Below are 142,500 nucleotides of genomic sequence, written 5' to 3'. Positions count from 1 at the left end.
CATGTATATGTATTTTTCCATTGTCCCCAAGCAGTAACAATATCTTTCTAAAAGTCTGTCATAACACTATACAATATTTAAAAAATAAATTCATTAGTACTAAAGGTGTAAGCGGGCATTTTAGCTGACTTTGGAGCTCTATTTCCAGTTAAAGTTATGTTTCAGTCAATCATTTTCCCCAGGTCAGATACCTTTGTTCAATCAGACTTTTGGGAGAATTTATTTTTAAGATATGGTGAACCTGTAGTACATTTTGTTTACAATATTAAACCTCTTTTCATAGCAATTTTTGATTTATTTAATTTTTATACAGACAAAAATGCACATTGTTTATGATTCAGAAATAAAAAAGTAGTCTTTTCAGTTATAATTATTCTTCATTAAAATTTTGTTCAAAATATCCTAAGAATTGAATTGAATTGAATCGAATCGTGAAGCCAGTATCATGAATTGAATTGAATCATAACCAGAGTGTATTGTTACAACCCTACCAATTACATACTTCAAAACCTCTTCATTCTTTATTTATTCACTGTATTTTTCTGTCCACAATATTACTTCCCACCATGTAAGAAATTAACCCCATGTATTTTGATAAAGTGCTTCCATTATAATAGTGTTAACAAGTTTGTCAAATATATTGCCATCCAAAATATACCACATCCATGTACTGAACCATGTACATTTAATTTCTGTTGAAACCAATCATAAATTTATATTTATTTACTCATTTTCCTTCATCCCCTCTCATGCTTTCTGTTGCTCTTTTTCAGATATCTGGGCGATCGGCTGCATCTTTGCAGAGCTCTTGACCTCAGAGCCGATATTCCACTGTAGGCAGGAGGACATTAAGACCAGTAACCCGTACCACCACGACCAGCTGGATCGCATCTTCAACGTTATGGGCTTCCCTGCAGGTAATCCGAAGCCCAGCATTAGTTTTACACCAGTAGATAAATTCTTTACAGGTTCTTCCTCCATCAGTCTCTGAATAAATTCAGTTCAATTCGATTTTATTTATATTTAACACTTTTAACAATGGAAATGGTGAGAAATCACTAATTAATTCCCAGCCATCTGGATGCAAGTTAGCTAACATGGCTAACAACAAGAACCAACTAGAACCAAAACGAACAGAATGTGCAGTTCAAATTCATTTTCCTCAGTAAAAGTGACCACATCATCATTTTGGTGCACAACAATGTCATCAGAGTGCATGGTGTGTTTACACTATTGTTAAGTGCTCGGACTACCGTTGTTCCTTTGTCTGCTCGGATGTTTAGTTAAGCGGCTGCTTCTGTTTTCTCCATTTTCATATAATAGCAAAAAACCTTCTTAAATGCTCTGTTAAAAATGGCAGATCTGCATTTGTACAAGTGTTTATTGTAAATGTAGAATTTAAGCATATGTTTTTGAGATTTGCGCTTAATGTTTGGAAAAAATGACTAGAAAATCTTTGCTTATAAGTGGATGAGTATCAAATACTCAGCTGCCTTAAAAGGAGATAGAATTGGCTAGGAAATGAAAGTTACAGGATGTTTGAGCATTGCAAAAAATAAATTATGTAAATTACAAACTGACACTTAGGTTAGTGTGTTCAGAATCAGGAACTAACATGATATTAACACTATCCAGTTAAAAAATTAGAACGTCAATAATAAAAAAAAACAGATTTTTTTTAAATTATTTCTTTAAGTTTTCTTTAAGATGTTTCTTCCTTCTAGCACATTGAACAGTAAATGTGAACTAATTTCAGGTAGGAACTATATTTGTGAGTGGAGAACTGAAACCTCGGACCACATGCGCCATAAGATTGGCCTGAAGAATCGTTTGAGCCGATCATTTGGAATTATCGCATTTCTTTGTCATACAGGGTTGAGAAAATCTCAGTTCACGTCTCGCTGTTGCTTGCCGTGGTTGCTGTAATCACAGCTCCGTGTCGAGCACATATATAGAAAGTGAACAGTCACCTGTCTCTTTGTCGCTTGTGAGTGTGAAGTGAAAAAAACTGCTGCAAACCTGCTTTACAAAAGCAGGACCAATCCTCATCTGTGTTTCTGTTGGATGTCCAGTGCAACTCTGGTATCAAGGATTTTATGAGAAGCTACTTCTCCAGTTTTTAGACTTTTTTTTCTTCATTTTGTTTCTAGATAAAGACTGGGAGGACATTAAGAAGATGCCGGAACACTCCACACTGATGAAAGACTTCAGAAGGAACACGTGAGTTCGTACCTTCATTGTGTTTGTGTATGGTTTCGAGAGAGGAGACTGTAACCTATTGTTCATCTTGCCAAACTAGAAACATATGAGCCACGTACAGTGATTGACCAATCGTAGCTTAGCAACTGTAACTAGGCACAAGTATATTACATACGAACATTACAGTAAGAGCTAGTATTGTGGTGTGCAGGCTACTTGTAAAGTCTGCTTTGCATTGTACGAGAAGAAACAATTTTACTTTGTAAAAGAATTCTATGGTCCTGAATTGAGATTCTGAGATTTTAGTGCCATTGTTAAAATCCCTACAGCCACGCTATTTAAATCTAGTGGAAAGCCTGCCCAGAAGAGTGGAGGTAACAGCAAAGCGGGAGTAAATCTAGAATCAGATGTTCAACAAGCACATACGGGTGTGATGGTCAGGTGTCCACAGTCTTTTGGGTATATAGTGTATACACTTTCACCTTCCGTATAGTGGAAACACGGTCACTGACTGTTTCTGTTCTTCTTGCAGATACACTAACTGCAGCCTTATAAAATACATGGAAAAGCATAAAGTCAAACCTGACAGTAAAGCATTCCACTTGGTGAGTTTTGCAATGTCACTGACAGAGCCCTAGTTTTAAATGATGAAAACCAAGAGCAAAAATGTTCATCACAAAACTGAAACCAATCTGCTCAAAATCTGGCAAAATCTAATGACGCTATCCTAAACGAATAAAAAAAAAAGAGAGAATTGACTCCATGCTGTATCGGCATCGTCACTGATATGAGTGTCGTCTCTGTCTCAGCTCCAAAAGCTGCTCACTATGGACCCGATCCGCAGGATCACATCCGAACAGGCCATGCAGGACCCGTACTTCCTGGAGGAGCCTCTTCCCACCTCTGAGTGAGTGACGCAGCTCTCTTCCTGCTCGAACCTGAAGCATGGCATAGTGTCTAGAACAGCAGTTCAGCAGTTCTTTTTATCTTCTCATGTACGTGAGTGTCATGTAACATAAGATGTGTTCTTTTCCTCTCAGTGTCTTCGCCGGGTGCCAGATCCCGTACCCCAAGCGAGAGTTCCTGACTGAGGAGGAACCTGAGGACAAGGCAGATAAAGTGAGGACGTTCTGCCGTTTTAAAGCTGAAACCATCACAAAATATTTGAATCCTATAAGAAAATATCCCAAAAGCTACAGCGACGCCTGTAGTTCCAAGTATATGTGTATTTTTCATGAAGTATTTTCATGATGTATGCTAAAAAAATGATCCATTATTTATATTTCTATCAATTTATATCCTGAATGTATTTATTTCTGTAAAGCTGCTTTGTGAAAATGTCCATTGTTAAAAGCGCTATACAAATAAAACTGAATTGAATCGAATCTAGATGGGGCATTTACATTCGTCAACTGACTTCACCAGGAAACTGAACCTGCCTTAAAGTCACAAAAAGTTAACCTAAAAAAATAAAGTGCACATGTCTGAGTGCTCAGTGCTGGCAGAAGTGAAGTGCTCTCAAGCGTGACAGTGCACGCTGGCTTCAGTGCTCTGTATGACCACGCTCACTGATGTCACTGTTTAAACGCCATAGGATGCGTGCGTTTTACCATGTTTGCCGTTTTCAGTGTTTTGCCTTTATTTCATAACTGCAGAAGAACCAGCAGCAACAGGGGAACAACCACACCAACGGGGCGGGGCACACTGTTAACCCTGACAACAGCCACGCACAAGGCCCGCCTCTCAAAAAAGTGAGAGTGGTTCCGCCCACCACTACCTCAAGCGGCCTGATCATGACCTCAGACTACCAGGTAACACATATATATACACACAGACACACACACACACACACACACACACACACAAAACACTGTAGAGCTGCACAGTTCTGCTACGTTCACAAACTTTTGGCATCCATCAGAAAACATGATGTTGTGTGGTGTTGGTTTATCACAGGCGTTTTTACGGGAGAAGTTCAAGTTTAGGTCAAATGGATGTATTTTGTGATCATCTAACAGTCCTGTGCACACTGATGGTTATTCTGAATGACAGTTTTACAACTTTATTTCCTCCACAAAGTCTAAGAGTGGAATGGTGTTATCTATTCCTTCATTATTTTCTAGAAAAAAAAAAACCTTCATACGTAGAAAAGAGTTTAATGTTTACAAGTAGAATAACAAAAAATCCTCTGATCCTGTGTGACATTTCTGATTGATTGTCTTTGCTGCAGCGTTCAAATCCACATGCTGCCTACCAGAACCCAGGACCAAGCACATCACTGCCCCAGAGCAGCATGGGATACTCCTCTACCTCCCAGCAGCCTCCACAGTACTCACACCAGACCCACCGCTACTGAACCCACGCCCACCCGGCGCCCGACTGAGAGAACGTACTGAGACGGGAGGTGGGTGTGGCCATGGGACATCAAACCCTGGCCACTCCTCCTCCCTACGGGCGCTCGTCGTGTAATGTTACCATAGTGACACCGCCAAGACCCAAACTAACATAACAACGCATCCCATCACCGCGACGACGGAGAATTTGCGTGGAGATGAAAGGCGGAGGATGAATACGTGTCTGTGCCATGGGTCCGATTCTTTGCTGAGATTCTTCACTCTGACCTTTCACAATGTCATTAATAAACATAAAAAAAAGCTAAAGAGCAAAAAAAAAAAAAAATGTGGTACTGAAAGCTGCGCTTAATCTGAGGGGGTTCTCCAATCAGCAAAACTCCCAGCATCTCCAGGACTAAAGCTGCTAATTAATTAATGACTGCCAGCATTGACAGAATATAACACACATACACACACTTAGACACACACACTTACACACAGGTCGTTGCTGGAAGTGTATTCTCTGTGCTGGAGCTGCTGAGTGGAGTGTGACAAGTGCATCTAGTGCCCCCTGCTGGACATCAGCACTAATGGCCACTGGGAGGGAAGGGATGGAGAATAAAAACAGAAACTTGACTTTAGTAGTTCTAATTTAATGTTTTTGGTTTTGTTTTCACATTAGGAGAGGAAAGAGGCTTCCGTTTCTTTGCTGTGACAGCCGCAGGTCTGTGCAGAGGGTCAGTCTGATTAGGGCCAGACTTGTGTGGAGAGCAGATTGACGATGCGTTGTACTGTATTGTAATGAAATATTTTACATGAAGCAAGTATCCTGATAATAAAGTTGGAAATGTTTAAAATGGGATGTCACCCTATTCCTCTTTGTGTGTGAGGGTGTCTGTGAGTGTGTGGGTGTGAGGGTGTGAGCATCTGAGTGTGTGTGAGTGTGAGGGTGTGAGCGTGTGGCGGTGTGTGTGTGTGTGTGTGAGTGAGTGTATAGGTGTGAGGGTGTGAGTGTGTGGGGTGTGTGTGGGTGGGGGGGTGTGTGTTTTTATATCTTGGTGGGGACCACAAGTTTTCACAAGGACAGGAATATCTGACAGTTGGACATTTGGCTGATGTCATGAGGAAATTTATAAAAAACCGAAATGAATTAATTAAATGTAAGTGTCTTGCAGCAGTAATTATTAATAATTACATTACATTAATAACATTAATAACTGCATTAATGATTATGTCAGTGGAAGGTCCTTGCAGTGATAGTTTGTATTTAAGAATATACATGATGTACTCTGAAATCTGTGTTTAACACTGTCAGGTTACTCACGTATTCACCTCATTTTGATAATCAGATAGATTTTTCCATTTGCTTGAGAAAGCAGAGGTGAAAGGAGACGTTTGCTTATTTCATGTGTCACTGAAAGAATAAAACACACACCTACAACAAAAACCTCTTTCTAGATGACTTGCATTCATGAAATCTTACATCACAATCAATCCTGTCCCTAAATAGAAAGATATTACTGACAAATTTCCTAAAATAGGAGTTTTTGTTGGATTTGTTAGATTTTTGTGTGAAAATTTTGATATAGCAGTGCATCATATTTTCTTGATTAAACAATAAAGAAATGATTTTCAACAAACCTTTTTGTAAACATCTGTGTATTGTGTCTTCACAGTGAAATAACTGTTTCAAATCCAACAACATCAAATGCTAGATTTAAAAAAAAAAAAAAAGTTGTAAGTGTGCAAATGTATATATTTTAACTAGACAAAGCCTCATTTGCATAAATACATGTAATTTAAAAATGCAAGAATATGAGCAATCAGTGAAGATTTACTGTGATTTTTTTTGTTGTAAAAATTACCCTGTTCACTTGTAGTGTCTTGCATTAACTGTACTATTATTTAATGAACAAACAAACAAACAAACAAACAAGCAAACAAACAAATAAATACAAAACATTTTGAGGTTAAACTATGGCCTGTTTATTGAAATTAATTTTAAAACGTGAGTTTATTTTCTATACCGGGATAATTTTGTTACTGAAAGCTTTCAGCACACGTGATGTGTCTGGAAATCCATTAAATTCCGCTAAACTCCATTAAACTCCATTAAACTCCACACCCGCTCTGCAGAGCCGCTAAGCTCCGCCTCCATCCGGGCTCTATTAAGCGTCAGTCAGCTCTTTTCCTCTGACTCTGATTGGCGCGGCATAACAAACGGTACCGATTGTCGTTGTGTGATTGGCTGCGCTCGGTCGAAGCCCCGCCCCGGAGCGGATTGTTTGGAGCGGTCACAGGGGCTGATGGTGGACAGAGCAGGATGGCAGCCGGACTCAGGGACATGTGTGAGAACTGAAGTGTTTGGAAATCCAGTTTAGGTGAGCGACACGCTGTATTTCATCATCTGTAAACATGGATATTGTGTGTTAGTAGCGTTTGAGACATTCGGTTAGGGGAAATATCTGACTTTGAGTGGTGTTTCAGGTGAATGGAGGTGCTGTAGTGTGGAGTGAGATGCTGCCTGAGCTGGGAGACTGTTACTGCTCTGTGTTATTTACATCCATATGCCACTGAGAGCTTTTATTTATTCTTCTGCTCATTACTGTAGTACTAAATGGTCCTGTGGGTCACAGAGAGGGACAGGATGCTGACTTACTTTTGTGTTTTGTTAGGATTAACACATTTAACACTTCTTGTTTTTTATTTTATTTTTTCAGTATATTCTCTTGTTCATCAATACAGTAAAAAGTAACTTCACATCCCAGTGCATATACTAACTGTTCTGAACAGTAGTGTGTCAGCATAATATTTTAGTTTTACACACAAAAACAATCTGTATAAAAATTATTTTGGAGATAACTTAGAAATACAGATCTGTTTTACTTTTTTTCCACCCAGAAACCATGAGGGATGTAAACTTTTGCACGTCAGCAAAGGTCACGTTGTCATGGTTACAGCAATGCCCCCATGCTCCTGTAGTAAATAATGCTATTTTGATATAATGTTAATGTAGGTGGGCAATGTAACTATATATATATATATATATATATATATATATATATGTGTGTGTGTGTGTGTGTGTGTGTGTGTGTGTGAGTGTTCTAAAAGCTTGTTTATTAAGATTGTGATATTAAGATTAAAAGTAGCTTATTTATTTATTGCCATTTTGTCTAATCACCCAACTTTACATTTGACTAATATTATGATATTTGGATGTAATATGCAAATTAAAGGGCCAAGCTGAAACATTTTCTCCTTCTTCATGAGTTAAAATAGGAATACAAACCAAATTTTATATTACATTTTAAAAAAAAGCTTGTTTGGCATGTAATGTTGATGTGACATTTATTTATTTGTTTAAAATATTAAAAAAAAAACTTTTACCTTTTATAATATAAATCTCTTTTGGCATCTTTAATGCACATCTTGCACATCAGGAATCCCAGCTCATTATACAAGCATCATCGCTACATAGAATATAAAGTAAGTAATGGCTGTGTAGTGCACTACGTGCAGCCTACAGCAGTGAGCTGTTTGAGATTGGGCCATTTCAGGGTGGCAGATGGGGGCTGTTGTGTTGGGATGAGTCTCAGCGTGTGATCACGGTTGATTAGGTTTAGTCACCGTAACTGCATCGCTGGTGACATGAAGCTGTTATATGTTCCACGTCACATCGCATCATTTGCGCTTTTTGACGGGATTTTGTTTCCGAGGATGTTTGGGCGACAATTTGTGCTCAGGAGAAAGAGGAAGGGGGTCTCAGCAGGGGGGAAAGCAGGAGTGTTTTGCTTTTATTTTGGAGGAGAGAGGGGTGTTAAAGGAGGTTGGGGGAGGGAGGCGAGTCACATGCATGGGAGAGCCTGTGTGTTGCCGTGTGAACGGAGTGCTTATTGTCCCGGCAACCTTTCAGAGTGGCTTCCCTGAGGTCCTCACTTCTCCTCGCCCCCCTCCCCCACCTCTCTGTCTTTCTCACACACACACACACACACACACACACACACCCCACACACATCACATCACAGGCCAACTCACCATCACTCTCTCAGGCCTGGCTGAAACAACACACACACACACACACACACACACACACCCCACACACATCACATCACAGGCCAACTCACCATCACTCTCTCAGGCCTAGCTGAAACAACACACACATACACACACACCCCACACACATCACATCACAGGCCAACTCACCATCACTCTCTCAGGCCTAGCTGAAACAACACACACATACACACACACCCCACACACATCACATCACAGGCCAACTCACCATCACTCTCTCAGGCCTAGCTGAAACAACACACACATACACACACACCCCACACACATCACATCACAGGCCAACTCACCATCACTCTCTCAGGCCTAGCTGAAACAACACACACACACACACACCCCACACACATCACATCACAGGCCAACTCACCATCACTCTCTCAGGCCTAGCTGAAACAACACACACACACACCCCACACACATCACATCACAGGCCAACTCACCATCACTCTCTCGGGCCTGGCTGAAACAACACACACACACACACTGATGTTCCCACTTTCTCTGTCACACAGTGTCTTGTGTATTTTCTGCTTCTCTTTGATTCACTTTAACTTTAACAAATTATTTTAAATGCAACAGATCTCAATTTACAGAAAATATATAACAAGTTACACAGCAGAAGAAAAGAAACAAGTATGACGATAATATACATTTAAACATATAAAAGCTACATGAAAGTTTATTATGAAATGACATTATTATTATTATTATTAATAATAATAATAATAGGTTTAAGAATTTTATGGTATTTAAAAGTTCTTATTAACGAAGCAAAAACTATTAGGAAAAAAATTAGTTAAAATCGTAATATTCAGTGCACTCAGTATTATATGAAACGTAGCATATTACTTGAAATCACATAAATTTAAATTAAAATTTGGGTAGATTCAGATATATTGGGAGAGTTTTTGAATTTTCAGTTTTTCTGAGCTTTCTTTCCGTGTAAAGAAAAAATGTTTCTTGAATATTCTAAAGAAACAGGGCTTATCCTTTAGTCACACATTTCTAATGATGTTGGAAAATGTGGCACAATTTAGAAATGATTACATTCTAAACATTTGTACATGATTTGAACGAACTTTCTACTTTTTACAGTATTACATCTTATATTAGTCATGTGTAATATATGAGTCATGACAACTTTCTAACCTTATGAAAAATCTAGCCAAAGCACATGTCATTTTTGTTACCCCAAGAGTTTTGGAGGAAGCTTCCTGTTAAATGATGACCACGCCCCTTATATGATGTCACATGAATTAAGCATTTCCGCTGCAAAGTTTTCACTTTCACTGATCAGACCAGAAAATAAATACTGCTAAGTGAAATATTACCTGAATTCTCTCTCTCTCTATCTCTCTCTCTCTCTCTCTCTCCATCCCACTTTCACTGCATCATATAATCAGCGCCGGCTGCGTCCATGCTTCCATACACACCAGAGTTACAGCACCATGGAGAGAAGCCGCTCTTAATGAACACTTTCCGACACACACAGATTGTTAACTCATGAACGATAAACAATGCAGTCTTTTAAACCACCCTGAGCTAAAAAAAAACAGGGGTTTTAAATGTCTGATTGCTGATCGTAGAGCTTGGTATTTGGGTCAAATTTTTTAAACGGCTCTAAATTTGTGATTCTGTATTAACAGCAGAGATTTCAGATTGTCCACTGAGGCGTAAAAAGTCCAGAATTATACGTTGTGATTTATTATATATTGTTTGTAAAGGAATAAAACATGACAGTGTATACTGCTGTACTGCTATAGAAGTTGATCATTTTCCAAAAACAGCATATCCTGAAGAAATTTGATGTGAAAAGTTACAATTTTTAATTTATTAAAGAACGACACATCATCCTTTTTATCCATTTACAGTTACATTTAATTTGGAAGAAGATCCACAAAACAAGCACTTACATTATAGCAGCTATAAACAGTCGTTCTTTCAGCAGCCTTCCTTTTTTTCTTTCTCTTCAAAAAACGCAGTCTGTCACGTTACCAAGAACGCTCAACCCTGACTGTTACAAAGCGCTGACGCTGGAGACTCCTTCCATCCACATTATATCAACATGTCCTTACAGAAAGCTTCACCGTATCAACAACAATAACACATCTCTCTTTGTTAAATAGCAGCACTTGTTTTTATTAGGCTTAGATGATGTGGAGCGTCTGCCATACAAGTCCCTGCGAGTGAGTTGTTACTATAGAAACGATAACGTATTACAACAAGCGCATTAATATAAACCTGCGATTCTAATGACAGCTGGCACTATTGTCAGAGCGGCTGTTATAGAAAATTAATCAACACCTTTGGACCAATCAGATTCAAGAATTCAAGCGCGACGTGGTATAAATGACATGTTGAGTTCTCCTCATGAGCAGATGCGAGGGGCGTGGCGTGAGCTCAGCGAACCCTCAGCACTCAGCCTGGAATCACCTTACCGTATTACACTGACAGATGCACACACACACACACACACACACACACACTCACACACACACACATACACACAGAGTGATGGTTGGACCGCAGTGTTTTGTATGTCAGAGTCTTTTATTTGAGCACAATGCAGCTTGATTTCTCCCTCAGGCAGTGGATAAGTGTGTATGCGTGTGCATGTGTGTGTATGCGTGTGTATACGTGTGTATGCGTGTACTGTTAGTGATGTATGACGGGTGTATCTATGAGTTTTCGTATGTGTGTTTGCTGTGCGAACTCACTGCATTGTTCTGGAGGACAGGAAGCCAGAGATGGGACACACAGAGGAACAGGAAGCTGCAGCCTGGGTGGGGAGGTGCAAAACAGGAAGCAGGAAGGTGAGCAGATAAGATGGCCACCCCTGAGAAGCTTCCCCACCATCCCTCTGGTCTTCTCCCTCGTCTTTTGACCTGCAGCCCCCCTTTTAAGCCAATCACGTGGCAGATGGCCTCTCAGCTGGCCGATCTCTGCAGGGGTCAGGATTTCACCAGATTCAGCGTTCCAGTTGACTCGATGACATGTTAGAGGGCAGCTAGAGTGATTTTGCTAATATGGAGTAGGGCTGGGCGATATGTCGGTAGAATATCAATACCGTGGTAATTTATGTCACTGTTTACAGAGATATCACGGGTATTGTGATATCTTTTTATTATTTATTTTAAATAATTACAAACAGACTGGATGCTTGTTCTTAAATGTGCACTAGGTAAGATTATTTTTTTAGATTAGTTTTTTTTTTTTAAATTAGGTCTGTAACAGTTAGGTGGGTTTAACATTTGAGTGATTCCCGCCCATGTTCATGAAGCTCCACCCCCAGCATCTATGGTGGCCTGTAGAGTAAAGTGTCTGTAAAATGACTGACAGGAGGCGCATCCAAGGACAAACAAGCATTCCACACCAGAATTCAGTTTTCCAAACAAGGTTTCTCAGTGACTTGATACACTTTTGCTGTGGACTTAATACATTGTTCTACATATCTTCCAGGCTATTTGTATAAGTAAGGAATAAAAAATTAACTTCTACACCTTTAATATTTTGTACTTGAAGTTTTAAATTGTTTAATATTTTAAAATGTAGACATTAAGTAAACTTTTTTGTGCATCTTTTTTTTCTTTTCTTTTTCTTTTTTCCGGAATTTTCATAATCCTGAAGAGAGGAAATGACAACTCTGATTCAGCACCAAATGTGTGTGTGCGTGTGTGTTTTTTAAACTGTGTTATAGAGCTGTAAGGGTTAAATCTCATTAATAACAGTGTAATTGAGAAGTGGTTTAGTTTAGCAAAACTGTGAACAGATGGATGTGTGTTAATCCCCAACTGAGCTCCAAACCCAATAAACAGCATGTTGGATGAAGCGTGGATGAGCCCTGACTCTGAGCGTGTGTGTGTGTTTTCCATCAGGCTGAGTGTGGCGAGGGAGAGCCATGCCGCTGTTGAAGAGGAACATCGAGCCCCGGCACCTGTGCCGTGGTGCGCTGCCTGAGGGCATCGGTAGTGAGCTGGAGTGTGTAATGAACAACACACTCTCTGCCATTATCCGCCAGCTCAGCAGTCTCAGTGAGTACACACACACCTTAAAATAGAGATATACAATAAATGCTACAATCACGATTATTTATCACAATAGTTGCCGCCACTATTTACGTTGCTATTGTACCATTGTTCACGTTAATTTCTCCAGTTTGCTCTAAACAACCACGGGACACACACGGGCTCCATCTTACATACACACGGTTAAAAACAAATTTATATTTGAGCGTTTAGTAACTGCTTGGTCAGGGTCACGGTGCTTTAAATTAGACTACTACTTTGTTTATAATTTGGGAACTATATCCAGCTATAAAAATAAAAATATCTACGCAGATAAACCGGCGCTCGTCTGTAGCTGAGATCCGTAATGAACTGGAGTGATGTAGCTGAGGCTGAGGAACTGTCAGAGCCAGAATTCACACACCATGATGACGCTCCTGACATTTTCGATCTGTCTGTTTTTCTGGTGTGTCCATGGGCATATTAGTAGTGTTTAGGCCACGCCCATTTCAGATACAGATAGTCATTGTGTTACACCCCTACATTAATATATCTGTCTAATGACATTTTCATCCGTCCATCCTACAGCTGCACCCTAAAATCTGTTATTCTTCTCAAGCCACTTCAGCACCCCACCCCTATGTGTGTGTGTGTGTGTGTGTGTGTGTGTGTGAGAGAGAGTTGTATTGTAGATGCCTGTAGAGGGAGTGGAGTAGAGCCTTCAGCAACAGCTGTGTGGGTTAAATATAAATGGCTAAGCACAAAAGCCGGCGGGGTGGGGAGGCAAACAGAGACATGGCCACTCTGTGTGTGTGTGTGTGTGTGTGTGTGTGTGTGTGCGTTTCTGTGTTTGTATCTGTTAGAGGGGGTACACACAGAGACAAGGCCACAGCCTGTCTGTAGTAGCGTGTATTAGATACATGGTGTGTGTTGGCGTGGGAATGCATGCAGATAAGTATGTACTTAGCGTGTTTGTGTGTGTGCAGTGTCAAAGGTCAGGGCTTTCGAAAGAGCCAGGTCACTCTTCCTTCCTGTAAATATTTTCCTGAAAGCGTCCTGCAGGCTTTTGTTCGACATAGCTGTTATAAATAGACTCTATTGTTTGTGCTATCATTCACTGCCGTGTATTACTGAATACAGGCATTAGTTCAGCAGCAGGATTACGAGATTCTATCAGTTTAGCCTTCTCTAAAACAGACCATTGATTTTTCCACCAACAGCAGAGTGTAAGCCAGAGGCCAGGAAAGTACGCCGAGCTCAAAGTGAGAGCGGGAGACACGGCAAAAATGACACATCGCAGAACTTGAAGCTATTTTCCAAAATACAGCAGTGTTCATTTTCTCCATTAATGTAGAATCTTTGGTGAAAAAAAAAACATGATTTGGTCATATTTTACTTATTTGGTTATTGCTAGTTTTAGCGTAGTATTTGTTGATGAAAAACTAAATCATAAAATAGGACTGGAATACTTTATTCAGTTTTTTTTTTTTTAACTCCACATCACATCTTTTTTTAGAAACACTTTTGGTGCACCGTTTACAGTGCACTATATCGAACAAGGAGCAATTTGCAATTAAACCCAGCACTTTGCTTCAAACTTTTTATCCAATGACGTGCTGCGGCCACATCTATAAATGAATGAATGAATGAATGAATGAATAAATAAATAAATAAATTTAAAAAAATAAAATAAAATAAAAAAAGGACTGTATTACATTAACAATGGGTAAAAATTAATTTCTACTACAGCACTGTTAAAATCCCCGAATCTTAAAAAAAAACATGTAATCGCTGATGTGGTGACGTTTTCTGTTAGGAGAGGTTGATATAATATTAATGGAAGGAGTCTCCAGTGTCAGCGCTTTGTAACAGTCAGACGTTTATCGACACAGGAAAGTCTTCAGGACGGAAGAGTTTGTACTTTCCGGTTTCTCTGTAACTTGACAAGCCGTGTTTATTTTTATTAACTTATTATTAACTTGTTAACTGTCTTATTGACTTCAAGAGAGAAAGAAAGAGAGGCTGGTGAGGGAAAGACTGTTTATAGCTGCTATAACGTAACTAATCACAGGAACTGACTTGTCTCACGGATTATTTTTGTGTAACAGCGCAATCTGAAAAGTGTCATTATTTTCTGCAGTTTATGTAATAAAAATATCATCATGGTGTGGATTTTTCAGCTTGTAAAATCTTTTAAAAATTTCAAAACTCCTTTTACATCCACACTAATGACTTGTCCTTCTACGAGCTTCAGTCTTCTAAATTATTTTTTCAGATTTACTACATTAGAAAAATTTAATTAGAGAAAGTAGAGAAATTTTTTTCTTTGTTCAATCAATCATTTCTGATTTGGAAAATTATTATCATTGTATTTTGTCATAGATTTTGAGTTCAATGGTGAATTGTTATTCAGTTTTATTTTTTCATTATGTACAATAGCGTGTGCAAATGAATACAACCAGAGGGCAGGTATTGAATTTGTGGAAACCTGTTTCGACCACATGAGACAAAATGAAAGTAAATATTCGAGTTTCAGTATCTCAGAATAATGAGAGAATTTCTTATGACTTTTGAACACTTTTTTTTTTTTTACATCTGTTGAGAACAAATTATCACGCGCCAAAGATGATTTACCATTTATGCAGTTATTCTTTCTAAAACAGGAAACCATTCTTAATTATCAGATTGCACACACATTAGTATCATTTGCTGTCTTAGAAAAGTGAGGGTGTTAATTATTTGTGGGTGATTAATTAAAAAAAAACTTTATGTCTATTCAGCAAAACTAAATGCAGTGATACTGATCATATATCATGACGTACTATGATATAATATTTATTGGACATGATGATTTTAACAGTAATAAAATGCAATGAATGTCAAAGCGTGTGCGTTTATTTTCTCATGTCTCTGATCTCGTCTGTAGGTAAGCATGCAGAGGACATATTCGGCGAGCTGTTTCGCGAGGCCAACGCGTTTTATCTGCGAGCGAACTCCCTGCAGGATCGCATCGATCGGCTCGCCGTCAAGGTCACTCAGCTGGACTCCACTGTGGAGGAGGGTAAGGCATTGTGGGAAACCGAACTCCAGGTCAGCACTCGATACATTTCTGTGCTGGATTTGTCCAGCTAGAGTTACATAGAGCTGGCGCGAGATAGGAGACAGCAGCTCGGACACAAAGTAGACATAAATAATAACTTTTACTTCTGACTCTTAAACCTTTTTTGTATTTTGTGCAGCAATGAGAGCAAGGTCTGTCCTTTTTTTCACATTGGAAATTACCAAAGCTTTTGGCTAAAATGTTTTATGTTTTATGTGTGATGTTGGTAGCTTCTGAAGAAGGTAACAGAAACTGCGTCACACATAACGTTTGACATCATATAGACACAAAAACACTGAATAAAAAAAATGCAATACAAGAATAAAACAGAAACACTCTGACACTTTGACAATCAAGTTCCTTTGGTTCCTCTTTGGGCTGTTTCTTGTTTTTGGATGTGTGGAAAAAATGCTATGTATATAATTTACTTTTCTTTGTGTGTGTGTGTGTGTGTGTGTGTGTGTGTGTGCAGTCTCTCTGCAGGACATTAACATGAGGAAGGCCTTTAAGAGCTCTACAGTACAGGACCAGCAGGTGGTGTCCAAGAGCAGCGTCCCAATCCCTGTGAAAGAGATGCACGAGCTGAGTGACCCACCTCCCCCCCTCAACATCCTCTCGCCCTACAGGTGTGTATCGCTGTGTGTTTGTGTGTGTGAGTGTGTGTGTGAGTGTGTGTGTATCTGCTCGCTGCTAATCATTGGTACTCTCAGTCTCAGGCTGCTGCTTTGCATCTCTTGTAGCTTATGTGGCACAAACACTGCTCATGATTAAAGTGCATTAAATGAACCGATGTGTTTTGTCCTTCCTGTCTCTACAGGGACGATAATAAGGATGGGCTGAAATTTTACACGGACCCCTCGTACTTCTTTGACCTTTGGAAGGAGAAAATGCTGCAGGACACGGAGGACAAGAGGAAAGAGAAAAGACGGCAGAAGGTAGGTCTCACGTTGCTCTTCTTTCTTATTTTAAGTCTTAATGCTCCTTCTGTAGCTAATGATTGACGATCACTAATTATAGACTTAGTAACACATCTCTCTCTATCTCACACATTTATTTCCTATGACAGAACATCCTGAAGTGCTTTATTCCTCTAATACCACAGCAGTTTGGCATTTTTTATTTTATTAATGAACATCATGCTTTTTAGATGTCCATGAGACAAGTTACTTCCTGTTATCACTTACATTATAGTAGCTATAAACAGTCATTCCCCTCACCAGCCTCTCTTTTTTCTCTCTTGAAGTTAATAAGCCAAAAAAACCACAGCTTGTCATGTGACTAAGAAACTGCAAAGCATAAACTTCTCCGTTGTGAAGACTTGCACATGGTGGAAAACCTACTGACTGTTTCAAAGCACTGACATTGGAGAGTCTTTCCATAAATGCTAAATAAATGTGACACACTTTTTAAATACATTTATTATTAGCCTTAAATTATGTGTCATGTCCACCATCCAAGTCTTGGTGAATGAACTGTTACTATAGTAACAATAAGATATTGGAACAAGCACATTAAAATAAGCCTGTGATTTGAGTTACAGTCAGAACTACCATCAGAGCTGCTTTTATAGAAAATTAAGAAACACCTGACCAATTTGAATTTGAGAATTCAAAATGTGTGTGTGCATCCTGATGATATGTTTTAATGAAGCACTTGTGAACGCTACAGGAGCAGAGGCGCTGTGTGGATGGCACGCTGCAGAGAGAGGTGAAGAAGGTGCGAAAGGCGCGTAACCGGCGTCAGGAGTGGAACATGATGGCCTTCGATAAGGAACTGAGGCCTGACCTGCGACACGGGCACATGCTGCACAGAGGAGGATCATCTGAGGGCTCCATGTCGCCAGAAAACAGGTGAAAGGACATACACACGCTACAGTTACTATTCTTAAAGAAAAATAAAGACAAAAAAATGTTTTTCTATGCTATAATGTAATTATTGAGAATGAAACAAAAAAGAGAAGTGTTGCATCAGAAGTGAATGCAAACACGCCTATCACATTTAAACATGATCAGCCAGGAGGATTTATTTATTTATCAAGGTTACAAATTCACTCGGCCGGGACACAAGAGCTCGAATTGCTTAGTATAGATCGCGATTTCTATATATAGCAGTCATGATTTTGCAATATTTGAGATGCAACACCAGATGCTTGTGTCCTGACATTCACTGCACTCTCAGAAAAGTGCAACACCAGACTGTACAGTTCCTTCCTGCTGGGGCGGTACCACTAACGGGACATGGTTTGCACCCAGAGTGTGCATTTTTATACCTTTAAAAATAATTTAAGGTACATAATTAAATCTTAAGGACAACTGATGTACTGAAGGCACACCATATGGACCTAGGTGAAAGATACACTAGCGTTACATTTTTATTTCAGAGAGTTTGTGGGTACATTTATCTTAAATGACACAATAATGCATGATTTAGTTTATTTTTATTACACATTATGCTGTATATGCCTTATTTGAATACCTGTTTGGGTAAAGAATACTAAGGTGACCTAAGGGCCTAGTAAGAACTACACTAAAAGCTGCTTTTTATCCAGAATAAAAGCAAATTTGCAAAAATCAGTGACACACAGACTTAACATGCATATAAGCATGATCATGTATGCACTCACTCTCCAAATGGAGGTAAGAGTATTGATTAAAAAGTAAGCAGATTGTATAATGAATGTCATGTATAAATGGAACTTAATCCTCTCTCTCTCTCTCTCTCTCTCTCTCTCTCTCTCTCTCTCTCTTGCTCTCCCTTTTTGTTTCTTTCTCTTTCTGTAGATCTCATGGCCAAGACCGCCTGGACCATGGCTATCTGACCATGTCCAACCATGCAGGCCACGCCCACACGTACTCTGGCCCTCCCCCCAGCATGGCGGCCCTCTCGGCTCACGCCCACATGGGCATGGAGCAGGACTACAGGACGGGGGCTATGGCGTACCGCTCGGGCACACTGGGGCGTCCACACCAGGCCCCGCCCCCTCCTCCATCCATAGAATGCATGAACGGCTCCACGCCCCTCCCACCAATGGACTACAGGTTTGTGCTTTCACTACAGATTTTGATCGATGACCTGCTATCAGGGTTTAAATAAAAATATCATTTGCATGGCCGTTATCACAGAAACCTAATCTACACCACAGAAAATCTATGCTGTATATTTATATAAATGGCTCCACCTTGTGGTGATGATTTAAAAAAATTCCCTCTTCTCATTTTCCTCTCGTCTTTCTTTTTACCACAGTATGGATTACATGAACTCAGCCCCGCCCCCTCCAGCCCCAGCTCCTCTCATTCCATCATCTCAAACTGCCTTCGCTATGCCACCCATGGGCCCGCCTCCAGGCCCGCCCACTGTAGGCGCAGGTTACATCCTGCCTGCTTCACCTGCCTCTGGACCATTGGCTGCTCCTCCTCCACCAGGGCCTCCACCTCCTCCACCCAGCACCACCCAACCCATCACACCCAAACGGCCACCCGTGCCCACTGAAGCCCCGCCCATGAACGATGCCCGCAGCGACCTGCTAGCAGCCATACGCATGGGTAAGAGATATTTCAGTCTCTGTAAATCTATTCTTTACTCGACGGAGTAGAAAATCACCTTATGTATCACCTTATGTATAATGTTACCTGCTTGTCATGTTACTGATGGTTTGTATAATTATTCACCCCCTTGAACTTTTCGACTTTATGCAGTGTTACACCCTGGAACTTAAAATGGACTGGGATTATATGTCAAGAATCTAAAAAAAAAGCCCATAATACTGAAGTGGGGGAAAATCAATATAGTTTGCAAAATGGTTTTAAAATTAAAAAAAAACATCAAGTATTCCATAAGTATTCACCCCCATTGCCACCATCAGAAGTCACATAAGTACATGAGGACATCAGACACATAAGTGGACACTTTGACTAACAATTCATGAGGAATTAAAAATAAAATGAATAAAAAAATAAGCTGTGTATTTAAGGCCAACGTACACTTCCTCAGTGTATTATGTAGAACATTTTGTTGCCTTAAAATATAAACTGAACCAATGCATTAGAGTAAAAAATAGAATATAAAAAAGTTTTACTCTTCACTAAAGTAGTAAAAGGTCCTTTCTTGCTAAAGGTACACCATTACAGCTGAGAATGACGCTTGTGCGTGTGTTTCTACTCCCAGGTATCCAGCTGAAGAAGGTGCAGGAGCAGCAGGAGCAGCAGGCAAAGCGGGAGCCGGTGGGGAACGACGTGGCCACCATTCTGTCCCGCCGCATAGCCGTGGAGTACAGCGACTCCGAGGATGACTCTGAGTTAGAGGATAATGACTGGTCTGACTAGAAACACACACACACTCACACTCACACTTCCTTTTGCCGTAACACTGCAGTACCTACAGTACAGAGATGTGCAGAAGCTCTCAAAAGTTTGATCAAAAGGCTTAATCTCGAAAGTTGTTTCTAAGACAAGTATAAATTAATCACTGATTTTATTTTCGAAAAACACACAGCTAGGTTTCTATCCGATTTAAAAGAAATTTTATTTAGAAGAAAAAGCTGTCGAGTGACTTCAAAACTTAAAGACTCGACTGCTCAAGAAGCTGACAGGCTGAATTTTCTGTGCCTTCATACTGATAACTATTTGTAAAATAATGCAGGTTAATGTTAGAGTTAGAGTTAGGGTTAACATTCAAAAAAAAATTTAAAAATGAATTCACATGTAATTCATCTAAATCAACCACATCACTCTTGTTCTTTTGAATTCATTTTCTATGAGATCAGGTTTGTTCAGAGCTGACATCAAGTCTGCTTTAAAGAATCGAAACTATGAGTTTTGATTTATTTAACTTTTTTTTGATCACTGCAAAAAATCTATACAGATTAGTTCATTTCTCATTATTCTAGAATGTGGGAAATGGTAAAATAAATTACCTGAAGCAGCGATTAAGGGGTCCAAGCACTATGCCGTGGACTGGCGATGCTCAATGCATGACTTGAAATGATGAAATAATTCACTGGATACACTTTTCCACTTTGTGTAAGAATGAAGTCAAGTTCTTTTCAGATAAGAGAAGATTTCTGGACATATGTCTGTTCCGTAAAGTTGATGGAGGATGTTTCTGGTAATTATGATCAGTTTGCGTGGGTTAAGTGATTTCTGTATAAATCAGAGATGGGAGTGTCTTCATGATGTATTCATCAGTCATCACACCAAAAATTCCGTATGTATACATAAACCTCCTCATTTTAAAACAGATTGATTGTTTTAACCTGTTGCTTCGGACACGTCCTCTTAAACATTGTCTGTATTTTATTGTTCTGTGTTTTAAACTCACTTGGTTTGGTTCCAGCGGGAGATGATTGAAAAGAGCGAGCTCTTCCTCGAGTGTCTTTATGCTGGAGAAAAAGTGCAAAACCTCTTTTCCCACAGGATATAACAATGTTTACCAACACGTCAATTCAGACGAGATAAATATTACCTGGTTATTTCTACTGGTCATTTTATAGAAGGTGAAATCTGGTGTATTCTTTCCAGATACGTATACAAAGTAATAGTAAAATAATGGAGTAATGTAGAATGATTTGGACAGTTTTTGCACGTAATGATGGTGATAGTGTAAAACATCGCTGCCAAGATATTGCTTAAAAAAATGTACATGAAATATCTTTGGCTACTGAATAAGAAGAAATTGGAATAATGATTCTGTGACAAAAGTATTTGGAAGAAATATTCAAAGTATGTTCAACTTTGGCTTGTTTGCCACCTTTGGTGCTTGGACCCCTAATAAAATATGGTGTGTCCAAACTTTTGACTGGTTCTGTGCGATCAAACCCACAATATGATGCTCATCCAGCTGTTTATTTAGATATTAGATTTAGTAAAAATAATTTTTTTCTTTAGGTAAAAGCAGCTGAGAGTCAAACTTTGTTTGTGATTGTAATAAACTGACAAAATTATCAAAATTGTCAAGTGAACAGGCGAGATGGTTCGGTTAAATAGACAAACACACCACTGAGAGATTATAGCTATGCATGATGCAGGCCTGGAGGTCACATGACCTGGACATCCCTTAAGAGAGCTGAAGAAAATCTAAGGAGTCACGGTGACGGCTGTGCAAACTCTGCTCTTGTGACAACGACTAAAATGAATCATCTGCTCCAGGACCCGTCGAGCCCTCATCATGGAAACGGGTTCTTGGGGGACTGGCGTCTCTATGGAAACAGTACAGCTGGGATGCAGATCTCCATGGCAACCATGGAGCCTAGGTAGCGAGCGGATGAAATAAAACAAGCGCAGGCCGGGATATTTTTAATGCACAGCACATTCTTTTAATACAAAAATTAACAAGAATCTCTCGATTTTAAACTAACCAAAGCAATAAAAAGAGAGCACTAACACCTTGGAAAAATATACACCACATTCACGTAATGTCTTACAACATCTCAGTTAAATAGTGCATGTCGATTATCGTTTTTTATAATAATTTTGCAGATACGTATTTTTGTTGTTGTTGTTGTTGTGCCATTTCTCAAAAAAATAAAGTGCATTTCACAGTTAAGACTACGCATACGTCTACACAAGATGCTGTTCCTATTTCACCCAACCCTTTTTTTTCCCAATCACATCGTTCATGACACGCGGGGTGATGCGATTTCAGTCCCAAGAGGACATTTTGCTTGGAACCCTCAAAGAAAGCTTGAGGTATGTGTCATCACAGTAGTCCTTCTGCTTCACCCTTTATCTCAACGGACTCAGCATATCAATCCCTCGCAAGCCCTTTGCACTGGCACTACACACAATATCTCCGTTTATGACACCACAGGTCATTTTTGCAATCAAAGTCAAGCTCTTACAGTGGATTACAGCGCATCTACGATTGGTTACATTTGTGTTCTCCATCTGTGTCCTCCATCAGAACATGTGATGATGTAATATTACTGAATATTATTGATTATAATATTTAAATTAATATTATTACATCACATCAAACTAAAGACTCGACCAGGGTGCAGCTTTGAAGCAGGATCCTCATCCTCTCCTTGTCTTGTTTGTCTTTGCGTGTACGGATCACTGCACATTGATCGTTTTGCCCGCTCAAAACAGACACCGATTAGCTCTCAAAGAAAAAAGGAGACAAGGTAAAGAGGTTACATCGGGTGAAATTGGACGAGGCCCAAGGTTAATTGTTGGCTCAGAGCACCATGACTAATGTCACAATGCCTCTCCGGTGTCTCATGCCTTATTTACAGGATCGGCTCGATGGAAAGGACGCCTTGGAGAATAAACGATAATAACTATTCCTTTATCGTACATTCAGAAAAAGCTGTACAGCACGTCGAAATGCAGGAAGAACAAAAAAAATAGAAAATTGATAATAAAATAAATCGATTCTTCAAATGCGTTCTCTTTTCTGACGCTCTTTGTAAAATGTCATCCTCATCGACGTCATCATCATCATCTGCGATGAAATATTAAAACCTCCAGCATCGGCTCAGTTACACTTCAACAAAAAAAGAGGTCACTCAGGTCAAAGGTCACGTTGGATAGGCCGAGGCTCAAGAGGCGACGTCTCTGAATGACAGGAAGACTGAGCTTTTTTTTTTTTTTTTTGACCCCGTACACATCTTTGGGGAATTCGCACAGGAGACGTTTGCCACCTCACCTCCGTCCGTTCTGCATGCCTTCAGGGAGACAGGCTTTTTAGCATGACACACACACGAAGACATACGCATACATGCACGTACACGCCGCCATGCAACAAATGCGATCATACAGAGACATGACACACGTTACAGGTCAGAGATTCACGACGGCAGATGCAAACTGCATGAACGTGTTACGCTGAGGGGGAGGACCCGATTCTGTTGTAGGCAGTTCGACTGCTGTCGTAGCGCCAAAGGTTCGGACAGATCATTGTGTCCGGTTCACATTTTGGAAATACAGCTTCGTTCATAATGCTTTGGGTTTTACAATAGAAGTCACCCGCAGTGGTCTTGCTTTATTTCCACTCGGGGACATTTGGAGTGGCATATTATCATATGGTGATATTTCCGATTTGCTGGACGAAGCTGTTATTGCTGCTGGAATATTGCTGTCATTTTGGTGAAACACTCAGATGTGGTTATTGCTTGCTCATGGAGTCTGACCTTAGTGCTGAAACAGATTTGAGAGCAGGAGTTTTAAAGCATTAATATAATGTGATTCTGGGAAGAAAACTGAAATATGCACATTTTTTTTTTCTACAAATGTAGTCAAACAGGCAAAACACTGCAGTTTAGCATTCAAATTCTGCTATTTTTGCACTGGAGCTATAAGGCAAAACATATGCATTAGCACATTAGCACCATGCAAATGTGGTTTCTACCCTCTTAAAACCGGTTCCTCAATGGTTCCTGGGATGGTTACGGTCCTCTAAACACCCACGACCTGTCAGTGAATCCAGCTGGTTTTAGACTGAGTGATTTTATCGACCTTTTAAGATTATGACTTGTCACATTGTATAAACTGATCCTGTGATTAAAGGAAATTACTACGTTCTGTTTATGTCATCAATCAGCGTGATCCTAGCTCGAGCACAAAACAGCCTCGCATAAAAACAAGCTTTTTTTTCTGTCCATTAGCATGATTTGTTAATGTTTAGCCATCATATATACCGTATCTGTAGCTGTCGCCATCATATATACGGTATCTGTGGTCTCATCCCATGCCGTCCTCCTATTGGTGGCTTTTGGACGAGCATCATAGCAGCGCTCACACTCTGACATTTTAATGAAAAAAATTCTGCCAGAACTTTGTTCTTCAGCTTTCTTTGGCCTTAAGACCGCTGACCTCAACTCATGACCAAGGAACCTTTCAGTTTTCCCAGAGGGACAAATCAAAGAATACTTAAGAGTGATAGATTTAGTATCAGGTTTAGACAATATGCCTGCAACTAAATAACAAAATTGTACTGAAAAAGTTTCTCAAAGTTTCATTGGATAGTTAAAGGTTCTTTGTTTTAGGGTTCCCCTAGTAGGAAAACTCAGAGAACCCTTAAGAGTGGCAGATTTGGTGTCAGGTTCAGATACAGTGTGTGCCTATAATTAAATAGTAAAATTTGTTGTAGGTTCTTTGTTCCCCCAGAAGAACAAGCCAAAGATTCTTTAGGCTTCTCCAAGTTTTTACAGGGTATATACATGATGCTATTCATGGTCATAAGCTTCCATTAAACCAAAAAGTTTCATCTAAAACCATAACAGGTTCTACAGCTTGTCCTTCTGGGAGATACTGTAAAACCCTACACCAGTTTCCCTTGCATAAAACGTTCCAGCTAGAACCCTTTTAAAGATCTAAATGCATTAACCATACAAATCGCCTTTGAGGAATCCTTTTTGGGCGGAGAACCGTTTGCCTTTATAACAATAATTGCTTCAGATTAAAAGTGTTTAAATAACATTAATATTACTTTTCAAATTGAGATAGATTAAAACAGGAACCATACATTCTTAGGAAAAAGTTCCTCAGTGGTTTTGTGGATACTGAGCCTTATAGCTTGATTGCAAAACTTAAAAAAAGCAGAACTTAGACACAAAACTACAATTTGTGCAATTTGCCCCCCTTCATTATTTCTTGGAGGAACAGCAGCTTAGCCAAGCTCTTTCTTGTAAAGTCACCATCAGCTAAACTCCGCAAGCTCATAACCTCCCTTATCATCAAAATCGATGGCGTCAGAGGAGAGCAGCGGTGCTAACTAACTAACCTGGTGTTTGTTTGGTTTTTGTCTATAAAGCAGCATCTGTGTTTGCTCTCATTATCTTCCTCATCAGCCGCTTGCTTTCCAGGGAATACTTCACATTCAGGTGATAAAGGTGATTAGGTTATTTCTGTATTTCAATTAAAACACTTCAAGTAATTACCAATTAATATAAATGAATTTGTTCATTTTCCTATTGGCCATTATTTAGACTGGCGCTCAGCTGGAAGTAAAGTATGAAGGGCAAAAACAAAGGACTTTTTAAATCAGAGACAACATCACTGAATTAAACAAATGTCACTAAAGCGTACATTCATTCAAAGTGAACCCCCTATTCATTCATACACAACTGCTTAAATATCCATGCACTTCACATCCAGCCCAGTTCATTCCAGCCTCCGCTCTTTATGCAGGAGGAAACCAATGCTAGTCATCCTGTGGCAAGAAATGGAAATAAAGGCATCAACGGGTTTTATTCAGGGGATTCTTGTTAGCTCTTCATGGTCTTCTGATTTGGAGGACATTGTACATTTGGGCACATTTGGGTCAGGGTCTTTAAAGCAAAACGAAAAAAATAAAACCGCACAAAAATAGCAAGCAGGATAAAGCAAGATTGGCGCTGCTTTTCTCTCCAGCGGATGACGCGAGGCGTGGATCACTGATCGCTGCGGCTATTTTTAGCTCCCCATGGCTGCTTGGTTTTCAGCACACGTTCAGAATGCAGCAGAGAAGAGCGAGGCCCCTCATCTCAGCCTCCTCCCTCACTGAGGGATGCCGCTGAGGCCTTTCAAAGGAGCACTCATTGTTTACAACAGCAAGTTTATCTACATTTTATGTACAGATAAATGCCGTGAAAAGGTTGGCTTTGGTGGCAGTTTGGTGGCACCAGGGTGAGGGGGAAAAAAGGCCATGTGGCAGTGGTCGAAGTTACATCACAATAAGGGGAAGACGTAAAAGAAGGGCCACACGTATGTCCCCTTGTCTCACAACGGCATGCAATCCCAGGGAGACATGTACGTTAGACGTCGCTGGGCGTCCGTGCCCGCTGTGCCATGCTGGCCGGGATGCAGCCGCAGCACACCATCCAAAGCGCCTTCTGGATCTCCTGGTTGCGGAAGGCGTAGATGACGGGGTTGATGATGGAGTTGTAGGTGGCGGGAACCAGCGTGGCGTAGGTGTACAGCGGTGGGTAGGTGTAGTCAGCAATAAGCGAGTAGACGGTGAAAGGCATCCAGCAGGCGGCAAACGTTCCCAGGATGATGGCGAGCGTGGAGACGCCTTTGCGTGTCGTGACGTAGTGCGGTGTGGCAGCCAGGAAGTGGTGCTGCACGGCGATCTGGTGCGCATGCCGCATTACAATCTTGCAGATTTGCACATAGAGCTGCAGCATGAGCCCGAAGAGCAGCAAGAAGGACACGGACAGAACAGCAACATTGTTCTTTGTGAGCGGCCGTACCACGCTGCAGGCGTCCTCCTGACTCAGGCAGTTTACCCCCGTGACGGGCAGCAGACCAAGGCACAGGGACGCCCCCCACAGCAGCACCAGCATGGTGTAGGTGAAGGCAGCTGTGCGCTCTGAGTTGTACGTGAGCGCGTAATACAGCGACAGGTAGCGATCGATGGTGATGGCCAGCAAGCTGAAGACAGAGGCAGAGAACGAGGCCACCACCAGGCCGATCGTGAGCAGCTGGGCCGCGTCCGAGCGCAGCAGGTAGGCAAAGGCGAAGTGGAGCACCAGACCCACACCGGCTAGCAGGTCAGCCAGCGCCAGGCTACCGATCAGCAGGAACATGGGAGCACGCAGAGCCGGGTTTTGCCAGATCACCAGGACCACCAGGGCGTTCTCGCAGGCTATCAGGGTGCCCGACGTGCACAGCACAATATCCCACGGATTCACCAGCAGCTCGGCAGAAGACTCCGGGGGTAAAATGGCAGGTGGAGGAGGCGTTCCAGCTGTCAGGTTCTCGGTGCTCCCACCACCGCTGCTGACCCAGCTGGGGTCAGGGGTCAGCCAGCTCGGGGTGACTGACACCTGCTCGCTCATTGTGCCTCCCGTCTGAAAGAAAACACATTTATCATTTAAAATGACTGTATTCTTAGAAAACAAGGTTTCTTCAGTCTGTTGCCCCTGGCGACATCCTATATGTTGTGCAGAACCCTAACAGAGAGAGGCCTTACTTTTCAGAATAGGTCCATGCTAGGACCCTTAACCATCCAAGGAGACACACACGAGGAGATTTTTTTCTTTCTAAAAATGCAGTGACTTCATAAACACTTACAGATGTTCTCAAAGAAACCAAAGATTCTTTGGTTTCTCACTTCCAAAATGGGGTTCTACTTCTTCTACGGTTCTGCACAGAACATTTAAGCGTTCTCCCAGAGGGGAAAAAATCTTAAGGGGCTGTAAATTTCACTTTTGTTTAGAAGGAGGGATCACTTCGTGTGAAGCGATATAATTTATTTATTGATGAGACAGTGAATTGAGAAGTCAGCTGTTACATTATGGAAGTGCTTAAAAATAAGTGCATTGTTGGTGATACATTTCAGTTTCAGTTTTAACCAGAAACATAATTTTGTATTACTTAAGAGCAGCATAAGTTTAAATTTTAATCAATCTGGTGTGCATATGACATTATTATTTTATTATATTTGGCCTACACACAGCCCATGTACAAGGAATGTAAATCACCTGTTTTTCATTTTAGAACCCAAGAACTATTAAAACATTGATTCTGCTCAGAACAAAAAGTTTTTTTTAATTCCCTTTCTGAGCCCCGCTTTGGACACATACAGAGTCTGAATCTTGCACTGTTATAAAACTGTTCTTTAAAGAGGACTATGAACACTATGCAATTAGAAGTCTGGTATTGTTATCATCATTATTATCATCATCAACAGGCTGTTATTCTTTCTGAAACCATTATGATTATGACTAATGTTGTACTAATAACACTTTTTACTCTTGCTCTTGCCATCAGGTAATTATATTAATCTTAACACTGTTGTGTCATTATAACAGACCTTTTCACCTAACTGTATTATTTAACTTCCTGTAGCGCTCATGACTACAGCACACTCATCTCTGTGTCTGACTAAAATGAGAAATTTGTTCCAATTTGAGGATGGTCAGACTTTATTTTATTTCAGATTTCATTCGTTCCTTTCACCTATATATGACATTTACATCAATCATAGTAGTGGCCAGAATCAAATAAAATCCAACCTGATCTCATGAGAAATTTGTATAAATTCAAGGGTGATGTGGTCAGACTTTATTTTATTTCATCCCTATAAAGTAATAAGAAAAGTTAATATTACAATCTAGCCCTAATTTTTAATCTGATTTAAATCAGTTGAATTGTGACTCATCTCATTATAAAGGAAATGTTATGACAAATATAAATAGTCTCTATGGAACAATAAAACCTCAGCTAAAACCCGGAGAGACAGCATGCATGCATGCAAGAAGCCACAGACACTCTCAACCTCCTCTGTCTGAATCAATATTCTTATCATATGGGGTTGAGTGCAAACGTTCACACAAAACCCCTAGCACACCCCTAGGACAGCACGAAGAAGACAAAGAAATGTAATTCATAGCAACACAACCAGTTCCAGTTTGTTGTTATTTCACACATTTCTTCGTGATCACAAGCTTCATTATCACTAACTATGAGGATGCCGAGGTCTGGACCTCAGTAGTCTAGGAAGGGGTTTTTTTTTTTTTTTTTTTTTTTGTAACCTCTCACATAGCTTATCTCCAGTTGTCAGATTTACACAGCTGATCAGGTAAGGCCACAAGCTCCATAGCTGGCCATAAATAAACACAACACCGGGTCAGTTCTAAGTTGTTGTATTATGTTACATTACTCATTAACAACACACAAGGAAACGTGATAAACTTCATTACTAAATATTGTACTGATGGCAAAGTATAATGTAATGTAATTCACAAATCTACAGCATAAACAATTTTTATGCTTAATTTGCATTATAATATAATAATGCATAATTTGTATTGTTGTCTTGATTATGGCTGGAACTATCTAAGAGGACATTGAGGTCTGGGCCTCTGTAGATTTAAAAGGTGTTTTTTGCACCTGTATCGAGTTTTATGGAGACCACCAGACACTTGGGGGGGAAAAAACTGCCACTTTTCTGTTTTAGTTAAAATGCAGATACTTGAAAAGTTAACAAGCACACTTTCTTATTAAGCCCTGTAAGTAACTTCGTTTTTCTCAGAACACTTAGAACTTCAACGAAAACAGTCCGATTTAATGTAAATACGCTACAGTACATAAAATAATGAACATCTCAGATGTATCATTTACAATAACTAGATAATGTAATCAGTTAATGATGAGATCTCTACTCCATTGTTCTTTAATATATAATCAGTTCACTGTGCAAATTGCAAAATTGCTCTGAGACTGTTTGATCACTTTTCAGGCTCAGCTTCAATAAGGAGACTAAATAAATGCTATATTCGTACAGAAGACCTCTTATACTATGGGCTACTTTAATATAAAGACAATTCACTTTGTCATTTTTTAAGAAATATGAAACTGTTGTGAAATCAACAGGTAAATTATGTCTTATAAATCAAAATATTTAACTCAATAAAAGTAAACGCTTTTATGGAAGGATGGAAGGAAAACATAACGGAGAATAAGATTAGTCGTTGTACACATGCAGTACACATTCAGCATTGTGATATATTATCTATGACACATTTCTGCAACCTGGACCTCACTAAAATTTACATCCTTGTTTCATGGTCTTGATCCATGATACACCTCCAGATCATTTTGAATATCTTGGCATATTTTTTGTAGATAAATTATTTTTTTTTAAAAATTGAGAATGCAATGCATTTTCATGGGGGATGCTAACTTTGTTGTATGTTTCTATGATTTTATGGTAGACTAAGGACAAGTCATGATGCTGATGGGCTGCAGATATTTTAAACAAACAAACAAAAACAAAAAAACCCATAAGTGGGTTGGATTTAGTAAAGATGGCATTGCTTCTCTCAAGGCCAGCATCAGTAAGATTTTATATGATCCTATAAGCTCTTAAAGCACTACACTGCAATTATATATATATATATATAAACTAAAATAAAATAAATAATTAAAAAAAAGACTGACGTTTTTAAGCCTTCTTTACAAATCACATAACCATGATGAAATGCATGCATTATTCCTGGCCTGTTTAGTGCATGCAGTAGGATGCTGTTTTGCTGCTTCACAGCCTGTAGATCATGTATACATCCAGATCATGTATACATCCATCCATCCATCCATCCATCCATCCATCCATGCATGCATGTGAAATCTTAAAAATACCTGACCTTTTTTTCCTGTTAAAAAAAATAATAATAAAAAAAATCCTCCCTTATCCTCCTGTAAATAAGTCCTACCTTGTAATCTTGGAGGTCGAGACGCGCGATTCAGACGCGCTCGCGACCTTGTTGCGTGTCCATGTCCCCCGCGGCGGCGGCGGCGGTCGGTGCCGCAAAGAAAAAAAAAAAAAAAAAAAAAGCCGCTCGTTTATCACCGGGCTGCAGGCGCGAGCGCCAGCGGCTGCACGAGCATCCTCGCAGAGCGTCCTCCGTGCACGAGCACGAGCACGAGAGAAACCGGATCTCTCCTCCTCCGCCCTCCTTCCTCCACACACACACACACACACACACACACACACACAAACACACACACTCGGTGTATTGCGTTAGTCACGCTTTGTTTTCGTCGGAGGACCAACCTGGGGGGAAAATAAAATCACAACCGAGCCGTCCAAAGGTCGCAGAAAGACGGAGGAGTGACGCTCCATGTGGGCCGGGTTGCCAGATTGGATTCTCCGTTTCAAACCTAATCTGTCTCTGCTGAACTTTAAATGAATTGGAAATCAAATGAAAACAAATTATAGCTTGTCTGAGGAAAAGGAAATAATTTTATGATGTTCCTTTATAATACATAATATCATTGTAGTGCAATTACCCAATCTGGCAACCCTGAACTAAGTCTTTGGGATAGGCAACCATTCATTCATTCATTCATTCATTCTCACATAGCATGTAAATAAGACCATTTTAGTCTCTGATTATTAGGATCTCTAAGACACATGCAAACCCTCCTTAGGCTTCATGCAACATTTATTCACATATCAGTCTTTCATTCCACTTATACTGAATATTCATTCATTCATTTATTCATCTTCAGTAAGAGCTATATCCTGGTCAGGGTGGTGGTGACCCCGAGCCGATCCCAGGAACACAGTGTGAGGTGGAAACACACACACACACACCCTGAATGGGACACCGGTACATTGCAGGGCTCAATGCACACACACACACAGACACACACTCGCACCTAGGAGTGATTTAGCAAAGCCAATCCATCTACTGGCATGTTTCTGGGAGGGAGCCGGAGAACCCGGAGGAAACCCAGGAGAACATGTGAAACTCTGCTCAGACAGTGACCAAGGGAACCTGGAGATGTGAGATGGCATGTACCACCTATCATGGTCCTGTCCAAAAACATGTTTCTACTATGACTGTTAGAAAAGGACTAGCAGGATTGATCTTTCAGAGATAAAAATACATCAGTATAAGGTTTTGTTTTTGTCATCCATCCATTCTCTGTACTGCGTATCCTACTCAGGGTTGCGGGGAAGCCTGGAGCCTATCCCAGGGGAACAAGGCAGGGGACACCCTGAACCGGGTGCCAATCCATCGCAGGGCAAAGTCACACACAAACACACACACACACACAATCCAAAGGAAAACCAGAGTACCTGGAGGAAAACCCTGAAGCACGGGGAGAACATGAAAACTCTGCACACATAGGGCAGAGACAGGATGCGAAGCCCAGACCCCGGAGGTGCGAGCGGACAGTGCTAACCCCTAAGCCACCGTGCCCCCCGTTTGTGTCATCCATATCAGTTTATGTCTCTGTCCTTTTGAATAATTTCGACTTTGGGTGGACAACATATGTTTAATCTATCTTGTTTTAGCGTCTCCTCCAGAGGCATTTTGGGGTAATAAACGATGATAAAGTAGATAATCCACCTTGATCATGTTCATTATTTCACGTGCAATGTCTCAATCATTGCTGATCACGTGTTAGCCTGCATTCACACTAGCAAGTGCTTGTGTCGCTTGTGCGTTAATGTTGTTGCTTCTGGGCGTGCACCATGAAGCATTTTTTTACCTCATGAGAAACGGTAGTATCCTTAATATCTAGCCATCAGATAACTAGATGAGTTGTACACACCACTTTTGTTTATTTAAGTATGATTCACATTTTATACGCTAGACTTCATGCTAACGTCACTGGTAGATTAGCAAAGCAAGCTATATGTACTACACAAGAGATGCTTAAAATCTCTGCAACTTCCTTTCAAACTTTATTTCCTTCATATTGTCTCTATACACATTTAATGAGAGGTCATATATGATAGCACAGTAATAATGTTTTTGTGCATCAAACAGTAAATGAGAACTAATTTTAGATAAGAACTAAAGTCATGAGTGGGGAACTGAAGTACCATCGGACCACACACACCGTAGGATCGGTCTGAGGAATCATTTGAGCCAATCATTTGGATTTGTTGCTTTCCCCTGCATTGCATAGAACTCAGAAAATCAGTTGTTTCGAGCATGAGATGTTAAATGGACTCACATATTTAATACAACAACAATAATAATTTTTTTGAGATTTTATAGTGATTTAAATATAGTGATTGTAGTAGAAATCACAAAATCACTTCAATATGATCCTTCTTTTTTTTGAATCATTATTTTTTTGGCTCATCAACAGCAACTAGTTTTCATGGTGTCAGTTCTGAGTGGGTGTTTTTGCTGAAGTGTTGAAACAGATCGCATTTTCTCTTAAAGTTGCTCACTTCGCTGCTCCCCTGTGACTGTCTATTCTGAGGATGTGCTATTAACAGCATGCTGATCTGTGTCATCCAATCTCCCCTCCAATCGTCCTGTATTTTTTCCTGCTTTTCTCCATCCTCTGTAACCCTTCAATGCCCTGCAGCTCTTCACCTTTCTGTCGGTTTACTCTTCAAATGCACCAACTGGTTGCTATGTCTGAGACATGAATGTGGGGGAGAGTGGGGTCAGCTGTAACATTCCTCACATATTTTTTTTGTAAGAAAAATATTCTAAAGCTCCAGTTTTTTGACACCTGATAAACTCCATTTGGACGGGATTAGTTTTACATGTGGATGTGGGGTAAATCTCTGGGATTATAGTCCAGTCCAGATCCTACATACACACACCTCAGGTGCCAATGATCTCTACTACTTCCTTCCAAGCTTCATTTTTCTTCATAATTTCTCTATAGGCAGTTAATTAGAGGTCGTATATGACAGGATCAAACGAAATCATGGTTAGACTTTTTTTCTTCCATTTTACACGTCAGTAGTTGGAAACTAATTGCAGGTAGGAGCTAAAGTTGTGAGCAGGGAATTGAAGAAACGTCGGACCACACGTGCCATAGGATTGGTCCGAGAAATCATTCAAGCCAATTGTTTGGATTTGTTGCTTTACCACGTCGTATCTAATCAGCATAGAACTGAAGAATGTAAATGTCAATCGCTGTGCATTAGTAACTGGCCGATGTCACAGATCTGTGATGCACATGTCCACAGAAAATGTCACCTTCTCATGTGAAGGTAGGATTAGTCTCATCATCGTAGCTTGTTGCTTGTAATACAACTGACTTCTCTCCTCTACATCCTGCAGATAGATTAATCACAGATTAAACAGGTCACACGTGTCTCGTTGTGCATCTTTGCAAATTTGATCTGACCTTAGTCAACGTCACACTGCTCTACATTCCTCTGAACTCACTGAAGGCAAATTGATTGAGCATCTAATGAGCACTTGAGCCATTTCAGACTTTAAGTGATCGCTGAGCGGCCTCTGCGAGAATGGATGAGTCATCACACGACAAGCCAAGGTGTCAATCAAAAAAACCACACACACACACACACACACACACACACACACACACATACACACAGGAGAGAGAGCTCCTGATGGCTGCGCTGATGCAGGCCAGCAATGAGGAGGTGGAAATTACATTTGATTTAAAAGCAGGCTACGATCCAGCCCAGATTAGCAACAACGCCCAGAAATGATGGCTCAGTGAAAAAAAATGTACACATTTTCAAACATTTTTATTCCAAATGCAGTAAATCAGCTTTGACATGTTTGGTGTCTGAAGTTCTTTAGATTTGCACTGGAGCTCTGAGGATAAGATACAAATAAACTGACATTTTTTCCTGTCTTTTTTTTTTTTTTTTTTTAAATAAAACAGAACAAGAATTAACCTATTTATTAAAAAAAAAAGAGAAATCCACCAAGCTGAAAATGTGATGTGCATGAATCCTGCAACAACAATCTCCAACATAAAATCAACCAAAAACAGTTTCAAAAGACATCCAGAGAACATTCAACACATTCAGAAACAAAGATACTGATTTCATTTATGTGTTTTTGTGATAATGAAGATACATCCATGAAAGACAAGAATTTCTACTCTTCTTAATTTTGTCTTTGGTGTACAAATTTTTGCACTCGACTATCACCCTACATCTTTCCTATAGATAATTCTACAAGCTCAAAGAGGAACTATGTTATTATTCGCATAACTTCCTGCTTCCTGGTGTCATTTTGGGAGACAGAGTGATACTAAACTGCACTAAAGTTAAAATAAATAAATAATTAAAAAACCAGTGACTACACAGTGAGGATTTGTTCATACTCACAGATAGATTCAGCAAATCTGTGACTGCTTCTTTTTATATGCAAAACTAAAGACGCAAACGTCAGACACCAAACGTTTTACTAATAGTGTAAATGTGATATTTTTGTTTAAATCTGATTTCACCGGGTTAAATGGAATCCAATAAAACGCTCACATTTATCTTCATCTACACTCGATCTATACACTTTATTTCTTTTTCTTTAAAACAGAAAATTATTTCACAACAGGCTGTCTCAAGCAAACCCTCACACAAACCTGCCAAACACCTACAAAACGGTATCAAAAGTGCACCATAGTGTTATACATATTTTCAATGTTTCAATCTTTTTCACCTATATCAGTAATTAATATTATTATAATTTCATAATATTTATACAAATACCACTATGTACAAGGTAGAAATACATAAACCCACAAATAGCCCCATATGTTCAGTTTATAGCCCCTCCCCTCTGTTCGGGACACGCCCCCTATTTTCCCATGCACAAGCCTTTGGTCAGAAACTCAGGCTTATAAAGGTTGCAGCATGTCAGGACTGTCAGTATCACAGAGCCGAGTACATTGAACACATTTCAGCCAGTGCGATTAAACATTCTCACGACGTACACACAACGCTGTAACTGCATCACGTCCGGACTGCCGCGGGGGGAATGCTGGGGTCAAGGGTCAGGGGGTCAGCGCGATCTGATCCAGCCTGCTCAGGGTGGGACGCAGCAGGACTCGGAAACGCAGGCCGGCACGTTCCGCAGGGGTCCACGAGGGGCCGCTGTGCTGAACAATCTCAGTCTCTGGATTGGTAGAACAGGATGTAGCCTGACTCAGAGTTCTTGGAGATTTCCGAGGTAAGTCCGTAGAACTCCTCTATCGCCTGGGCGTCGATTTTCTGTCGAGAAAACCAAAAACATCAAAGAATGTTAGAACCTAAAACACGCTGACACAAAGCAACAGGCGACTGTTCACTTTCTATATACATGCACGAAACAGAGCCATGATTTCCCAAAGCAACATTTCAGTCAAGATATTAAAATGATGCAAATTCTGTATGACGCAGTAAAGCGAGAAATCCAAGCAACTGGTTTGTTTAACTTCTCGGGCCAATCTTGTGGCACGTGCGGTCCGAAGTTTTGTCTTAAAACCATGCTTTCACATATGACCTCTCATTAAATGTGTATAGAGACAAAGAGAAAATAAGAACAATAAAGAAAGAAAAATAAAGCTTGGATGGAAGTAGCAGAGATGCACGCCCACAAGCGACAACGGTAGCGGTCGACACCTGTTCAGCACACTTAGTACTGTCTGACTACATACAACTGTGGAAGAGTAATAATTTATAATCGCGCTATCCGGTTTCAACCAGAACAGAAGAGGTTCCCTTTTGAGTGTCAAGCTTTCTTCCTCATATCTCTGGGAGCTTTTTTTTCTCACCACTGTAACATCTGGTTTCCTGATTAGGGATCTCAGTATAACTCTAAATCTAAATCTGTGTTTCTGTAAAGCTGCTTTGTGACAATTGAACTGAAGTGAAGGGCAAAAAAAAGGAAAAGAAAACGATGAAGATCACTTCAGCATGCTGGTTTGAATGGTTCGATCCACTGATCTTGTGAATGTTTTTAATTACCTCTACGATGTCATCATCGAAAAGTAGCCAGAAGTCGTGACTCTTGACGATAGCGATGTAGTGTCCGCGATTGGGCCCGCTGTCAAGACGAGATCAAAATACATTAATCACACAGGAAATGTTTGTGCCAATTTGCTCAAGACAATACTAATAACAATGAATAGAAAAAAAAACAGATATAAATCTTTAATAAGAAGTAATAAAATAAAGAAACAATGTTCAAAAATACTACTGATGGAAAATAATCAGCTAAATAACACGTTCAGCGTGATTCTGAGGTTTGCCGAACCAACCTCCCACAATGCACCACCACGGCGACGAGGTCGTAAAGCCTTTCGGGATTGGTCGCGTCTCCGGACGTGTTGAAGAGGCGGAGCTCCAAAGGGAAGACCACGCGGTAGCTTAGCTTAGTGTAGCGCTGGAGCTGCTCCATGTATTTAAATCTCTTCAGGTGCAGGGCTAAAATCATGGGCAGCTTCTTCACCCTCATCCTACGACACACCACACACATTTACCGTAAACACACACAGACTAAACAACAGATGGCATCTGTGCTGAGTGCAATGAAATCTAACAGAGTGGTCAGACGTCACAGACGTTCTCTTTACCTTTTGTGTGCCTCCTGTTTACTCCTACATTCCTCACAGTAGTATTTATATTCACTACACAGGGTCTCTGTATTACTGAAGCCCCTAAAGACCAAAAAAGACAAAATGGCGGGTATTAAAACATCGTTCAGGCTTAAGCTGTAGGTTGAAGTGGTCAGTGTCTGATTTTTGGTCCAAATCTGATCAGAATTCATGCCATAATTAAAAATAAGCAAATGCACTTGTGAGAAAAACTGACACACACCTGAGGCAGTGTGTGATTGAAGTGTTCTGCTCAACGTCCACAGACAAATCCAAGAAGTCCTCATCCTTGCTGCTTATCTACAAAATAAAACCAGAACATTAAATGTTGGATACAAAAACCATAATACATAATAATAATCACTGATATCAGACTCGTGAGGAGATCCAGCTTTAAAATCCCACGTTAACCGTCTCCTCATTCATTTCTCTGCTAATCCCGCCTGCATTACCGTCTCGCAGGTGAGGCAGCGCGTCTCGTTGGTCAGCGTGCCCTGGAAGATCTCGTGTACCCATGTGCTGGACGGAGGAGTGCTGTTACTCTTCTGTGAATCGAGCGTGCCGTTGGCCAGTTTGCCATTCTGCTTGTCCTGCTTCTTCTCCTCCTGCAGCAGGTCAGCTATAGTGTTCAGCAGGTAGTTGAGGAACTCGTGTGCATCCTGCTGCATGTAGTTATCAAAGAGCTCTGCAAACCGGAGCGAGTGTTGTTAAACAGTGAATCGAATTAATGACAACGATACACAAATTCGAATTCACAAAATGATTCTGTCTAGAATTAATGACAACGATACACAAATTCGAATTCACAAAATGACTCTGTCTAGAATTAATGACAACGATACACAAATTCGAATTCACAAAATGATTGGGTCTATAATTTGCCGTTAGAGAAGGAGTGTGTATTAAAAAGTTCTACTTTAAGTTCTTTACACTGACTGTATCACACCTGCATAGCATTTTATTACACTTTTTATCTGCATGATATATTACTTTTCATTTACATTCCTTTTACTGAAACATTTCTGTGCATCTGAAACGGAGGCCATTTTACAGACTGATTCGAATTTCTGAATCTTTTACAGAATCATTTCCCTCACCGTTCTCTTTGCGCAGCCGTGTGATGAATTTCTTCGGAGGGATGACGCCCACCTTCCTCTTCTGGTTGGCGATGCTGTGGAACAGGTCGGCCAGGCAGGTGAGCAGGTTCTCCTTGCGCCGGGGCTGACTCCTGTAGGCCAGGATCTTCTCCCGAAACGGCCGGCAGAAGTACAGAGCCTGGAGCACCGAGTTGCAGTAGCAGGTGTTCCCGAACTGCGGGGTGAAAACAAAACACAAGTCAGACGCCAACACAGGATTGAACACAGGATTGAAGACAGCAACGAAAAACGAGATTAAACATGTACGTGCTTACGTTAACCAGTCCGAAGTAGTGCTCATTGACAGGGAACTGCTCCGAGCCAATTTCTTTCTCCAAAGCGGAGGCATTGGCGCCCTGCAACATAAACATACACGGCATGATGGTTTCGGGGGAATTTTCAGCAATAAGATATAAAACATATACATAACTAAAACACTTGGAACTTTATTCTATCTTAATTTGATCAAGACTAATTCTAATCAAAAGTAATTACTTAACCAGCAAATCTTCCAAAGAGGTTCTGCGATCAGACTCATGTCATCATGTGTGTCGTGACATCACATGGCATATCAGATTGACAACTTGTCAAAATGCATCAGACACAAACACACTCACATGTTGTGCCAACAACCAGAGAGGGGGAAAAAAAAAAAGCTTGTCTCTGCCTTTGGATCAAAATAGAATCAGCTTGAACGAGAATAGCATTTTTACAAAAACAACCTCACGACTTAGGAGCCAGGAACCAGGACTCAGAATATTGTGTATGGAATGTTAAAATCATTCAGCGATACAAGATTTATTTACTACTCGCTCGATAAAATATTTACATCACGCTCCAGCTCACTAATTAAAGCTGGAATGAATCTTCTCACAGCCGTGCTAGTGACAGAAATCTGATTATGAAATGAAGGTTTCCAAATGACTTAACTTCCATGTAAATGTGTTTACCAGATTAAAGCAGATGATTTTGTACATGTAAAGACACTCACTGTCACTTATAAAGGATGGCGTGACAATAAGAGTGACAGATTACTGGACTTGTTCTTTAAATAGACAGATCTATGACCCTGGGCTAACACACAATACGTAAAATTTACATTCACTGCAGGAAAAAGTGCAAAAGGAAGAAGCCCAAAGCTGAGTTTTTTTTATGATATTGCAAACCACTCGATCTGATTTGTAATTCAGACTTTTATATGTGGCACTAAAAGCAGATACAGTCTGAATTTTTGTGTAGTACTGCGTAGTAATTCATCTTAGAGTCTGTCGGAATGTATATAGATATTTTTAAAACATTGTTTTTACCCAGTGTTTTCGAAAATCTCTCTGCCCACATGAAAACGGATAAAAGATTTGAAAACACTCACAGCAGTGAGCTCTGGTGGTAGTGAAAATGGATTTTTTTTTTTTTTTTTTACATTTCTGAGTAATTTCTGTTTCTGCAAAACACCACTTCTGTGTAGACGAGAGGCCAAATCGCAGAGAAATAACTGTTATTTCTATGTTACAAAAACATGAATAAGTGTACGTGTGGATGAAGCCTCAGGTGAAGAATTGTGAAGAAGCGAACTCCTCATATTGCTCAGATGGAAAGAAGAGAAGGTTCGAAACTGAATCCGAGCATCATTTGATGTCTGGTTTAGTTATGTTTCACACTGTATATAATTAAACAAACCAGAAAGCCCCCAAAAAAACCCACTGACTGAATATAATTTAAATTAATATAAATAGTGGGCTGAAAACATACTCAATATACAAAAACTTTTATTCACTGGTAAAACAAGTGGTTTTACTAAGTATGCGAAGAAATCACAAAAATCCCCTGAGCATAGTGAACATGGAGCTAGCACTAAATAAATATATAAATATAAAATATAAATATATAAATATATCTATAAACTATCAATCAGGGTTTATTTTCTCGTTTTTGAGAAATGTTGGTCCAAATCTCCACAACACATGGCATTTCTGCAGCACCACAGCTCTGTGCTTTGGCAAAGTTTAGCAGCTCACATTTACAAAAAATAATAATAAAGCTGCAACCCAAAACACACGATATGTTTGCTTCCCTTACGGCAAGTCAATCGGTTTGGAGTCGAATCGTCTTCTCCCTGCAATTCACCCGCACTACAGTTCACCAGGAAATGGACCGAGAGCGTGTCACTCAGACGCTCTCAGCCCGACTGTTTCAGTGCGCACCCGAGCGTGATGGCTGTGTTCTCACCCGCCTAAGGAACGGCATCGAGAGGGAGAACACACCAGCGTCTACAGCCTACAGGACTTTCTACAGTATGTGAAAGCACTCTAAGAGAAACGAACCAACAGAAACAAGCCTTTTCCGCTTCAGATGACTAGTCTTATCTTTTAAAAGCTGTTCCACTTCTTCTTTCTCATCTTTTTTTGGTCGACGCTGCACTTCTCTAACCTTAACCCTCATTCTTGTTTTCTGCATGTGGGTCAGATCAGGCGTTCAGACTCGTGTCGGATATACAACATTAACACAATAATGTAAACAGCCTGGGAAAAGAAATCAGATTATTAGCACTAAATCAGAAATCTGGAGGTTCAGAACATTTTGGATCAACAGACAGATCTTCTTCAGCATTCATGTATGCCATCTGCTTCAAGTCAAGTACTTGAGAGCCGTGATTGGACTCTTCATGGTGAAGTTTTACAACAGGGAGTCAGAGTGATGATGTGTTGAAGTGTTTGACTGATTTACACAACAGCCAAAAGCGTTCGAGATACACCAAACCCCTGCCAGACCTGAAAGTAGCTTTGGGAACTATCTAAACGAGCTAGTCACAGTGGCGCATCCGACATGTGAAAATGAGAGGCTTATAGCTAAAGAAATATCGTTATTTGCATATCCAGGCACAGTAACGCTGTGTTAGATTAAACTGTAACTCAGCACAGTGTTCCTGATGTTTGTTCTAGCACAACATCTCTGCCAAGGTGGGAAAACACTTCCCTGAAAAGTATCTGTCCACGCTCTTCCAAACAAATCCACACCAACCATTTCTTTTCTCAACTGAGGCATGGATGGAAAATGGAATACCACAAGATGAGAAGACGCAGAGCCTGAAACACACCTACGATCCACATTTACTGCTAAAGAGCTGCTACTGCAGAGCAAGACACACCCCCGGGGCGGGGCATAAACATACTACAGGGCATTTAATTGTACGAACACAAGACAAGCACAGGATGAGTCATCACAAAAATTTTAATCATCTACTTTTACATCTATTTTTTGTATTTTTTCTAGATAGACGTCTGTAATGATGGGACAGGTGCAAAAAGGGGTCTGAAACTCTAATCTTAATTTCAGGAGCACTTTAAATACTTAAGATAGATAAGGTGTGTATATATAATAACTCACAATGTGTGTGTGTGTGTGTGTGTGTGTGTGTGTGTGTGAATCAAATGTTGCATATGAAGTCACAACCTTTCCTCCAAATGGTGACTGTATAATACAAGTCAGGTGTGTGTTATGACAAGATAAACTAGCTAATTCATTCTCTCTCTCTCTCTCTCACTCACACACACACACACACACACACACACCGTACAGTTTTGCTCAGATAATGAGCCAGCTTTTCTCTTTACTCTCTACAATGCATTAACGTCAATGAGTCGAGCTTGAGGAAGTGTCAACAGTAAAGAAATGGTACAGTCCGTTGTAGGGGTGTTCAAAAATTGTGATTTATGAGTCTTTCTGATACGGGTCGTGAAACATATTTTTATGTTAATCATTAAATTTTCTTTCGTGTCTGTAAATATAAGAACTATCAAACTCTTTGTCTTTACTTTATTTTGGGGGATAAAGTCTTAAATAAGGGCGTCAGACCCCCCAAAAAAGCCAAAGTGTGTGTTTCGATGGTGTCACCTACACTACAAGCATCTTAGACTATTACACATGTATTATTACTATTATTATCATTATTATCATCATTATCTGACCCCCATAACAAAAACTTTACATCGAAGCAGTACAGGATACATGATGAACGCGTTTATTACATATGCAGTGACCTTTCTGAGTGATTTTTATGCTATAAAAAGGTTTAATCTCCATATTACTGTGAACACCAGCAGTAGAGTGTGATTACCGCAACACCGCCATTAGTTCTCATGTTATTTACTTACTTACTGTTACACTAGGTTTCAGGAAAAAAAAGGCCTACATCCGTATAATCATCTGCAGCATAATCAGTGTAATGTTTTAAATCAGGATCTGTAACATGGCTGTGTTTTACTGTTATTCAGTTGTCATTGCTGGATGTGTGTGTTTCATGCTAAGCTACAAGCTGCAGCTTCACTGTAGCACAAAACCGCAGACCTCCGCTTTGCGGTTACAGGCTTAAAACAAGATCACACGTGTAAAATCCCACCAAAAAGCCCAATAAAACGCGCATTAGACCTCTGTTTACTACAACAGCTTGTTATCAGGCCTACGGAAACATCCATACTCGGCGCACAGGGAAAAAAAACAGCTCGCAACTGAAGCCAGCAAAAAAACTGGAAGCTAAAACCAGCAAACTGCTCCGACTTCATGCGAAACAGGCAGGGGACAGCGAAAAGTGCTGTATAAGCCCTGTTAGAAACGACAGATTCACAGGAAATTCACTTACCATGGTACAAAAAGAGGCAAATTTGGAAACTGTCATTAGGATTTCCATTCGGCCAGCGCCATCTTCCACCCAATCACCGCGCGGAGGCGAAAACGAGTCCCCAGTCAGGACCGATCGCAGAGCCTAACCGCGGGCTGTGTCCTAAAAACCCTCCCAAGCGACATCAAGGGCTCTACATAGGACCCGGAAGTGCATCAAAAACTACCTACGTAGTGCACTCACATAGCGACTGGGTTGTTATTTGGAATTCCGCCATGATGGACAAGCCACAGGGTCTTAGTGCTCGGTATTAAGTCCAGCTCATCTGAGCACCTGTATGATTGAGATGTTTTTTAAAAAATAACAACGTTTCATTTCGTTTCTGATGCTGTTAGATGTACGCTACGTTCATCAACTAATAACACGAATTCCATCTTGACGTCTTACGTATTCAAATATAAATTATTTTAGATAGAAATGCATTTAATATTAGAGCCTTAACAACATTTAGATAGGTGTCTGTGGCCACTGACAACAGCATTTCCGCGTAAAAAAAAAGATGAATTTTGGTCATCCAATAATTCAACCGCATAGCGTCACATTTATAAGACGTCATTTTATTCAGGCAATTACTAGAGACTCCTATTTTTCCCCTTAGAAGGCCGAGCCGCAGGACCCCAACATTCTCTTTCCGCCCTAACCGCCATCTTGCGAGCAACCGGGGGTAAGATGTACTCCCGTAATTGTTCCTAAAAACGGTGTTTTGCACAAGTTTCTCGAATTATAACGTCCTAGGAACATGAAATAGACTTTTTTGTCTGGTGGTGTTTTTAAAAAAGAGCAGTCTGAGTGCTTTTAAATGTGTTAAATAGTAAAAAAATGGAGTCGTGTAGCGTTCGCGTGGCTGAGCATGTGGGTTATGTGTCTGAAGAAAAGCACCATGGCGGTGATATTTCCCTCTTTATTTAGCTCACCGTTGTAAATGTGAAAGTATTCCGAGTTGTATTAGTGTCTATATGCTAGACAATTCCTTATACAAGGTTACTTGATGGGTTTACACATCTGTTGTGCAGTACTCAGGGCTGATCTAGCATGCGCTTAGAGTCAAAGGGGAATTAAGAGTCAGGATCAGTGATAGCTGCTTATGGATGTTCTTTCTATCTTTAAAGTCACATTAGGCATTTAATTAATGATGCAATGATATCTGAATAGAAATAGGCAGTCTTTTATAATAAGCTCCTAGGGCCTAATCATTATCATCAGAATGACAGCTTTGTCCTGGGCTGTCTAATTCAGACTCATACAGATGATGTTATATTGTACAACTTTAAAACTCTTAAATGCTATAAAATGTCTGATTATCTCTTATCTTCGATGATCTCTTAATCCAGTAATCAGGCACCATGACGAACACAAGAGGCAAGAGGAGGGGAACCAGGTACATGTTTGCCAGGCCTTTCCGCAAGCATGGTGAGTGAAATCATATCAACATGAGTTAAAACTGATCAGCTGCCTTTCAGCAAAACGGACCTGTGTTTATAGCAGAACTGCTTTTCCTCCACAGGCCCAGTTCCTCTGTCCACTTACATGCGCATCTACAAGAAGGGAGATATCGTTGATATCAAGGTAAGCAAAGTGATGTGTTTCAGGGTTCGTGTAGCTGTCTAAGCCTTAAAGTTTTGAGCGTTATTATATTTGGCATTTGCTTGATTGTGAGACTCTGAAGAGGGATAGCATTACAAGATGGACAACAAGAGCAGTAAAGATGTTCTTGTATGTTAAGTTAGTCTCTTTAAAGCTCCTAATTTGAGTGTCCGATCACCTGCTTGCTAATATTCCATCTTTGTGTAATGTTAAATCGGCTAGAAAGTTGCAACGCAGGCCAAACACATACTTGATGTATTTTACAAGAACAATCTTTGGTTATAATGGTCAAAAAGGCATTATAACACATTACAAACTGACCACTAGGAAGCCATTAGATAAGTAACCGGAAGTGTTTTTGCTAAAGTTGTGATTTTTGACAGCTTCTTGTACCTTTCTGGAAATTTAGACATTGCATCCAGACCTTGAAAATGATGCATATTCTGTTATCAAATTAATATACACTTGAACAACATTACTAATTACTGTAAATCCTTTGCCACTCACTAGACACTTCTTTATTCCTCACACTGATGCATTCTTCTTAAAACACTTTGTTTTCCTTTTCCATGATGCACCATGGAAAAGGTTTTTTAATAGGGGAAAAAGGAGATAATCCACCTTGAAACTACATAATTTCACTTTCCAGGCTGTTCAGACCCTGATATCTGCTAATAAACTATTGTTGTTCATAGGGCACAGGAACCATTCAGAAAGGCATGCCTCATAAGTGCTACCACGGCAAAACGGGACGCATTTATAACGTCACTCAGCATGCTGTAGGCATCATTGTCAACAAGCAGGTCAAGTAAGTACAACGCAACAGCTACTACACTCAGTCTGGAATTAACTGTTAATTTTGTGAGGTGTTACGGTTTGAATTTTTCACTGTGCGACACAAATATAATACAAATCATGGTCTAAATTGACAATTTAAAAACACAAGCTGGTGGTGAGAATGAATAAATTAATTAATATGAAGCCTTACCATGTGACACATCCTTGTGTGTATGTGTGTGTATAGCAATAAACATAAAAGATTAAATCACCTTTTCCATAAAATTACTTACACTGTCAGTATTTCACTTTGTTATAAGCTGAAAGAGAGTGGCTCCAAAGGAAGGCGGCACTGAGCGCCCCCCCCCCAAAAAAAAAAAAAAATCAAACTAACGAGGTGCTGTTTAGCCAAAAAAAAAAATTAATGGAATTTAGTTCAGATCAGTAATGCCATGTTTGTGTGCTTTTCATATTGGTTGTCTGTGATATTGCAAATAGCAAAAGTAGCAGTGTAACATGTTCACAAGCGTAGCAGATTACAGTCAGAGGGGTTTCAGTGGAGCCTCGTACCCTCAGCTGAGAAACAGGGGTCGCTGTAGTATGATTTATAGGACAGTTGAAAGTTTTAGGGGTTGTTGCTGGACACCAACAAGGTGAGAACCCCTGGAGTAAGGGATTTTTATCACGTAAACAAAATTTAATCAAACCCATCACCCCATAACAATCCAAGTGCGAAGTATGTCCATGCCATGTGATATTACCCCATCTTCACTTTGCCATGAGGACCTCTTTATGTCCTGTGTGGTCATTCATGTGGGGGAGAGAAGTCCTCCTTATGCACCCTGGCCAGACTGTGACGTGTCTACACCAGATTGTCAATAAGGACACATTTATTTGTTCCTCCTGAATCAAACTCGAACCGCTTCACCTGTGAGCTGGTTCTCGTTGACTTTCCATATTTTCTCCCTGCAAGGGGCAAGATCCTGGCCAAGAGAATTAACGTGCGCATTGAGCATGTGAAGCACTCGAAGAGCAGAGAGAGCTTCCTGCAGCGCATCAAGGAGAACGAGAAGAGGAAGCTGGAGGCCAAGGCCAAGAACGCCTGGGTGGAGCTCAAGCGCCAGGTACGCAGCACGTTTTCACAGCGGACTTTATACGGGTCTTGTACAGCATTATTACTTTGTATTTTCCTCCAGTCTCCATGAATGGGTGAGAGAGCTGCTAATTAAAACATCAGTCTTGAATATTTGGATCCAGGATAGATAAACATTAGGTTTTAGAGCTGCATGTTAATGGATAAAACAATCATGATTTTATTGGGAAAAATTGTACTAGTTTGTCAGGGATGGTGCTTAATAATGTACAGTATTTACAGAATTGTTAAAGAACGTTGAAAGTACACATTAAAAATGTAATAAAGGCTATTAAATATGTACAGAAGTAAAATGGCACAGCTAGCTGTGTGCATAGACAGAAATAAGATTTTAAATGCATAGTGTCAAAGTCAACGGTTTACAGTGTATTCATGACTTTGTAAATCTATTAAATGCTAAATAAAATAGATTAGATGTAAATGAGTCAGTGACATGGTATGCAACCATATACAGTTAAAACATGAACTCTTAATTAATGCAAAAAAAAATTGTTTGCCAAACGGCTGAAGCTATATTCAATTAGTTTTATTTTAATTAAACTAAGATTGATCAGCCAGGTCCTGAAGATTAGAATGGCTAGAAATCCATCCACATAGTTATTTATATTTTTAAATATATCTTAGATATATTAGATCTCTTAGATCTCACCCAATTAAGCGCTGGCTTCTTTTTAAACATCCACGTTGGTTTAGGTTTTGCTTAAATATTTCATTATAAATTCAGTGGTGGTGTCTTGATATTATGTTTTTATGTACATTTTGATTACAATGTATGCTGTTCTTTTCCTCTTTTTTTCCCCCCCCCTCTGTTTTCCCTCTGGATAGCCCGCTGCCCCTCGTCCAGCCCACTTCGTCAGCACCAAGAACAACGCGCCTCAGCTCCTGGAGCCCATCCCCTACGAGTTCATGGCATAAATCTGCTGACCCAATAAAGATCTTTATACACACACACATCTGTATGTGGATCAGTTTTTGCTTCTTTATGCTGATCATGTAATTAATGTGATTTAACTTCTGTAGTAGTAATGTGTGAATTGAAAATTATTAGTACCTGAAGTCCGTGACTAACGTAGTCTGTTACAACATGAGAATCAGTTACATGTCTTTTTGTGCACTTTTCTGGCCACAGCCTTCAGATTGATGAATGTTGAAATCTGATTGGCTCTGCACTTTGGTGTGCTGGTTTTATTGTACAAGCTTTTTCCAAGTCTTGTATTTCAAGATAAGTCACTACATCTTTTAAAGAAAAAGTTCACTGAAGACTCTTTGTAAAGACCCTGTTAAAATGTGATTCCTTCAATGGGAAAGCATCTATCAAACAACCTTTGTGTGAAAGTAGGCGGCTCTTGGCTGCATTTATTCACGTATCACTTGATTCTTCTGTGGTCACTCCATATTAAACTTGCTCTAGGAAATCTTCAGGAAATTGAAATAAAAATTTGATGGAGTTCTTAAAATCGGTGCTCCCACCCTGAGGATGCTACATATCGAATACTACAACTTAAATCCGAGAGGCAGTTTGGCTGGAGGAGATCCTGCATGTTGGAGTGTGTATTCTCATATTTCAACCACTGCCCAGTTTTCAGCTAACGCTAGGGGGCAGTGTTGGCAAGCCAGAAGCTTTGCAGTTCTCCTAATCAGAAGCACACAGTTGGAACTGGGATTGATTGAGGACCTTTGGCAGTAGTGTGTAGTTTTTCATAGAAGCAAAGTGTACCAAAGAAAACAGCTGGAGGTTTTTTTATTTATTTTATTTTTAAAAGGTGTATTTAATACACCACAATGCTGAATGTGTGCTACACCTTTCTGATTTCTAATGTTATGTTCCCTAAACTGCTCTGACTCAAGTTAGACTGGTTAACTTTGACTTAAATATTTGGGTTCACAGTTTTCTCACTTGCTTCTCTCTTACTTTACCAATTACTTAAAAAGCATTCAAAAATGCCCTAAAGCAAAAGCACAGTACGTCTGTTAACATTATTGCAAGCAGCAATCTGATTTGGCTAGCAATGTTACGGATAGTTTGTTTTACAAACCACCATTTGCCTTCATAAATGCTCACATTTATATCATTTTTATATTCTCCAGCAATTTCACCAAAAACTATGTATAAAGAAAATTTAGCCAGTAAATTTGTTGAATCAGCCCGTATGAATGTTGCATACCTCCCAACAAGCATAGCATCTTGTGTGAGCGAAACAGAACGGGCGATTAAGTCTATGGGCAAACCTTAGGTCAGTTAAACCACTCATCACTATTGATTGGGTAATATTTGGAATATTAAGTTTTTCTGTATATTAGACTAAATTTGACAACTGGAGATTTGGCTATGTGGGAGGTAAGTCCAGGCCTCGTCCTCATAGCTACACTATGTTTACCAAATGTTTGTGGACACCTGACCTTCACGCCCATATGTGGTTCTTCCCCAAACTGTTGCCACAAAGTCGGATCCACACAATTGTATAGGATGTGTCTGTATGGCATAACAATATTGTTTCTCTTCACTGGAACTAAGAGGCCCAAACCTGTTCCAGCATGACTTGTTCCATGCCCCTGTACCAAAAAGAGCTCCATGAAGACATGGTGTGTGAAGGTTGGAGTGGAAGAACTCAAGTGTCCTGCACAGAGCCCTGACCTCAACCCCACTGAACACCTTTGGGATGAACTGGAACACCGACTGAACCCCAGACCTCCTCACACAACATCAGTGCCTGACCTCACTAATGCTCTTGTAGCTGAATGAACACAAATCCCCACAGCCACGCTCCAACATCTAGTGGAAAGCTTCCCAGAAGAGTGGAGCTTATTATAACAGCAAAGGGGGAATAAATCTGGAATGGGATGTTCAGCAAGCACATATGAGTGTGAAAAAATCTTAAGAAGCAGCTATATGACATTTAAAAAAAAAAACAGAATGTACAGAAACTGATGTTTATTAATCCATTTGTCTGCTTATTGTGTGGATGGACCACTTCAGGTGTGAACATCTAAAATGGTGTGTGTGTGTGTGTGTGTGTGTGTGTGTGTGTGTGTGAGTGAGTGATCAGTGCATACACACAGCCCACCTCCGTCTGTGTTGACGTTCTCTGTGTAACCAGAGTGGCTGAATGGTTGACTGGATATCTGACAAATATGTTATCTCATCCCTGCTCAGTAAATTTACCCAATATTTACTTCAATTAGGGTTTCCTGAGATAGGAGCCACACGTATACATGCGTGTGTGTGTGTGTGTGTGTGAGAGAGAGAGTTGATTTATTAATGTTCTCACAGACAGTTTCACTTCTATTTGATTTCATACACAACACACCACCCTCACTCCCATTAAATGGCTATATTGTATCAGGCTAATCAGATAGTGCTAAACTTATGTATAATCTGCCCGACCTCATGAGATATCAACAAATCCGTTCCTCTCATCTGACACAAATCGACTGCATTGGTTCCTGTGTTGTTACTCTTTGCTGGACACACAGGCCTGAGTGCGAGTGTGTGAGTGTGAGTACGGAGATGATAAGGCGAAAGGGTCAGCGCATTCTGTGAGAATGTACGGGAACAGGCTGATAACCTCAGTGAATGCTGTGCATATCCGTTGTCCACAGAGGGCAGATGATAATGTGTCCTGTGCTATCATGCTGGTGTTGGTACAGCCACATATTTAACCAGCTGAATGCAGGTGACCGGGTCTCGCTGAGCCAAAAGCCAAAGCAATCCATCAGCAAGTGACACCTCGGCCTGTTATTGATAAGTCAAACTGTGAAATGGCAGCTTGTTAGTACTAAACACCTGGGAATGCGTCCCAGATTTGCCTAAATTCATCCTCGATTCAGGGATAAAACCACAACACATCCTAAACAGTTGAGATTTTAAGGAATATTTCAGCGTTTTTCAGCATAAGTTCAATACACCACTCCTGGAGTGCATGTGTGATCATCACAGACAAGAAGTACAACACCTTTCCTTCCACTGAGCAAAAAACCCCAAATAATCTGTTAATGACAAACTCACTTATAATGGAAGTCTAAGGGCAGCTGTTGAATTTTGTCAATAAATGTTATCAACAAAAATTATATAATGCAAATTCAAAGCTACATCTGTTACACTTTAGCAATAAAACTCTTAGGATGAAAGAAAATCTTAACAAAATAACTTCCGAGCAATACAGTGAAAAGAAGTTCTGGTTAAAAGGTAAACTATAAATGGTATAAATGGTACGGCAAGCTGTTGATTAATGAATTACCATTTATAATTGTAGGCAAATTGCTGTGGTATAAGGAAAAAACATTTCGGGACATGCTGTTATTGGAAAATAATCAACTTTGCAGAAGATGAGTTACTGCTACCACCCAAAATTTGATTGTTTTCCTGTAACAGCACACCCCTTTAACACCTTATTCCTTAACTATTTTATGCAGAACATGCACCACATGTTCTAATCATCTTACGACATCCTGTGCATTCTGTGAAAAAAATTATGAGGGAGCCATGGGCGCTTCATGCGAGTCCAAAAGACATTCTGGACTTTTGGTGTCGTTCCTGGCAGGCTGAGTGGAAGCTCCATGAATTTTCATATGGTTTCATGTATAACCAATGATTTCCCATGAACACACCACAGCACCAGTGGGAGATCATGAGTTCCCACTGTGACCCCTGACCTTCTACTGATAACCCATGGATTCTATTGGGAATCTCATCATTTAGCTCTGTTTAGTTTGTATGTGAACTGCCACCTCAACTTGTACTGCTTGTACTACCCATAATAATAACCATAATAAGTGTTAGTGTTGAGTAGGTTAAGGTGGTGTGGCGGTAGAAACAATATATTTCCTGTTTCTATCTTTTTCAGCTTAAATAAATTGTAATTCATTCTCATATATTCTAATATATTATCGTTACTATAGTAACCGCCCATCCACAGGCACTTGTATGACGACAATATACTATATAATGTATTGTATAATCTAACACTAATAATCAACGGATTTAAAAACATGCTGTTATTTTAAGAAGAATGTATAATCATTGTTATAGTGAAGTTTTCTGTAAGGAGACGTTTATGTCACATTTATGGAAGGAGGCTCCAGTGCTAACAGTCAGTGAGTTTTCCACCATGTGAAAGTCTTCAGGACTTTGCACTTTCTGGTTTCTCTGTAACATTACAAGCTGTTTTTTTTTTTTTTTGTCTTATTAATTTCAAGGGAAAATAAAGGAACGCTGGTGAGGAAACAAGTTGTTGTGTTAGTAGTGATAACAGGAACTAAATTGTCACACAGACGTTCCACAACGTTAAATGCAAATATAACTGGTTAAAAAGTATGAAGTGTAGTTTGTTAATAAAGTAAATAGTAATTGCTGGCAAATCGCTGTGGTATAAGAGCAGTAAAACACTTTATGCGCAGCGTTTATAGGAAAATAATCCACTTCGGGGTGATAACAGTGACGCTGCATCGCACCACTTCACCCTTGATTATTTTCCTGTAACAGCACGCCCCCAGGTGTTTTATTTCTTATATATTATTGCAGTCCAACTATGAACTGCAACAAGCAGATTGTACAGATTGTGTAACATGGGATTTAGCGTGTGGCACGTGACTCAGTTCTCCCAGCAGTGCCAGAGGAGCCGAGAGGCGCTGACTCATAAGCAGTTACTGATTGAATAAAGCAAGAGTAAATAGACTCAAGGGAAGAGGAGAGGCAGAGGGGGGGAGACGTGGGGTTGTGCTGGGGAGTGGATGAAAGCAGTCATGGAGTACGAGCTCCTTAATCATGCCTGCTTGACACTCACAGATTGAGGCCGTCAAGCAGCGAGGCAGCCATATCGACCTTGCGTTACATATTAACCACGGCAACAAGCAAACACGCAAGATTAGGTGATAGGAAGACGAGACATCATGCTGTCTTGTCTTCATCATTCGTATTTCGTACACGGTCCCTCTCTACCCTCTGTCTCTACAATTCTATCCCCTGGTGTGATGATATAATGTACAACAAGCCACAGGCTGATGTGAAGGTTTGACCGAGAGCCTAGCTGTTTTGAAACAAACACTATGAATTAAACTCCAGCACTGGCCGGGAGCCAGTGTTTGTCTTTTTTTTTCTTTTTGCTTGTTGCTGGTTATCAGTGCAGAGCCATGGTCATTCAGATACAGAGACAGTTTTATTGATCCTGTCCACAGAAGGTTGGGACACTGCAGGACCGGATGGGCAGGAGGACAAGGAAGGACGGGGATTAGATAGCAGGAAGGTTGACTACAATGTTATTGTATGGTTTGCAAGTTGAATACACATGACTGTAGCTAGAACACATGGAAATGGAAGGCGTTTGGGTTTCACCAGTGGGTGGACATTTTACCAGATCTGGAGAAGCTAATTTGAAAACGTCAAGCTACAAGCTAAAATAGCTAAGCTACAGCCAAACTACGATTTTGATAAAGCAACTAGCTACACTACAAGTTACAAAGAAAAAGTAACTAACTACACTGAACTGAGGAAAATCGATTGTGGCATTTTGATTTTATTGTGCCGCTAATTTATTGCACAAAAAAAAAATTCAATAAAATTCAAAATAAAATTCGAACATAAATTCACTTTATGTTCATTTCTGGAAATATCAAGCTAGCTAATTTTGTCATGCTACACTGCCACTTGGTGAAAATCATAGCTCAGCTACTGCCACACTACTAAAAAATTGTATACTTAAACTTTTAGAATCACTACCTTTAGCTAGCTGCTTCCCAACATCGCATTTTAAAACATAATTACGTCAACTCTTCATAACATATGAAAACAAAACCCAGAGTTCTGTTTAAATAACACCTCAGTGTTGATTATAAGAAAATCAGAAAAAAACTGTCCTTAAAACACAACACCAAAATATATGCGTTTCCCTATAGAAACAAATGCACACAGTACAAAGCTGACAACTACTAAACTTAAAGCTTGATTCTTCCTGAAGTTTCTGTTATAACTCTTCCTGATTTTATACTCAACCTTCTTCAAATCAAATCTGCAGACTGAACGGCTCATGCTAAAACTATTGTTCCAGTGATTTTGCTTAAATGATTACTGAATTTCTCCCAGAATCCATGTGGGTTTCCTCAGGGTTCTCTGGTTTCCTCCCACCCTCCAAAGTCATGCCAGTATGTGGACTGGCTCCATTTGCCCCTGGGTGTAAATGAGTGTGTGAATGTGTGTGTGTGTGAGGTACCTTATTTTCTTGTTTTCCATTCCAATCCCATTAGGGGATGCAAACTTTTATACTTAACTGTATATATAACTGTATATAATTAACTTATATACTTAACTGTATATCGGCTCATCAAGTGGAAGATGTTGCCAAAACATCATCTGCTCCAACTGACTTTTGTGTATTTCCAAACTGGGGAATCTTTACTTTTGCGATGTATAACAGAGCTATTTAAGTTTATAATATCCACACTATCAAGTTATCTAGTAAATAAAAGCATAAATCTGATATTTAGGTTGATGATCTGTGTTGATTATCTATGTTTATATATTAAGGCATGGGTGAACAGGGTGTATTTGCTATTTCATGATTTCAGTATCAGTTTATCTGCATTATTTACACACTTTATTATCATTACTATCATTATAACCATCAGCTGTGGAGTTGACTCGGGTTGAGGGACATCGAAAGATATGATGAGTCACCACTGAGATATAATGCTGATAAACAGGGCTGCTTTGGGACTTCATAATGGAAAAAATGGCACACGGCTGCTGTAAATCAGACATATCAGTTAGCTTTACCAGTCATCAATAAACTATGATTGTGCATCGTAAATTCTGTGTATATATGTGTGTGGGTGTTGTGTATTAGTAGTCAATCATGAATGACAGTCCTTCAGACACAGACAGACGCATTCCAGGAGCCAGTTTTGACAGTTTAATACCCTTCATCAATCTTTGTCGGACTATCCCAAAGACCTTCATCCCCAATCGCATGGTTTTACAGGCCAGCAGATATAAAGAGGGTAGTTTAAACACACACACAAATAAAATACTGTGCTAAATCAGACAGTTTCACTCAATAATTATAATGGAGTGAAAACATGTTATATTTATGTCCACATTATACATTTTCACATTACTGTATACATTCCATTTTCCAGTGATAAGTTAATTTTACTTGTTTTCTCATTATCCTATGTTATTTATGTCATTATCAAGAGATAGCAAATGTTATCTCTTGTTACTGAGAAGACTGAGCAATTTAATTTTCTTAAGATTTTGAGATAATACAACTTTTGTTTCCCTGTTATAATATTAGTCGTTTTGCCAAGATAAAGAATTTAGGGGCATGTTGAGATTTATCATGGCATATTGCTCAAACAAAGTTTATGATGAAAGTACTATGTTGCCTCTTTTTGATTTTTTCATCACTGATTTGCCTCTTTGTGCCACATTCACCATCACCCCAACATGTCTCTCTGCAATCCCAACCAGGGTATATTCCCACCTCACGCCCAATGTTCCTGGGACAGACCCCGGATCCACCACAACCCTGATCAGGAGAAAGCGCTTACTGGAAATGGATGAATGAGTCTCTGGTAGACATTTGCAGTGATAATGAAATCATTAAACTGAAGATTGTGAGAAATCAAACAGTTAATCCAAAATACTGCAGTAAGCTAAATATGTAAATGCATGGGCTTTTAGGGGATTTCTTTGCTTAGGAAAGTCTACAGTTTACTCTCTCATGACAATGAAATCATGAGTAAACAAAGAACATGTTATACATGCATATCATATTTTACATAAAACATGTGAAACTCTCTCTCTCTCTCTCTCTCTCTCTCTCTATATATATATATATATATATATATATATATATATATATATACACACACACATATATAAAACACAGTGAATATTTTATAATAATAATAATAATAATCATTTGATTATGGGTAAATTTCACATACATAAATGTAGATTTGTTAAAGTTGCTCCAAGTTTTGTGGCATTTAAAAATTGGACTTGGAAATTTTGACTTGGAAAATTTTCTTTCAATCCTTAAACAACTGAAAAAGAGGAGTGCCTTAAGACTCTGAATGACTTGAATATACCTTAATTAACCCCCATTAAGCTCAATTTATTTTTATTACAGTTTTCTTTTTATATATTTATATATATTTAGGAATTTATTATTTGTATTGTTTTTTTCTCTCTCCTTGTTAAAGTATGCTGCTTGGATTTATTGTCGGTGTGCTAAACAGTGACAGTGACAACACCTTCTTGTTTAAAAAAAAAAAAAAAGGAAAAAAAGCCATCTGACCCTTTTATACCTCTCGCGAGGAAGTAATGTCACGTGATACGCACGGGTCTGCTTATGCTAATTAGGAATGAGCCATAATTTGTTGCGGTTATCTAGTAAGATTCGTCTACATGCTTTCTGTCTCTCACTCTCTTTTTTTTTTCTTTCCTGTACTGAATTGACTTAGAACGAGCGGTTATTGTACTACATTTTCATGTCTACATGTTCAGATATCAGACAGTGTCTGTGCTAAATGCAGTTGTGTCCTCACTGTGCGATAATGGTACAGTCCATGGTTAATAAAAAAGAAGCGAAAGTGAGGCTCGTGGTCGTTCGGCAAAAAGGCGAATCTACGTGCCTTCGACGGAAAGAAAAAAAAAGAAGAAGAAGAAGAAGAAGAAGAAGAAGAAAAAAAACAACAACAACAACGTGAATTCATTGTGAATAAAATGGGAGAACGTTTCAAAGATCCGACTAAGAGCTTCTTGTGCTCCTTCGCCAACTGTAAGGCTTCATTTTCCAAGTCATGGAAGCTGGAAGCTCATTACTGCAAACACACTGGGCTGGTAAGAGACAAACCAGGAAGTAAAGAGCATCTCTGTGACCCTTTCAGTTCAAATCACTTTTCTCTGATACCTTTATCTCCTCCATTAGAGACCTTTCGCATGTGATAACTGTGATAAAAGTTTTTGCACCCGCTACCAGCTCACCAGGCACAATCTGAGCCACAGTGGGAAGAAGCCATACCAGTGAGTCCTCCTGTACACATCCTCTTCCTCTATCATTCCCTTCTGATGCTCTTAATTAACTCTGTGTTCATTCATATAATCTGCAGGTGTATAGTGGATGGATGTTCAGAGGGCTTTACCAGCACTGCAGGGTTAAAGAACCATGTTGAACGTGTGCACCAGCACAAGGAGAAGCACTATGTGGTGAGTATGAAGAGCAACACACACCATTGGTCATGCATGCAGCCACAAAATCATCTGAGAACCAGTGTTGGATTATAGTCTCTTGATTTAGTCATGGGATGCTTCTCCTTTCTTAAATTGCCCTTCCTCGTTTCCTTGGAGTGAGAAGGGAAAGCAAGGAAAGAAAACAAGGATTTGTAGGAATCAAGAATGCCACTAAAGCTTCACTTTAATGCGACTTAAGTGAGTTCACTTATTGATGTGTGTTGTGTAGTTGTATTAAGCCACAGGTTCCCAGCCCTGGTCCTGGAGAACACTCTATGCTGCAAATTTTAGTCACCTGCTTGAACTAATCAGCTAATTAACAGCCCCAGTGGGTATGTTTGAGCAAGAAAAACACTAAAATGTGGACTTGTTGGTTAATTTTAGTCCCTTTTACTCTGATATAACTTGCATATAGTGTTTTTTTTTTTTTTTTTTATAAATATATAGTTTTTCTCAAACAGTTTAACACACCATTCCTGCTGCACACATTGAAATCAAGCTTTCCTTTTTAATACTAAAGGTTTTCATTGAATTCCTCTTTCAAAATTTGAAACATTTTAACACATTAGGAGTTAGTCCTTTTTCCCCTCCTTAAATGCAGCACAGATTAACACTTTGTGAACATGCGGAAAGTTTAATTTGTTCATAATGCCCTTATGCCACATCAGCTGGTTGCAAATCAAAATAACTTGTCATGGAGTGGAATTTCTTTCGTTTCCAAAATCCTTTGGTGTTTGTTAGTAACTCTGTCAACACCATGTGAAATGCTTTCCTTAGATTATAATCTGTTTTTGCTATTTTTCATTTGTTTTCAGTGTGACTATGAGGGTTGTCTGAAAGAATTTCATAAGAATAACCAGCTGAAGTCTCACAAATGTGAGCACATGAACCAGTTACCATTCGAGTAAGTAAAGACTGTCTATGCCTTCATTATCTCGTTATCTCAACTGTATCTGATTTGCTCAACTGAACTCTTACAGATGTCAGTATGAGGGCTGTGGGAAGAAGTACACTACCTCTAAAAAGCTGCAAAAACATGAGAAAGTGCATGATGGTAATAGATTTAAAAAAAAAAAAAAAAAAACATTTACAAAGGCCCTTGTCTGTAGAGTCACTTCACTTTATTCTGATGTTGAACTCGTAGGTTATCCGTGTGCTGAAGAGGGCTGTGCCTTCCAGGGAAGGACGTGGACGGAGTATCAGGCACACAGGAAAGCAGCGCACAGAGGTAACCTGCTCCATCTGAGGATTTGTGTCCTGATCTTGTGCTTCGAGTTGTAATCTCTGCTTCTCTGTGCAGAGGCTCTGCAGTGCGACAGCTGTACAAAGGTTTTCCATAAAGCCTGGTTTCTAAAGAAGCACAGACTCTTTGTCCACTTGGGTGTACGGCGTGTGTTTAAGTGCACTAAGGAGGGCTGTCCAAAAACCTACACCACGCGTTTCAACCTCCAGAATCACATTCTTTCCTTCCATGAGGGCAAACGCTCCTTCATCTGCCCTCATGACGGCTGTGGGAAAGCTTTCGCCATGGAGGTGAGAAACCGCTCAAAAGCGACTGAGGGCAGATGACTAATCATTTATGCTTTGATTAAAAAGGGTATTTCCTTTGCATTTGCAGGAAAGTCTGAAGCGACATGCTGTAGTCCATGACCCTCAGAAGAAAAAGATGCAGGTAAACCTCTGACACCTCAGTGATTTAAGGAATACTTCTATTTTTTTTTTTCTCCTAATCTATCTACTGCATCTCTGGTGATTTTACCATGTACAAGAATCTGGCCATGCTTCCCTTCACTTATAAGGGAAGTCTAAGGGCACTTGTTAAGTAAAGAATAAAGCATAAGTGTGCTGTTGTAGGAAAAATAATCCACAACGATCCAATGTGCTGTTGTAGGATAACGGAGTACTATGAAGGGCAAATTGTAAGGAGTAAGATGTGCAAGTATTCAATTAATCTAAAGTACAAACCTTCCAAAATAGTACTTGAGTAAAGAAGTATTTGGTAAATTTTCACATTGAGTTAATAATAAATATAAATGCAAAATGTACTTGATAAACTTTTCCTTCTGTTCTCAGAAGACCAAACGAGGATGGAAGAAGCTTAAACCAAAGACGAACGTGTCGAATGCCTCTGAACTGTCTGCACAGCTGCAAAATCTCTCTCTAAACAAGTCCACGTCCCAGAACAACCCATGAACGTCATGCGGTCACTGAGGAATTTCTAGTCGACTTTAAATTCACTATCCAGCATAATTTCATTTAAAAGCACTACTAAATAAACTCTCACTTGTCTGCACCTCTGGTTTTGTGTTGAATTAAATTACATTAATTACGATCTGACCTGTCCTATTTGTTGCATGGCCACTTATTGGCTATGCATCTGATCTAGGAACAAAAGTGGTTCATTTATAAAAAAAAAAAAAAAATCTGATCTGACCTTTTAAGGCATAAGGAAAATTAGATTAGTGTCACTTCATTCTAGTAATGTGAATGAGTTTTTTTTCTCAACACCAATCTGCTAAGAGGGACTCCTTCAAAGGAGCGTTCATAAGCTAAGAGGAAAGGTGGGCTGACTATCGTTATAAATGAAGAGTTTCGTAAATGAATATTGACTGTGATTGGCTGATGTGATGAACTCGTAAAGGAAATTTCAGTGCACTAGAGATTATGATGTTACATAAAATGAAAGGTTTTGCTCATTTTATAAATGAAAGCAATCATGCAATATACTTTAGTCAGCTTGTCAGTGTAGTCTGACAGGATTTTTAGTTTAATGTACATTTAGATTATCGATGTAGCAGACTATAGAGTAGTATATCCATGGTTCTGCATTTTAAGGAAACCAATTTTGGCTTGTCAGAATTTAGATATTCATTTTGTGCTGTAGGAATTACATTTTCATTTATTTTGATATGACGGATGGCATAGCCCTCTAAATCACCCAGTCTCCTCAGAGTTGATGGTCAGTAATTGATTTTTAGTTTAGTTTAGACATTTTTTTTTTTTAGTCATTTCTTTATTCACACTTCTTGGGAATGTGTCTAGAGAACTGTGTTATTTATTTTGGGAAATAAAATCCTAAATAAAATTACCTAACAAATTTCAGGTATAAATTATGCCTGGAGGCAGGACCAGTTGAGAACCACTCATCTAAGGATGGAAGAATTTATATTAGATTGTAGAGCTGTTATATTTTGTAAATTGTGTGTGTGTGTGTGTGTTCTTTAGGTTTAAAACTGGTCCTGGTCATACCTTTGGCTTGCCCCCACACCTGCTAAATTTATTCTAAAGAATAAAGCATGTAGCATAAAACATGGCATGTAAAGTTTGTTTTTGGAGTTTTTGCCTGGGTTTAATTCTTTAAATTAAATGTGGGATTGTGCTTAGTAAACTATGTTTTTTTTTTTTTTTCGTTTGTCGATTTGTTGCTGTTTTGTGTAGCAAAGCCCAGGGCTGATAATCTCAGTAAAAACCAGGTCAGATGTGCACTCGGTCAAACGTGACTCATGTAGGCTTACATAAATCAACCCAACTCTTTAAGCCGTGGCCACACGCCTACACTGCAAACACTGAGCTTTATCACGCACGTGTCTGTGGGAAAGATTTATTTATTAAACACCTGTACACATACACATATTCAAACATCCTCACTCGTATTCTCACACACACACAGATAGAGATAACATCTATATATAAAACCCCTGGCAGGGTGGAGTCATGAGAAGGCCTTAAGGCTGCGTTCCAGAGGGGCGGGGCCTCCCTCGTGGGCATGGCAGGGTTCTCTAAGGCCAGGTTTTATTCAGCATCGAGTGAAGCGTTCAAGTTTTTGAGACTCACACTGACACTATGGCATCCGTGGCAGAGCAGAAGGGACACAGGAATGATAAAACGCTTGGATGCGAGGACGGAGAGACTACGCCAGGCTACCAGGCCAGGAGATGACGGTGAGCGCCACCCGACTGCGCTGCTCCTTCAGCATGGGCACGAGGGCCGAGTGACTCATACCTGCTGTGGGAAGTCCGTTCACTGCCACGATCATGTCACCACACCTGAGGACAGAGACAGGGATAAGATCCACTGTTTTACTATGATCAGAGCATCAGAGAAAATCATGCACCCAAAAATGGGATATTTTAATGTTTAACTTAATATAATTTTTTTCAAAATAAATGCAGGTGCAAGCAAGTGGTCAGACACAAACAAAGCACTGTAGGATGCATTTGCAAATGTTCATTCATTCGTCCTTAGCAGCGGACTGGTCTGTTTTCCAGCGTTTCCACAAGCATATTCAATAAAATAAAAAAGAAGGAAAAAAAAGTCCTTCAGATTTAGGCCACACCTGCTTCAGGTTTAAATTGGAATACAGATATTATTACAGATCTATATATCTATAATTACAGAATATTTGGAGCACTAAACAGTTACAGATACAATTACAAATTTAGATTTTTCTCAGTACTTTTGCAAAAAAAAATATATATATAAATAAATAATTGAGCTGGGTGATATAGGAGCTCAGCTTGTGATCTCATGAAACAGTTTCCTGAAACCTACTAGTGCAAATTAAAACACACAGATCCTGCATGCTAATCTAGCTAGCTAGCTAATTTAGCTCATGTTTGTGAGGCACAGAATGTTGTTAATAATTGTGTTATATTTTTACAGATTTGTCAAGTGTTAAATAAATCACAGGGAATATGACGATGCAGACTATTGTGCTGAAATTTCACTTCTTTAAAAAAAAAAAACTTGTTGGCTAGTGATTTCATTTTTAATCAGGTGTAGAGATGCTTCTAGGCCACTTTATTAGTTATATAGGCATTAAACAAAGAAAAGCAATTGCATTAAAGAAAGTAGGATTACTTGGTAATATTTAATAGTGTTGAGAACGTAGTATGTTGAATGCTGGACTCACTTCAGCCGGCCGTCGTAATAGGCAGGAGTTCCTAACACAATGGTCTTGATGAAGAACGCCTGGTTGATGTGGTTGTCCTCGTAACCTCCGACAATGCTGAAGCCCCAGCTGCCAGGGTGACTCCGGCGCAGGACAATCTCATGGCTACTGTTCAGGTAGCTGAAAATAACAAAGAGTAAATAATGCACATCATGCTGAGTGTAAAATACATGAATTTCATCTCAATGACAACTTTTAGGCAACAAACACTCCATATGGGTGACGCTGCCTCACAGTACCTGCGGTTTGATCCTGCTCTCAGGTTACTATCTACATGTTCTTCTATGGGTTTCCTCCATTTTCCAGTTTCATCTCATGCAGGGAGGTGGATTGGCTATGCTAAGGTATGAATGTGTGTGTGCATGGTGCAGGGGAGAAGGGGAAAGGTTGTCAATGTTTTCACTGCATCACAAACAGCAGGCTTTTTCTTGATTCTGACAAAGTAAAGCAATAGTTTATTTTTGGGATACAACGTGATTTTGGGATCTGGTGTTCTTTGACAGGGCAGGAATCCTGCCAGGTGAAGATATATGAGCCAATGACAAGATAAGATTTTGGGATTTTGAAAGTCATTTCATGTCCCCTGGGCAATTTCAGGAAACATTTCAGAAGGAAGGAATCAGGCAGAAAGAAGATAAAAAGCAGAGATGAAAGTCAGGTCCACAGATGGTCAAAGAAGAAGGGACAGCTGCGGACTGTGAGGAGGACGGGAGTGAAGGAAGATTGGATGGAGGTGATTTGGCACAACAACAGGAGAAAGGAAGGAGAAGGACAGGTGCAGAGGAGAGGGGGATTGCGGAAGGGAGGCACAGTGAATGAGAGACGGAGGAGACTGAAAGCCCTCTGTGTCCCAGCCTCATAGGGAGAGATTGTGATTTTACAACATGGCACTTTCAGCTGATGAACCAACCGCACACACACTGACACGTAATCCTTTGGCCTACATCTCAAACATGGCACTTGCATTTGTCGAGTCCTCGTAACCAAAACAGCTCCACTTCCTCGTCTCGTCTCATCTCTGTACTGTCCTTCGTGTCTGATGACACTCTTTTAAGGACACAAGGAATAAGGAGGTGAACTTAACACCCGGCACACTCATGGCTCTCTGCCACGTCACTCTCCCTGGTGTCATTTTATTTGGATCGCTGCTCACCGAGGCCAGGTAGCTATTTTTAAAGCATCCCAGTAGAACAATTGTTACTGGCCCGAAAATAGAAACATTTTGAAAAAGCACATCCTGTTAAAGAGCAGTCATAGATCTGTGTCTTCAGTGCTTTGGGGACCAGATAAGCTAAAATCAGCACTGTTCATCTTCCTCATTCCTTTAACAGCTCCCGTGAGATTTCACATCACATTCCTTCATTAAGCCAACAGGAACTGAAGCCTCACCTGGGCAGGCCGAGCCACATGACCCAGGACGGTGACCAGCTGGCGTCGTAGTCGCTCTCGTGGTGAGGCAGAAGGCCCTCGTCCTGTCCCGGCTCGTCCACCATGCTCACCTCCAGCGCCCTCAGCTGCACAGAACACGAGGCGGCGCTGGATTTCAGCGTGCCCACCGCGTCGCTGTGGCTCAGGGATGTCAAGTCCTGACCGTTGATGCTCAGCAGCACGTCTCCTGAGCACACAGAGAAGTGAAGGTTAATGAGCCGAGTTTAAAGACACGCACAGCAGAGAGAGGCCTTCCCATGGAATACATTATCATCATGACCTCGGTACTTAATCATAGTGTTATGTGTTGTTTTATTATTATCTACAACTACATTTTAAGTACTTCTGCTTTACTTACAGTCAGTTACAAAATTATTGGCACCCCTCAAAATTAGGGAGAAAAAATGACTGTACAAAATAAATTTCACCCACAAATTGTAGAAACTACTTATTTAAATAATTCTCATGAGAGCCTTTTCTAAAGTAATAGTTTTCCTCAAATATATAATAATTCTAGATTTGACAATATTTATTTTAATATGGGTATTATATTTAGTTAGGGATTATTTTGTTTATTTGTTCTTACATTTTGTGTTGTTTCAAGCATTTTGATCATCATTTTAAATGTATAAATTATGCTATATAATGTATTTTTATTATTTTATGTGTAGTTCGTACTGTTTTGAGATCTATTAAAAATGAAATCATTCAATGAAATTCGCAATATTTCCATGGACTGCTATGGACTGCTATGGACTGCTGCTTTAATGACATTCATGCAATCTTAGAAGTTTAGTTGTTATCTACAGTTTTGTAAAACTGGAAAAAGACAGAAAGAGCAGACAGCCAGAGAAGACGGTGATGTAACTGACCCCGTTTGATTCGCCCGTCCCGTGACAGGCAGCCATGCGGTTGGACGCTCGTGACGAAGATGGGCAGCTCGCCACTCTTACTGCCCCGCCCCCCAGCCACGGTCATCCCCAGTGACTCGTGCGGCTCCTTCTTCACAGTGATGTGTTTTTCCTTGCAGGTGACACACTGAGAGAGGTCCTAACACAAAAATACAAAAACATGTAAAGAGAATATCTTTCTCAGAAAGGAAGATAGAATTACAAAAATACTAAACATGGCCTAAGAACATGTCACTTTTACCAGCGCAAGTTTATATAATATGTAGAAATATCCATGGTTATGCTATTAGCTCTTCCCTTCTGCTCTTTTACAGAAAACGCAAAGGAGCCACTCTGTGTTTGACCTCAGACTGACTCCAACTAAAGAATAAAACACTTCTCATCCCAAAGTGGTGTGATGAAGCAGAGTTACAGTTAACACCACAGAGTTGATTATTTTCTTATAACAGCATGTCTAAAAATGTTTTTTTTCCTCTTAAACCAGAAAACACATTCATAGAGGACAACACAGAATGCCTATTCATCAAATTGAGCCTGTCCATCTGTCCATTATTTTTATGCTGAGCTATCAAAGCATCGCTCACGCTCTGAGATTTTAACATTATAGCATTCTAAGGCTGCCGATTTCAACTCAAAAGAATTGTTTTATGACGTAGGATTTTGGTCTCCAACAGCAAAATCGTACAGTAAAAATCGTACAGCGTAAATCCGGATTAAGATGTTATTCCTGTCATCTCTGGAGTCCCAGTACTGCTTCTTCCACACCATCAATCACATCATTGATCCATCGAATAGAAGTCATTAATTACTACTGAGGACAAAGTGGAAGCAAAATAAGTGCTGCTGTAAGAGAGAGAGCTGTAATTGTCTAACACTGTCTAACACTGGAATATGCAATATCCACACACACACACACACAGAGACTCACCCTGTATGTGGAAGAGCGACTGAGCTGCAGGTTGGGAGTGGGATTTGGCACAGCCGTGTGGTGCGCCGGAGGCAGGAAGTGTTCATGGCACCAGCTATCGCGGACTGAACTCGAGCCCGTGTGTACAGCCATGGTCTGCTTGCCAGGCCTGCTGATCAGCAGATTCACTCTCTCTCCACTGGCCTGAAGTGTTACAGTAACCACAACGACATCATCAGTGTCTACTGCTATTTAATGCTTTAAACTTTAATGCCAGACCACTGACGTGCTGGCTTCTGCCAAGTGTAACCTCACTGACTTCCGCTGCTGTCCCTTTGTGCTCGGGAAGGCATTTAGTAATGCTTAAGCAAGATCCAGTAAGGACTGAGTTATTCAAAGATCTTTTTTTTTTTTCACTTCCCACCCACTAGCTAGGTCTGCCCTATCACATGATGGTGAAGGTACCACATGACAGGGGAAGTGCTTCCTCCGAGACAGTTTTTCCCCCAATAAAACATGGCAGATGAGCCAATCAACATATAAATGTGGAATGATGGACGTTTGAAAAGGTGTTTCAAAATCTCTCATAGTAACTGACACTCTATGGAAGCCCTGCCCCACTTCCCCCATCTCACGTTAGTATTTTACTATTTGGGATGTGGAGAATATTTTGAGTTCAACAATGTGAAATAGCAATCTATTAGTGCATAACAATTTACAAATACTTTTAATAGTAATGATAATTACAAACACAGACACATTCAAACAGTTTGAGCAGATTTGAGGTGAAATCTTCGGTGGGACTACTTTCTTTTCTAAAAATTAATATTCTAACCAGCCTATTCACATTTATCTCTCCTTCTCTCTCTACCTGTATAATCTGTGCGGCCTGCTCAGGTGTGCCGTGCCTCAGGTCGTGCTCGTTCACCGCCAGCACTCTGTCGTTGCTGTGCAGGCGTCCGTCCTTGGCGGCCAACCCCCCCTCCAGCAGTTCCAGCACGAACACGCCGGGCTCGTCTGTGCGCCGCACCAGCTTGATGCCCAGCTGTTCAGTAGAGTCCCGCTTGTTCAGGGTGATACGCAGGCTACCTGGGCTGCCTTCTGGCACTGCGGGGGCAGGAACAGCGGGGACTGGGGGTGGTCGGGCGCTGCAGCGGCGCTCTCTGAGCACGGTCAGCTGTAAGGTGGTACACGGACGAGCTAGTGTGGAACGGGCGAAGTTATGTGGGGTGTTACTGATGTCTACATTGTTCACCTGGAGGAAGAGGAGTGAAGGACAAAAGGAGAGATGTAATGCCTGAAAAGAAGCTTTGTAACAATATCGACTGAATAGAATTGACTATCAAATGCAAAAGGAATATTGATGAAATTTACATTCATGAGAATGCATAAACACACTCCGCTATTAGAACATGCAAATTCATCGATTGAGTGCTCGAAGAACTGCCGTTCTGTCAAGTACACTGGTCAGTCAGTAACTAAGACATTTTGCTGACAAATGTCTATTCCTGGAGGAATTAAAGGAGCAGTTTGTATGATTTAGAGCCTTCTGCTGCTTGTTAGGAGACTTGCAATTACAATGAAAACACTGAAAGGCTTCTTTTTTCCCTTTTCCTATGGTGAAACTATTATATGAATACTTCATGAGTTGCTTTTTAAGGAAAGGAGAGGAAGAGCTGAGCTGGACCAGCTGGGTGCAAAGCTCATTTCTGGGCCGGAAAATTTGTCAACAGGAGCACGAAACAACGAAACTTGCCAGATCCTTTAAACTGTAATATTCTGAATCGTAGTTTTTAAAATGCTGTAATTATACGGGTTTAGAAACATTTAAAACATTACTAACTGCACCTTTAAGCCTATTTGAGATGTTAAAATAGCTTTCGTTACCTGTAGTATTTGGTCACCAGCCAGCAGCCTCCCATCTCGAGCAATGACACCGTCACGATACACCTCCTGGATTACAATGTTTATAAGAGGCGTCTCATTGCCACCAACTATGCTTATACCCAACTCCACATAAGGGTTTGAGCGATGAATCTCAATGGTGGTGATCTCGCCTTCAGGCAAAGATGGCAGCTTTACACAACCTGGCAGGTGGAAACAGTACATCCATCACTGACTCTGGTGTATAGATAAGTGCATTCATTCATCTTCATTAACCACTTTATCCTGGTCAGGGTTGTGGTGGATCCGGAGCCTATCCCGGGAACACTGGGTTTGAGGTGAGAAATGGGATGCCAGTTCATCGCACAGCACCATGAACATACACACAATCACAAAAGTCGCACCTAGGGCTATTTTAGCATCACCAATCCAGAGGTATTTTTCAACAGAGATGCAGCATGGAAATAAAAAAGCAGTGAATATAGGCATACCTTCTTCTGCTGATAAGGGCAGAGACTCGACAAAGTCCCACCCTGATGACGCGGAGCTGCCGGTACGGAGAAGGTGGATGCAGGGGTTACTGAGGGGACGCTTTACACGTGGAGGGACGCGCTCCAAACCTTGGACACCTAAAGAAACAAGCCTCAGGTCAATCAATTCCTCATACAACATAGACCACCTTTGTGTTTTAAAGTCTCGGTATTGAGTCACTGTGTTCCCATGTGGACAATAAGGAAATGAATTAAACTTAATGACGAACAGACACATTTTCATGTTCTGTCCCATGCAATCATCTAACTCGGGGTTTCCAATTTTTTTTTGCCAATGTTCCCTTTACCTGCAAAATAAATATTATACACCCCTTTAGTACAGATTTATTTTCTGAACATAATCCAACTATTCAAATGTTAACCTCATTAATAAAACGTGTATATAAAAATAACCTTCTGGCTATTTATTGGCACCCCAGAGCTTTTTAGTCCTGAACTTTCCACCGAGAGAACACACTACCTGTTTTCTGAGGTTTGGACTAACCCTATTTAATCAAATAGTAACTAAGAACCACAGGAACTCAATAGTAAATGTAATAACTTTCATAATGATGGGATGTAATTTCCTATGGTCAGTAAGTTTTCTGACAGGAAAATTCAGGACAGAGGAGTTTCTCTGCAACAGAACAAGCTGTGTTTTTTTTTTTCTTTTTTCTTATTACCTTCGAGAGAGAGAGAGAATAGAGAGGCTCATAACTGAATGACATTCCCTACTATTAAATGTAACTAAAAATGGTTAAAAAGCATTACATTTTGTTTCAGCAACAAATTCAAAATTGTAATCATTGGCACCTTGACATGTTATAAGAGAAAGTAGTATGTACCTTGCTTGTATTGCTTTTATTGCCATTCCTATTCTGAATATGTAGTTTTGTTTTGTTGACTTGAGCGACTAAATTAACCCTCTGATGGTGCTAGACCCAAACCACTGGTGGAAAAGTGCAGATCAGACACCAACACATTGTTAAAAAAAAGGCTTTGATGTAACTCACTATCCTCCTCGGTACTCTCCTCAAAGGCAGGGTTGTCGACGCCTCGCTCCTCTGTCCACACAGGCACACTGCTGCTGCTGCTGCAGGCGTTGGAGCCAGCAGGGGGTGGCGATGTGCTCTCCCTCAGCTCGGTCTGTGGAGATTTGGAGGTGTCAGTCACCATGGTTTTGTCCTCACATCCCTTAACCTGGGTGCCCTCCAGGACCGCTCTCTGACCCTGTGTCCCAGGACACCTGCACACACACACACACACACACACACATACACACACAACTGTTATTCAGTATAGACCAAATGGTAATGGTGATCCCAAGAACCAATATTTACAATATATTTGATTAAAACTGAGGATGTACATTACATTTCATTCGCTAACTCTATACAGTCTTGTCATCATTTAATTAATTAACCTTTCAAGCTAAAAAGAACCTAAAAAATGTAAAACGTTAATAACCATAATGTTTTACCCAATGATAAGCACAAGCCGAGTTCATATCTCTCACAAAGGCTAGAACAAAGTCCAGATGCGGGGCAGAGTTTAAAGGTAACACAGCAGATACAACTGATGATTTATCATGCTTAACACCAGACCATATTGTTTTCCATATTAAATAATTAGTGACTTGGTGTAGCAGTTCCATTAGGCAGCAGGAAAATAGCAGAGCACCTGCATTTGTACCCAAAGCAAGAACCCTTTAAATGTTTAAAAAAGTCCTGCCTGCTTTTTCCTCTCTACCTAGTTTTGGACAGTCTGCATTTGAATACTGGAATATGATTGGTGCTTACATTTAATGATGCAATACCACGCATTCCAACACATCTCAAATTTTCCAATGATGAAAATCTGTGAAATATAATCTTTCCATTGGGTTCTGGGTCTGCCTCAAAGTCTCTGTCCATTGGGACATGCCTGATAGAGCTCCACAGATACAGAGCCAACAGAGGCATCCTGTTCCCGAACCACCTTAGCTGGCTCCTCTCGATTTGTAAGAGCAGTGGCTCTACTCCAAGGCTCTATTTCAGAGAGTAAGGTCAGCGAACAGTTCATTTCCCCCGCCTATACTTGCAACCTTATTCCTTCGGTCACTACCCACACTACCCTCTTCATCCGCAAACTGACCTCCTGCTTCACCACAACATACCAGTACTGCGACTGTATCACATCACTGACCAGATCCGTTTGTCAATCTCAGGACTGAGATGCTCCCGTCGGGTAAAGGGAGAGTCCTTAACTCTGGCAGAGGTGATTAAGTATTTTGGGATCTTATTCGCCTGAGAGAGAGAGATTTGAGATTTGAAATCATTTTCCAATTACTGGCTCAAAACCTTAACCACTGGCTCTCATTTTTTTTTTAAATACAACTATTCTACTCTAAAATGAGTCAGAATAATTAAAAATTGAAAATAATGAAATCAACTGTTAACATAAATGTAAGAAAAACTGTGTTATTAATGATCAGCTTTTCAATTCCGAGCTCCTTTTATGAAGTTCAAAAGAAGGTTTTGAAAAATTCCATGCTGGTTTTTTTCTCCGCACATTAATCAGGGCTCATTATGGACAATCCCCTGTGAGCTCTGGTGCCTGGTTATGAGCTGATCCGAGTACCATGGCTTCAATAAGAGGGAATCCACCACACAACAAAAGTTATAATAAGCATATAATATAATTGAAAATCTAAGTATCTTGATATTTATCACAATTGTTCTGAAATAAATGGTTGTTAGAAACAAAGATAATTTGCCAGGAAATGGCCATTTTTTTTTTATTTTAGATTTTCCAGAAGTCTGCTTCTGAGAAGGCATTACTTAGAAGGAATTTTTTAAAACATTTTATAGTTACATTTTTAAACATCATATTGTATCCAAACCTACATTAACATACTACATATTTCCCCAAAATACCTAATCACAATAAATAGAATATACTGCTTTCATCTGCTATTAGAATTATTGCCGGTTTTTGAGCTAAAATTTATACATTAAACCTCCTTCTAATTTTAATTTCTAAACATTAGTAGCTTTTAAAACAAATTTAACAACTGAGTTTTTGACATGTTAATAACATATTATTTCATCATGCCAGAGAAAAGGTTTCACTAGTTAGTGGTGGGTAAACACAAAATATAGTTATTATACAATTGTCTTATGATAATTAAACTTTCATCCTGGAAAAGGAAAGAACGGATTCAGCAGCTGATTGAAGGATATGATTCTAAATACAATATCCATTTATTCATAATCAATTAGGCAGAGACACATTATTTACATTGTTATAATTAGTGTAAATGTTAGGAATATTTTAAAATCAAGCATGCAAATCACCAATGCCTTTTTTCTTTTGACTGACAGAAGCAGTGCAAACGCATGAAATCTGGACTCAGTAGTTTGTTCTCAAAGCATCTTCGCTGAATCCAGATTCTGTCTAAAATCTAAACTCCACGTTCTCAGCCGCAGAAGTTTGGCACAATCCACCGACAACTCTTGCCAGCCCTAATCCAAGCCAAACCTGAGCACATTCAAGGCACAGCACTCATTTCACACTGTATCGCAACTGTTAATCCTGAAAGCCAATCAGCTAATCTCACAATCTAAACTAAAAATGCATTGCCCGGACTAAAATCTACGTTTACCACTCACCATAGGCCTGGGTTGCCTTTGGCAGTCTTGCAAAAGAAGTAGCTGAAAAGATCTCTGGAGTTGAAGTTTCCCAGCATGGCCACAGAAGACGCGGGCACACAGTCGGCCAACACATTCCTCAAGGGCTCTGCTAATCTCCTGTCACATGACTAAGGGGCAAATAATCCCCGATGAGATGGCAGATCAGTCCCGGCTTGGCTTCAGTTCCAGAGAAAGCATTCGCATTGATACCTGCCTGCTACTTACGCAGATCAGTGAAGCGTCAGTGCAGGGATCATATTAAAGGGATACTCCAGTGTTTATTCAACGTATTCTCTATCCACTACGTCTGAAGTGTATGTGTGAAAAGAATTTAAACACATTTCCTCTTTACTCCAAACTCAATTAGAATGGATGTCTAAGGGCAGTTGTTGAATTCCTCCAAATAAAGTTCAAAATACACGATACAGCCAAACGTTTCTGGATCCCTGACCATCACATTCATATGTGTTCCTTCCCCAAACTGTTGCCACAAAGTTGGAAGCACACCTTCACATGGGATGTTTTTTTATGCTGTAGTTTTTTAATTTAAGTTCATTGGAACTAAGAGGCCCAAACCTGTTCCATCATGACAATGCCCCTGTGCACAAAGCAAGCTCCATGAAGACATGGTTTGCCATGTCGGAGTGGAAGAACACGAGTGTCCTGCATAGAACCCTGACCTCAACCCCACTGAACACCTTTGGATTTGTCAACCTAATGATTTCTCACCAACATCTCCATCAACGCCTTTTGACTTTAACAATATGCCAGTCGATGATGAAATGCTCTGTTATACGGTAGAGTTGTGCCATAAATGTTTGAGCCCAGGTCAAAAATCAGCAGCACTGATGGTGTCTGAGTGGAATCATCAGGAAGCATCTGACATGTCTGAATGGGAGGCTTATAGCTAAATAATTATCATACCTTGTATATGCTTTTGTGTAGATTAGACAAGACAGCATAGAGCAAGACCCATACGTACTACTAGTACTAAAGCCCTGCGAGTGAAGTGAGGGAGCTGTGTGTACATGCTACTCTGGGTGTGCTAGATCAAACACAGCATCTGAAGTGTTCACTCTTGTGTAGGCTCTTCAGTATGCACCAAATGACATCTGTAGCTCTTAGAAGAAAAAAAAAATCACAGCTCTTCTGAGAACTGCACAAATAGCTTCACAGTGGTCGCATAATTGTGAATTTTTAATATCCACATTTCTACTTTGTATATAATTTATATACATTGTGAAGTCGCTCTGAGTTATGGTGTTATAAGGTGTACCTATGTTCCAGGTACATCACACACAGGTGCATTCTGAGTGTATGCATATGTGTGTGTGTGTGAGCAACAATTTTTATTTGCTAGCTTTTCTTCTGAATGTTACAGCTTCTGTAACTTTTGAATGTGAGCCATCTGTCATTTTTTTAGGTGTTGGGACAATGAGATGATTTTATGAGACTTTTATCAAGAAAATGCAACATTTTCAGAGCCAGTGCAGTTTCAGTTGATGCTAAGCGCCATTATGTAATTTTAGTTGTTCTGAATCTTTTCTAAGTAATTTACCAACAGATCTGAGGAAAATGTTGATATTCCTGACAATTCTGTCCCATTTTTGTCCCATTGTGCCTTTACATTATGATATAAAACAGTGTAAAACATGCTAGCCATGTACTAGCTACCTAAAGGATTAGCCTACGTGATTAGCTGGTTTGGTGCCTAGCAACAGTCTTCTCACCACTTTAAGCACTTGAAAAAAGAGAGTGTAACATTTGTCACATTCATGCTCCATAACGTTTTTAGAAGCTGTTCAATTCTAGGATATATTTTCAGAACGTTGCAGGAAGGTTGCAGGAAGAACTTAACGTTCTTTGAACTTGTCAAATACATTACCAAACGATTTGATAATGATCTGTTGTCTGAGAAATACCTGTGAATTAGGTATTGTGCGCGCGTGTGTGTGTGTATACCTGTGTTTGAGATGTGCCTCCAGGTCACAGCGTGGCATGCTGAGGGAGCAGACTGGTGTGAGCGGGCACGTGATGGACAGTTTATCCAGCAGCTTGTGCACCAGGATGCTGGAGCGTCGGCAGCCCTGCAGCTGCAGCCTGGCACGATCCAGTGGGCAGAAGTCACGCTCCTGCAGGAAGCTGCGCAGGCAGCGGGCACAGAACGTGTGGCCACACGGCGTGTCCAAGGGCTGCACCAGAGGCTGCAGGCAGATGTGACACACCAGGTCATCATCCACCTCCAGCCTGTAGTTGTACAGGTGGTTCTCCCAGGAGCGGTGGATCTGCCCACACTCCGGACACAGGGCCTCCAGGAGAGCCTCGCTAACCATGCTGGCATCCACACCTTCGCCCAGGCTGCCCATCACGCCACTCGACACACTCAACTGACTGCTTATGGGATCGTCCGCTCCATGGGCCTTAGAGACAGCACGAGAGAGATAAAGTGAGATAAAGGTGCAGCAGTTAACTTTCTACACAGTCAACTCGAAGGTTGTGGGTTCGAATCCCAGGACTGCTGCTGCTGAGCCCTTAAACAAGACCCTTTATTCTCAGACTGGATTATGCCTCACTTATAAAATCCAACACTTATCCTATATAGAGTATCTACATTTAGCCAATATTGACCTAAAACACACTATGTACTGCATATTCCAATCCACTGGCATAGTTTTTGTCATGTGTAATGTTGACAGACACGGGTATGAACACTAGCCACAAATTATCTCCGGCAGCCCATGATGTTTCACCTAACTTGTCAGTTTTATGTATCATCAGATACTAAGACTTCTGTTATTGCGTAGAAATTCCCTACAAGATCCCTACAAGTCAAACAAATGTGTGTAAATGTATATGTAAATAAAATAAATAACTAAATTAATAAATAATAATAATCATAATAATAATAATAATAATAATAACATGAACTGTTGTAAAAGATTCGGCATGCACTGAGACAGTAAAATTAATGGAAATGCACATAAATCCAGGTATATCTTTGTATTTTATGCATGTTAACTTGACAAAATGATTTTTTGATTTGAGACCTACCTTTGTCTCACCAGAGACACTCATTGCTCGGACTGAACAAAATATCACATAATAATTCCATACGTACAAATTGTCATTAGAATATGCTTTTGACTATATTAAAATCCACTGGTGAACCCTTAAACCTTAATTTACAGCTTAAATAACAGACTGACTGGCATTATATTGCCTAGAAATGATTCCTTTTGTTAGATCATGTGCGTCCGAAACAAAGAAACACTCGTCTGGAGCATCTCCGATTGTTCAGGATGATCGCAGAATCAAAAACATTTTCCCGATTACTGGTTACCTGGCACATTTCCACAATATCAATACTGCAAAAGCAAATGATGACTACGATATCACTTAAGCAACAATAGCTTATACTGTCCAAACCTCTTGGCAGCAAGCAGCTAGACAACTGTACCTCCATTCCTCCTTTCTGAGTATCCATGGCAACCAGCATCCGTGGCCACCATCATGTTTTTTTTTAATGAAAGAAAGAAAAACACAGCCAGAGACTCTGCTGTGTCTTTATCTCTGTGACTGCACGTCTCTGTCTCTTTATCTTGCAGCTGCATATGCATAATTCATGAGGATACAAGGCTCCTCTGTTCCCATAACAAAGCCTTGTCATCGTCTCATCACGTACAAACACACACACACACACACACACACAGTATTCCAAGGACACATTAATGTATCTATTGCTCTGCATTGTTGTAAATGAAGACATGTGCTGTTAAAGGGGACGTAGAAAAACACGTGCAATATAGAAAGCGGCATGTGCAATGTTATAGGGTCCAAAAATACAGTACAGTACCACTTGATGTCTGTGTGTTCAATGATTTAAGTGTTCCTAATGAGGTTATTGAGCTGCCTGATGGTCCGAGTGCTGATACTTCTGCACCTTCTTCCTGATTGGATGTACTGTGTGTGTGAAATGTGGTAATGAATTGTTCATACACTGGTACATTGTATGTAGGCTACTAAACTGCCTGTGCATATATTAATAAATAAATAGGACTGAGCAGTAAATAGCCTAATTCTAACAAGGGCCTGGCTGCTGTATGTGCATCGAAGAGAGGACATTACATTTCAGTGCACGTTTTCTAGTCGGATCTCTCATCGTATTTTCAGTTGTGTTCAATAACACGATTTATACATGCTGGTGGTTTATAGTCCAACATATGAGCAATATTAGGCACAAGGACATGTAAACAAAGTGCATCTTTGTTAGTGAACTGGAAGTCACCAAAAATGGCAACTCCTGCACAAGACATGACCTAGAAAGTCACACACTCGTTAGATTAAGGCTGAAGAGCAAAAAAAAAAAACATCTCAACTTTCTGCAATGGTTCTATCCTTTTGTTTGCCATCAACTCTCTCTCTCTCTCTCTCTCTCTCATGTCATACTGCTCCTGTGGATAATAGATACATCTTCCTTCCTATTGCCCTTGGCTGATGATGGTGATGATGCTGATGATGTCAGTTTGTCTGATCATGAGCATCAGGAAGGAACCACCATGTAAATGATCTCAGTATAGAGAAATTCCAGGTATTTCTGTACAATTGCCAAGTCAGGATATAAATAATGACACCCTTCAGTCTTATACAGACACATATATACAGAGCTATGATCAATCTGAGCCTTTTTCATTCAGCAATTTAATGCAAATTTGGATGTATGACAGTGAGCTCTCCTCTCTCATTATTTTATTTTATTTTATTTATTTATGACGGTCGTAAATGTGTCGGCACAGCCTGCACACAGACACTGACGTCTCATTTAACAGCCTCGATCTGACCATTTTATTGGGAATAACACGCTGAATATGCAGAGTATTATACTACCTTATCGGGCGCTTCCTCCAAGCGATAAATTCCTGTCCCGAAAGGGGACGATGTTGAGGATTTCGGTCACATCCGCCGCATCCGCTTCGGTCGCGACAGGTCTCTATGCGCTCCGTGGCTCCTCTGCTCCTCGGCCATGGCCACGCCCCTTTTCAACAGCGCTGCACTGTGATTGGACAGCTGCCGCCCCTTCTTTCCATCACAGTAGCTTCAAAGGCTGTCAAACTGCCAGGCGTGCCCTCATTAGTGCCTGATTAAAATACGACGGTTGTTTGGGATTCTTAAAGCTTTTTTTTTTTCAGAACAAAACATATGTAATATATCACAATAGTACGTATTTTTATGTCTGTTTTTTGTACAAGTTTATGAATTACAAAGTCATTTGTAATTCGTTTTAATAATTGAAACAGGAAAGTCGTTAGGCATTAGGAACTGGGTCCTAATCGGGTCCTCAGCTGCACAAAACCAAAACAGTTTGCAAATGCAAAATGAATCGCTAATAAACCTCGATGTTATTTACATGTCTTTTGCGTAATGGCTGTGAATGATGATGAACTGGAAAGGTAGGTGACCTTTATCTGTTAAAAAAAAAAAAAACGCGTTTTGATTCGGAATGTCTGCAATGCTACGCTAAAACTAGGCTCAGTTTAGATAGCTAGCTAGCTTGCTAACTCCGTTCCTAGCTAGCTCAGTTCATTATTATTATTATTATTATTATTATTATTATTATTATTATTATTTATTTTATTTATTTTTTTTATCTTACCAAAATGCAACAATTACTTTAACGAGTAAGTATTAAAAGGCGTATTTTTGCCTTCATTCATCAGAACCTAACCTGTATACATCAGTACAAGAGTTTATTTCTAATTACATTTTGGCACGCTTATTCAAATATACAAATGAAGCAAGGGATCATTGATATGCACTAATTTGCATGCTCATTTCTATTATCATTTGCATCTGCAAGTGGATTTACTAGAATAATTGTTTATATAATTGTGATGACACACCCCAGAATTTGGTCAGAATTTCAGATAATAGTTAATAAACAAAAAAAAAAAATATATATATATATATATTACTACTTGGGTATTGTGCGTGACAAATGCATATTTTGTATGTATGTCAAAGGTTATTCATCCATCCACGTTTATATCCTGTGTTTTGTGAAAGGAAAACATTTACAGACAACTAAAAGATTGATAAATGAGGCCCATTGTTTGTAACCATGGCACTTGGGCCCTAATACAAAGTGTTGTAACAATACTTTTTAAACCTTTGTGAGAAAAATGAAAGACACAGATTTTAAAATGTAACAGATGTTGGTGTCCTGTGAATTCCCAACACACAAAGCAGTCTTGTTCCTGCTGTCCATGGTTTAGAAAGTGAAGGAATGCTGCTTTCTTCCATACAGACGTGCAGTGGAGGAGCTGCTCAAAGAGGCCAACAGAGGCAGAGTGCGTGCAGAGACCATGGGTCCAGCCGGGTGGTAAGCCCCCTCTCATCACTTTCCTGAATGCATTTATTATCATACTTTACTATCATACTGCACTTGTCTTAATGAAGACGAAACCCTTCCAAATAAAATACGTTTACTTCATGGCTGTAGGATGAAGTGTCCTCTGGGAAGCACCAATAAACGCTTTCTGCTGAACACCCTGCGCCCGTGTGCGGCTGAGCGCGGATCCGGGAGCCGCTCAGCTCCGGCGAGAGGAGCTGAGGACAGCGGGGAAGAGGGAGATCGAGGGTCACATCACCGCCCAGAGGACAGAGAACACGGCTATAGAAAAGACACCAAACACAGAACAGAGCGTCCTCATTCTCATTCCCAGTCTTCAAGGCCCCGTGATTCATCTACGAGTGAATTAGCATCCACAGGCCACGCCCCCCATCACGCCAACCAATCAAATAGAACTCGTTCCCGGTCACCCATCAGAGAACGCCTTGCAAACAAAAGATCTACTGACAGGACTCGAAAATGATGTGCTACCTTTTCTACAGAATGAAATGTACTTTCTAAGGGCTGATTTATACTTCTGCTAGGATGCAAGAGAAACAGGAGAGGGGTTTATTGGTAAGTGAAAAAGCCAATGAGCCGACATGCAGAGCGCTAAAACCTTAACATGGCTCTTCATATATCGCTGAACAAATCCACTGTGAGAAATGCCAGATTTGCTAATTGTGATATTTTCCAACAGGCTAATTCAGCTCTGAGAACTGGATTACTATAGCTGTGTTAATTTGTCTCAGACAGTTTGTCTCCTATGTTAACAATGATGATCAATGAGGCAATGATTTGCTAACGACAATGCTACAGATGCCAGGAGAAGGCACAACATTATTTTTATTTACCTTTTGGCGGGAATTTTTAGTTCAGTTTGTCCAAAACGTTTACACACAATGGAACAAACCAAACTAATGTTTCCTGCTAGATTTACAAAAGTTTCACACTGATATTCTTCATACTTACCTGTAAGTTACATATCCACAGAACACAAAGATAATTTAGTGACACCCAGAAAACCTCTATAAAAGCTCACAGAGATGACAAAATGAGCATTAAAAGAAAAGAAAGCGCATCGTTCATATCATCCAGTAATACAGCTCGTCCACTGCAGTGCATCAGGCTCCACAGACACCCTAATGCCTGTTATAGGGTGTCATTACTTTTGTCCTGATTGAATGCCTTTACGTTTTACGGAAAAAATTGTTCATATCCAGCTTGATAAATGTGGCCCATTGTCTCTACTACAGTGAAATGTAGAGATGTTTCATTCACAACTGATTATTCTTTTTTTATTTTTATTTTTTTGAATGAGTCACTAAAGTGAGCGAGTCTTGGACTGAGTAAATCCTTTACGATTGCAGCTTTATAGTACAAGCTGCACATCAGTTAGGGGAAAATGATGGTGCAACTTGAAAAAAAAACAAGTCTTTTAAATGAATTCAAAAAACTAAATAAATTAAACAAATAAAGTTCAATATACTTTCCAGTTCTTTTGTTGTTTTTCTGTATTTTCCGGTTTGCTGCCGCTGCCCCCTAGTGCACACGTTCACACCCTGAGCAAATCCACTGACAGGTGTGAATGTCTGCACACTGACGCCTGCACGTGTTTACAGATTTACAGATGCAGAAGTACAAATCAGCCCGAAGTCGTCATCTGTCTGGGTTGCTGTTTGCTCTGTCAGATGTATCAGCAGATGCAGGTTTATTTTTAATTCTAACCTCTCAGCTTGTAGCTTGAACTTGACTTTACATTTTAATGCCATATACTGCATAGTTGAGCAATATGATGATTAGATCTCATAATAAATATACTACACAGGTTTTTCTCTGAGCAGCACGGGTTTCGTTAGTACTGTTAAACACTGACTGATTCCACTGTTACACAGCAATGATGCTGAAATAGAATTTTGTACAACTTTCTTTATTTGTTTCTTTTCTTTTTGATTATAGTTGGTTTGTAGAGTTTTCATGCAAATCCATCATGGAAAGAAAAAGCAAATAAAAATGGGATTTTTTTTTTTTTTTTAGTGTGATGTAATATTTTTGTGGGATATAATTTTTTGCATGCGGTCTACACCTCTGGCACAATACCACAAATTGGCTTAACAAAATATGTAGATCAAATATAATAAAATATTCCTGTCTAATCTCTACATTTTAAAAACCTTCAGGGACACTTAGCTTCCTGAGTGGAGGGGATAATTACTTTAGGGCTCCCCTGAGGGGCAACAGAAGAACCTGTGAGAAGAAAGTTTCTTAAGACTTTTTGACTGCCTCACCACTTAAGACTTTTGACTGCCTCACCACACTGGATTTTAAGATTAATGGTAATTCAGTAGTAATTATCATCGTAATGTCTCTGATGTATATAGTAAGGCAGTTAAGGTTCTGAACTCATGCCCAGAATGTTGTGAGTTCAAATCCCAGCACTACCACAGAAAAAGCTTTAAGCCTCAGCTGCTTGGATTGCTTCACTTGTTCACCTTCTTTGACATGAACATCTGAAACCGAATAACTGTAACGCAGTCACACTCAACACTTGTTTAATTTCGAATCATGAATTAATCATTAAAGGCTCTTAGAAAATGAAATGTTTTAAAGGAGCCACTTTTGTCAACAAACAGAAGACCACGCCGAGGCTCCTCCAGTTCACTCATTTTTTATTTGCTTTCTCTTTACAAATTTTGCACCCTCTGTCAAACGATGTGATTTATGATGTGGTTATGTTTCTTCCATGGACGACTTTGAATTCAATCGAAATCTCATTATCATTCCTTTTGCGTTACTCTCAGTTCAACACTGTTTGCGCAGGCTTTCGTTTGTCGCCACTGGGTAAGCAGGTTTTATCGCCTCGCTCTGACATGGATTAGGTATGTATGTGTTCACTCGCCAGCCTCTCACTCTTCTTATTGTCGTAAAAGCAGGTAAAAAGGTTTCCACCACAAAAAAACAGATATTCGTTATTCCAGGTAACAAAAATGGTCAAATAGTGTATTACGAGTGAAGATAGTTTGCCTCTCCATTTTTGAATGTGATATAAATATTCTTTAATGACTTGTATGTAATATTGCCTTCATAACCACCTTCAACCTCTGAGCTGCTTGTAATAAATATGTACAGATTTATTACAAAATCGGGTACAAACTTTTGCACAATACATATGTGTGGTGGATAAAATGTACAATACGATGATCTGCATCAACATGAATTCATTTGCCAAATGTGTGTTTTTCAGTTTTTCTTTAAAGATCTCACCAAAAGCAAAGTGTTTAATGTATAACTGTGGTTTTTTAGAGTTATATGGCATTGATATGACATGATTTAATTTGCTAATTATTTCAAAAAATCCCCACGCATCAAGGGAAGCCATAAGAATAAAACACATTACTGAAGTTTATCATTTGCCCTGAAAATGAACCAAATGACCAAAAGAGTATCTTATTTATTACAGCTCAAATATACACTCTGTGATAAATTGCTTGGTTAAAAATAACCCACTTTGTTATTACCTACACAAATATACATTTCTTGCAGTTGCAATTGATTCTTTCTTTCTTTCCTTTTTTCTTTCTTTCTTTATTTAACCTCAGACATTTTCTGGTTGTTACTCTGTTTCAGTGGAAGATTCCAGTAAATGAATCTTGGCACAACATGTCTGTTCCTTTTCAGAGTGCAAATATCCCATCTTTGTGAATATTTAGATTTAGATTTATTGTTTTATGAGACATAATAAGACAAAACACTAACCCTTTTTTCATGCAGTACTTTAGATATGAAAGCATGTGATATTTATATTGGAGTCATAGATACACAGTCTTAATGTTTCAACTGGAAATGTGGATTAAAAAAATGATTTAAGGTACGTAATTAATTTTTAAAGTAAAGCTGTAAAGATACACTTACATGTTGCTTTCTAAGTAAAAAATTCTCACTAAAAGTGCAAAATGTATACGCATTAGGGGAGCCACCCCAGTGACAATCATCAGGTAATCATCCAGTTTTTTCCTGAAAGTACAGGATAAGCTTCAATCAGAGTTCAGTTTAAAGGTAATAGTTTTTTGAAGTAATGGTAAGCTCTAAGCTTTCTTATACCATCCTGTTCATGTACGTTGTCTTATCCATCAGCACACTGAAGACTGCATTTCATTGTCTTTCTAAATGAGATGGAGAATGACTCTACACATGTTAATTATTATTATTATTATTTTAAATTGATGTTTAGTGAGAAACTAAATCATCACGAATGTTTCTGCTTGTGACTTGCACATGCCATATTACCCGATGTCCCGTAACACCCAAACCCACCCTACTGTAAACGGTTTCACGATTTATCCTTCTCTTTTTCTGTAAAAGCTTTTTAATCACCACCTGAACTCACCTAGCAGTGCTTTTTAAAATTTTGTATTTTCATTGCTGGCTGGGCAACGCTCCACTCCATATCACTTAAGACCATTAAGGCTCTCATAACGTCCGTAGATGTGCCATCAAACCGCGCCGTCTCTCTCACGCTTCATAAACCTCATTGTGCGCCTCCAGCATTGCCGTAATCATCACGGATAACTATTTCCTTCCCTTTCAAACGAAAGTCATATATAAACACCATTAAGCTGTGCTACATGCGGCTGGTGTGAGAGGAATGGGTTTGCTCGTACTTTTATGGCACAACATCGAGAGCCCCATTTTAGATACGAAAAAGTGCCATTATAGCGTTTGAAGAGGTGCAGGTAAACACAGCATTGTATCACAGATGTTCTGAGTACTGGACAGCCACAGACAGGTTAAAAGGCAAATTTGTACTGTTTATTTATTTTTTTTCTCTCTTTTAGTTGTTAAGTGTCAAAATAGAAATTCACTGTATCTTGTACAACAGGATGTCCATTATGCTTCCACATGAATGTTAATTTAATTCAATATTCCAAAATTTACAGTGGGGTCCAAAAAAATCTGAGACCACATTGAAAATCTGGGATTTTTTAAAAAATATAAAATTGGAAATAAACAGAAAGTTTTAAAATTCTGAAAATTCTGAAACAAAAAAAAGGAAATGTGCAAAATCTTGACGATTCAATATTCAATTTTTTTCTAGGTCACTAAATTTGTGATATTAGTGGTGTTGTTAACTCCTTTGTCTCGAAAAGGTCAGATTTTCCATGAGTCTTATCCCTTACACTGAAGCACGTGTTCAGACGACACACCGATGGATTTGATCTAACATGGATCATCAGGTTTTACACAAACTTGTGGAGTCTGTGTCAGCCCGAGTGCACAGAATCATTAAGGCAAAAAAAGGGACAGACCAAATACTAAAAAATTCTGAAATTTATGTAAATATTGCTAAGATTCTACTTTTTACACGTTATTGCAGATATCATGTGGTTCCTGGAGGACTAGTGGTTAGGCCACGGTGCTCTCATTGTCGCCTAGGTTTGATTCTCAGCCAGGGAACCGACCCAAGCACACGACAGTGAACTCCCAGTGCCGGTCCCAAGCCCGGATAAAATTGGGGAGGGTTTCATCAGGAAGGGCATCCAACATAAAAACTGTGCCAAATCAAATATGCAGACCAATGATCCTCTGTGGCGACCCCTAACGGGAGCAGACGAAAGACGAAGGACAACAACAACATTGCTGATAATATCATTTGTAATGAAAACACTTCTACACATCTACACGATCTAGAAAAGTAAAAGAGAAACACTCCAGGGATCACATTATCACATTATTTCAACCTCAGGGATAATTCATGATGCTAATTCCATCTTGCACCTTACACAAGTGGTTTAACAGGAAAAAGTGGCACGTGCCACAGTGTTAAAAATGTCCTTGCTCTCAGAAACAAACGTAACAAACTATACTTTTCCTTGTCACTGGGGAGGTACAATCAAGAACACATCTTTTGTGGCTTTAGTATGTATTGTTCATCTTTAAAAATCATTTAAGAACCTCTGACTTGCCTGTAAAACCTTACTCTAAAACCTAATTAAAGGTACACCACATGCACTTTCCTAGGTTAAAAATACATACTAATGGTACTCGATATGTCCCCTTGATAGTACCACCCCAGTGACAAGAAAATACAGTTTGGTACCTTTATTTCTGACAGTCCAAGTTCTGTCTTCTATTTTCACTAAAGGCTAGCATAGCTAACAAGTAAGACAAACCATTTAGCATTGTGCAAACTGGATGCTGAAATCATCATTGCCTCAGTTATACATCAATAGATAGTTCTACAAAATAGCAGCTACACTTCACATAATAAATATATAAACTGAAATAAATGAAAAAATGGTGGCCATTAGCTATGCAAGACAGGCTAGTTTAGCTAAGTACTGTTAGAGATGATAGTATGCCATACAATACAGTGTAAGAAACTACATAGGTGATGATTCTGTTTTAAAATACTTTCCATAATGACGCAACATGGTTAGAGACAAGTGTGTGATGATTCTACCGTGTTGTTTGCTATAACTAGACCCTATAAGCTTACAGTACTTTCAGCTACATTAGCCTCATAGCTCCGATGCTAAACTAATAAAGCAAAGTTCAGACAACAAACATTAGTTACTTATTATAGTGTTAAACAAATAGCTCAGTTTGTAAAGGTTTTGTGCTAGTAATGGCTCACCTGAGTAAAAATTTTAAAAGAATGACTAAAAGTAAATACTTAATTATTATTATTTTTTTTTTTACACATGTACAACTGACGCAACTAATCTGAACAATCTATATCTGAGGAATGGATTTTTGAACAATTGTGTTAACTAACAAAGTGAGCTATGCTGAAGTGAAAACCACCTCGGAAGGTAACGTTAGCTGGCTAGCTAACTTAACCAAACGCTGCTCTGGTTTCAGGAGCTTGCTAGGTGTGTTATCTAGCTAACTAGCTTGTGATAATTGATGCATGGTTCTAGCGATCTAGCAAAGATGCCCCTTACAAAAGATATGGCTAGCTATGTTGATCTGTGAGTACTTATATGTTCATGGGATTTGGCTCACATAGTTTGCACATCATTATCATGTTACATCCTTTCAAGCATTTAGAAGTGAAGATTATACAGGATAAATTGGTCCAGGGACGCTCATCTGTCTCCCTGTCTCAGACACTGCTGCTAAGCATTTGGACCTGAAGTTTAGGAAACTGATTTATTTTGACTGGGTCTTGAAATGTAGTTATTTTACATTTGCACAAACTGGCTTTTATATGGCTTACAGTCTTCTGAGAATAAATGCATTAATTTTTTTATTTTTAAAAAGTCCTATGATTTAATTAGTTGCAGTAAGCTATATACTCAAGTACTCTAACCATAACAGAATACATGTAGTCCATCTTTCCTCCCTGGTTCTTAGACACTTTACATGTTATGTTTTGCACATGTTGGTTATGGTTTTTTTTTTTTTTTTTTTTTTTTTTTGTTATTTTTTTTAACATGGGATCACATTCTTCGTATGATGCCACATACAGTAACTACTTTGAATTTACATGTGCCATGTACTACAGTGAAATGCATCTTCACATGTTTTTTACATGATCGCATATTACTCACATATGGAAAAACTTATGATGATGTGAACTGTATATGATTTTTCTGTAAGTGTTTCCATAGTGTACAATGTTTTACGGCAATCATCTCAATTCTGATCCTGGAGCACTTTCACTCTGAACACTTTTTGGTGTTTCCCCTTCCCTCAGCTTATTAACAAGTCTGTACCAGATTAAACTGGGTGAATCAGAGAAGGAAAAAACACCAACCTGAGCAGGCCAGTGGTACTCCGGGACCAGGACTGAGGGCTGTTTTAGGGCATTTTTCTGTCTGTTTTGGTGATATGTGGTTGCTCAGTGTCCATCCCAATGTACATTTCAGTGCTAATTGAGTTCTTTGTCACACTCCATGATAATTGGTTTACTTCGAACATCTTGGTTTTATTTAACCACGAGGGCTTTAGTTTAATGGACCGACAGCAGGCGTGCCTAATGGTAGGTAAACTCAGAGGGACGTGGGGCAACAGGTAGAGAGGAAAATGTGTTCTGGTGATTGTTGCTGGTGTCCATAACAGACTGTGCATGAGAGTTAGAGTTAAATGGGCCATTTGATGCGACATTTTATAAATCTCAGGCGTTGCCGTGAGCGTGTCAAGCAGGTCTCGTGACACATAACTTGCTTTTTCTCTAACCTTGGTTTGGTTTTCTCAAAACAACAAAAGAAAAACAGCAAAAAACTCACTGCTGGACAGAGATGAACACCAAGTAATTCAAGACAGTATATGTTAACTCAATGCTGGACAACTTAACATGATTTAACTTCTCAGTTTGCAAACTCTGTTTTGTTTTCATCTCTTTGTGCATCTGTGACATATCGATTTGATTCCTTCATCCACCACGTCTTGATAAAGCAATTTAGACTGAATGATAACAGTCCTTTTTTTGCAATGGGGGACAGTTCGTCCAATTTTGGAGCAAAGCTGTTGTAGTATTTAAGCTGCTCAAGACATTTGCGTCTCAGCAGCACAGAAGGCAGATGCAGGAGTCTTTCTCTGTCTTTCACTTTGTGTCTCTTCACTCGCCCGAGACAACTGCAGGTGTAGCCTTGATAAGTCATGGGCAAACAGAGATGTTTGTTAAAGCCATTGATCTGAACACGGCCAGTCCTGTTCAATTATTGGCGAGCCCCGAAGGAGACACGAATGAAAACTTGTTGTCGGCTCTTTGTGTAAACAGTGACACCAATGGCTAAGGTGAAGCAGGGTCACATGGTGCCGGTGACACACCTACTGGAGGCCCTAAAGCGGCGCCAGTCGCGCAGGTAGAGCACAGGAGTCTAACGCACAGGGACAGGACGCTATTCCCGCTATTGCATTACAGGCATGAATCGGGAAGAACATTACTACTCAGCCAGTCACCTTTACAAGGACTCCTGTGCCTATCAGAGGCCACACAATGAGGAGTACAGCCCAAGCCCGCCACCGTGCCTTTATATGACCAGGCAGACCCAATCCGTCTACGCTTCTCCTGCATTAGGCACCCAGGACCAACACAACCATCTTCCTGATATCACGTCCTATGTGCCTGGACGAGAAGACCTGACAGTGCCTCACCTGCACCACTCACAAGCCCAACAGCTGCCCCTCCAAACTTTCACGGGTTACGGAGACTCTTTGGACCTGTGCTCGGAACGAAACAGGTGCCATCTTCCTTTCCCTTGGATGAAATCGACAAAATCTCACACGCATGCCTGGAAAGGACAATGGACAGGTAATGGGTGTACTTTGCCCAACAATCTTTACCCACAGATTTGTATTATGGTTTTTAAAACCTTAAACCTAAAGTTATGAACTAAATCTGTAAGAATCTGTAAAAATCTGTAAGCGTTGTTCGAATAACTTAATCCGGCCATTTAGCCTTTATTTTGTGTAGACAGTTTTAGATATACTTCAGCGTAAGTCGGCTTGGTTTGTCATGGATAGGTGACTTGATTTGTATTTGCCTACCGTGGAGGCCTTTGTGAAATGCTCAGAATAATTCTCTAATGTCATATTAATTTATACACACTAGCCTAAATAGCGTAAATGTTGGATAGTTCAGTGGTTGGAAGAATGGTGTGGCCTGTTCTTTGTATTCGTTACACTCCTGGCATTGGCACTTTCATTATAACTTTATTAGGACGGAATATTTTTGTTCAGGTACTTTTTTTCGGCTCTTCATACGATTCTCATCCCTCATTTACCAGCCTTGGTGGTCTACGCAATATCATTTTATACGTTTGTTTAAATGTCAGCAAATAGTAAAAGGTAAAGCTAAAACTTTGCTGATATATAATAAATTTATTTAATATATATTGTATATCTAATTGTGGATATTATGGTAGCCTGTATGTATATAGATCGGTTTCGAGGGCCTTGTAAAAACCGTATGAAGCCCAAAGGGAAAGGCCAGAGTGAAGCTTTCTTTAAAAACTATTTCAACTTAATCAAAAATATCACACAATTTAATGGAATGAACTGAGTGAAATTTATGTGACTTTAATTTTGCTAGTAGTTTAGAAGGGATTATATTATATTATATTATATTATATTATATTATATTATATTATATTATATTATATTATATTATATTATATTATGTATTAACTTGCATTGACGCAAAATTGATTTGATAATAAAAAATTAAATTGACCATAAAACTAAAAAAAAAAAGATTATCCTGTACTATTAGTTAATTATTATATAATTATTACCCTAAGCAATTGCATCATAAGAGGAAGTGCTTACATTACAATACCTCATTTACAAAGATTTTAGAGTTTTAAGAGCGTAACCGTTTACAATTAAACCTTGTTTCATATCATCACTTGTAATCAGATACAGACATATACTGTATATAAGCAATGTAAGAATTTAACAGAACTGTATTAGATGATAATGCAACAATAATTCAAAGTTGGAAGATTTCATCCCAACACCTGACTTTTCCGTGTAACCCTTATGGGTTTGTGAGAATATTTTCCTTGCCATTAAGTCACATTTGTTTAAAAGTTGGCTCCAGGGACCAGAGGGGTTAAGAAGGGTAGACAAGGGGTCCATCATTTTTAAATTTACATTTAATATGGTAACAGCAGTCAGGACTCTTATTACATCCATTATAAATATTTTTAAAGTTATTATAACCTAATAGTTATTAGATTATTGTAACCTAAATAAATATTAAAGTCTTCATTGTGTCTAAAGTCATTCACTTAAAATGAGCTTAATAGCCTATAAATCCTACATCTAAGTTTAAGAATATGAATTTGTCTAGGCCCACGGTTTTAAACATACTCGTAATATTGTACAATATAATTATAAAACATTTTAACAACTGTGTAACTTGTTTGGATTCTGTGGGAAGAAAGTTCAGGAATAAACAGCTCTAATAAATAAATAAATAAACAAGTACACCCTCACACAAGGGTATCCAGCTGTACCCTTCCTCGTTGCTGGAGTGGTACCTTCAAGCGTACGCCTTTTATAGATTTAATATGTATCTTTTCCGTAGAAATGTGCATGTAGTATATCTTTACACAAGGTTTACTCTGTAAATTAATGATAGTCTAGTTATGTATGTTAAATCTTTTTTAAAGTTACACTATATCCACAATTCCAGGTAAAAGACACATATTAAAGGTACAAAACATAAGGGTACTTCCTCAGCGACAGGGAAAGATAGTAGATTTAAAAGTTTGGCTAAAAATTAGATGCACAAAAAGAGCAAACATAGGACACTTAACATGACTTGGCTTTTTAATTATATTTAGGACAAGACTAAAACTATGTAAACTTGACTTTTTTTTCTTCTTTACACAGGTAAAACATACACAGATGCATGCCAGCATCATAGGGCTGATGTATGGTTTTATACTTTTACAGACTATGATGAGAAAGGAAGAGCTAACCCAGATAGGAATAGGAATTTGATAGGAATTTGTGTAAATTGGACATACTGAGCAAGTTCACACACACACACACACACACACACATGCATGGAATAAGGTAAAATAAATTTGTGCTGTAATCTGTAATTTGTGCTATAGATACACACATACATACACACACACACACACACACACACACACTAGGCTCTCTGGCTGTGAAAACTTTGTGGTAAACTTTTATAAAGTGACTGCGACTGTCTCGTGCGTCTCCACAGGTCCGTACGCGGCGGAGCCCGAGGAGAACAAGCGCACGCGCACGGCCTACACGCGCGCGCAGCTGCTCGAGCTGGAAAAGGAGTTCCTCTTCAACAAGTACATCTCGCGGCCGCGGCGCGTCGAGCTCGCGCTCACGCTCAGCCTCACCGAGCGCCACATCAAGATCTGGTTCCAGAACCGGCGCATGAAGTGGAAGAAGGAGGAGGACAAGCGGAGGGCACGCGGCACGGATCCCGAGCAAGACTCCTCCGTCACTTCCGGCGACCTCAGAGACGACGCGTGTGGCGCGCACGCGGCACCGCCTTCACCTCTGCAGTCTCACACCGCGCCTTCGGTTCCGCGAGACCCCGCCTGAACACTTCAGCAGTGCTGAAAGGAAGAAGCGTGAAATTTAGGACCCTGTGCATAAATACTAAAAACTCTTGGACTCAAAAACTCCAGCTGTAAATAAAAGCTCTAGGCGACGTGACCAGCAGTTCATTGTCCAGAATTACTGCAGAGGAGGGTGAACACTGCTAAAGTGGGACACGTTTGAAAAGAGCACTTTTTCTGTCTCTTCACAGGACACCTTTATAAAAAGCTTAAGATCTCTCTTACACTGTTCAAATGCAAAACTGCTGAAATACCACAACACACGTGCAATGGTGCTTCTTACAGCCTCTGTTCATCACCCTGTAATGTTTCATGTGATGCTGTTATTGTGGGACAATTACTGTCTTTACTCTAAAAATAAAAGTAAGGACAGATGCTAGTAATCTAATTAACAGATTTCACTGTATTTTATTTGGATTGAAATATGCATTAATATAAAAATCTTTTTATGCAACACAGGTGTGTTAATACTTTTGGCAAGTGGAAATATACAATGAAAAAACTCTTTACTTCCCAAGCATCAGCTCAGTAAAGATCACTGAAGTACATACAGGTGAAGATACAGAGGATCAAGCTTAAGTGTCCCACTTGACCAATATTCACCCTACATTAAAAAGGACTGCACTTGAGATTACCAAACCAAACACATCATCATATGTTAGCTTCGATTCTTTAGCGTAAAATGAAATGTGCGGATTTCGCTCCCTGCTGAAAGGTCTGACCAGCTACCAGTTGCCAAAGCACAGGCCGAGCTGGTCGTACTGGTAGACCATGTTTCCCAGCTGGTAAGTTATTTTCCAACTTATTACTGATCAATAAATGATTGAGATTTTCTAATTATGTTACTGCTGCGTTATTTTATTAAAAACAACATGTCTCTGATAGAGCATTAGTGGCAGTAATTCAGAAACTGTTTCTTTTCTGCAAGCACTTATCCTCTGCTAACTGTGGTCTACCAGTTTCAGCACCTAGGCCTGTGTTCTGGAAGCTGCTAGCTGGTCAGACCAAGCTGGATTTTTCAGTGCAACCATAAAGAAGTTTAACTTGTCAGGGGTGAAGTATTTTACATTTTGGAGAAGGGTAATTTTGGAGAAATTAAACTGGATTTTTTTTTTCTTCTGAACTATTGATTTACACATCATTCTGAATGTTATTTACACTTTTTGGTTATCATCTTTGTGTTAATATAAAATGTAACACCCCATCCACAAGGAAAGTTACAGCTGTTTAATATAAACTACACCTTTAAAAAAGAATAACATTTAAAAATATGTATATAAAAGAGCCAAAGGATTTCCTTTTGGTTACTGAGGTTAAGGTTAGGGTTAGATTTAGGAGCAGGCATAGCATTTACTGCCTTAAATATTATTTCAAATGAAGTTCCTCACAAGGATAGTAATCTTTTTTCTTTTTTTTTATTTATTCGTATGATGATATAATGGCTCACACATCAACCATGACCAGTGTCATTATAATAACCATGAATATACAGACTAGGCAAGACTGTACCAGCTCTTCTTTTTAGAAATGAAACAATAATAAGGGAAAATAAGCTTTTTAAGTGAAATTGGCCCCCAGTCTCAACCTCTTTATTCTGCCAGGTGTTTTCATACTTCACTACACTTTATATTCCAGGGAAGGCCATTTAAATCCCCTCTTAGTGCTTTCATGATTTCTTTTTTCGTGCACACCTTCCCAACTTCCATATTTAAATACAAATTGATTAATGCAAAATATTATACATGTGCAGCCGTGAGATCATGTTGAGCAGGTCATTTCAATCCCAAAGTAACGAAATTATATCTAACTAAATGTATATCTGGGGTTAGGCAACCTGCGGCCTGCGTTTTCGCCACTAGAGGGCAGCAGGAGGCTGAATATTTTCCTGTGGACACGTTTTATTTTAGATCTCTGAATGTCAGCACAATATTATGAAGATGACAATAAAATCCTGAATTAATCTGTTTATGCATTTAAACAAAATGAGAACCAAGTCTAATTTATTCCTGGGCGATTGCCTCATAAGCCTCTAGATCACTAGATATTTTTATGCTATATTATATTATATTATGTTGTCATGCTGTTGTTATGTTATGTTATGTTATGTTATGTTATGTTATGTTATGTAGTGTTATGTTATTCATAATTTTGTATATTTACACCAGGCTGCTGTACATTACACGAGTAAAAGGCATCTGATGCTTTCATTTCGGCTATTTGCAACGATTCGTGAAATGAAGTGAACCAAATAAACAGTTATTTGCGAAGATTTAAATGGCATTAGACATATACCTTATTTTCAGACCCAAATTCCTTGACATTATTACCCATGACAGGATATCAACTGTAGAATGCAATTTCCACTGTGTGAAATTCATAAAAAATGTTGCATTTTAAAAAGTCAGAGTTTTATAGTCACGTGACACACCTTAACCCATAATAGTCACTTTGGTCTGTATGTGCTGGAAAAAAAAAATACACCACATATCTGTTTGAAATATGGACATTTTTGTTTATTAAAAAACAACAAAAAAAGTATTTTTAAAAAATCCCTGAGTGATTAGTTATACAACTTGGTAACTTTTTCTATTAAAGTCATATTCATAATGAAGTGTGAACACATTCATATCATGTTTTAATACTCTCAAATACAATATACACGTTGTCCTGATTATTTATGAAAATGCATAACACTTTATGGCTATCTATTGTGCATTATGAATTGTGAACATGATGCATTGTAAGCATTATAAATGACACACTGATCACAGTCAAATAAAAGAAAAGTAAATGCTAAGCAAATTCTACATTATACGTGATCATTCCTTCCGTTTTCACGCAGAGTTCACGCAAAGCTCGTCACCTCAGAGCTTGTTTGCGGAGTCGGACAGCACGAGGTTGCGCAGTCGCAGCGCGCAAATCTTTTTCACCTCGCCGATGGCGCGCGCTCTCTCCGCCGCACGGTCGTTGCCGAGGCGCTGAAGCAGCTCGCGCATGATGTCCTGTCTGGTGTTCAGCCGCGCGCAGATGACAAACGGGAAGCCGAAGCGCTCCTTGTACTCGGAGTTGAGGCTGCGCATGCGCGATACCTCGGCAGGCTGCAGGTCGGTGAAGCCAGCCGCGCGCTGCTCCTCCTGCGAGTCCCGGGTTAACGCGCCGCTCTGCAGCTCCCTGCCCGCCAGGTCCGGGTGGCACCGGAGGATTCCTTCTTTACCTGCGGCACAAGCCCACAAATCATTATATGACCTGAAGACAGTTAGCCAGGGCTGGAAACCAGTACTCGAGTACACTACTTTACTTGAGTTTTGTCGAAACGGAATACTCCATCTTAACTACATTGCCAAGAAAAAAAAAAACAACCTTACTTTTACTCCTGATGATTTTATATAAGACCTTCAGAGTATTCATTCCAAGTCTTCTCTAATCCAGCTAACAGCTGCACCCTATGCATTGGTAAAGTGGGCTAGTTGCATTTTTTAAACATTTAGGTTTAAAACATCCACCCAAATTCATCAGTGTAGAAAAAACAAAAATAGAAAGAACATTGGATGAAAAAACTCCAGACAGCAACCCGTGTTCAAAATCGAACACTGGAGCTTCTGCGCCACCATGTCACCCATCTATACTTTCATTTAAGTATCATTTCTCAGGACTTTTTCCACCTCCTGCAATTAGATCACCATATTTCTGCTTTCCATCAAGTGAAAGATTTTGTACACTTGATCCACCACTGTACCTGATTCAGGTAGACTGTCGATGAAGTCGGATATGTGAGCCTCAATGTCCGCTAGGCCTGTGAACGGACGGTGGATCCATATCGCAGCTGGGATGATGGGACATTTCTCAATCACGTTCCCAAATATTTCCAAAAAGTCCTCATACGAGAGTGCGTTCACAGCATTAATGTCCATGATGTCTCATGCAAACTCCACTGTGAAAACTAGAGGGGAAACTAAAGCAGGGTTAATGGCCTTGGAAGCATAGACTTCAAACCCCTTTTGTTTGTTCATGTGCCTTTACCAATAAAAACTAAGTTCAGCACCCAAGGGCCTAAATTTGGGTCACTTAATTTTTAGTAATAATGGGACAACTTAAATAATGCTTCCAAAGAAACAGGACCGTTCAGACAAATGTCCTTATTAGCTGTGTACTAGATTATTTAACCTAGTAGCATAAATGCAGATATCACTGAGTTCAATTCTCTGAAAAAAACTTCCTGATGGAATTCCAGTTTTGCTATTTTTATTATTCTATAATAACAGTGCTGCTGTATTATAATAATACTTCCAGTAGGATGAGTGTTACCTAATTTCACTCTTGGGGATCCAGTGCACTACACATTTAGGTTGTATCCCAAATGAATGTATTTGATAGAGGACTGACAAGAATTAATTCTAAGAAAGGCTGGGGCCATCACATTATCAGCTTTTGTTGGATTTACGAAGGACATAACAATACTTTGTCAGCCCCGATCATTTGAGGACTAAAACATAATCATAACATGTGAGTTACAGTGAAACAATTCAAAATTATGTGAAAAAGTTCAATTTCCTACCTTGTTATTCTAATAAAAATGTGGAGGCTAGAAATTGTCCCCGGTAGCTTACAATCATCTACATTTCTTTCTTTCACGCCAGAACAGGGCATAAGCAATCCTCAAAAGAATGATACACTAAAAACTGGCTTTGATCCTGGAGTCACTTCTGAAATGAATTTGGGATGGTTCTTCCCTCTGAAACTAGAGCACTGGAGCTTGATAATGACAGGTATCAGATACACTTTAACTACTGGCCACTGCCAAACACAGGTCCGCGCCATAGAGGTATGACACCAAAGCCAATGAAATATATTAACTGCTGAAATGCACTATGGGAAAACTGGAAATTCCTGAATGCTGCGCCCAGAATCCGGTGGCGACGTGCAAAGATTGTTGAATGAGTAGAGCTCCTCACATAATTTTATGTCTTCATTTCCAGTCAGCATTTAATGAACTGCTGCAAAAGTCCAGTGACAAGCAACAAAGTTTGAGTCCTTCCAAAAATGGAGCCTATCAGTTCAGGCTTTTTCAATTCAACTGCGACCAGGGCTATAGCTAGGAATACGTGTGTATAACACCACTCCTCTTCTGGGCGTGGTGTTAATGACGCAGAAGTCAGCCACGTGATCCTCTTACCTGAAATTTCAAATACTAAAGACTGGTTCTGGACATGTGTGTAAACTGATACAGCCAGCCCTGATCTGATATTCTGAACCAAAAATGATTGAAATACAGCATTTCTCTTCTAGGTGTGGTGATCCACTTACCTGAAATTTCAAATATTAACAAACACTTGTTCTATAAATGTGATGTTATCGACTATACTAGACGTCAGCCAATTTTCTGAACTGAAAATCTTTGAGTTAAAACACTCCTCTTCTGGGTGTGGTGGTGACATCACGTGATCCTCCTGCCTGAAATTTCAACTATTAACAAACACTGGTTCTGTACATGCGGTGGTAGTGACCCAGCCAGCCCTCAGCTGATCTTCTGAACGCAAAAATCTTCGAGTGAAACACTCTTCTCTGGACATGGACACAACATTGAATATTGCAGAGGCTCCTCAAATAGTCCTCTACATGCCACAACAGCTTGTGTACCAGCATTTTGAATCTCATTATGTGATCAATATGGGAACCAATGCCACATGCACTGATGAAGACAGAGGTTTAAAATGGTTGAAGAAAATGATTACTGCTGCAGACATTTTGCCGGGCTGCTACAAAGTCTTCAGGTTCATATGCAAATTTTTCAGCTAAAAATGAGAATGAGAGAAGAATCACGGAAGAGGCGGCCTCCCACGGCCAAGCCCGAGGCTGACGAAGCAGCCTTCCAAGCCAAACTCAAGCCTGAGGCCAATGAGGAAGCCTGTCCAGCCAAGTCCAAGCCCGATGCCGAAAATTGACGACACTCCTCTTCTGGCTTTGTTGTTAATGATGCAACAGTCCATCATGTGATTTTCTTACCCGAAATTTCAAATATTAATAAAATCTGTTTCTGTAAGTGTGGTGTTTGGCCTCTACTGCTATTCTGAGCCAAAAAATATTAAAATACAGCATTCCTCTTCTGGGTGTGGCAATCCTCTTACGTGAAATTTCAAATATTAACAAACACTTGTTCTGTAAATGTGATGTTATCGACTATCCTAGACCTCAGCCAATGTTCTGAACTGAAAATCTTTGAGTTGAAACACTCCTCTTTTGGGTGTGGTGGTGATGCAGCAGTTCATCACGTGATCCTCCTGCCTGAAATTTCAACTATTAACAAACACTGGTTCTGTACATGCAGTGGTAGTGACCCAGCCAACCCTCAACTGATCTTCTGAACGCCAAAAACTTCGAGTGAAACACTCTTCTCTGGACATGGACACAACATTGAATATTGCAGAGGCTCCTCAAATAGTCCTCTACATGCCACAACAGCTTGTGTACCAGCGTTTTGAATCTCATTATGTGATCAATATGGGAACCAATGCCACATGCACTGATGAAGACAGAGGTTTAAAATGGTTGAAGAAAATGATTACCGCTGCAGACATTTTGCTGGGCTGCTACAAAGTCTTCAGGTTCATATGCAACTTTTTCAGCTAAAAATGAGAATGAGAGGAGAATCACGGACCAAGCCGACGAGGCGGCCTCCCACGCCAAGCCCGAGGCTGACCAGGCGGCCTCCCAAGCCCACTCCAAGCCAGAGGCCGACGAGGCGTCCTCCCACGGCCAAAGCCAAGGCCGACGAGGTGGCCTCCCACGGCCAAGCCCGAGGCCGACAGGGTGGACTCCCAACCCAAGCCCGAGGCAGACGAAGCAGCCTTGCAAGCTCAACTCTGAGGCTGAGGCAGACGAGGCGGCCTCCCACGGCCAAGCCCGAGGCCGACGAGGCAGCCTCCCACGGCCAAGCCAAAGGCCGACGAGGCGGCCTCCCACGCCATGACCGAGGTCGACGAGGCGGCCTCCCATGACCAAGCACGGGGCCGACCAGGTGGCCTCCCACGGCCAAGCCAAAGGCCGACGAGGCAGTTTCCCAAGCTCAACCCTGAGGCCGAGGCCGATGCCGAAAATTGACGACACTTCTCTTCTGGCTTTGTTGTTAATGATGCAACAGTCCATCATGTGATTTTCTTACCCGAAATTTCAAATATTAATAAAATCTGTTTCTGTAAGTGTGGTGCTTGTGAGCTTGGCCTCAACTGCTATTCTGAACCAAAAATTATTAAAATACAGCATTCCGCTTCTAAATGTGGCAATCCTCTTACCTGAAATTTCAAATATTAACAAACACTTGTTCTGTAAATGTGGTGTTATCCGTGTTATACTAGACCTCAGAGAATCTTCTGAACTGAAAATCTTTGAGTTAAAACACTCCTCTTCTGGGTGTGGTTGTGATGCAGCAGTTCATCACGTGATCCTCCTGCCTGAAATTTCAACTATTAACAAACACTGCTTCTGTACATGCAGTGGTAGTGACCCAGCCAACCCTCAACTGATCTTCGGAACTGAAAATTCTTGACTTAAGAAAATTCCTCTTCTGGCTCCGGTGTTCATCTTCCCTGAAATTTCAACTATTAACACTACAAACACTGGTTCTGTACATGCAGTGGTAGTGACCCAGCCAGTCCTCAGCTGATCTTCTGAACGCCAAAAACTTCGAGTGAAACACTCTTCTCTGGACATGGACACAACATTGAATATTGCAGAGGCTCCTCAAATAGTCCTCTACATGCCACAACAGCTTGTGTACCAGCGTTTTGAATCTCATTGTGTGATCAATATGGGAGCCAATGCCACACACACTGATGAAGACAGAGGTTTAAAATGGTTGAAGAAAATGATTACCGCTGCAGACATTTTGCTGGGCTGCTACAAAGTCTTCAGGTTCATATGCAACTTTTTCAGCTAAAAATGAGAATGAGAGGAGAATCACGGACCAAGCCGACGAGGCGGCCTCCCACGCCAAGCCCGAGGCTGACCAGGCGGCCTCCCAAGCCCACTCCAAGCCAGAGGCCGACGAGGCGGCCTCCCAAGCTCAACCCTGAGGCCGAGGCCGACGAGGCGTCCTCCCACGGCCAAGCCCGAGGCCGACGGGGTGGACTCCCAACTCAAGCCCGAGGCAGACGATGCAGCCTTGCAAGCTCAACTCTGAGGCCGAGGCAAACGAGGCGGCCTCCCACGGCCAAGCCCGAGGCCGACGAGGCGTCCTCCCATGGCCAAAGCCGACGAGGCGGCCTCCCACAGCCAAGCCCGAGGCTGACGGGGTGGACTCCCAACTCAAGCCCGAGGCAGACGATGCAGCCTTCCAAGCTCAACTCTGAGGCCAAGGCAAACGAGGCGGCCTCCCACGGCCAAGCCCGAGGCCGACGAGGCAGCCTCCCACGGCCAAGCCAAAGGCCGACGAGGTGGCCTCTCACGCCATGCCCGAGGTTGACGAGGCGGCCTCTCACGCCAAGCCAGAGGCCGACAAGGCGGCTTCCCAAGCTCAACCCTGAGGCCGATGCCGATGCCGAAAATTGACGACATTCCTCTTCTGTCTTTGTTGTTAATGATGCAACAGTCCATCATGTGATTTTCTTACCCGAAATTTCAAATATTAATAAAATCTGTTTCTGTAAGTGTGGTGTTTGTGAGCTTGGCCTCAACTGCTATTCTGAACCAAAAATTATTGAAATACAGCATTCTTTTTCTAGGTGTGGCGATCCTCTTACGTGAAATTTCAAATATTAACAAACACTTTCTCTGTAAATGTGATGTTATCGACTATACTAGACCTCAACCAATCTTCTGAACTGAAAATCTTTGAGTTAAAACACTCCTCTTTTGGGTGTGGTGGTGATGCAGCAGTTCATCACGTGATCCTCCTGCCTGAAATTTCAACTATTAACAAACACTGGTTCTGTACATGCAGTGGTAGTGACCCAGCCAACCCTCAATTGATCTTCTGAACGCAAAAATCTTCGAGTGAAACACTCTTCTCTGGACATGGACACAACATTGAATATTGCAGAGGCTCCTCAAATAGTCCGCTACATGCCACAACAGCTTGTGTACCAGCATTTTGAATCTCATTATGTGATCAATATGGGAGCCAATGCCACACGCACTGATGAAGACAGAGGTTTAAAATGGTTGAAGAAAATGATTACTGCCGCAGACATTTTGCTGGGCTGCTACAAAGTCTTCAGGTTCATATGCAACTTTTTCAGCTAAAAATGAGAATGAGAGGAGAATCACGGACCATGCCGACGAGGCTCCCTCCCACGCCAAGCCCGAGGCCGACGAGGCTGCATCCCACCTCAAACTGAAGCCAGAGACTGATGAGACGGCTTCGCAAGCCAATCCCAAGCCCAACAAGGCGGCCTCCCAAGCCAACACCAAGCCAGAGGCTGACGAGGCGGCTTCCCAAGCTCAATCCTGAGGCTGAAGCAGATCCTGAAAATTGACGACACTCCTCTTCTGGCTTTGTTGTTAATGATGCAACAGTCCATCATGTGATTTTCTTACCCGAAATTTCAAATATTAATAAAATCTGTTTCTGTAAGTGTGGTGTTTGTGAGCTTGGCCTCAACTGCTATTCTGAGCCAAAAATTATTAAAATACAGCATTCCTCTTCTAGGTGTGGCAATCCTCTTACGTGAAATTTCAAATATTGACAAACACTTGTTCTGTAAATGTGGTGTTATCGACTATACTAGACCTCAGCCAATCTTCTGTACTGAAAATCTTTGAGTTAAAACACTCCTCTTCTGGGTGTGGTGGTGATGCAGCAGTTCATCACGTGATCCTCCTGCCTGAAATTTCAACTATTAACAAACACTGCTTCTGTACATGCAGTGGTAGTGACCCAGCCAACCCTCAACTGATCTTCTGAACGCCAAAAACTTAGAGTGAAACACTCTTCTCTGGACATGGACACAACATTGAATATTGCAGAGGCTCCTCAAATAGTCCTCTACATGCCACAACAGCTTGTGTACCAGCGTTTTGAATCTCATTATGTGATCAATATGGGAACCAATGCCACATGCACTGATGAAGACAGAGGTTTAAAATGGTTGAAGAAAATGATTACCGCTGCAGACATTTTGCTGGGCTGCTACAAAGTCTTCAGGTTCATATGCAACTTTTTCAGCTAAAAATGAGAATGACAGGAGAATCACGGACCAAGCCGACGAGGCGGCCTACCACGCCAAAGCCGAGGCAGACGAGGCGGCCTCCCAAGCCCACTCCAAGCCAGAGGCCGACGAGGCGTCCTCCCACGGCCAAAGCCAAGGCCGACGAGGTGGCCTCCCACGGCCAAGCCCGAGGCAGACGAAGCAGCCTTGCAAGCTCAACTCTGAGGCTGAGGCAGACGAGGCGGCCTCCCACGCCATGACCGAGGTCGACGAGGCGGCCTCCCATGACCAAGCACGGGGCCGACCAGGTGGCCTCCCACGGCCAAGCCAAAGGCCGACGAGGCAGTTTCCCAAGCTCAACCCTGAGGCCGAGGCCGATGCCGAAAATTGACGACACTTCTCTTCTGGCTTTGTTGTTAATGATGCAACAGTCCATCATGTGATTTTCTTACCCGAAATTTCAAATATTAATAAAATCTGTTTCTGTAAGTGTGGTGCTTGTGAGCTTGGCCTCAACTGCTATTCTGAACCAAAAATTATTAAAATACAGCATTCCGCTTCTAAATGTGGCAATCCTCTTACCTGAAATTTCAAATATTAACAAACACTTGTTCTGTAAATGTGGTGTTATCCGTGTTATACTAGACCTCAGAGAATCTTCTGAACTGAAAATCTTTGAGTTAAAACACTCCTCTTCTGGGTGTGGTTGTGATGCAGCAGTTCATCACGTGATCCTCCTGCCTGAAATTTCAACTATTAACAAACACTGCTTCTGTACATGCAGTGGTAGTGACCCAGCCAACCCTCAACTGATCTTCGGAACTGAAAATTCTTGACTTAAGAAAATTCCTCTTCTGGCTCCGGTGTTCATCTTCCCTGAAATTTCAACTATTAACACTACAAACACTGGTTCTGTACATGCAGTGGTAGTGACCCAGCCAGTCCTCAGCTGATCTTCTGAACGCCAAAAACTTCGAGTGAAACACTCTTCTCTGGACATGGACACAACATTGAATATTGCAGAGGCTCCTCAAATAGTCCTCTACATGCCACAACAGCTTGTGTACCAGCGTTTTGAATCTCATTGTGTGATCAATATGGGAGCCAATGCCACACACACTGATGAAGACAGAGGTTTAAAATGGTTGAAGAAAATGATTACCGCTGCAGACATTTTGCTGGGCTGCTACAAAGTCTTCAGGTTCATATGCAACTTTTTCAGCTAAAAATGAGAATGAGAGGAGAATCACGGACCAAGCCGACGAGGCGGCCTCCCACGCCAAGCCCGAGGCTGACCAGGCGGCCTCCCAAGCCCACTCCAAGCCAGAGGCCGACGAGGCGGCCTCCCAAGCTCAACCCTGAGGCCGAGGCCGACGAGGCGTCCTCCCACGGCCAAGCCCGAGGCCGACGGGGTGGACTCCCAACTCAAGCCCGAGGCAGACGATGCAGCCTTGCAAGCTCAACTCTGAGGCCGAGGCAAACGAGGCGGCCTCCCACGGCCAAGCCCGAGGCCGACGAGGCGTCCTCCCATGGCCAAAGCCGACGAGGCGGCCTCCCACAGCCAAGCCCGAGGCTGACGGGGTGGACTCCCAACTCAAGCCCGAGGCAGACGATGCAGCCTTCCAAGCTCAACTCTGAGGCCAAGGCAAACGAGGCGGCCTCCCACGGCCAAGCCCGAGGCCGACGAGGCAGCCTCCCACGGCCAAGCCAAAGGCCGACGAGGTGGCCTCTCACGCCATGCCCGAGGTTGACGAGGCGGCCTCTCACGCCAAGCCAGAGGCCGACAAGGCGGCTTCCCAAGCTCAACCCTGAGGCCGATGCCGATGCCGAAAATTGACGACATTCCTCTTCTGTCTTTGTTGTTAATGATGCAACAGTCCATCATGTGATTTTCTTACCCGAAATTTCAAATATTAATAAAATCTGTTTCTGTAAGTGTGGTGTTTGTGAGCTTGGCCTCAACTGCTATTCTGAACCAAAAATTATTGAAATACAGCATTCTTTTTCTAGGTGTGGCGATCCTCTTACGTGAAATTTCAAATATTAACAAACACTTTCTCTGTAAATGTGATGTTATCGACTATACTAGACCTCAACCAATCTTCTGAACTGAAAATCTTTGAGTTAAAACACTCCTCTTTTGGGTGTGGTGGTGATGCAGCAGTTCATCACGTGATCCTCCTGCCTGAAATTTCAACTATTAACAAACACTGGTTCTGTACATGCAGTGGTAGTGACCCAGCCAACCCTCAATTGATCTTCTGAACGCAAAAATCTTCGAGTGAAACACTCTTCTCTGGACATGGACACAACATTGAATATTGCAGAGGCTCCTCAAATAGTCCGCTACATGCCACAACAGCTTGTGTACCAGCATTTTGAATCTCATTATGTGATCAATATGGGAGCCAATGCCACACGCACTGATGAAGACAGAGGTTTAAAATGGTTGAAGAAAATGATTACTGCCGCAGACATTTTGCTGGGCTGCTACAAAGTCTTCAGGTTCATATGCAACTTTTTCAGCTAAAAATGAGAATGAGAGGAGAATCACGGACCATGCCGACGAGGCTCCCTCCCACGCCAAGCCCGAGGCCGACGAGGCTGCATCCCACCTCAAACTGAAGCCAGAGACTGATGAGACGGCTGCGCAAGCCAATCCCAAGCCCAACAAGGTCGGCCTCCCAAGCCAACACCAAGCCAGAGGCTGACGAGGCGGCTTCCCAAGCTCAATCCTGAGGCTGAAGCAGATCCTGAAAATTGACGACACTCCTCTTCTGGCTTTGTTGTTAATGATGCAACAGTCCATCATGTGATTTTCTTACCCGAAATTTCAAATATTAATAAAATCTGTTTCTGTAAGTGTGGTGTTTGTGAGCTTGGCCTCAACTGCTATTCTGAGCCAAAAATTATTAAAATACAGCATTCCGCTTCTAAATGTGGCAATCCTCTTACCTGAAACTTCAAATATTGACAAACACTTGTTCTGTAAATGTGGTGTTATCCGTGTTATACTAGACCTCAGAGAATCTTCTGAACTGAAAATCTTTGAGTTAAAACACTCCTCTTCTGGGTGTGGTTGTGATGCAGCAGTTCATCACGTGATCCTCCTGCCTGAAATTTCAACTATTAACAAACACTGCTTCTGTACATGCAGTGGTAGTGACCCAGCCAACCCTCAACTGATCTTCGGAACTGAAAATTCTTGACTTAAGAAAATTCCTCTTCTGGCTCCGGTGTTCATCTTCCCTGAAATTTCAACTATTAACACTACAAACACTGGTTCTGTACATGCAGTGGTAGTGACCCAGCCAGTCCTCAGCTGATCTTCTGAACGCCAAAAACTTCGAGTGAAACACTCTTCTCTGGACATGGACACAACATTGAATATTGCAGAGGCTCCTCAAATAGTCCTCTACATGCCACAACAGCTTGTGTACCAGCGTTTTGAATCTCATTATGTGATCAATATGGGAGCCAATGCCACACACACTGATGAAGACAGAGGTTTAAAATGGTTGAAGAAAATGATTACCGCTGCAGACATTTTGCTGGGCTGCTACAAAGTCTTCAGGTTCATATGCAACTTTTTCAGCTAAAAATGAGAATGAGAGGAGAATCACGGACCAAGCCGACGAGGCGGCCTCCCACGCCAAGCCCGAGGCTGACCAGGCGGCCTCCCAAGCCCACTCCAAGCCAGAGGCCGACGAGGCGGCCTCCCAAGCTCAACCCTGAGGCCGAGGCCGACGAGGCGTCCTCCCACGGCCAAGCCCGAGGCCGACGGGGTGGACTCCCAACTCAAGCCCGAGGCAGACGATGCAGCCTTGCAAGCTCAACTCTGAGGCCGAGGCAAACGAGGCGGCCTCCCACGGCCAAGCCCGAGGCCGACGAGGCGTCCTCCCATGGCCAAAGCCGACGAGGCGGCCTCCCACAGCCAAGCCCGAGGCTGACGGGGTGGACTCCCAACTCAAGCCCGAGGCAGACGATGCAGCCTTCCAAGCTCAACTCTGAGGCCAAGGCAAACGAGGCGGCCTCCCACGGCCAAGCCCGAGGCCGACGAGGCAGCCTCCCACGGCCAAGCCAAAGGCCGACGAGGTGGCCTCTCACGCCATGCCCGAGGTTGACGAGGCGGCCTCTCACGCCAAGCCAGAGGCCGACAAGGCGGCTTCCCAAGCTCAACCCTGAGGCCGATGCCGATGCCGAAAATTGACGACATTCCTCTTCTGTCTTTGTTGTTAATGATGCAACAGTCCATCATGTGATTTTCTTACCCGAAATTTCAAATATTAATAAAATCTGTTTCTGTAAGTGTGGTGTTTGTGAGCTTGGCCTCAACTGCTATTCTGAACCAAAAATTATTGAAATACAGCATTCTTTTTCTAGGTGTGGCGATCCTCTTACGTGAAATTTCAAATATTAACAAACACTTTCTCTGTAAATGTGATGTTATCGACTATACTAGACCTCAACCAATCTTCTGAACTGAAAATCTTTGAGTTAAAACACTCCTCTTTTGGGTGTGGTGGTGATGCAGCAGTTCATCACGTGATCCTCCTGCCTGAAATTTCAACTATTAACAAACACTGGTTCTGTACATGCAGTGGTAGTGACCCAGCCAACCCTCAATTGATCTTCTGAACGCAAAAATCTTCGAGTGAAACACTCTTCTCTGGACATGGACACAACATTGAATATTGCAGAGGCTCCTCAAATAGTCCGCTACATGCCACAACAGCTTGTGTACCAGCATTTTGAATCTCATTATGTGATCAATATGGGAGCCAATGCCACACGCACTGATGAAGACAGAGGTTTAAAATGGTTGAAGAAAATGATTACTGCCGCAGACATTTTGCTGGGCTGCTACAAAGTCTTCAGGTTCATATGCAACTTTTTCAGCTAAAAATGAGAATGAGAGGAGAATCACGGACCATGCCGACGAGGCTCCCTCCCACGCCAAGCCCGAGGCCGACGAGGCTGCATCCCACCTCAAACTGAAGCCAGAGACTGATGAGACGGCTTCGCAAGCCAATCCCAAGCCCAACAAGGCGGCCTCCCAAGCCAACACCAAGCCAGAGGCTGACGAGGCGGCTTCCCAAGCTCAATCCTGAGGCTGAAGCAGATCCTGAAAATTGACGACACTCCTCTTCTGGCTTTGTTGTTAATGATGCAACAGTCCATCATGTGATTTTCTTACCCGAAATTTCAAATATTAATAAAATCTGTTTCTGTAAGTGTGGTGTTTGTGAGCTTGGCCTCAACTGCTATTCTGAGCCAAAAATTATTAAAATACAGCATTCCTCTTCTAGGTGTGGCAATCCTCTTACGTGAAATTTCAAATATTAACAAACACTTGTTCTGTAAATGTGGTGTTATCGACTATACTAGACCTCAGCCAATCTTCTGTACTGAAAATCTTTGAGTTAAAACACTCCTCTTCTGGGTGTGGTGGTGATGCAGCAGTTCATCACGTGATCCTCCTGCCTGAAATTTCAACTATTAACAAACACTGCTTCTGTACATGCAGTGGTAGTGACCCAGCCAACCCTCAACTGATCTTCTGAACGCCAAAAACTTCGAGTGAAACACTCTTCTCTGGACATGGACACAACATTGAATATTGCAGAGGCTCCTCAAATAGTCCTCTACATGCCACAACAGCTTGTGTACCAGCGTTTTGAATCTCATTATGTGATCAATATGGGAACCAATGCCACATGCACTGATGAAGACAGAGGTTTAAAATGGTTGAAGAAAATGATTACCGCTGCAGACATTTTGCTGGGCTGCTACAAAGTCTTCAGGTTCATATGCAACTTTTTCAGCTAAAAATGAGAATGAGAGGAGAATCACGGACCAAGCCGACGAGGCGGCCTCCCACGCCAAGCCCGAGGCTGACCAGGCGGCCTCCCAAGCCCACTCCAAGCCAGAGGCCGACGAGGCGGCCTCCCAAGCTCAACCCTGAGGCCGAGGCCGACGAGGCGTCCTCCCACGGCCAAGCCCGAGGCCGACGGGGTGGACTCCCAACTCAAGCCCGAGGCAGACGATGCAGCCTTGCAAGCTCAACTCTGAGGCCGAGGCAAACGAGGCGGCCTCCCACGGCCAAGCCCGAGGCCGACGAGGCGTCCTCCCATGGCCAAAGCCGACGAGGCGGCCTCCCACAGCCAAGCCCGAGGCTGACGGGGTGGACTCCCAACTCAAGCCCGAGGCAGACGATGCAGCCTTCCAAGCTCAACTCTGAGGCCAAGGCAAACGAGGCGGCCTCCCACGGCCAAGCCCGAGGCCGACGAGGCAGCCTCCCACGGCCAAGCCAAAGGCCGACGAGGTGGCCTCTCACGCCATGCCCGAGGTTGACGAGGCGGCCTCTCACGCCAAGCCAGAGGCCGACAAGGCGGCTTCCCAAGCTCAACCCTGAGGCCGATGCCGATGCCGAAAATTGACGACATTCCTCTTCTGTCTTTGTTGTTAATGATGCAACAGTCCATCATGTGATTTTCTTACCCGAAATTTCAAATATTAATAAAATCTGTTTCTGTAAGTGTGGTGTTTGTGAGCTTGGCCTCAACTGCTATTCTGAACCAAAAATTATTGAAATACAGCATTCTTTTTCTAGGTGTGGCGATCCTCTTACGTGAAATTTCAAATATTAACAAACACTTTCTCTGTAAATGTGATGTTATCGACTATACTAGACCTCAACCAATCTTCTGAACTGAAAATCTTTGAGTTAAAACACTCCTCTTTTGGGTGTGGTGGTGATGCAGCAGTTCATCACGTGATCCTCCTGCCTGAAATTTCAACTATTAACAAACACTGGTTCTGTACATGCAGTGGTAGTGACCCAGCCAACCCTCAATTGATCTTCTGAACGCAAAAATCTTCGAGTGAAACACTCTTCTCTGGACATGGACACAACATTGAATATTGCAGAGGCTCCTCAAATAGTCCGCTACATGCCACAACAGCTTGTGTACCAGCATTTTGAATCTCATTATGTGATCAATATGGGAGCCAATGCCACACGCACTGATGAAGACAGAGGTTTAAAATGGTTGAAGAAAATGATTACTGCCGCAGACATTTTGCTGGGCTGCTACAAAGTCTTCAGGTTCATATGCAACTTTTTCAGCTAAAAATGAGAATGAGAGGAGAATCACGGACCATGCCGACGAGGCTCCCTCCCACGCCAAGCCCGAGGCCGACGAGGCTGCATCCCACCTCAAACTGAAGCCAGAGACTGATGAGACGGCTTCGCAAGCCAATCCCAAGCCCAACAAGGCGGCCTCCCAAGCCAACACCAAGCCAGAGGCTGACGAGGCGGCTTCCCAAGCTCAATCCTGAGGCTGAAGCAGATCCTGAAAATTGACGACACTCCTCTTCTGGCTTTGTTGTTAATGATGCAACAGTCCATCATGTGATTTTCTTACCCGAAATTTCAAATATTAATAAAATCTGTTTCTGTAAGTGTGGTGTTTGTGAGCTTGGCCTCAACTGCTATTCTGAGCCAAAAATTATTAAAATACAGCATTCCGCTTCTAAATGTGGCAATCCTCTTACCTGAAACTTCAAATATTGACAAACACTTGTTCTGTAAATGTGGTGTTATCCGTGTTATACTAGACCTCAGAGAATCTTCTGAACTGAAAATCTTTGAGTTAAAACACTCCTCTTCTGGGTGTGGTTGTGATGCAGCAGTTCATCACGTGATCCTCCTGCCTGAAATTTCAACTATTAACAAACACTGCTTCTGTACATGCAGTGGTAGTGACCCAGCCAACCCTCAACTGATCTTCGGAACTGAAAATTCTTGACTTAAGAAAATTCCTCTTCTGGCTCCGGTGTTCATCTTCCCTGAAATTTCAACTATTAACACTACAAACACTGGTTCTGTACATGCAGTGGTAGTGACCCAGCCAGTCCTCAGCTGATCTTCTGAACGCCAAAAACTTCGAGTGAAACACTCTTCTCTGGACATGGACACAACATTGAATATTGCAGAGGCTCCTCAAATAGTCCTCTACATGCCACAACAGCTTGTGTACCAGCGTTTTGAATCTCATTATGTGATCAATATGGGAGCCAATGCCACACACACTGATGAAGACAGAGGTTTAAAATGGTTGAAGAAAATGATTACCGCTGCAGACATTTTGCTGGGCTGCTACAAAGTCTTCAGGTTCATATGCAACTTTTTCAGCTAAAAATGAGAATGAGAGGAGAATCACGGACCAAGCCGACGAGGCGGCCTCCCACGCCAAGCCCGAGGCTGACCAGGCGGCCTCCCAAGCCCACTCCAAGCCAGAGGCCGACGAGGCGGCCTCCCAAGCTCAACCCTGAGGCCGAGGCCGACGAGGCGTCCTCCCACGGCCAAGCCCGAGGCCGACGGGGTGGACTCCCAACTCAAGCCCGAGGCAGACGATGCAGCCTTGCAAGCTCAACTCTGAGGCCGAGGCAAACGAGGCGGCCTCCCACGGCCAAGCCCGAGGCCGACGAGGCGTCCTCCCATGGCCAAAGCCGACGAGGCGGCCTCCCACAGCCAAGCCCGAGGCTGACGGGGTGGACTCCCAACTCAAGCCCGAGGCAGACGATGCAGCCTTCCAAGCTCAACTCTGAGGCCAAGGCAAACGAGGCGGCCTCCCACGGCCAAGCCCGAGGCCGACGAGGCAGCCTCCCACGGCCAAGCCAAAGGCCGACGAGGTGGCCTCTCACGCCATGCCCGAGGTTGACGAGGCGGCCTCTCACGCCAAGCCAGAGGCCGACAAGGCGGCTTCCCAAGCTCAACCCTGAGGCCGATGCCGATGCCGAAAATTGACGACATTCCTCTTCTGTCTTTGTTGTTAATGATGCAACAGTCCATCATGTGATTTTCTTACCCGAAATTTCAAATATTAATAAAATCTGTTTCTGTAAGTGTGGTGTTTGTGAGCTTGGCCTCAACTGCTATTCTGAACCAAAAATTATTGAAATACAGCATTCTTTTTCTAGGTGTGGCGATCCTCTTACGTGAAATTTCAAATATTAACAAACACTTTCTCTGTAAATGTGATGTTATCGACTATACTAGACCTCAACCAATCTTCTGAACTGAAAATCTTTGAGTTAAAACACTCCTCTTTTGGGTGTGGTGGTGATGCAGCAGTTCATCACGTGATCCTCCTGCCTGAAATTTCAACTATTAACAAACACTGGTTCTGTACATGCAGTGGTAGTGACCCAGCCAACCCTCAATTGATCTTCTGAACGCAAAAATCTTCGAGTGAAACACTCTTCTCTGGACATGGACACAACATTGAATATTGCAGAGGCTCCTCAAATAGTCCGCTACATGCCACAACAGCTTGTGTACCAGCATTTTGAATCTCATTATGTGATCAATATGGGAGCCAATGCCACACGCACTGATGAAGACAGAGGTTTAAAATGGTTGAAGAAAATGATTACTGCCGCAGACATTTTGCTGGGCTGCTACAAAGTCTTCAGGTTCATATGCAACTTTTTCAGCTAAAAATGAGAATGAGAGGAGAATCACGGACCATGCCGACGAGGCTCCCTCCCACGCCAAGCCCGAGGCCGACGAGGCTGCATCCCACCTCAAACTGAAGCCAGAGACTGATGAGACGGCTTCGCAAGCCAATCCCAAGCCCAACAAGGCGGCCTCCCAAGCCAACACCAAGCCAGAGGCTGACGAGGCGGCTTCCCAAGCTCAATCCTGAGGCTGAAGCAGATCCTGAAAATTGACGACACTCCTCTTCTGGCTTTGTTGTTAATGATGCAACAGTCCATCATGTGATTTTCTTACCCGAAATTTCAAATATTAATAAAATCTGTTTCTGTAAGTGTGGTGTTTGTGAGCTTGGCCTCAACTGCTATTCTGAGCCAAAAATTATTAAAATACAGCATTCCTCTTCTAGGTGTGGCAATCCTCTTACGTGAAATTTCAAATATTAACAAACACTTGTTCTGTAAATGTGGTGTTATCGACTATACTAGACCTCAGCCAATCTTCTGTACTGAAAATCTTTGAGTTAAAACACTCCTCTTCTGGGTGTGGTGGTGATGCAGCAGTTCATCACGTGATCCTCCTGCCTGAAATTTCAACTATTAACAAACACTGCTTCTGTACATGCAGTGGTAGTGACCCAGCCAACCCTCAACTGATCTTCTGAACGCCAAAAACTTCGAGTGAAACACTCTTCTCTGGACATGGACACAACATTGAATATTGCAGAGGCTCCTCAAATAGTCCTCTACATGCCACAACAGCTTGTGTACCAGCGTTTTGAATCTCATTATGTGATCAATATGGGAACCAATGCCACATGCACTGATGAAGACAGAGGTTTAAAATGGTTGAAGAAAATGATTACCGCTGCAGACATTTTGCTGGGCTGCTACAAAGTCTTCAGGTTCATATGCAACTTTTTCAGCTAAAAATGAGAATGACAGGAGAATCACGGACCAAGCCGACGAGGCGGCCTACCACGCCAAAGCCGAGGCAGACGAGGCGGCCTCCCAAGCCCACTCCAAGCCAGAGGCCGACGAGGCGTCCTCCCACGGCCAAAGCCAAGGCCGACGAGGTGGCCTCCCACGGCCAAGCCCGAGGCAGACGAAGCAGCCTTGCAAGCTCAACTCTGAGGCTGAGGCAGACGAGGCGGCCTCCCACGCCATGACCGAGGTCGACGAGGCGGCCTCCCATGACCAAGCACGGGGCCGACCAGGTGGCCTCCCACGGCCAAGCCAAAGGCCGACGAGGCAGTTTCCCAAGCTCAACCCTGAGGCCGAGGCCGATGCCGAAAATTGACGACACTTCTCTTCTGGCTTTGTTGTTAATGATGCAACAGTCCATCATGTGATTTTCTTACCCGAAATTTCAAATATTAATAAAATCTGTTTCTGTAAGTGTGGTGTTTGTGAGCTTGGCCTCAACTGCTATTCTGAACCAAAAATTATTAAAATACAGCATTCCGCTTCTAAATGTGGCAATCCTCTTACCTGAAATTTCAAATATTGACAAACACTTGTTCTGTAAATGTGGTGTTATCCGTGTTATACTAGACCTCAGAGAATCTTCTGAACTGAAAATCTTTGAGTTAAAACACTCCTCTTCTGGGTGTGGTTGTGATGCAGCAGTTCATCACGTGATCCTCCTGCCTGAAATTTCAACTATTAACAAACACTGCTTCTGTACATGCAGTGGTAGTGACCCAGCCAACCCTCAACTGATCTTCGGAACTGAAAATTCTTGACTTAAGAAAATTCCTCTTCTGGCTCCGGTGTTCATCTTCCCTGAAATTTCAACTATTAACACTACAAACACTGGTTCTGTACATGCAGTGGTAGTGACCCAGCCAGTCCTCAGCTGATCTTCTGAACGCCAAAAACTTCGAGTGAAACACTCTTCTCTGGACATGGACACAACATTGAATATTGCAGAGGCTCCTCAAATAGTCCTCTACATGCCACAACAGCTTGTGTACCAGCGTTTTGAATCTCATTATGTGATCAATATGGGAGCCAATGCCACACACACTGATGAAGACAGAGGTTTAAAATGGTTGAAGAAAATGATTACCGCTGCAGACATTTTGCTGGGCTGCTACAAAGTCTTCAGGTTCATATGCAACTTTTTCAGCTAAAAATGAGAATGAGAGGAGAATCACGGACCAAGCCGACGAGGCGGCCTCCCACGCCAAGCCCGAGGCTGACCAGGCGGCCTCCCAAGCCCACTCCAAGCCAGAGGCCGACGAGGCGGCCTCCCAAGCTCAACCCTGAGGCCGAGGCCGACGAGGCGTCCTCCCACGGCCAAGCCCGAGGCCGACGGGGTGGACTCCCAACTCAAGCCCGAGGCAGACGATGCAGCCTTGCAAGCTCAACTCTGAGGCCGAGGCAAACGAGGCGGCCTCCCACGGCCAAGCCCGAGGCCGACGAGGCGTCCTCCCATGGCCAAAGCCGACGAGGCGGCCTCCCACAGCCAAGCCCGAGGCTGACGGGGTGGACTCCCAACTCAAGCCCGAGGCAGACGATGCAGCCTTCCAAGCTCAACTCTGAGGCCAAGGCAAACGAGGCGGCCTCCCACGGCCAAGCCCGAGGCCGACGAGGCAGCCTCCCACGGCCAAGCCAAAGGCCGACGAGGTGGCCTCTCACGCCATGCCCGAGGTTGACGAGGCGGCCTCTCACGCCAAGCCAGAGGCCGACAAGGCGGCTTCCCAAGCTCAACCCTGAGGCCGATGCCGATGCCGAAAATTGACGACATTCCTCTTCTGTCTTTGTTGTTAATGATGCAACAGTCCATCATGTGATTTTCTTACCCGAAATTTCAAATATTAATAAAATCTGTTTCTGTAAGTGTGGTGTTTGTGAGCTTGGCCTCAACTGCTATTCTGAACCAAAAATTATTGAAATACAGCATTCTTTTTCTAGGTGTGGCGATCCTCTTACGTGAAATTTCAAATATTAACAAACACTTTCTCTGTAAATGTGATGTTATCGACTATACTAGACCTCAACCAATCTTCTGAACTGAAAATCTTTGAGTTAAAACACTCCTCTTTTGGGTGTGGTGGTGATGCAGCAGTTCATCACGTGATCCTCCTGCCTGAAATTTCAACTATTAACAAACACTGGTTCTGTACATGCAGTGGTAGTGACCCAGCCAACCCTCAATTGATCTTCTGAACGCAAAAATCTTCGAGTGAAACACTCTTCTCTGGACATGGACACAACATTGAATATTGCAGAGGCTCCTCAAATAGTCCGCTACATGCCACAACAGCTTGTGTACCAGCATTTTGAATCTCATTATGTGATCAATATGGGAGCCAATGCCACACGCACTGATGAAGACAGAGGTTTAAAATGGTTGAAGAAAATGATTACTGCCGCAGACATTTTGCTGGGCTGCTACAAAGTCTTCAGGTTCATATGCAACTTTTTCAGCTAAAAATGAGAATGAGAGGAGAATCACGGACCATGCCGACGAGGCTCCCTCCCACGCCAAGCCCGAGGCCGACGAGGCTGCATCCCACCTCAAACTGAAGCCAGAGACTGATGAGACGGCTTCGCAAGCCAATCCCAAGCCCAACAAGGCGGCCTCCCAAGCCAACACCAAGCCAGAGGCTGACGAGGCGGCTTCCCAAGCTCAATCCTGAGGCTGAAGCAGATCCTGAAAATTGACGACACTCCTCTTCTGGCTTTGTTGTTAATGATGCAACAGTCCATCATGTGATTTTCTTACCCGAAATTTCAAATATTAATAAAATCTGTTTCTGTAAGTGTGGTGTTTGTGAGCTTGGCCTCAACTGCTATTCTGAGCCAAAAATTATTAAAATACAGCATTCCTCTTCTAGGTGTGGCAATCCTCTTACGTGAAATTTCAAATATTAACAAACACTTGTTCTGTAAATGTGGTGTTATCGACTATACTAGACCTCAGCCAATCTTCTGTACTGAAAATCTTTGAGTTAAAACACTCCTCTTCTGGGTGTGGTGGTGATGCAGCAGTTCATCACGTGATCCTCCTGCCTGAAATTTCAACTATTAACAAACACTGCTTCTGTACATGCAGTGGTAGTGACCCAGCCAACCCTCAACTGATCTTCTGAACGCCAAAAACTTCGAGTGAAACACTCTTCTCTGGACATGGACACAACATTGAATATTGCAGAGGCTCCTCAAATAGTCCTCTACATGCCACAACAGCTTGTGTACCAGCGTTTTGAATCTCATTATGTGATCAATATGGGAACCAATGCCACATGCACTGATGAAGACAGAGGTTTAAAATGGTTGAAGAAAATGATTACCGCTGCAGACATTTTGCTGGGCTGCTACAAAGTCTTCAGGTTCATATGCAACTTTTTCAGCTAAAAATGAGAATGACAGGAGAATCACGGACCAAGCCGACGAGGCGGCCTACCACGCCAAAGCCGAGGCAGACGAGGCGGCCTCCCAAGCCCACTCCAAGCCAGAGGCCGACGAGGCGTCCTCCCACGGCCAAAGCCAAGGCCGACGAGGTGGCCTCCCACGGCCAAGCCCGAGGCAGACGAAGCAGCCTTGCAAGCTCAACTCTGAGGCTGAGGCAGACGAGGCGGCCTCCCACGCCATGACCGAGGTCGACGAGGCGGCCTCCCATGACCAAGCACGGGGCCGACCAGGTGGCCTCCCACGGCCAAGCCAAAGGCCGACGAGGCAGTTTCCCAAGCTCAACCCTGAGGCCGAGGCCGATGCCGAAAATTGACGACACTTCTCTTCTGGCTTTGTTGTTAATGATGCAACAGTCCATCATGTGATTTTCTTACCCGAAATTTCAAATATTAATAAAATCTGTTTCTGTAAGTGTGGTGTTTGTGAGCTTGGCCTCAACTGCTATTCTGAACCAAAAATTATTAAAATACAGCATTCCGCTTCTAAATGTGGCAATCCTCTTACCTGAAATTTCAAATATTGACAAACACTTGTTCTGTAAATGTGGTGTTATCCGTGTTATACTAGACCTCAGAGAATCTTCTGAACTGAAAATCTTTGAGTTAAAACACTCCTCTTCTGGGTGTGGTTGTGATGCAGCAGTTCATCACGTGATCCTCCTGCCTGAAATTTCAACTATTAACAAACACTGCTTCTGTACATGCAGTGGTAGTGACCCAGCCAACCCTCAACTGATCTTCGGAACTGAAAATTCTTGACTTAAGAAAATTCCTCTTCTGGCTCCGGTGTTCATCTTCCCTGAAATTTCAACTATTAACACTACAAACACTGGTTCTGTACATGCAGTGGTAGTGACCCAGCCAGTCCTCAGCTGATCTTCTGAACGCCAAAAACTTCGAGTGAAACACTCTTCTCTGGACATGGACACAACATTGAATATTGCAGAGGCTCCTCAAATAGTCCTCTACATGCCACAACAGCTTGTGTACCAGCGTTTTGAATCTCATTATGTGATCAATATGGGAGCCAATGCCACACACACTGATGAAGACAGAGGTTTAAAATGGTTGAAGAAAATGATTACCGCTGCAGACATTTTGCTGGGCTGCTACAAAGTCTTCAGGTTCATATGCAACTTTTTCAGCTAAAAATGAGAATGAGAGGAGAATCACGGACCAAGCCGACGAGGCGGCCTCCCACGCCAAGCCCGAGGCTGACCAGGCGGCCTCCCAAGCCCACTCCAAGCCAGAGGCCGACGAGGCGGCCTCCCAAGCTCAACCCTGAGGCCGAGGCCGACGAGGCGTCCTCCCACGGCCAAGCCCGAGGCCGACGGGGTGGACTCCCAACTCAAGCCCGAGGCAGACGATGCAGCCTTGCAAGCTCAACTCTGAGGCCGAGGCAAACGAGGCGGCCTCCCACGGCCAAGCCCGAGGCCGACGAGGCGTCCTCCCATGGCCAAAGCCGACGAGGCGGCCTCCCACAGCCAAGCCCGAGGCTGACGGGGTGGACTCCCAACTCAAGCCCGAGGCAGACGATGCAGCCTTCCAAGCTCAACTCTGAGGCCAAGGCAAACGAGGTGGCCTCCCACGGCCAAGCCCGAGGCCGACGAGGCAGCCTCCCACGGCCAAGCCAAAGGCCGACGAGGTGGCCTCTCACGCCATGCCCGAGGTTGACGAGGCGGCCTCTCACGCCAAGCCAGAGGCCGACAAGGCGGCTTCCCAAGCTCAACCCTGAGGCCGATGCCGATGCCGAAAATTGACGACATTCCTCTTCTGGCTTTGTTGTTAATGATGCAACAGTCCATCATGTGATTTTCTTACCCGAAATTTCAAATATTAATAAAATCTGTTTCTGTAAGTGTGGTGTTTGTGAGCTTGGCCTCAACTGCTATTCTGAACCAAAAATTATTGAAATACAGCATTCTTTTTCTAGGTGTGGCGATCCTCTTACGTGAAATTTCAAATATTAACAAACACTTTCTCTGTAAATGTGATGTTATCGACTATACTAGACCTCAACCAATCTTCTGAACTGAAAATCTTTGAGTTAAAACACTCCTCTTTTGGGTGTGGTGGTGATGCAGCAGTTCATCACGTGATCCTCCTGCCTGAAATTTCAACTATTAACAAACACTGGTTCTGTACATGCAGTGGTAGTGACCCAGCCAACCCTCAACTGATCTTCTGAACGCAAAAACTTCGAGTGAAACACTCTTCTCTGGACATGGACACAACATTGAATATTGCAGAGGCTCCTCAAATAGTCCGCTACATGCCACAACAGCTTGTGTACCAGCATTTTGAATCTCATTATGTGATCAATATGGGAGCCAATGCCACACGCACTGATGAAGACAGAGGTTTAAAATGGTTGAAGAAAATGATTACTGCCGCAGACATTTTGCTGGGCTGCTACAAAGTCTTCAGGTTCATATGCAACTTTTTCAGCTAAAAATGAGAATGAGAGGAGAATCACGGACCATGCCGACGAGGCTCCCTCCCATGCCAAGCCCGAGGCCGACGAGGCTGCATCCCACCTCAAACTGAAGCCAGAGACTGATGAGACGGCTTCGCAAGCCAATCCCAAGCCCAACAAGGCGGCCTCCCAAGCCAACACCAAGCCAGAGGCTGACGAGGCGGCTTCCCAAGCTCAATCCTGAGGCTGAAGCAGATCCTGAAAATTGACGACACTCCTCTTCTGGCTTTGTTGTTAATGATGCAACAGTCCATCATGTGATTTTCTTACCCGAAATTTCAAATATTAATAAAATCTGTTTCTGTAAGTGTGGTGTTTGTGAGCTTGGCCTCAACTGCTATTCTGAGCCAAAAATTATTAAAATACAGCATTCCTCTTCTAGGTGTGGCAATCCTCTTACGTGAAATTTCAAATATTAACAAACACTTGTTCTGTAAATGTGGTGTTATCGACTATACTAGACCTCAGCCAATCTTCTGTACTGAAAATCTTTGAGTTAAAACACTCCTCTTCTGGGTGTGGTGGTGATGCAGCAGTTCATCACGTGATCCTCCTGCCTGAAATTTCAACTATTAACAAACACTGGTTCTGTACATGCAGTGGTAGTGACCCAGCCAGCCCTCAACTGATCTTCTGAACGCCAAAAACTTCGAGTGAAACACTCTTCTCTGGACATGGACACAACATTGAACATTGCAGAGGCTCCTCAAATAGTCCTCTACATGCCACAACAGCTTGTGTACCAGCGTTTTGAATCTCATTATGTGATCAATATGGGAGCCAATGCCACACACACTGATGAAGACAGAGGTTTAAAATGGTTGAAGAAAATGATTACCGCTGCAGACATTTTGCTGGGCTGCTACAAAGTCTTCAGGTTCATATGCAACTTTTTCAGCTGAAAATGAGAATGAGAGGAGAATCACGAACCAAGCCGACGAGGCGGCCTCCCACGCCAAGCCCGAGGCAGACGAGGCTGCATTCCACGTCAAACTGAAGCCAGAGACTGATGAGACGGCTTCGCAAGCCAATCCCAAGCCCGACAAGGCGGCCTCCCAAGCCAACACCAAGCCCGAGGCTGATCAGGCTGCCTCCCAAGCTCAACCCTGAGGCCGAGGCCGACGAGGCGGCCTCCCAAGCTCAACCCTGAGGCAGAGGCCGACGAGGCGGCCTCCCACGGCCAAGCCAAAGGCCGACGAGGCGGCCTCCCACGCCATGCCCTTAGTCGACGAGGCGGCCTCCCACTCCAAGCACGAGGCTGACGAGGCGGCCTCCCAAGCCCACTCCAAGCCAGAGGCAGACGAGACAGCCTCCCAAGCTCAACCCTGAGGCTGCGGCCGACGAGGTGTCCTCCCATGGCCAAGCCCGAGGCCGACGGGGCAGCCTCCCACACATACTGAAATACACAGGTTTCAAATGGTTGATGAAAATGATATCTACCGCAGCAAACATTCTGCTGGGCTGCTGCAAAGTCTTCGGGATCATACAAAAACATCAAAAACAAAGAGAAGGGGAGGACATCACAGAGATCATAGACTAATGCAGCCAGTTTTGGGTTCTTTTGTTTACTGTGAAGAATTATGGTGTTACTGCCACAGCTAGCCAGCAGTTTTTTTTTTTAATAAATCTTTCTTGCTTACTTGCTGTTTTTATCAATGTGTATGGGATTGGGACTAAAAAGAACCACTGTTATTTTCTGTTTGGTGTTATTCTGTATAGGGGAATCAAATTTTGTCTTGATCTTGAAAGGAAATGTTGCCTTGGAGTGAGATTAATATAAAATTTGATTCCCTTATATAGAATAACACCTAAGAAATATCAGTGGTTCTTATTAGGAGTCCCAATCCTATATACCTTGACAAACAGAAATAAAGCAAGGATGATTTAATAAATAAATAAATAAATAAAACTATTATTGTAGACATTCTAATACATCTATAAATCTACGCAATCTCTACAAAATGTTTATTATTCAGAATGACAAGGATTTGGCTCAAACATAAAACCATAGGTCCTTATGACTAATGATATTTCCTTGTTGGAAACAATTTGTGAGTTTCAAATATGAGAAAGTAAATGAAAATTACATGTTGGACAGTCTATCAAAATAACATTAGTACTTTGTTGCTAAGCCATTAATAGCAGTTACAGCTTTGAGACATCTATGATGAGTAATTAGCTTTTTTCAGCATTGTTGCTCAATTTTAGCCAATTCCTCTTGGCACATCATCTTCTATTCCCCAAAGTTACAAGGATTCCTCTGACAGACTCGTAATTTCAAAAATGATTGAAAATTTATTTCAATCCATAAATTTTCAACGGAGTTCAAGTCAGGAGATTGGCTAGGCCATGAAAGTACCTTCACTATGTCCCGTCCCATTGCTCCATTCATGGGTCGTTCAATGACGTGTAACGGTCCATCAGCCCCAGATGATGTTCCCACCTCTGTACTTCACTGTGGGTATGATGTTCTTGGGATCATAAGAACAATCCTTCTTTCTCCAAACATGACAATTTGAATTACTTCCAGAGTGTTATAGTTTTGTTTTGTCTGACCAGAGTATATTGTTCCAAAAGAGTTCTGATTTCTATAAATGCTTTTGTGGAAAATTTAGATGTGCATCTCAGTGCTTCTTTTTTTCAGCTGAAGAGTTTTGCGTGTGGTGTGTAGGAAAGATGGCGGTGCAGTTCATTTCTTATTGTAACTGTTGTTCCTGCTGCCTTCAGGTCAACCTGCAACTCTCTTCAAATGGTTGTCAGAAAGCATGTTGTGAAATCTTGCATGGTTCACCTGCCCAGCTATGAGAAGTTGTGGTTGATTTTTTTTAACCTTTACATAAGTCTTAATATAGCAGCTGAATAATTTCTCCCTATTTAAAAATCTTTGTTTATGCTTATGAATACACAGCTTTTTGTTCATATTTATAGGTACTATGAATCTAGGAAGTGGCATAGGTTATAAATAAATTAGCGAAAGCACTGATTCCAAAAAAGTGATGAAACACAAGAGGACTCATTGATTTTAGCCTTTAAAGCTGATAAAGGATTTTCATGTTCTGAGAGTTAATACTAGGTTGGTGTAACAGTGTCGGACAAATGTTGCAGGTCCAGGGATATGAACTCAGACTGTAGACACGAGGACCTGCTGCTCACCAGAACGTTCCGCTGCACCGGTGTGTATTACAGGAGACAGAGGCAAGGTGATGTATGAGACACCACACAAACACAAACACCTGGTGTTAGAGTAGATGAAAAGTAAACAGCAACACATCTGGAAATTTTACATCACTCACATATACCTGTTTGGTTTTCCCCAGTGTCGTTTAGAGATCAGTACCCATTCAATTTTGCCTTTTAGAAGATCACCACCGGTACCCATTTGTTTAGGTTTTTTCCCCTTTTAGATCACCACCAGTAGCCATTTGCTTAGGTTTTTTTTTCCTTGTAGAAGATCACCAGTAACCGTTTGAGGGTTTTGTTTAAGAATCACCAGCATCTGTTTGAGTATTTTTTTATTTTTTTAGATTCCCAGTACCCATTTGTTTTGTGTAAAGATCACATGTACATGTCTGTTGGAAAAATGTGTATGAACTCACCTGTAGTTGCACATTCTTCTCCATTCTTCAGTGCTCTCCAGCATTCTCAATTGTCTATAAAGCTCACATGTACCTTTGTGTTCACATGTGTTTAAAGAATAGTTGTACCCGTGTGTTCACAGGTGTTTAAATACATCAAGACCACCCATTTGTTTTCAATTTTGTTTACATTGTCTGAACCTATATACCATGTACCCATGTTTAAAAATGTCCAGTACCACCTGTTTGTTTAATAGTTACCAGTACCCATTTATTTATTTATGTTTAAAGATCACCAGTACCCATTTGAGGGTTTTGTTTAAAGATCACTAGCACCTGTTTGTTTTGGTTTTTAAAGATGTGTTTAAAAAATTCTGTACCTCTGTGTTCATACATGACTGGGGCCACTCATTTGTTCTCAATTTTGTTTATACATCACCTGTACTCATTTTTTCTCAGGTTTGTTTAAAGATGACCAATGCCACTTGTTTGTTTGTTTAAAGATCACCCATACCGATGTAAACCCAGAGGTGTTTAAGGAGAATACATACCTGTTTGTGGGCGGGGCTTTGGCACAGTGCTGACCGAGGGTACAGGTGTGGAGGGCCAGTGACACGGTGGGTAGTGAGTACACATTATGCTGGTGCTATTCCCTCTCTTGCATCATCACTGGCGATGAATTAGACTGCTTCTCACTCTTCCCACTGAGGAAGACATCTACAAAAAAGGGGAAAACAAAATCCAGCAATTTCAGGTTGAATACAGTTTGGTTGTAAACTGACAGCAATACAGTGGCATTTAAAAACAAACAAAGAAAGAAACAAACAAACAAATAAATAACCCCTGTTCAATGATTGATAGAATGCCTACAATTTACCTTTTTTAAAATCATTTTTATAAATTAAAAGAAAATTAGAACAATTCCCACACTAATGATCATGATATCAATATTATATTATATTGCCCAGACCCACACTAATAACTACACCCTTTCATTTGGCCTCCATCTCAAAAATAACAGCTTTTCTGTACAGCTCACTGTCTCTCTCTCTCTCTCTAAAGCAATAAGGCACCAAAGTAAAATCGAGCATTCTTAAATGCACCTTTCATGCGAACACCAAAACTACTTACAAAATAAATTCTTTTTTGAAATCTAAAAATAACTATCAACCCACAAAATGAGAAATTTTAAGACGTAAATTTTGGCTTTAAATCCTTGAAATTCACACAAATCAAAATGAATGGCAAATCAAAATGTGTGACAAATTGTGCAAGTGTTGGGAATGAGATTTATCAAAAAGCAGGTACAACTACCAAGTAGTGTAATACACACTCCAACTTCATTAGCAGTCCAAACATCGCCTTTCCACATGAATATACATAAATATTCTTAACCACAGGTCTTGCACATTTTTATTAATGGCACTAATTAAAGTTTTAGAAAGAAGACAAAAAAAATTTGTGACATGTAAAAGCAAATGCACTACAACATTCTTTTATTCCTACCAAACATAGAAACTAGATTTTGAAAAGTAGTATGTTGTTGCATTTTAAAGATTTATTTTTGCAGAAAAAAAAATTTTAATTGAGCAAGTTATACATGCAGCAACTAAATTTTTTATTTCTATAAAATTCAATATTTAATTTTTTTACTAAATATTTTTAGGAAGCACACATGTAAAACTAAAGTCACTACATGACTTTTCATTATTCCCATTCCATAATAAACACTTACTACATCAAAATGTTTTTCTTAATCTTACTCTAATGATTCACTTTAACTCTGCAATGTGAAAATCTGAGACAAAAAAAAAGATCCAGAACTTTTTCCAATTACTACAAGTAAATGTTGTCTTTAAATGATCAAAGGATCAAAGGATCAAGAAACATAAACATAAAGTTAAATGCATTATAGAACTTACTATTATTACAAACTACAAAAAAAAAACAAAAAAAAAACAACTACCACCCCCCAAAAAAGTCTTTAACAAAAAAACAAAAACACTTATTTCCAAAGTAGCTGGTAGAATAAAATGTTAAATAGTGCATTTACATAAGCTACTCCACCACTCAAAATATTTCTTTTGTGATGAAAACATTACATTTAAAAATACTGATAATTGAATCCAATAAACACTCCGGGTTTTAGAAGTGCTGTTTGTTTGGATGTTTTGCTCAACAGGCCATAACACAGAAGTGAAAAACACTAAAACAACAAACTCTCGTTTTCAAACGAAATGCTAAACATGTACATAAACCTCAGCTTACATTAAAGCCTACACTTACTTGTGTATAAAGTTTAAAAGAGACAATATGTTAAGCAGTACCTTCTAGCAGCTCCAGTGTCACCTGTAACATGACGGCAGCATCTCGGCACGTCCTTATTTATAGGGGTTTCAGGGGATTTCCAGGGGTTTCAGGACGACACGCCCTTATTTCCAGAGATTTCTGGGATTTCGGGGATTTCCATGGGTTTCGGGGATTTCCAGGGGTTTCAGGACGGCACGCCCTTATTTCCAGGTATTTCAGGGATTTTAAGGGGTTTCAGGGATTTCCAGGGGATTTCCAGGGGTTTCAGGACGGCACGCCCTTATTTCCAGGGATTTCAGGACGGCACGCCCTTATTTCCAGGGATTTCAGGACGGCACGCCCTTATTTCCAGGTATTTCAGGGATTTCCAGGGGTTTTGGGGATTTCCAGGGGTTTTGGGGATTTCCAGGGGTTTTGGGGATTTCCAGGGGATTTCCTGGGGTTTCAGGACAGCACACCCTTATTTCCAGGGGTTTCGGGGATTTCCTGGGGTTTCAGGACGGCACGCCCTTATTTCCTGGGGTTTCGGGGATTTCCAGGGGTTTCGGGGATTTCCAGAGGTTTCAGGGATTTCCGGGGGTTTCAGGATGGCACGCCCTTATTTCCAGGGGTTTCGGGGATTTCTGAGATTTCCTGGGGTTTCAGGGATTTCCGGGGGTTTCAGCATGGCACGCCCTTATTTCCAGGGGTTTCGGGGATTTCCAGGGGTTTCAGCATGGCACGCCCTTATTTCCAGGGGTTTCGGGGATTTCCAGGGGTTTCGGGGATTTCCGGGGGTTTCAGCACGGCACGCCCTTATTTCCAGGGGTTTCGGGGATTTCCAGGGGTTTCGGGGATTTCCGGGGGTTTCAGGATGGCACGCCCTTATTTCCAGGGGTTTCGGGGATTTCGGGGATTTCCAGGGGTTTCAGGGATTTCCGGGGGTTTCAGGATGGCACGCCCTTATTTCCAGGGGTTTCAGGGGATTTCCAGGGGTTTCAGGACAACACATCCTTATTTCCAGGGGTTTCAGGGATTTCCAGGGGTTTTGGGGATTTCCAGGGGATTTCCAGGGGTTTCAGGACAGCACACCCTTATTTCCAGGGGTTTCGGAGATTTCCAGGGGTTTCACGACGGCACGCCCATATTTCCAGGGGTTTCAGGGATTTCCCGGGGTTTTGCGTCCATTTCTCCTCTTGTGCTTTTTTACCTTTTGAGTTTTTCCACCCCAAATAGATATGAATGCCAACTAATAATAACAATAATTGCTGCTTCTTATTGAACTTCTGACATTAGTTACATAATTTAGTTGCCTAAATTGACATTTGTCTTCTTTTCACATCAAAAAGGGCCCCCTGTGACTTCCTGATACGCCAAAGTGTGCTTTTTGCACATCTGTTTTAAAAATCATGGGGCCCCCTGGTGGTCTGGGAGGAGTAGGCAACCGCTTATACCTTCAAGAGCTTGCAGAACATATCTATGAGACCTGCCTCGCCCGTGCAACCTCTCTGAGGTCTCAGAAGAGAGGTGTCATTGGCTGCTCTTTTGAAGGGTGGAATGATGACCTGGGCTCCAACATCTTCCAACATTTTGCGATGGTAAATACCCTATCTGCCGTACAGGCATCTCCAGGTTCTAGCAGGTCAAAGGGCCTAGCTTCGAGATTGAACCAGTGTATAACTGTGATACAAATGTAATGGCTTCACTTGGAGCAACATCAACGAGGCCTAGAGAACATTTCAGACTGCAGAGTCAAAGCTGTTGCAGTCTCTGTGCAGTCTGTGATGACTCTAACATGAAGGTAAAAATTTCTGAGCATTATTCCCTGTACCTGCTCTTTAGTAATCCAGGGAAATCAGGGAGCCCAAGATACAAAAAATTGGCCCAAATGATGAAAACCCTGCTATCATTGCCCCACTGACACAAACTAAATCTGCCAAACTAAGAATGTGAGCTAGTTCTTGGCTATATATCTACAGTGTTTTTTTTTTTTTTGGTTTATTGTTTCTCTCTTCTGTCTTGCATGTTACAAATGGGGAGATTTTTCGATCCATGGAGATTTTTATTCCTGGACTTTTCACTGACAAAACTTTAGGGGCCAAGCTGGCTGACATTATTTATAGGCCAACATTGTTTTTGTGAAGTTGAGGTTTGGCTTAAACCAGTCAAAATGTGTGCTTTTGTGATATGCTATGACTGAAGTCACATCCAGGGCTATATTTCCCAGTAAGGTTGTTGTACTTTTCCTCTGCATGCTTGCCAAAGTAAAAGAATGAAGGAATGAAAATAAAACAATACACTGAATGTCCTGAACAAATAAAATGTTGACATTTTAACTGTTTATGTTCTTGTTTGTGAGTCATGCTGAGCTAGACTGGTTCTGTTGCATTTATTGCATTCATGGAAGAATCCTGCTAATCAAGTCCAGTGTCCTGAGGTTCTCGCTGTGAATATTGCTGACATCATAGATAGGTTCACTTTATTTCCAGTTTAACTACTCCTCTTATTCAATAAGGCTAATAATAAGGTTAGTTGGAAAAAAGCAAAATCATTAAAATCATTAATCATTATTGGGAAAAAAAGTGCAATACACATAAAATTGGGCTGAAATAGATAAATAAACAATACATAATCATATGTGTAAAATATCTAAGTGCAGAAAATGACAGAAATGTTCTCTCATGTGGAGAATAGTGCGTTCCCTCCTGATCGGGTTGGGCCAGGTAACACACTTGTCGCCAGGTGAGGACACACTTCCAACCTGGCAACACAGCAGCACCCATCATACAGCAGCATTTCTCTTGAAGTCATCATTTAAAACCTATGCTGCCTTATTGTTTTATTTCACCTGATCTCTACAACTGGTCCACATTTTGTGAGGAACTCCTGATATCTCAACAGAGTGAACACAGGTAGGAGCACTTTCCTCTCTACTTTAGCAGTTTAATGCATAACCATATGGCCAAACTTTTTACACGTCTTTGTAACCTTTTGGGAGATCGGGCTTTTCTTATTCAACAAATTTGATTTAATGGTAGGTATTACTTTAATTTAGATACCCTTTGATCAAAGTATTGGTTGGGTGTAGTGATTTGATTTGGTTTAAATTGGGGATGGAATAGTTGAACTGAACTGGCAACCTTGAAATAAGCTGTTAGTGACAAAGTGTATGCAGAGTATATATTATGTAATAATGACATAATATGCAATTATAAACCTGTCAAGGTGTGTGGCATGTAGAAAAACCACAATTACTAGCTTCCTTTTATTCCATGGATTTTCTCCCAGAATAGGTGAATTTGAGGTCTGCTGACTTTTTGGTTCCAGGTGCCTTAGTTCCTGGATTTAGTAGCACTGACTGTACACTAAAATCCCAAGTGTAAAATGATGTAAAATGTCACAGTGTTTACTATAACACTTTATCTGGGTCCAGCTGAACAAATACAAACACTGCAGGTGTTAATAGGATTTGGCTGTTTACGCTTCACTGGAGTAACTCAAACCTTTTTAGAGACAGGTTACAGGACAGGACAAGCCAGTTTTCTTCTTTGTGTTCCGGTTTATGCCTATGTCAATTAGAACGTCGTACTTTGCGTAACTTGTCATGCCATGCTAAAAGAACAGTGCACTGAGATTCACCTTGGTTTTACAGTTTCGCTGAGAGTCCATTGAGCCTGGTATGGTTTTGCTTCTTCACCCAGGTGAGAGGAAGATGACCCATGTAACAAAATCAACAACAGGCAGCGATAGCACCATGGAGAGCAGTCCATCTGGAGACGTTCGAGTGATCTCAGAGGAGAATGAGGTGAACAGTTTTAGATAACACTTTCAAATTTTGAAAACACTAAAGCTCCAGAAGCACACAGTGCAGCATTTCTTTTGTAATAAAAAGACAACTTTTACTGCCCTCTTCTGGAATTTAGATATTAAATTAAATGTTTGTATGTCTATATATTGAAAATCGGTAGAGATTGGCAAGTACTTGCGTGTCTGTCAGTCCTAGTTTGACTGACCAACTAGATTTTTTTTAAACATGAGTGAAAGTCTGTTTTACAAATTAAAATAAAAAAAATAATAGTATTGGATTTGAAATGCAAGTCTTAGATTGTATACCATTTAGGTTATTCTAATCCATTTTTATTAGTATTTATTATGTGATATAATCTGTTTTGTAAACATTTTACATCATATCTCACCCTCAATAATATGAGCAGAGAAAATTTTTTAAATTCTGAGATCCCAGATTCGATCCTGGCTTCAGATGACTGTCTGTGCGGAGTTTCACATGTTCTCCCCGTGTACATGTTGTTTTTCTCTGGGTTCTCTGATTTCCTCCTCTTAGTGGATGGACTAAGATAAATTGTCCCCAGGTGTGAGTGAATGTGTGTGTGCATGGTGCCCTGCAATGGTCTGGCGTCGCTTCGGGGTGTATTCCCCACTCGTGCTTTTCTCCTGGTTAGGGTCTGTGGAGCTGTGAGGCAGGAACTCTAGCTGCTGCACCTCTATTCCTCCCCTAATATAATTTGTAATTCAATTAAAGAATCTGAAAAATTGGTTATATTCCCTTTGACATTTGTGTTTATTTACCATTACAGGGATTGAGTATTGTAACTCCACAATTATCCCCCAGCAGCTACAAACAGAGGAGTGAGGAGTTCAGGAAGACTTTCAAAGAACTGTCTGAGTCGGAAAGACTTATAGTGGGTGAGTGAAAGGGAGAGGGAGAGAGAGAGAGAAAGAGAGAGAGAGAGAGAGAGAGCGCTTAACATATAAGCTCACATTGAGGCATTTACAACATATATCACAACTTCAAAGAAATATACTGTTGGTGAATATGTACAATGTACACTGTTAATGTATTGGAATATGTTTATTCTATAGAGTGTCATTTCACAGCTCTTTTTTTCCCCTAGACTACAACTGTGCTCTGCAGAAAGAAATTTTACTCCAAGGACGCTTATTCCTCACAGAGAATTGGCTCTGTTTCTACAGTAATGTTTTCTGGGGAACAAAGGTACGTGCAAAAAATACAAAATGATGTCACATAGACTGAAGATTTGCTACAAAGCAATTTATTTCAATGCAATTTCTTATAGATTATGGTGAATATGAAAGATATTGCATCTATGTCGAGGGAGAAGACAGCTCGACTGATACCAAATGCCATTCAGATCATTCAGAACAATACAGAAAAGGTAAAAGGAACCATCATTAGAAACCGCTAATATACACTACACTGCACATTAGTGTCCTATAAATGTCTATGATAAGTTGTACCTGTGCTGTTTGAAACCGTATGCATTTTGTGATATCACTTCCTCGCCTCTAGCTCTTCTTCACATCTTTTTCTGCAAGGGAGAAAAGTTACCAGACCATTTTTCGTGTATGGCAGAATTTTCTGATGGAGAAGGTAAGCCTGATGCATTCATCACCAAATAAACCATCACATAATAATAACCTGTTCATTCAGATTGATCCAGCTTTAGTATTTACATGCGAAAAATCTCTGCTCTCACAGGACTGAGTAATGTCAAATGCAGGCTACACCTTAGAAATATTTTATGGCCTATTGATACTGAGCATGGGGCGTGGTGCCTTGTGTAGTGTCTCTGCTTCACAGCTCCAGTGTCCCTGGTTCAAATCCTGAGCTCAGGTTACTGTGTGCTTCACAAGATCTCCCTGTGTGTGTGTGGGTCCCCACTGGGTGTTCCCTCCCACCTCCCAAATACATGCCAGTAAGTTAATTAGTCGTGCTAAATTACCCATGAGGGTAATAATGAATCCATGAGTGACAATGAATATTGAGATCAGGGCCAATACTGGCCTGAATTGCAGGATTAGGTTCTGGTTAGATTTTTCCCATCCGATCCACTGCCATATGGTTTTTGAGTGCTGCACGAATGCGAATGCATGACAGTTATCTAGTCTAGGATCAGGACTATCTTAAGCTGACAGATAATATTAGCAAACATTCTTGTTCCTAACATTACAACCTTTTAAACTATCCAGCAAAAAATATGAAATAAAAACGTATTGGCTCAGATCAGATATCAGCCAGATTTTACACTGGTATGGGCTCAAAGATCAAATAAAACGGGAACGTTGCTCTAAACTAACTTATAAGTGAGGCATAATCCAACTGAAGCATAAAGCATATTTTTTTGTTATACCCATGAGAAGTTAGTGTAGTGATGCCATGCTGATGTAATAAGGGGATGTTGTCAGTTACAGTGGCATTTAATTGGAGAAAATGTCAGAGATCTAAAATAAAAAGGATAACAGTCAGGTTTCACTGTTAGCATCTTAAATAACAGAGCAAGAGCTTCTTTTCTCACTTGACACTTTCTTGTATACTGTAATATTAATGAGAAATACAACCCAAAAGTAGTAGAGACACTTGTACAAATGCTGGAATCAAAATTCCTGAAAGCAATGTTGCTATATTAAAGCAGTTGAGATATGGCTCGACTAGTTAGTGATCTATGAGATATGAGTGTGATGGTGTTGACAGTGGTATTAGCATGAAAGTTGAAGCTTTGTAAGCTGATCTGTTTGAGCAAAGTGTACAGATGAGGAGGTGAGAGAGCTGGACAGACTAAAGGAGTAAAGTGCTGATGCAACGCTCTCTTTGGGTAAAGACGAAGCGAGGGCTAAATCCCACTGGCACCACTATGACGACATTGTGAGTAATGTAGGAAACCATTAACCAAAGTGGGCTTAGGACCAACATATCAATAAAAGAAGTTTTGACTACAAAGGTTAACTTATGACGTTAAATTATGTAGAAATGATTAAGCCATTGCATCAGAATAAGTGTATTACATAACTGGAAAAAAACCCCAACAGTTTGGAAACTTGCCTTCCGGTCCAGAGTGTTTATTTGTATTTTGATTGGCCTCTTGTCAGTCATTTTATAGACACGCCCCCAGCACCCCTTCACATCCTCATAAATCATTATGAGATGTTGCATGTTTATAGAGTTGTAACTTGGCTTTTAAGCAGTTGAATGTCCAAGTGTGTGAAAGTGATGGCTTTTAAGCAGTTGAATGTCCAAGTGTGTGTGAAAGCCTTATTCAACTCCACTCATTTAACCGTTAGAGGCCTATATTTCACAAATCTTACCTAATGCACCTTTAAGTGGTTTTAAGAGAAAACCTTCTGGTCCAGAATAGAGATAGATAGCTAGATAACTTATAAAGTGAAGTGAAGTGACTTGTGGCCAAGTATGGTGACCTATAATCGGAATTTGTGCTCTGCATTTAACCCATCCAAGTGCACACACACACACACACACACACACACTGTGAACACACTTGTGAGCAGCCTTTTTCGCTGCAGCGCCCGGGGAGCAGTTGGGGGTTCGGTGCCTTGCTCAAGGGTCTCACCTCAGTCGTGGTATTGAGGGTGGGAGAGAGCGCTGGTCATTCACTCCCCCCACCTACAATCCCTGCCAGACCTGAGACTCAAACCCACAACCTTCAGTTTCACCTTCGGGTTGCGACTCCGACTCTCTATCCATTAGGCCACGACTGGCCCCAATAAAGACTAGATAGCTAGAAACTTACATAGAAACTGATTCCAAGGGAAATTGCAGATGCTTTCAAGTGTTTGGAATGCTTGTTTGTGTTTGGATATGACTCCTGTCAATCATTTTATAATTTTATAGACACTTTACTGTAGGGCCACTGTGGATCCTGGGGGCGGGGCTTCGTGACCAAGGGTGGGAGGTGGGGGGAGGGACTCAAGGAGTTAAAAGAACAAAACAAAGAAACATTCAAATGTCTAATTCACCTACTTAACTGTTAGAGACCTAATCTTGAGGGGGAAAAAAAATCGTACCTAATGCACCTTTAACTGCTTTAAAGACATGTTTTAGCAATGTAATGTTTTAATTAATTAATTTATTTATTTGCCTTAATAAACCAGAAGTAGCAGATTAGACCAGTGTTGTGTGTGTGGACTGAGAAGCAATGCCGGCAAGTGCATGGTGGGAAAAACAAGCCACAATCGCGTCAGCAGGGAGTTTCACACAAACCAGCAGAATGAATGTGAAGCTCAGTGAACTCTCGGGGTGTGTCTTTGTGCTTTCCATGATAAAGCAAGGCGTCTTGTCAGGGTAAAAATAGCCTGCATTTTCCCTGCTAGGTCTCCTGTATGCTGAAATGGAGATGCTGAGGTGTATGCAGGTGTATGTTAGGAAACACTACTTCAATTAAAGTAAAGTTTAAACAACAAACACTTGTATGGATATATTAAAGAATAAATGCACACAGAAAACGTTACACATGACCGTGCTACACAACACCTATGTGCAAACAATACACCGATTAATTATGTTAAGTATGTTCCCATAGCTATTAACGTGTTTTAATTAGCATGGGAGTAACGTTATAAGGGTTTAGTCAGCTTCACGCGCTTAAAGTCGCACGTTTGTTAAGTTTCCTGGCATTAATTTTGCAACTTTTCCTGTTTATTCGGAATTTGTAGTGGAAACTGTCAATCTGGTAACCCACCAAAACGAAAACGCTTCCTGATTGGTTACAACAGCAGAACTGGCGCTCAGTCCCAAATGACTTCCTGTTGGACTTGCAGTATGCTATGTAGGGTGCTAATGACATCATTTTGTTCCCTGAGAAGTGCGTTTATATAGGGGACTCGGCGGTGTTTGGGAAGGAGCCCGGGTGTTTGGTGACAGAGGTCACTTTCGTTCATTTGAAGGCCTCCGACAGGTAGCAAGCGCCTTTTTATTCAGGGACTTGTTCGTAAGTAGACCCTCTCAAAACAGTATAATATAATGTTGTCATACAGTTATATCTCTGAGACATATTTGGGCGTGTTGTAGTTTTAATGTCAGACTGTGTTGTTGTGTTTGTGCTGTACGGTGTGGTGATATTCTGATGGTGTGTTTATTCTTGTTGCTGTTCAGCAGGTTGTTTCTCGTCTTTACTGTTTGTTTGTTTGCTTTTGGAAATTTGGTTGTGTCCTGAAGGTTTATTTCCGGTTCGGTGGAGATGAGGTTATCTAACCCTTGTACAGAGCTCTTTATGAGCATTATGTTAGTGTGGTTATGAGTAAAAGGGTGTACAGCTGTTTGTCTGAAAGCAGGTGGTGTTTGTGGCCGTCATGGCTACAGCAGGGAAGAGCAGCTGCTTTACACTCAGTCAGGTTTGGTTTCCTTCTTCTACATGCTTACTAATCCTGAATCCTGATTGTTAGAGGAATTAAAATGGCCAAACTGTGCTGGATTTCAGCCATACTGCCAGAGATAGAGACCCCTGACCACCACAAGTTTGTCTTCAGTGCCAAGTATCACAGTGACAACTGACAAAGTGATACTAAAAAAAAAAAAATCTGGTTATACCATTATGTAGGTTGTTTTTTCCCTCCCCCCAATATACCGTATATTTATTGTTTCCATAAGCGTGAGATAGCATTCAAATGCTCACCTTGGACTTTGGCAATATGATTTTAGATTATGTTTAGATTATGTTGCAATGTACATTTGTTGTCTGTGACATACAAAAAAGCCTGTTTTTGTATCAGTTACAAAAACTTTTCCTTACTAACTACCTTTTAAAATAAACGAAATGGTAAATTTCTTAAATTTAATGTAATGATTTGATTAAATGTGCCACTACTGTTTTCCTGGAACTTTTTAACTAAACCTTAAGGTATGTCACAGAGATCAAATTGTCAACAAAAGTCTTCAGGTTTTGTCATATGATATTTTTGCCTTATACGGCAGTCCCGTTGAATTCTCGATTCTGATTGGTCAGACGGTGTTGATGAATTTTCTATAACAGCAGCTCTGAGAGTAGTTCTGGCTGCAAGGTTTAGATTAATGCGCTCATTTTAATACGCCATTATTTCTATAGAAACAGCTTGGAGGCCTCAGTGTTAGTGCTTTCTAACAGTGCTTTCTAACTTGTTTCGCAGACGTTCCACAACATAAACTGTACCTATGAATGGATAAAAAGTATGATGCTGAGTACTTTATTAAACAAATTTAATTATTGGAAAATTGCTGTGGTACAGTATAAGAAGAATAAAACACATTAGGACATGCCGTTATAGGAAAATAATCAACTTTGCGACAGGCTAGATCACACCACCCAGTTTATTAATTTCTTACAACAGCATGCCTCAAAGTGTTTTTATTCCTTACATCTCGGCCATCCTTACTTCATCCAGATGTTTTAGCTATCCTGCTGGTCTTGTTATCAGTGAAATTCTTTGAACTGGGTTGTGGTTTAAAAAAAAAAACAGCATCATAAATAAAGTATCATAAATAAATCATTAAGCCATAAATTTAGGTAATGGTGTAAGTTGTCTCTGTTTTTAAAACCAAATTTTAAACACTAGTGTGTTATTCAGCTTAAAGCTAATTCAAAAGTAGGTTCTAGGTTCTAAGTTATTATCAAAAGTTTAATTTACTTGGTGAAGAGTATATTTTCAATGGCGGCCCTTCATGCCCAAGCTTTACAAGCAGCACATATGAATTCCAAATTGATGCCTTTATAGCACTTGACTTTTAAAGACTTGAAGCTGCTAATGAGTACAGCAAGCATTAAATACTTTGTCACATTGTAACACTAGCTTGTGTGTTTGTAATAAAGGACTTTCGCACCATCAGTGTGTTCATTCTATGAAAGATTTAATAAACTTGTCTTAACATGACTCACTTTACAGCGTGTCATAGTGATCATGACTGAATGTCATAGAGATCGTGTCTTTGTAAATAGGAGTAAATCAGGTTAGGTGTGTTTTCCGCCTGAGCATATGATAGTTTAAATCAGGAATGAAATGTGCATTGTGCCAGGTGTCGGGTAAGGACCAGACCAGACAAACATTTCTGTCTTACCAGGGAGACAACGTGCCTTTGTTGCACAGGTCGTTCAGTTCATTTTGTTGTTCATTGTTTCTTTAGCAATTGACCAGGCAGGAGCTGTGGCAGATGGTCAGACAGCATTATGGCAATGACTTGGGTTTGAGCCAGGAAGAGATGGATAGTATGCAGATGATGGTAGACACAGTTGCACATAACCAGCCCAGGTAAGACACCCGCTTTCTGTAACAGTATGAAATTTTGGCCTCAGGATTTTGGCTTTGAAGCAGGCAGTTCTGCAGCTTTATGCTGATTGCAATTTGAAATCGAAATTTTCTTTGTTTAAGCTTGAACATGAAAGCAGAGGATGTAAAATTAGAGAGACCTTCCTCCCTACGACTTCCTCAGATAGAGCAGTCTTCACATGAGACCTCGACACCACAGGGAGACGACACGCAGTCGTCAGTAGGACTGCAGAGCACGCTATCTCCAAATGGGGTACAGTTCATTTTCCTACATAAACTAATCAACATGTAGTTTGTTTTACATTTTATTTTCTGAACAAACAGAAGTAGAGTTTAACTTCCCTCACTGGGATTGTGTACATCATTAAATAAATGAGTCTACATAAAGCTGAACTTCAACCTGAAACACATTAGACAGGTGTAGAATAAAATAACCGTGATGTGATTAGCGATTCAGCTGGTTGTTGCTGTGTTTTTGTTATATTCATGATAATATTTAGAGGTTGTGTGTTGCACTGATGTCACAGTTAATGCTAGCACAGTTACAGTAGCATTTAAAGTGAGAAATGAATTCAGTTTAAAACCTAAGAGATAACTGTCAGGTTTTAATAAAAGTTTGAACTGAAAAAGTCAGCTCAGAATAGTAGTACAGAATAAATCCTGGATTTTAAGATCGGATGCTAATTATAAAGATTAATCTGCAAGTTATTGACATGTTTGGCACAGGTTCAGATTAAATATGTGTTTAATCACACTTAGGATGATGTGCGGAGCACACCGTCGCAGCCACGCAGTCCTAATCTTTCCCTGGACCGCTTCAGCAATGAACAAGTGTCCAAGCGCTCTTCTCTGTCCTTGGATCTGAATGCCAATGAGGACCGACTCTCAGATAATAGCCTGTCTGATAGCATGGAGGAGGGTGAGAGGCCCAGTGCGTGTGTTCGTGCGTGTGCGTGCGTGCGTGCGCGTGTGTGTGATTGTGCGTGTGTGTGATTGTGCGCGTGTGTGTGATTGTGTGTGTGATTGTGCGCGTGTGTGTGATTGTGCGCGTGTGTGTGATTGTGTGATTGTGCGTGTGTGTGATTGTGCGTGTGTGTGATTGTGCGTGTGTGTGATTGTGCGCGTGTGTGTGATTGTGCGCGTGTGTGATTGTGCGCGTGTGTGTGATTGTGCGCGTGTGTGTGATTGTGCGTGTGTGTGATTGTGCGTGTGTGTGTGATTGTGCATGCGTGTGTGTGAGTGTGCGTTTGCTTATCGGGTAATGTGTGGCTGTTTTGTTGTATTCATTTTGTCCTTCTGTGTGGTGCAGTGGAAAGAGAGTGTGGGTCCCAGGCGTCTCAGGGAAGGCTGTATATGAACAGAGTGTTCCGTTTCAGTGCTGAGAAAATGTTTGAGCTGCTTTTCACTGATTCATATTTTTCCCGGCGGTTTATGGATGCCAGGAAGATCACTGGTAAATATTAACTTTAATTTCATCCGTGCACGTCTCATATTCCATACTTCTCTATATTGTCAGGAAATACAGCTACACATTACCACACAATACACATTACTGTATATGCAGTACTGTACATTAGAAACTATTAGAAACAACAACATCAGAAGTTTTTTTTTTTTTTTTTTAAATTTTGATGTTACAACTGTAATGTGGACTTTGTAACTGTAATGTGGACCTAATGTGGACAATTCAGAAATATTATTTCTCCCTGTAATTACAATTTAACAAAGAAGCACTTTTGATAATAATTGTAGGTGTATAACATAATTGCAATATCTGTATCTGTATTCAGATTTAAACATGAAGGGGGTGTGGCCTAAAGCAAGAGGGATTTTTTTTTTTAAATTAAATAAGAACTTTACACTGAAAACACTGAAAAAGAAAAACCCCAGAGGTAGAGATGCTGGGACTGTCAGCAGGGTCTGTTCCTCAACATTAGCTACATCACTCGAGTTCATAATTTATTCTCGACTTCAACATATGCACAGGAATATATTTTAAAACCTACCTGTGTAGTTATTATTTTGGCTTATTGTTATTTGCATATGGTTATTTTTGCTGTAGTTAATAACTTGTATTTTGACCCTCTGCAGGTGCAACCTCTTCGTCTTGGCAAAGGGACGCCTCTGGCTCTATGAAGAGAAGTTTAAATTACACCATCACCATCACCAACCCACTAGTGGGTAAATTTTCCACTGCAACAGAAAACCAGGTCAGTCTGCTGTCTGGCAATATTAATGAAGCTCACTGTGCACTTTGTATTTACATCCTGTGTGCTGCTGTTTTAACTGATACCTCCCACTGTTTTCTGTAGACGCTGTATAAGGAATCTAGGGAGGGTCATTACTACTTGGTGGATTCAGAAGTCTACACACATGACGTTCCGTACCACGACTACTTCTACACTCTGAATCGCTACTGCATCATACGCAACTCGAAGCGCAAGTGTAGACTTCGGTAAGCGCTTGACTTTTTAGCGTGTGTTGCACTCTCACTGTGATGTAATGTTAACCGTTTATCAATTCTGCGCAGGATTTACACTGATGTGAAATACAAGAAGCAGCCATGGGGATTTGTTAAGTCTTTTATTACCAAAAACTCTTGGAGTGGCCTGGAGGACTACTTCAGGCACCTTGGTTAGTGTCAGACTTTCAAACTTTTCAATCTTTTGTGCCCAGTTTTTGTGCTTCCATCTCCCTGACCTGGTCCACAGCATGAGATGGCTTCTCTGTTGTGTATATAAATTACTGCTGATTTATTTCCTGTTATAGCATTGTGTGTAATCCACAGCCTCATCCAGACCTGATTATAGTGTAGCTGATTGAATTTGTCTTTGTGCTTTAGGCTTTTTAAATGTAGTTATATAATCTAAATTGACTAACAGGTCACAGCAAACTGCAGGTCTGTTTGAGTGAGTAGGCTTAGCATTTTCTTTATTGAGGCTGTGTAGTTTTTCTTTGATTAACAAGAGTTAGCAGGAGAGTAATTAAGAGAAGTGATCAAAGTGCCTCTAAATGACTGTGAATAGAAAGACCCGGCTCAGATTCATCTATCCCTTAATAAAACTCCTCAGTCATGTCTGTTTCTTGAAGGTAATGCTGTACAAATAAGTTCAGTGAGTAGCAATGTGTGATTATCACAGACAAAAATTTCTAAGGCTTTCGATAAAGCTCCTTATTCCAAGCTCCCTTTAATGTGGTAGTTAAAGGATAACTCCAGCAGTTTGTAGAGAGAGTAGAGATGTAGTGAAATGTAGTGTATGTGGAATTACCATGGACAAGAATTTTGACTTTTCCCTGTACTGAGAAAAACCTGTTTACTCTAAACTCATTTATAATGGACGTCTAAAGGCAGCTGTTGAACTTCTCCAATTAACGTTTATGCAAAACACATGTTTGTAGAATAAGTTCATGAATTCTTCATTAAGATATATTTATAAATCTATCTAAACCTCCTTTTGTATGGAAAATTTTTTTAAACATATAATGGCAGAATTCAACAGCTGCCCTCAGATGTCCATTATAAATGAGTTTGGAGTAAACTAATTCTGCTTGCTCTTTTCTCAGTACAGGGAAACGTCAAAATTGTCGTCTATGTTATCCCACATACACTACAGATGCAGCAGATAGAAAATAGGTTGGAACTGCTTGAGTTATTCTTTAACTTCCACGGATGAACACTTTATATAAAACACACTAAAGTCACATCTTTCTTTCTACAAACAGAGGCGGAGCTTCTTGAGGAGGAGGCGGAGTTGACCCAAGGGTCCGGCGACGCTGGAAAAGGCGGCTTGCGTAGAAGGCGGAGGACCTTCAGTCGCACCCTGCAGGAGCACATGAGACCCAGCAGGCAGTACAGTGGAGACCCCGAGCAGCACAGAGAAAGCTCCATCGGTATGAAGTTGCCCCATGTCTTTTCTGAGTTTCATCCATACCATTAATTATAGACTTGTATGAAACTGTGTTCAACATAGCTCACTTTCTTGGCTAAATCTGACATTATGTCGGTACACGCGTATGTGTATATCGAATGTGCATTACCGATTATGTAACAAAACTTCGCACTATGTGGAAACTCTCAGATTATGCCAAATAAAGACTTTAATCTAATTTCTGGGCCGGAACAATGTTAAAAATGAGCTAGCAATAAAGGAAGTAGCAAGATCCATTCCATGGCAGTATTGAGAAGCACTGTTTTTCTAAGATATCTCAAGAAAATTATAATTGTTATAGGGCTAGAACTACTTTCAAATATTGCAAACTGCCCCTTTAAAATGACACATAATTATTTAGTAATTAATGTCCTGGAAAATACTTTAACTAAACTGTGAGCATTGTGGGCAACAGGTTGCAGGATGGAAGAATTTATACACTTGAAACCAAAACACCTGAATAAGTTTATCATTTTAAGCAATATCTAGGTGTCGAAGTTCTCACATACATTCAGTGGCATGTAATCCACTTAACTATTTAAAACATGAAAACAAAAAACTCATTTGCTCCAAAAAAGTCAAGCAGAACTTCTTAATTCTAAGCTCTCACAAATCAGACAAAGTACACTGAGGGTTTTAATTAGAGATGACATGATGTCACATTTTCTTTTCTGATACTGATAACAATACTGAAACCGTAAGTATCAGCTGATACCGACACTCATCTGTTATTGTTTTCTTTAAAAACTACTATTAATTAAACCCTTTCACACAAAAATATAATGTCTTTTTTTAGTCTCTTTACAAGAAAAGTGCAACCTTTTTCGTAGCTTTAGCACATTTTTTCAGTTGCGCACCTTTTGCTCCCAGCATGCCATGGTTTATAAGAGTACGGCACATTGTGTGCTTTGCTGTAATATACACTGAGCAAACTGTATGACTGATAACAGGCTTGGTCTTATATTTCAGGTGCGGCAGACACGAAGAATACACAGAAGTGGAACATCACTTCCATTATAGCTGGAATGAGCTTAATGTAAGCCTGCACAACACATCATACATGTGCAGTGAGGAGCAGTGGCTGTTTAAGATCTCATGTATTGTGTTTTATTTATACTACAGCGCTGTTGAATTCTTGAATCTGATTGGAAGGTGGTCACGTCTGTATTAATTCGATTGTTCTAACACACTGTCATTTCTGTAGTAAAGGATCATTCAGAGTGACGGACTGCCATATAATCCCAAGATAATAATACACAGATAAACATGTCATTTAACAAAGAAAATTATAATGATTGATATGGCAAAGGTTTCTCTAAGGAGATGCTTATTTAAAATTGATTGAAGGAGTCTCCAGTGTCAGCGCTTTGTAACATAGGAAAGTCATCAAGGCAGAGGGTGTTGCCATTTTCAGTTTCTCTGTAATATAACAAGTTTTTTTTTGCTTGTTAATGTCAGTAAAGAGAAAAAAGAGGGGTTATTTAGAAAGTGACTGATTATAGCAGCTATATCATAAGTGAAAACGGGCTAACTTGTCTTGTGGACGTTTCATAACATTAAACATAACTTTAAATGTTAAATTGCGTCATTTGGTAATACGCGAAACTTGCAATCATTATTTCGCCATAAATACAAGCCCCAAAGTGTTTTAATCCATTTAGATATGTACATACAAGGAAGTTAGGTGTGATGACATTCAGATACAGGAACAGGAAGCTGGTTATGTTGTAACATGACAGTGAACTTCTGATAAAGGAATGCTGAAGAAGCTACAGCTGCTAGCAGTGTTGATAAAATGTTAATCATTTCTAAGATGCAAATTGAGAGCCTGAAACCTTGTGCAGTATAGCAGTGATCCTCTGAAGAGGTTCCCTAGCAAAAATATTCATGGCAGTAATTAAAGCAGTATTCTTTTATACAGCGTATAGATTTACCAGATGTCACTGTTGTGCAAAAAATTGGTCCACCACTTAAATAATATCTGTTCAGCAGTGTCTGTATGCTGATCTCTTCCCAACACTGCAGTGTGAGATACTACAGCTATGATACAGCTCAGGTTTGTAATTTTATTTATATTTTTTCCAGACTGTTGATTCTGACCATACTGAACCTGGGACTGTTTTTTAAGCTATGGGCCATGGAGGACGTGGCGCATCGTATGTACTTAAGCACAAAGCAGCGAATGAGGGAAAAAGCTGAGGCCAGGTAAAGGACACACAACATGTAACATGAGTGAGTGGGTACTAGAGAATGATGTAGATTTAGACTGAAGCGGGATTACATATCACAGCACCATAATCAAGAAAAGATGAGAAAGTTGCCTCAAATATATCACTTTGGTTAATGGTTTCCTGCATTACCCACAATGCCGTTCTACCTGCTAATAGTGGTGCAGTGGGATTTAGCCCTCGCTTCATCTCTACTTAAAGAGCGCAGTGCAGCGGCGCTTTAGTCATTTTGTCCAGCTCTCTCAATTCCTCATCTGTACACTCTGTTCAACCATATCAGTTTAAAGGTCCAACTTTCATGCTAATACCGCCGTCATCTCGTGGATGGCTAACTAGCCGAGTTGAGGCGAGTCTCTGCTGCAACTTGTTGCAACTGCATCACATAGCTGCATTGCATTCTAGGACTTTGAGTCCAGTGTTCGCAACAATGTCTCCACTCCTACACTGCATTTCTGATTAATACGATGTTGAACATTGTTGGAAAACGGTGAATGAGAAAAGAAGCCCTTTTTCTTTCGTTTCTAGGAGCTAACAGTGAAACCTGTCTGATAACACTTATGTTGGAAATTTTTTCTCCTATTAAACTCCATGTGATGTCAGTATAACGGACAACCGTAAACTTTTCACAGGAATAGCGAATGGAATTTTTCTTCTTCCCACAGTTTGTCACCTGACCTGGGCCCTCGACAGACTACATTCCCCAGGAGCCAAGAGGAGACGCGCTTACTGAGGGCCGTGCTGCAGGACTCTATCAACCTTCTAGAACAGGTCTATTAATATAACCACTTCAGCACGTAGCTGTGTTTTTATCTCAGATTGAGCTATGCTTTGAACATGGTGTACTTCGCTGTCTCAGCAGGGAAAATTCTATCTGCCCCTACGCTTTGGTGCAAAATATCTTTATCTCTTCTCTTATTTCGCTGAGAGGTCTCTAGCGTGAAGGTTGTTTTTTTTTTGCCATTTGTGACAGCTCCTCTTTCCCTCCACAGTTACGCAACTCTCTCGTGGTGCTTCAGCAGAACTTCCAGGGGCTCAATAAGACGGCCACTCGGCTATGAAACGCTGCCTGGTGACCCACGGAGTGCAGGGGAATTTGGCCCACAAGGCTTTACCCACATCAGGGGACGTTGCCATAGGCAACGGTTACCTTAGAGATGCCTTTTTGCCATCGGTGTTACTACCTCAGGCCTTCTGCGCTGTGGATGTTTTTGAGCCATGTGTGGGTGTGTAGGGATTTGTGGTGGCACGGGGAGCGGTGCAGGCCCATTGCTCCTGCAAATTGTGAGCTCAGGGTACATTTAAATTCACAGGTGTTGCCATTTCCCTTTTGATTATAGTGTAAATGCTTGTAGTCATCAACCTTAATTATTGAATGTATCCTATTTTGGCCTGTTGATTTGCACAGCAATTGTTCACACCTCTGTTTATAACCTCTCTCCAGGGGTGTGTGCGTGTGTGATTGTGTGCGTGTATGCGTATGTGTGAGAGTAAGAAGGTATAATAACTATAGATATCAATATTTCGTTATTGCACTGTTAATCAGGGCATAACAAAGTTTAAAACGTGTTTTTACCATGTTGGTAAATCTGCTAATGGCTAAAAAGTGATTTTGCTGTTTCTAGAAATGCACCTCTGAACACTGTTGAATGATGTATATTCTGCCTAGTTGTATATGACATATTGCAGATGAATGCAGAATACAGATTTTTAGTTTCTAGATTCTGCAGTGGTGTTTTTTTTTTTTTTTTTTTTTTTTTTTTTTTTTTTTTTTTTAGATTCTGGAATATTTTATTAATAATTATTATTTTCTGTGGAGAAATACGTGTACAGCAAAGTTATAAATAATGTGGAATGGGTATGCATAATTATAGATGATTTTTATATTTTAGCTGTAGGATGTTTACACTACATTTTGATGTAATTTGTAATTGTACAGAAGGTTATAAGGACTCAAATAGTAGTAATAACATTTGCACAACAAATTCTCCAAAGATGGTAGAATTTAAATGATTTTGTGGTCATTTTTTAATCTGAAATGGATGTCAGAGCATAAGCCAAACCTTGTAAATCTTTCTCAGGAAATAATGCAGTTTTTTTCTCCTATATGAACATTTTAAATAAATTGTGTGATGTATATTTATGCCTTAAATAAAAGCCATGTTTGTGGTGATTTTGTGATTTATAGCTTATAGTGTTATGCTGTATGAAACGGAGAACTTTTTTAATGGAGGAAATCTCTGCATGTTAAAACCGTAGATGAATCCTAATGCTCGCTGGACAGCATACATATATTTTTTTAATTCTTTCACCTCCAAGCACACATAAGCCACATAGAACTCTGACTGCTGCTGATCATTGATTTAGTTACAGCAGAAAGCACTATGGACTAGGGACCATCACAAAGGCCTTTAACCAATGAAACCTGAGCTTTGCAGAGTAAACAGAACTGTGTCAGGTGTCAAGTGAAGAATTGCTGGGACCAAACTACAACCAACACTATTTTACTAACAGAAACTGGGCCTACAAAGGCTTTATAATTAGCTGATAATAATTCAGGTAGAATGCTAGATTTTGGAGTGATATGCCCCTTCATCCATCTAATGAAGGCATCATGTGTTCTTGTGTCTATTCTGTTCAAATGTTCAGTGTTAGGAGGCTGCAAAGCCTCACCTCTGGAAAATGAAAGCTAATGAGGACACGGAGCAGGCAGGGCTCCCATCAGTGTTGCCAAATTGGGAGAAATCCCCAACTAGGCTATACAAAATTAAGCTTTCAAAATTATGAAGAGACAAGTGAAATTTATAATGTCATGTAAATAATGTAAAGCAACTGTGACATTATTTAATAGACGATATCCTTGCTATCACCTTGCTACCCTATTTACACATTGTTTAAAAAAATATATATTATTTTTACACCAATAATTTGTCCTTTTTTGATTATAATCGGTTTCTAATTGAGTATTATCTATAGGTGATTTATGATTGTTGCAATAATTAATTTCATTCATTGCCTTTTCAATCTATCCAAATCATCAGATCATTAAGATCCTGCATACACCTGCACATTCAGGTAATTATCCAATCAGCTAATCATGTGTCATCAGCACAATGCATAAAATCATACAGATACAG

At 41.0% G+C, this 142,500-nt stretch overlaps 11 protein-coding genes across 21 annotated transcripts in view; 7 read left to right on the top strand and 4 right to left on the bottom strand.

The window, feature by feature from the left end:
- Positions 1-5,406, top strand: part of cdk8 (cyclin-dependent kinase 8) — a 14,203-nt gene extending 8,797 nt beyond the window's left edge. The window contains exons 7-13 of the mRNA XM_034298079.2: positions 774-917; positions 2,151-2,220; positions 2,732-2,804; positions 3,009-3,106; positions 3,240-3,318; positions 3,855-4,010; positions 4,430-5,406. Of these exons, the coding sequence (XP_034153970.1) occupies positions 774-917; positions 2,151-2,220; positions 2,732-2,804; positions 3,009-3,106; positions 3,240-3,318; positions 3,855-4,010; positions 4,430-4,555 (746 nt within the window). The 3' untranslated portion in view covers positions 4,556-5,406. The remainder of the gene's footprint in view (positions 1-773; positions 918-2,150; positions 2,221-2,731; positions 2,805-3,008; positions 3,107-3,239; positions 3,319-3,854; positions 4,011-4,429) is intronic.
- Positions 5,407-6,778: 1,372 nt separating this feature from the next.
- On the top strand, positions 6,779-22,099 carry wasf3b (WASP family member 3b). 3 transcript variants are annotated; one of them, XM_034298074.2, is made up of 10 exons: positions 6,852-6,913; positions 11,341-11,416; positions 12,479-12,634; positions 15,534-15,668; positions 16,180-16,333; positions 16,525-16,642; positions 17,376-17,557; positions 18,488-18,745; positions 18,951-19,249; positions 19,872-22,099. In XM_034298074.2, the coding sequence occupies exons 3-10, from the start codon at positions 12,502-12,504 to the stop codon at positions 20,027-20,029; spliced, it is 1,437 nt and encodes a 478-aa protein (XP_034153965.2). In that variant the 5' UTR covers positions 6,852-6,913; positions 11,341-11,416; positions 12,479-12,501; the 3' UTR covers positions 20,030-22,099. The 3 variants fall into 3 exon arrangements, with proteins under 3 accessions (XP_026793757.3, XP_034153965.2, XP_053083895.1); XM_026937956.3 differs by lacking the exon at positions 11,341-11,416 and having other exon boundaries at positions 6,779-6,913; XM_053227920.1 differs by lacking the exons at positions 6,852-6,913; positions 11,341-11,416; positions 12,479-12,634 and adding an exon at positions 13,440-13,562.
- Positions 22,100-22,234: 135 nt separating this feature from the next.
- gpr12 (G protein-coupled receptor 12) lies at positions 22,235-31,223 on the bottom strand. The gene is made up of 2 exons (XM_034298075.2): positions 30,844-31,223; positions 22,235-27,477 (listed from the first exon to the last, which is right to left on the bottom strand). The coding sequence occupies exon 2, from the start codon at positions 27,463-27,465 to the stop codon at positions 26,440-26,442; it is 1,026 nt and encodes a 341-aa protein (XP_034153966.1). The 5' UTR covers positions 27,466-27,477; positions 30,844-31,223; the 3' UTR covers positions 22,235-26,439.
- Positions 31,224-34,776: 3,553 nt separating this feature from the next.
- On the bottom strand, positions 34,777-43,375 carry usp12a (ubiquitin specific peptidase 12a). Its single transcript, XM_026938072.3, has 9 exons — positions 43,223-43,375; positions 38,862-38,942; positions 38,548-38,761; positions 37,903-38,135; positions 37,674-37,750; positions 37,430-37,513; positions 37,115-37,312; positions 36,822-36,900; positions 34,777-36,086 (listed from the first exon to the last, which is right to left on the bottom strand). Exons 1-9 carry the CDS (start codon positions 43,268-43,270, stop codon positions 35,985-35,987), a joined length of 1,116 nt encoding a protein of 371 aa, XP_026793873.1. The 5' UTR covers positions 43,271-43,375; the 3' UTR covers positions 34,777-35,984.
- Positions 43,376-43,845: 470 nt separating this feature from the next.
- Positions 43,846-47,726, top strand: rpl21 (ribosomal protein L21). The gene is made up of 6 exons (XM_026938073.2): positions 43,846-43,925; positions 44,593-44,671; positions 44,766-44,827; positions 45,541-45,653; positions 46,596-46,746; positions 47,601-47,726. The coding sequence occupies exons 2-6, from the start codon at positions 44,605-44,607 to the stop codon at positions 47,688-47,690; spliced, it is 483 nt and encodes a 160-aa protein (XP_026793874.1). The 5' UTR covers positions 43,846-43,925; positions 44,593-44,604; the 3' UTR covers positions 47,691-47,726.
- An 8,651-nt stretch (positions 47,727-56,377) lies between these two features.
- gtf3ab (general transcription factor IIIA, b) lies at positions 56,378-59,299 on the top strand. The gene is made up of 9 exons (XM_026938107.3): positions 56,378-56,616; positions 56,705-56,799; positions 56,886-56,982; positions 57,822-57,910; positions 57,987-58,060; positions 58,151-58,234; positions 58,307-58,539; positions 58,625-58,678; positions 59,080-59,299. Exons 1-9 carry the CDS (start codon positions 56,500-56,502, stop codon positions 59,197-59,199), a joined length of 963 nt encoding a protein of 320 aa, XP_026793908.2. The 5' UTR covers positions 56,378-56,499; the 3' UTR covers positions 59,200-59,299.
- A 1,292-nt stretch (positions 59,300-60,591) lies between these two features.
- Positions 60,592-76,325, bottom strand: lnx2a (ligand of numb-protein X 2a). Of its 2 annotated transcripts, none has more exons than XM_026937820.3 (11): positions 76,173-76,325; positions 73,251-73,708; positions 68,631-68,863; positions 67,579-67,716; positions 67,091-67,290; positions 66,075-66,458; positions 65,225-65,407; positions 64,258-64,435; positions 63,347-63,572; positions 61,919-62,077; positions 60,592-61,052 (listed from the first exon to the last, which is right to left on the bottom strand). In XM_026937820.3, exons 2-11 carry the CDS (start codon positions 73,652-73,654, stop codon positions 60,917-60,919), a joined length of 2,241 nt encoding a protein of 746 aa, XP_026793621.1. In that variant the 5' UTR covers positions 73,655-73,708; positions 76,173-76,325; the 3' UTR covers positions 60,592-60,916. The 2 variants fall into 2 exon arrangements, with proteins under 2 accessions (XP_026793621.1, XP_026793620.1); XM_026937819.3 differs by lacking the exon at positions 76,173-76,325 and adding an exon at positions 74,746-74,844.
- A 260-nt stretch (positions 76,326-76,585) lies between these two features.
- Positions 76,586-79,703, top strand: si:ch211-140b10.6 (protein POLR1D-like). Of its 2 annotated transcripts, none has more exons than XM_026937883.3 (3): positions 76,586-76,735; positions 77,590-77,664; positions 77,785-79,703. In XM_026937883.3, exons 1-3 carry the CDS (start codon positions 76,707-76,709, stop codon positions 78,155-78,157), a joined length of 477 nt encoding a protein of 158 aa, XP_026793684.3. In that variant the 5' UTR covers positions 76,586-76,706; the 3' UTR covers positions 78,158-79,703. The 2 variants fall into 2 exon arrangements, with proteins under 2 accessions (XP_026793684.3, XP_053084165.1); XM_053228190.1 differs by having other exon boundaries at positions 76,599-76,735; positions 77,558-77,664.
- A 6,716-nt stretch (positions 79,704-86,419) lies between these two features.
- On the top strand, positions 86,420-92,090 carry pdx1 (pancreatic and duodenal homeobox 1). Its single transcript, XM_026938149.3, has 2 exons — positions 86,420-86,932; positions 89,363-92,090. The coding sequence occupies exons 1-2, from the start codon at positions 86,545-86,547 to the stop codon at positions 89,716-89,718; spliced, it is 744 nt and encodes a 247-aa protein (XP_026793950.2). The 5' UTR covers positions 86,420-86,544; the 3' UTR covers positions 89,719-92,090.
- Positions 92,091-92,222: 132 nt separating this feature from the next.
- On the bottom strand, positions 92,223-94,886 carry urad (ureidoimidazoline (2-oxo-4-hydroxy-4-carboxy-5-) decarboxylase). 2 transcript variants are annotated; one of them, XM_026938140.3, is made up of 3 exons: positions 94,291-94,886; positions 93,472-93,675; positions 92,223-92,949 (listed from the first exon to the last, which is right to left on the bottom strand). In XM_026938140.3, exons 2-3 carry the CDS (start codon positions 93,644-93,646, stop codon positions 92,600-92,602), a joined length of 525 nt encoding a protein of 174 aa, XP_026793941.3. In that variant the 5' UTR covers positions 93,647-93,675; positions 94,291-94,886; the 3' UTR covers positions 92,223-92,599. The 2 variants fall into 2 exon arrangements, with proteins under 2 accessions (XP_026793941.3, XP_026793942.3); XM_026938141.3 differs by lacking the exon at positions 94,291-94,886 and having other exon boundaries at positions 93,472-93,979.
- A 30,007-nt stretch (positions 94,887-124,893) lies between these two features.
- gramd1c (GRAM domain containing 1c) lies at positions 124,894-141,536 on the top strand. 6 transcript variants are annotated; one of them, XM_053228135.1, is made up of 18 exons: positions 124,894-125,051; positions 125,792-125,944; positions 126,735-126,843; positions 127,053-127,153; positions 127,236-127,334; positions 127,469-127,549; positions 133,067-133,191; positions 133,312-133,462; positions 133,969-134,128; positions 134,519-134,662; positions 135,301-135,419; positions 135,522-135,664; positions 135,740-135,843; positions 136,933-137,100; positions 138,108-138,174; positions 139,131-139,343; positions 140,029-140,134; positions 140,356-141,536. In XM_053228135.1, exons 2-18 carry the CDS (start codon positions 125,819-125,821, stop codon positions 140,422-140,424), a joined length of 2,085 nt encoding a protein of 694 aa, XP_053084110.1. In that variant the 5' UTR covers positions 124,894-125,051; positions 125,792-125,818; the 3' UTR covers positions 140,425-141,536. The 6 variants fall into 6 exon arrangements, with proteins under 6 accessions (XP_053084110.1, XP_053084109.1, XP_053084111.1 ...); XM_053228134.1 differs by having other exon boundaries at positions 133,969-134,140; XM_053228136.1 differs by having other exon boundaries at positions 124,895-125,051; positions 125,841-125,944; positions 133,969-134,140.
- Positions 141,537-142,500: the final 964 nt, after the last annotated feature.

The sequence above is a fragment of the Pangasianodon hypophthalmus genome, chromosome 22 (genome assembly GCF_027358585.1).
Source record: "Pangasianodon hypophthalmus isolate fPanHyp1 chromosome 22, fPanHyp1.pri, whole genome shotgun sequence".
Lineage (NCBI taxonomy): Eukaryota > Metazoa > Chordata > Actinopteri > Siluriformes > Pangasiidae > Pangasianodon > Pangasianodon hypophthalmus.
This window is presented reverse-complemented; position numbering and strand designations above follow the sequence as displayed.

Excerpts from the sequence above, each read along its gene's own strand:
- wasf3b (XM_026937956.3), top strand. The coding sequence starts at position 12,502 with ATGCCGCTGTTGAAGAGGAACATCGAGCCCCGGCACCTGTGCCGTGGT. Across the intron at positions 12,635-15,533 it reads CCGCCAGCTCAGCAGTCTCA|GTAAGCATGCAGAGGACATA; the intron begins GTGAGTACACAC and ends TCTCGTCTGTAG. Across the intron at positions 19,250-19,871 it reads GCTAGCAGCCATACGCATGG|GTATCCAGCTGAAGAAGGTG; the intron begins GTAAGAGATATT and ends TTCTACTCCCAG.
- gpr12 (XM_034298075.2), bottom strand. The coding sequence starts at position 27,465 with ATGAGCGAGCAGGTGTCAGTCACCCCGAGCTGGCTGACCCCTGACCCC.
- usp12a (XM_026938072.3), bottom strand. The coding sequence starts at position 43,270 with ATGGAAATCCTAATGACAGTTTCCAAATTTGCCTCTTTTTGTACCATG. Across the intron at positions 36,901-37,114 it reads GTGGTGGTGCATTGTGGGAG|CGGGCCCAATCGCGGACACT; the intron begins GTTGGTTCGGCA and ends TCGTCTTGACAG. Across the intron at positions 36,087-36,821 it reads TCGATGATGACATCGTAGAG|AAAATCGACGCCCAGGCGAT; the intron begins GTAATTAAAAAC and ends TTTTCTCGACAG.
- rpl21 (XM_026938073.2), top strand. The coding sequence starts at position 44,605 with ATGACGAACACAAGAGGCAAGAGGAGGGGAACCAGGTACATGTTTGCC. Across the intron at positions 45,654-46,595 it reads ATTGTCAACAAGCAGGTCAA|GGGCAAGATCCTGGCCAAGA; the intron begins GTAAGTACAACG and ends TCTCCCTGCAAG. Across the intron at positions 46,747-47,600 it reads GGGTGGAGCTCAAGCGCCAG|CCCGCTGCCCCTCGTCCAGC; the intron begins GTACGCAGCACG and ends CCCTCTGGATAG.
- gtf3ab (XM_026938107.3), top strand. The coding sequence starts at position 56,500 with ATGGGAGAACGTTTCAAAGATCCGACTAAGAGCTTCTTGTGCTCCTTC. Across the intron at positions 56,800-56,885 it reads AGTGGGAAGAAGCCATACCA|GTGTATAGTGGATGGATGTT; the intron begins GTGAGTCCTCCT and ends TATAATCTGCAG. Across the intron at positions 58,235-58,306 it reads CAGGAAAGCAGCGCACAGAG|AGGCTCTGCAGTGCGACAGC; the intron begins GTAACCTGCTCC and ends TTCTCTGTGCAG.
- lnx2a (XM_026937819.3), bottom strand. The coding sequence starts at position 74,784 with ATGCTGGTTGCCATGGATACTCAGAAAGGAGGAATGGAG. Across the intron at positions 64,436-65,224 it reads GTCGCTCTTCCACATACAGG|GACCTCTCTCAGTGTGTCAC; the intron begins GTGAGTCTCTGT and ends TTTTTGTGTTAG. Across the intron at positions 63,573-64,257 it reads GGACGGGCGAATCAAACGGG|GAGACGTGCTGCTGAGCATC; the intron begins GTCAGTTACATC and ends CTGTGTGCTCAG.
- si:ch211-140b10.6 (XM_026937883.3), top strand. The coding sequence starts at position 76,707 with ATGGCTGTGAATGATGATGAACTGGAAAG. Across the intron at positions 76,736-77,589 it reads AATGATGATGAACTGGAAAG|ACGTGCAGTGGAGGAGCTGC; the intron begins GTAGGTGACCTT and ends TCTTCCATACAG. Across the intron at positions 77,665-77,784 it reads ACCATGGGTCCAGCCGGGTG|GATGAAGTGTCCTCTGGGAA; the intron begins GTAAGCCCCCTC and ends TCATGGCTGTAG.
- pdx1 (XM_026938149.3), top strand. The coding sequence starts at position 86,545 with ATGAATCGGGAAGAACATTACTACTCAGCCAGTCACCTTTACAAGGAC. Across the intron at positions 86,933-89,362 it reads CTGGAAAGGACAATGGACAG|GTCCGTACGCGGCGGAGCCC; the intron begins GTAATGGGTGTA and ends GCGTCTCCACAG.
- urad (XM_026938140.3), bottom strand. The coding sequence starts at position 93,646 with ATGGACATTAATGCTGTGAACGCACTCTCGTATGAGGACTTTTTGGAA. Across the intron at positions 92,950-93,471 it reads CGACAGTCTACCTGAATCAG|GTAAAGAAGGAATCCTCCGG; the intron begins GTACAGTGGTGG and ends CTTGTGCCGCAG.
- gramd1c (XM_053228134.1), top strand. The coding sequence starts at position 125,819 with ATGGTTTTGCTTCTTCACCCAGGTGAGAGGAAGATGACCCATGTAACA. Across the intron at positions 127,154-127,235 it reads ATGTTTTCTGGGGAACAAAG|ATTATGGTGAATATGAAAGA; the intron begins GTACGTGCAAAA and ends AATTTCTTATAG. Across the intron at positions 127,335-127,468 it reads TTCAGAACAATACAGAAAAG|CTCTTCTTCACATCTTTTTC; the intron begins GTAAAAGGAACC and ends CCTCGCCTCTAG.